This window comes from Larus michahellis, chromosome 14 (genome assembly GCF_964199755.1).
Source record: "Larus michahellis chromosome 14, bLarMic1.1, whole genome shotgun sequence".
Lineage (NCBI taxonomy): Eukaryota > Metazoa > Chordata > Aves > Charadriiformes > Laridae > Larus > Larus michahellis.
Genome location: NC_133909.1, coordinates 7,647,201 through 7,770,434, shown reverse-complemented (window position 1 = coordinate 7,770,434; position 123,234 = coordinate 7,647,201). Strand labels below are relative to the sequence as shown.

The 123,234-nt window shown below is 54.7% G+C and overlaps 10 protein-coding genes and 1 long non-coding RNA gene across 33 annotated transcripts in view; 4 read left to right on the top strand and 7 right to left on the bottom strand.

Moving 5' to 3' along the window:
* Positions 1–4,172: 4,172 nt before the first annotated feature.
* On the bottom strand, positions 4,173–16,044 carry SPATA20 (spermatogenesis associated 20). 2 transcript variants are annotated; one of them, XM_074607900.1, is made up of 16 exons: positions 15,997–16,044; positions 14,247–14,384; positions 13,895–13,959; positions 13,332–13,486; positions 12,955–13,098; positions 12,481–12,682; positions 12,263–12,393; positions 12,065–12,169; positions 11,569–11,643; positions 11,148–11,360; positions 10,803–10,995; positions 9,880–10,048; positions 9,238–9,446; positions 8,898–9,097; positions 8,691–8,771; positions 4,173–4,437 (listed from the first exon to the last, which is right to left on the bottom strand). In XM_074607900.1, exons 1-16 carry the CDS (start codon positions 16,026–16,028, stop codon positions 4,267–4,269), a joined length of 2,283 nt encoding a protein of 760 aa, XP_074464001.1. In that variant the 5' UTR covers positions 16,029–16,044; the 3' UTR covers positions 4,173–4,266. The 2 variants fall into 2 exon arrangements, with proteins under 2 accessions (XP_074464001.1, XP_074464002.1); XM_074607901.1 differs by lacking the exon at positions 15,997–16,044 and adding an exon at positions 14,794–14,922.
* A 115-nt stretch (positions 16,045–16,159) lies between these two features.
* Positions 16,160–26,209, bottom strand: EPN3 (epsin 3). Of its 3 annotated transcripts, XM_074607902.1 has the most exons (10): positions 25,940–26,209; positions 22,665–23,320; positions 22,167–22,285; positions 20,428–20,511; positions 20,031–20,138; positions 19,850–19,934; positions 18,959–19,267; positions 17,950–18,060; positions 17,323–17,544; positions 16,160–17,194 (listed from the first exon to the last, which is right to left on the bottom strand). In XM_074607902.1, the coding sequence occupies exons 2-10, from the start codon at positions 23,233–23,235 to the stop codon at positions 16,866–16,868; spliced, it is 1,938 nt and encodes a 645-aa protein (XP_074464003.1). In that variant the 5' UTR covers positions 23,236–23,320; positions 25,940–26,209; the 3' UTR covers positions 16,160–16,865. The 3 variants fall into 3 exon arrangements, with proteins under 3 accessions (XP_074464003.1, XP_074464004.1, XP_074464005.1); XM_074607903.1 differs by lacking the exon at positions 20,428–20,511; XM_074607904.1 differs by lacking the exon at positions 17,950–18,060 and having other exon boundaries at positions 16,720–17,194.
* Positions 26,210–29,679: 3,470 nt separating this feature from the next.
* Positions 29,680–45,252, bottom strand: RSAD1 (radical S-adenosyl methionine domain containing 1). Of its 13 annotated transcripts, XM_074607893.1 has the most exons (22): positions 42,675–42,933; positions 42,422–42,593; positions 41,076–41,200; positions 40,309–40,468; positions 40,101–40,204; positions 39,422–39,590; positions 39,024–39,139; positions 38,127–38,277; positions 37,752–37,867; positions 36,947–37,047; positions 36,149–36,260; positions 35,609–35,798; positions 34,892–35,079; positions 34,172–34,327; positions 33,753–33,998; positions 32,774–32,895; positions 31,919–32,034; positions 31,288–31,421; positions 30,966–31,097; positions 30,785–30,861; positions 30,401–30,424; positions 29,680–30,272 (listed from the first exon to the last, which is right to left on the bottom strand). In XM_074607893.1, exons 1-21 carry the CDS (start codon positions 42,798–42,800, stop codon positions 30,409–30,411), a joined length of 2,829 nt encoding a protein of 942 aa, XP_074463994.1. In that variant the 5' UTR covers positions 42,801–42,933; the 3' UTR covers positions 29,680–30,272; positions 30,401–30,408. The 13 variants fall into 13 exon arrangements, 9 of the variants coding, with proteins under 9 accessions (XP_074463994.1, XP_074463991.1, XP_074463992.1 ...); XM_074607892.1 differs by lacking the exon at positions 29,680–30,272 and having other exon boundaries at positions 30,295–30,424; XM_074607890.1 differs by lacking the exons at positions 29,680–30,272; positions 30,785–30,861 and having other exon boundaries at positions 30,284–30,424; positions 30,918–31,097.
* On the top strand, positions 45,164–46,744 carry LOC141751325 (uncharacterized). Of its 3 annotated transcripts, none has more exons than XR_012589959.1 (3): positions 45,164–45,296; positions 46,147–46,212; positions 46,605–46,744. It is a non-coding gene; the product is annotated as an uncharacterized LOC141751325 (long non-coding RNA). The 3 variants fall into 3 exon arrangements; XR_012589960.1 differs by having other exon boundaries at positions 45,172–45,296; positions 46,144–46,212; XR_012589961.1 differs by lacking the exon at positions 45,164–45,296 and adding an exon at positions 45,790–45,883.
* Positions 46,745–47,473: 729 nt separating this feature from the next.
* ACSF2 (acyl-CoA synthetase family member 2) lies at positions 47,474–85,441 on the bottom strand. The gene is made up of 16 exons (XM_074607906.1): positions 85,317–85,441; positions 78,789–78,984; positions 77,221–77,349; positions 76,158–76,211; positions 72,936–73,054; positions 72,555–72,717; positions 72,029–72,124; positions 70,982–71,130; positions 70,250–70,341; positions 69,061–69,137; positions 50,296–50,403; positions 49,999–50,150; positions 49,397–49,538; positions 47,968–48,078; positions 47,776–47,844; positions 47,474–47,688 (listed from the first exon to the last, which is right to left on the bottom strand). The coding sequence occupies exons 1-16, from the start codon at positions 85,403–85,405 to the stop codon at positions 47,638–47,640; spliced, it is 1,797 nt and encodes a 598-aa protein (XP_074464007.1). The 5' UTR covers positions 85,406–85,441; the 3' UTR covers positions 47,474–47,637.
* Positions 59,482–67,810, top strand: CHAD (chondroadherin). 2 transcript variants are annotated; one of them, XM_074607907.1, is made up of 5 exons: positions 59,482–59,578; positions 59,765–60,552; positions 64,189–64,352; positions 64,602–64,747; positions 66,819–67,810. In XM_074607907.1, exons 2-4 carry the CDS (start codon positions 59,773–59,775, stop codon positions 64,741–64,743), a joined length of 1,086 nt encoding a protein of 361 aa, XP_074464008.1. In that variant the 5' UTR covers positions 59,482–59,578; positions 59,765–59,772; the 3' UTR covers positions 64,744–64,747; positions 66,819–67,810. The 2 variants fall into 2 exon arrangements, with proteins under 2 accessions (XP_074464008.1, XP_074464009.1); XM_074607908.1 differs by lacking the exon at positions 59,482–59,578 and having other exon boundaries at positions 59,703–60,552; positions 66,822–67,810.
* Positions 85,442–88,578: 3,137 nt separating the features above from the next.
* Positions 88,579–93,202, top strand: LRRC59 (leucine rich repeat containing 59). 4 transcript variants are annotated; one of them, XM_074607588.1, is made up of 8 exons: positions 88,847–89,062; positions 89,453–89,512; positions 90,018–90,176; positions 90,300–90,407; positions 90,492–90,596; positions 91,167–91,239; positions 91,701–91,874; positions 92,408–93,202. In XM_074607588.1, the coding sequence occupies exons 1-8, from the start codon at positions 88,958–88,960 to the stop codon at positions 92,650–92,652; spliced, it is 1,029 nt and encodes a 342-aa protein (XP_074463689.1). In that variant the 5' UTR covers positions 88,847–88,957; the 3' UTR covers positions 92,653–93,202. The 4 variants fall into 4 exon arrangements, 3 of the variants coding, with proteins under 3 accessions (XP_074463688.1, XP_074463689.1, XP_074463687.1); XM_074607587.1 differs by lacking the exon at positions 90,300–90,407 and having other exon boundaries at positions 88,579–89,062; XR_012589902.1 differs by lacking the exons at positions 88,847–89,062; positions 89,453–89,512; positions 90,300–90,407 and adding exons at positions 89,526–89,906; positions 91,430–91,535.
* Positions 93,203–94,859: 1,657 nt separating this feature from the next.
* Positions 94,860–99,379, bottom strand: EME1 (essential meiotic structure-specific endonuclease 1). Its single transcript, XM_074607585.1, has 8 exons — positions 98,653–99,379; positions 98,443–98,570; positions 98,167–98,259; positions 97,771–97,892; positions 97,398–97,533; positions 96,726–96,841; positions 95,680–95,869; positions 94,860–95,309 (listed from the first exon to the last, which is right to left on the bottom strand). Exons 1-8 carry the CDS (start codon positions 99,347–99,349, stop codon positions 95,133–95,135), a joined length of 1,659 nt encoding a protein of 552 aa, XP_074463686.1. The 5' UTR covers positions 99,350–99,379; the 3' UTR covers positions 94,860–95,132.
* A 135-nt stretch (positions 99,380–99,514) lies between these two features.
* Positions 99,515–103,043, top strand: MRPL27 (mitochondrial ribosomal protein L27). Of its 2 annotated transcripts, none has more exons than XM_074607913.1 (4): positions 99,515–99,560; positions 101,200–101,322; positions 102,073–102,140; positions 102,602–103,043. In XM_074607913.1, the coding sequence occupies exons 1-4, from the start codon at positions 99,539–99,541 to the stop codon at positions 102,806–102,808; spliced, it is 420 nt and encodes a 139-aa protein (XP_074464014.1). In that variant the 5' UTR covers positions 99,515–99,538; the 3' UTR covers positions 102,809–103,043. The 2 variants fall into 2 exon arrangements, with proteins under 2 accessions (XP_074464014.1, XP_074464012.1); XM_074607911.1 differs by having other exon boundaries at positions 99,517–99,903.
* Positions 103,024–109,349, bottom strand: LOC141751327 (uncharacterized). The gene is made up of 5 exons (XM_074607910.1): positions 109,185–109,349; positions 108,603–108,724; positions 106,500–106,598; positions 105,896–106,060; positions 103,024–104,571 (listed from the first exon to the last, which is right to left on the bottom strand). The coding sequence occupies exons 1-5, from the start codon at positions 109,261–109,263 to the stop codon at positions 104,425–104,427; spliced, it is 612 nt and encodes a 203-aa protein (XP_074464011.1). The 5' UTR covers positions 109,264–109,349; the 3' UTR covers positions 103,024–104,424.
* Positions 109,350–109,853: 504 nt separating this feature from the next.
* The window catches only part of XYLT2 (xylosyltransferase 2), a 13,882-nt gene continuing 501 nt past the window's right edge, over positions 109,854–123,234 (bottom strand). The window contains exons 2-11 of the mRNA XM_074607804.1: positions 117,310–117,781; positions 116,667–116,842; positions 116,148–116,350; positions 115,651–115,731; positions 115,277–115,493; positions 114,688–114,864; positions 113,507–113,769; positions 113,203–113,398; positions 112,435–112,768; positions 109,854–112,094 (exon numbers count right to left, since the gene is read on the bottom strand). Of these exons, the coding sequence (XP_074463905.1) occupies positions 111,772–112,094; positions 112,435–112,768; positions 113,203–113,398; positions 113,507–113,769; positions 114,688–114,864; positions 115,277–115,493; positions 115,651–115,731; positions 116,148–116,350; positions 116,667–116,842; positions 117,310–117,781 (2,442 nt within the window). The 3' untranslated portion in view covers positions 109,854–111,771. The remainder of the gene's footprint in view (positions 112,095–112,434; positions 112,769–113,202; positions 113,399–113,506; positions 113,770–114,687; positions 114,865–115,276; positions 115,494–115,650; positions 115,732–116,147; positions 116,351–116,666; positions 116,843–117,309; positions 117,782–123,234) is intronic.

The following is a 123,234-nucleotide window of genomic DNA, read 5'->3' as shown; positions in this document are numbered from 1 at the left end:
GCTTCAGCTGCAAATTCACTTGTCAGGAATATTGGAATTACTGGAGCTGGATGGCGTGAACATCTGTGCAAAGCAAACGCCGGGGCGGGGAGGGGGGAGTGGAGCTGGCTCGCCCACCAGCTCCCAGCGCTGCCGGCAGATGCTCCAGCGGGATGCTCCAGCGGGATGCTAGAGGAGGGCGGCTGTGACCCAACTCACCCCCTCCACCCACCTCCCGGTGCAGGGGGACCCCAGTGAGCTCCCCAAAATGCCCCGGGGAAGAGGCTGGGACTCGGGGGACTCACGGTGCCACTCACCGGCTGCAGATTCCCTTTGGCTGAATATTGGAATAACCGGGCACGGCAGCATGGGACGGGTACAGAGGGACCCCTCGCACCAGAGGGGCTCCAGCCCCACATCTCCCGCCCTCCCCTTCATCTGCCTGCCATAGGCTCCCCTAATATTTTGGGGCGCAATGGGGCATTTCCATCACTTTCAGAGCAGCTGTGACCAGTGCCCGGCACTTGCCAACCTCCACCAGCACCACTGCAACCCCCCAGCTACCAAAATCTGCCTGTTTATGCCCAAAATAACCCTCAGGCAGGAGCTAATCGGCCACTCAGGCGTGAGCAGATTGGGTGCTCAGGTGTCGGCTAATTGGGTGCTCAGGTGTCGGCTAATTGGCCACCCAAGCATGGCACAATCAGGTGCTCAGGCATGACCTAACTGGGTGCTCACGCGTGAATGAGTTGTGTGCCTGGGTGTGAATGGGGCACCCGCTCCCGGGAACCAACTGGGTGCAGAAACATCATTATTTTGCCCAAACGTACCTTCTTTGGAGGGGCTGGAGACAGGGATGCCCGAATTGCACCCCCACGTGAACACGCAGCCCTCCACGCCTGTCTTGGGTGGGGGGGGACACCCAGGTTGGGGGGACGCCCCTCGCCACCCTCCCTCTGCCGCAGATGCAACGTCGCAAACCACAAACAGCTTTCAAAGCCCCGTCCTCCCATTGATGTCACATCAATGCCCATGGAGATAAAAGCCCAGAGACCAAGAACCAGCACCGGCTTTGCCGGGGAATATTAATTAGAGGGAAAGCCTCATTAGAGCAGCAAGGGTGGCCGCCGGCCTCCTCCCCCCCCCCATCCCCGTGTGCCCCGGACCCCCCGAAGGGGCACAAGGGGCGTCAGCCCTCCCGGCTGCCTTGGTGGGCTGAGCTACGGGGTGCACCGCAGTTACCCCAATGTAAGAGTTCAACATTAAAATGTTGAAAGGTGGGTTTTTTTTTTTTAATTTAAAAAAAAAAAAAAAGGGGGAAAACCTCCTTCTCCCCATCCTCTGCTGTTGGGGCTTCCAGGCCAGCCCAGAGCCCCGGGGCAGGGTGACAAACCCCACCCTGCACCCTCCGGAGCAGCCTGATGACAAACCCAAGTGTTTGTGGGGAAAAAGCAGCACATGGGTTATTTAATGCATTTGGGGTTGGGTTTTTTTTACATCTCTGCAGCTGGAGAGGAGCGGGGGGAGTGCAGGATGGTGGCTGCTGTCACCCTGAGCCTCCCCACTGATGGGGAAAGGGGGTCCAGTGCTGCCCTGGGGGGACTCCCCGGCATCCCCTGCGTCTGCCACCAAAGGGAATGCGGGAAGGGGTCAGGGAAATGGATTTTGTGACGTGGCACAGGACCCTTGAGCACTGAGATCCTGCTCCATCACCCCCCCGCAAGAGCCCGGGCCAGCCAGGCAGCGCCCAGCCAGCCCTGTCCCCCGTTTGTCACCCCGGGGAGCACGGGCTGGAAACCAACGCTTGCAGCAAATCACGGCGTTTGCAGTGAAATCAGTGGGTCAGTGACAGTGACGAGGACGGAAGCGTCACCGGGAGGGTTTAACTACCGTGGCCATGGCCCTCCTTCGGCACTGCCTGCCAACGAGGAGCTGCACCCATGGGTGCCCCAGTGCCCAGCCTGGCCAGGGAACACTGAGGGGACCAGTGACAGGGGTGCTGCAGCGGAGCTCAAGCCAAAATGCCCCTTGCCAAGGCCGTAAAGATGAAGGGCTGAAGCAGCCGGGTGGCTCCGGGGACAAGGGTGACCCATGGGGCCACCGGCTCCTGGGCAGCAGCGAGAGAGAGGTGCCAGGAGGACCGAGGTGCCACAGCATGGGTTATTTATTGCAGAGAACTTTTCTTCCTTTTTTGGTTTTTTTTTTGTTTTGGTTTTTTTTTGGGAGGTGAGCCCGATTCGTCCTGACAGAGGTTCACGGCACATTTTTGCCTGGCGGCTGCTGACACAGACATGCCAAGCAAGACCGTGCGGGTGAAAGGCGCCCGGTGCCTGTGCCTTGAGGGGGCTGGTGGGCACCGAAACGAGCTCAGCACATCGCCCCCAGCCCTGTGACACTTCGGGGACAGCTATCACACGTGGACCTGGCTGGCCACAGGGACCAAGATGTCTGGGGCATCCCTGTGGGCACTCAGTGCCGGCCCCGCTCTCCAAGGATGCTCTCCTGGCACAGACACAGCACCCACCCGCTCCGAGTGCTCACGGGGACGGGTGTCAAATCAATCCCCGCAGCAGAGATGCCAAGTTTAAAAAAAAAAAAAAAATACCCCCCAAAAAAAAAACAACAGAGGAAAGCAGCCAGCCATCTGCCAAACCAGCAATTTTCAGCTGGATTTCCAGAAACACTTCAGCTTTTAAAACCAAGAGAGGAGAGAAAAATAAAACCCCTCCTCTTCCCCAAGCATAGAAAGCATTCACGAAATGAGGTGCAAAATTCCTCTTTGACTTCAAAGGCATTTCTCCTGGCTGGTTATCCCCAAATCCTGGCACCACCCGCTGGAAAGCCCGGCTTGGGGATGCTTCACTGCCAGATGACGGCATCCTGCCGGCCAGGGTGCGGGCTGCCGTGCTGGGGAGCCCCGAGGTGTCAGAGTGATGCTGAAAATGTGGTACCCACCCGTTTCGAAGCAGGGAGGAGGAGGAAGGTTGAGGGGGAGGGATGGGAGGATAAAGTTTATGCTGCAGCAAAGGGAAGTTGTGCGGTTGGCGATGGCGTCCCGCTTCTGCCAGGGTGGGTTATCTCCATTTGCGGAGACGCCAAGACCCGGCAGCGCCGTCCCCATGGCCAGGGTCAGCAGGATGCGGCCGCCGAGCCCCCAGCGAGGACGGTGAGACCCTCAGCCCAGCCTCGACTTTGTTGGGACAGTTCAGAGCAAACCGCCCCCCTCCCCAAACGCTGGCCCAAAGGTGTTTTTAGGGGTTATTTCTTGTGCTGTTAGTGAAACCTTCTGCAAGCAAAGGCAGGGGCCAGCAGGGAGGGCTGACGGCCCCGGCCGAGGTGCGGGTGAGACATATCCCTTCTCGCCATCCCCAGCCGTGGCGGTGGTGGATGGGGGCACCGACCCACAGCGATGCTCAGGAGCCCGGGGCAGCCGTGGGGCACACCGACCCCCACCTCCCAGGGTCCCCAGCCCTGGCGCCTGTCCCCTCCAGCCACCCCGGCCCCACGGAAGCTCCCCACCTCGCCGTGGGTCCCAGGGGAAGCGGGACAGCCTCGCAAGCCCCATCCTAGCATGGACGCAGGCACTGGCTGCCTGCACTTTTACAAAGAAAACCAGATTAAAAAGTCCTTTCTCAGGCTGTACCAGGTCTCTGCATGCCTGGCAGAGCCAGGACGGGATGTTTAGCTGTTTGGAAGTGCTTAGGCTGGATTTTGTGGCACGTTTTCATCCGCTGTGGTAATCAGCAGGTTTTTTTTGTGTGCGCTATATATTAACTTAATGTATGTTACAATCTCCCCTGTAATGGAAAAATACCACGGCTGTTGTAACTGGTAGCACTTTCAAAAGCACTTGAGTCCCAAGTCATCCAGGTGCTTTTGAAAATGTTACCCCGGGTTGCTATAGGAACCCTAACAGTTTTCCCATCTGACTTCTGCATTAGCGCTGGGATTTATATTTAATTTGTTTTCCTTCTCCTCGGCGAGAAGAGGCGAGGCGAGGGGCGAGCGCATGTGCCGGGGGAGGAGATGGTCCTTGGTGGGTGTCCTGCCAAAAACCAGCACCGGGGACCAGAGCCGGCTGCGCCGGGATGCGGGAGATGCTGCCAGAGGAACGGCGCAGGCAGAGCCCGACCCGCTGCGGGCAGGGGAGGGCAGAGCCCCACGGTGCTGCCCAGAACCATCCAGGAGGCAGCTGATGCCCAGGGTGGCTTTATTATGGGTGTCTCCCATGTCCCCAGCCTGCCGTGACAGTCTGTCTCGCCCTCGCAGGCAGAGGGGCCGAGGGGCTCATGGGCAGAGCATCCCACGCAGCTCCTGGGGCGAGGTGACGGGCAGGGAGCAGGCGAAGTTGCTGCAGAGATAGGCGGTGGCTTTCCCGTCCTTCCTCTCCAGGGACGCCAGGAAAGGCAACTGGCGGTAGAGGAACCCAGCGCTGTCTCCGTCTGCCAGCATCAGCACCTGCCGGAGAAGGAGCCGTGAGAGCCGGAGAGCACAGCCAGCGCCCGCCAGCTGGTCCTTCCCTCCCCGCAGACGTGCCAAGCGCTGGCAGCGTCCCCCTACGCGCTCGCCTGAAGATGGGAGGGGACAGGGACCCGCACCGGCCCTCTGCCATGTCCCCATCATCCCTGCGCCGCAGGGGGCTGCGCTCCACACCTGCCCTGCCAGCTTTGCCTCCCTTTTCCCCTCCGGACACCCGGCAGCCGGGGATGAAGTGCAAGGACCAGCACACACCGGCCCGGAGGGGAATGCCCGAGCCAGCTGGCTCCCTGGGGACACTCGCCCAGCCCAGGGACAGCCCCAGCCCCGGCACCAGCTGCAGCATCACCCCGTCCCACCCCGCAGCCCAGCTCCTGCCCCCCAAATGCTTCCCAAAAAACTCAAGGCACCAGCGAGCTGTGGGTCAGGGGCTCTCCCAGCTGACAAGGCAGCACCGGCCAAGGGTGAGGGCTGCTGTGATAATTAGCTTTTCTGAAAGGGAAAATGTTTGTTAAAGCCTCAGGGCTTGCGGGCTGATCAGGGGAAAGGCCGGGAGCTGGCAGGGAGCATGGTGCCGACACAGACGTGATAGGCGAGCAAAGCGCAGCCCCTTCCCGAGCCCAAGGCATGGCAGCCCACATCCCACCACCGGAGCACACGGCTGCCCCTCGCCCACCCTGGCCCCAACGCCACGAGTGTGCCTGCCAGCTGAGCACCAACACGCTCGCCACATGTTCATGCCGCTCATGCCACCGAGGGATGCCGACACCAAACACTGCCACACACTGCACACGCATCCCCACCACGGCACCGCTCGCCCGGCACACAGCATCCTCTGCCACCGGCCCCACGGCCAGGAGCGAGCCCAGCACTGACACCCAGCAGGGCCGCCCGTGCAGTCCTGCCCTCACCCCCTGTGTCCCCAGGGGGTCACCGCGTCCCCACGCCCTTGCCCTGAATAACGGCTGCTGCAGTCCCCTCCCATCGCCCCACATCTCCTGCCCCCCCATCGCCCCACATCTCCCGCTCAGCCTCTGCCTTAACCCAGCTGCAGCTCAGCCCATCTCCCTGCCTGCCTCCTGCTCCAAGCCCCCCCCAACCTCCTCCCCCCTCGCCTTTGTCTGGAATTAATTCCAGGAGTGATTAATTACCAATTCATGTCCAATCTGAAATTCATTATTCATTTTTCTCACAAGCTCCCTAAGGTCCTCTTGCAGGGCCAGGATGAAGGCGAGCGGCAGGCTAGCGCTCTGCAGCTGAGGAGATAATGGGATCCTTCATAATTACCCTAAAGACCATTAACAGGGCAGGGATCTATACCAGGAGCCAGGATCCAGCCCTGGAGCAGGGATCCAACCCTCTCCACTCCTGGCACCGGGACCCCAGGGGGAGCAGCCACCGGCATCGCCCCTGGAGCACTCGCATCCCCACAGCAGCCGCCTGCCACAATGGGCTCCTTCGGGTGCAGGGTCCACTTAAACCTGCGACCTCAATGGCATTTTATCATCGGCACCTCGTTACAGCAAGGATTTCAATGCGAGGTTTGTAAGGAATTAATTACTGGAACGACCTAATTAATTGTGTTCCCGCAGACGAGCCTAGCCCCCAGCGCCCTGCTGGCACCGAGGGAGCGGGGGCGACAGGGGACACGGCGGTGATGTTTCCCCAACTTCTTAGCAAAGCTGATTCCCAAAGCTGCTGCATCCCCGGAATGGGGGACTTGGGGCTGCCCCAAGCTGGAGGGGGCTGAAGGTGGGTGGGAAAAGGAGCATCCGTGTCCCCATGAGATGCAGCATGGAAAGAGGGATGGCTGTTGGGCAGCAGGCTGCTCCCGAAGGCAGCGTCACCCTCTGAGCAGTGGGATTCTCCTCCCTCCCCTCCATCACCTCTGGAAGGCGAGGAGCCATCGCTACTGCCAGAGGTGATGCCGTCCGCGGGGAAGGAGTGTGGCACCGGAGGAGCCCCTGTGGGGCTGCGCTCCTCTGGGGAGAGAACCTCCCCAGCAGAGATCCTCCTGCCACGGTCCTTCTCCCTGGAAACAACCCCAGGCCGATAACGGGACGGTTCCTGACCCATCCCGCCATCACAACAGGAGGCACGTGCAAGACACCCACCCTGCCCGCACCCCTCCGTGCACAGCCCCAGGCACGCAGCCCGGGTGGGCGATACTGTCCTCAGGCACCTCCCAAACCCCATAGCTTCACTCCCCCATGGAAATATCCATGCAGAGCATCCAGTCCTCCTCTTCCTCCATGCTCCAAGAAGGGCAACAGCCCAGGAGAGCGGGACCTGCCCCTGCGGGGCAAGTGTCCCCACCAGCCAGGCTTGTTACCAGCTTAGCAGGAGGGAATGGCTGCGCTATTTGCTCTGCTCCAGACCCCATAGCTGCTGGCTGTGTCCCCCCCCGGAACCTGCCTGGTCTCGGGGGACCGATGGCTGAACCAGCTGCAGGGAAATGGAGTGGGTTATTAGCAGTGGCGCTGGGCTCCCCACTGCCACCACATCCCTTCCCAGCCCTGCAAACTGGGTCACCCACCGTAATCCTTCACAGGGAGAGAGGAAGAGCGCGGGAGCAGTGGCCTCGCCACGGGGACCAGCACGGCCAAGGGCGCTGCTGGGTGGGAGATGGCGGAGGAAGGACCGGGAGCTGTGTCTCCCGCCCGCGCTCCAAAGTTGTGACTGTCCTCCAACACCGGCATTAAACACCGTTGGGCACGTAGGCAGAGGGTCAGGGATAAAAGCCTCCATGGGCTGAGCTAATGCAAGGACAGCGGGAATCCCGTGCTGACGGCTCAGCCGTCCCCAGTTCACCTCAGCCGGGGTTGCAGAGGGAAACTGGTGCCTTGGCCCTGGTGCCAGCTCCCCACGTGCTGCGGCTCAACGTGCCAGTCCCTGGCACCAGGACCCCGACAGGCGGGGATGAATCCGGTCCAGAGGCTGAAACGCTGAGCCCGCCCTTGCCCTCAGCCCGGCCCCACTTCCCTTGGCTTGACAGCCTTGCCACCATGTGAGTCACCCATCCCCGGGCAGGGACGCTGCCCGCCCAATGTGACAGGTGCCAGCTGCCACGCTGCCTGTCCCTGCCAGCTCCCCGGGCAGCAAACAGCTCCGTCCCCGCGGCAGCACGGCCCCTCCGTGGGATGCACTGAGTGACGCATCTCTGAGCGGGGACAGAGGCGAGCGGAGCCCCGGTAACCCCAGCACACAGTGACAGTACAGCTGGGGACAACGCTTTTGGGAAGAGCCAGCCTCTCCCGGGGGGGGACACCCACAGCCAGAGAGAGGTACCGCCTTGACAGTCCCCAAGGATGCAAGGGTGGCTCCAGGGAGAAAGGTGACCCTGCCACCAGCTGGATCTGCACTGGGCATAACACATCCACACCGGGCATGACACATCCACACCGGAACGAAAGGTTTTCCCAGGGGAGAGCAGCGCTGGGGACGCTGAGCTCAGGCTGAGCGCAGTGTAAACAGCCAGGAGTGACAGCAGAGGCTGCTGCAGCCGCTCCCTGACCGGGGCTGCCAGCACAAGAAGGACATGGACCTGTTGGAGAGGGTCCAGAGGAGGCCACAAAGATGCTGCGAGGGCTGGAGCCCCGCTGTTGTGAGGACAGGCTGAGAGAGCTGGGGGGGTTCAGCCTGGAGAAGAGAAGGCTCCGGGGAGACCTTAGAGCCCCTTCCAGTCCCTAAAGAGGCTCCAGGAAAGCTGGGCAGGGCCTCTTTACAAGGGCATGGAGTGGTAGGACGAGGGGTAATGGCTTCAAACTGGAAGAGGGGAGATTTAGATTAGATATCAGAAAGACATTTTTCACTCTGAGGGTGGTGAGTCCCCGGCCCAGGTTGCCCAGAGAAGCTGTGGCTGCCCCATCCCTGGAGGGGTTCAAGGCCAGGCTGGACGGGGCTTGGAGCAACCTGGGCTGGTGGGAGGTGTCCCTGCCCAGGGCAGCAGGTGGCACTGGATGATCTTTAAGGTCCCTTCCAACCCAAACCATTCCATGGTTCTCTCTGTGACAGGGAGAGAGTGCAGGGGCTCAGCCGTGGTCCTGCTGGCTGCACATACAAATAAGGGCAGGAGAGGATGCTCCCCAGAAGGGAGGCAGGACAGAGGAGGAGGAGGATGATGGATGCTACAGCTGCACTGGGAGGAAGGCTGAAGGCAGCAGCAATGCAGGCGGCAGCAGGGAGGGTGGTGGCAGCTGGTAGAGCAGGGCTGGCAGTGGGGTGGGCACCTCTACCTTGTTGGGGCTGAAGACGGAGTGGACACAGCGCAGCATCTCTTTCGTGTCTTCTCCTTTGGGGTCCCCACAGATCACCACCTGTCCCAGGAGAGCGTGGGTGGCAGGAGGGAGAAAGCAGAGAGCTGTGATGGCATCCACACCACCGCTGAGCCCCCTCAGTCCCTAGGCAGGTCCCATAGGGGACACATGAGCCCCAGCCCGTACCTGTTTGAGGGTGTGATGGAAGACAGCAGTGGCCCGGGCCATCTCTGGCAGGGCTATCGGGATCTTCTGCAGCCTCTCTGAGAAGGCAGTCAAGATCTGCCCGGCTTTTTCCACCCACTCCGTATGGCCGGAGTAACAAGCTGCTCGAAGCAGGTTTGTGACAGTGACAGAGTTGGCGGCGGGCTCTGCTCCGTCCTGGTCTGCGGGGATAACACCTCTTCCATCAGCCCAACACCTCACCACCCCACGGCTTGGTCCTCCAGCCGGACACCAACCCTGCCCTCCCTAAGCTGCCCCACACTATAACCCATGCAGAGCACAGCCGTGTCCCCGAGCTTACCATTCTTCAGGCGCAGGAGCAGAGAGGGATCGTCAGCCCCGCTGGAGAAATACGCAAAGCCTTTGGGGTCCCAGAAGAGCTTGTCTTGCATGTGCTGGAGCTGCAGGGCCCACTCCAACCAGCCCTGCTCCAGCGAGGCTTCGTACAGGTCAAAGAGAGCCTGGATGACGAAGACGTAATCCTCCAGGAAGCCCTGGATGGGCACGGCGCTGCAGTGGCAGACAGGGAAGGAGCATCAGGGTCTCTACACCGGCCAGGTGGGAAATGTTCTCCAACCCAGCAAAGCTCTACCTACTGGTCTCTGCTACCCAAGGAGATGTCACCTCAGAGCTCCGACCAAGATAAGCAGCGGCTGTGCCAAGTCATCACACGGCTCAGCCCTGGGTTTCTGTAGACAGGGGAGGGCAGGGGAAGGCTTGGAAGATGAGGAATGGGAAAGGATTTGACCTTAATTCCTCCCGGCTGGGTGCGGGGCACTAATCCATCCCAAACTGCACCAGAGGCAGGTCTGCCCAAGGCCAACAGCCTCCTTCCCTCCGAGCTCAGCCCTGCCTGGAGGAGAGGACAGGGACTGCCAGGAGCCTGGGGAGCACCCGTGGGGTGGCCAGTCGGTCCGGAGACACTCTCTGTACCACTGCTCACCTCTGCTCCACCGAGTCGTCTTCGCCCCGGTAGCAGCTCCGCAGCAATCTCCCGCTGGCGGGGTCGAAAAGGTGTCTGCGCAGGAAGGCAGCTGCCCGCGCAGCCCGGCTCACGTACTCCTGCTCGCCCAGGGCCACCCCAGCCTGGGCAAAGCCCGAGATCATCAGCCCTGCGTAGGACAGACATGGGGACAGGCTCAGGGGGGCACAAGGAACTGGGCAGAGTATCGCTGTTTTCCTTTAGAGCATCCTTTAAAGGATCCCTGATGTTCACGGCAGGTCAGGGCTCAGCCATCAGCTCTTCCACTCAGTCCAAACCACTAAGAAAGTCACTTACTGTCACCAAAGAGAAGGGCAGAGCGCTGCAAGGCCAGCAAGAGCTAAGCCTTCTCTTGCGGGCAGGAACAGGGTTTAAGAGTCTCCCTGTTTGCAGGATGTGGTGTAACTCCAGCTCACACCAGCTCCAGACCCAGCTACCCAGGCATTTACTGCTGGCCACTGCAGTTATTACCTGCTGCAGGACACCCGGACGGTCACAGAGCTGTGGTCCCCTGGCTAATGCAGCCGTGGAGATGAGCTCCGTGCCCTGCCCGAGTCCCCCAGTTCAGTCCCCTTCCCCAGAGCCCAACCAGGGGAGCCGGGCTGAGCCAGGGGAAGAGTTTTGCTGCTCTCTGCTGGCAACAGGGGAGGAAAATAAAGCCAGAGCAACATCCTGACACTCCGCAGCCCCACGGCTTGTGGTGTGGGGATGGTTCCCCCATTTTCTCCCACCCCCCTGGACTCCAGCCCACCCACCGCCTCTGTCGGGGCCTGTCCGGTCCCAGCAGGACTCATCGCTACGAGCCCCAAAAACCCTGCTGGCTCTGGGCACTGCGGAGGGGGTTCGGTCGAGGCAGGCATCCCCGGAGCTGAGCCATGTCTCACCGTTCCACGCCGCCAGCATCTTGGTGTCCAAGTGTGGCCGCGGCCGCTGTGCCCGGGCTGCAGACAGCCTCTGCCGGCCCTCCCGCAGCAGGGCACCCAGTCGACCCGGCTCCAGCCCGAACCGGGCCGCCGTCAGCTCTGGGGAGTACCGGACAATAAGGACGTTCTTGCCCTTCAGCTCCTGGTGGGGGTCCTGAAAGGAGAGACCCACTCTAGGAACGCCACCAGGCTGGGGAGGGGTTGGACCCCGCATGCTTTGGGGCTGCTCTGCCACCCCCCCACGCCTAGGGATGCGGGTCCCCCAGTGATGCTCCTGGTACCGGGCAGGTCTTTGCACTCCCTCACCTGCATGGGGCTCACGTTGCCGGTCTCCTTCACTCCGTAGTGGTGCATGAAGATATCTCCCAGGGTCGTCCCCTCTGTGGCTCCCTCGACAGGGTCAGGAAGGAGAGCGCGGATTTCCTCAGCTGCCCACACACAGAAAGCTCCTTCTCGCTTCTCTCCGGATGCGGCGGTCGGGTAGGAATCTGCATCTTCTGCGCTGTAGAAACCTCCTGCCTGGGAAAAGAGCAACAGAGAGACCCTCCAGCTGCTGGGACAGCATGTCCACCCAGCTCCCCATCACTGCTGGGCTGGCAGTCCGGCCAGCGAGCCGCAGCAGTGCCCCTGACTGAGCTCAGCTGGGAAGGGAGGGAGGGAAAAGCCCCCCCCGAGCCACCTCCCAAGGTAAGCATCTCCCTTTGGCCCAGCTCAGGGAACAACCCACCTGGTCACTCAGGTCCCGTGAGACATAGAGCAGAATGTCTTGGACGACGTCGGCAAAGAATCTGTCGCCAGAGATCTGCAGGAGGCACGAGGTGGACGCCAATGTTACAACGGGGAGAGGGGGAGGCAAGAGACACAGCGAGGTATAAGAAGTGATTCTGATTTAAAGAGCCGGCAAAGGCAGGGAAACACATTTGAACGTCCAAGGATTTTAAACATCAGACGGATTCAGAGTAAGATCTCTGACAGAAATCTGCAGGCACTGGGGAGCAACCCTGCAGTGACACCAAGGTCACACGCAGCAGCACGGGTTTGCTGACTCCAGCAAAGCCCAGCCAGAAGGCCGGTCCCTCCCCATTATGCTCAAAACCCTGGGGCTGAACTGCCACGGATTTGTGCTGCGTTCCTGTCCAGATGAAGACAAGTAGATGAAGGGGAACATGCCCATGGGATGCACAACATCTTGGGGAACAGGCAGAGGCATGCCGCAGCCCTACCTGAAATGCTCTGCTATACGCAGCTGCCAGCTGCCCCTGGTCATACAGCATCTTCTCAAAGTGAGGGACGTGCCAGTGCTGGTCAGTGGAGTAGCGGTGAAACCCCTGCAAAGACCAAGTGGACACATCTCCACCTCATGTCTCCACCCCGTGACTCCCCGGCATGCCAGGGGTTTACCCCCGAGGCTTTCCTCCTACCTGACCAATGTGGTCATGGATGCCCCCATGGGCCATCATCTTGAGGGTATGCAGAGCCATCTGCAGTGCCTGGGCACCTTCTGGAGTTGTTCGGTGCAGGGCCCAGTATGTGAAGAGGAAGTTCAAATTCACTGAAACAGAGGGAGAATGTGGGGTGGGCTCTGCCCCCCGGCGCTGCCTAACCCCTTGCGGGGCTCAGCAGCAGAGGCCAGACTGACCTGGGGTGGGGAACTTGGGCGATTTGGAAAAGCCACCGTAGTCCTCATCATAGGAATTGGAGAGCTGCTGGAAACAGGTGGCCATCACCTCTTTGGATGGCGGGGGTGACTCCTGGCCCTGAACACGGACCTCAGACACGTGCAGCAACGCTTCCAGGATCTTCTGGCTGTTCTCCAACAGAGCATCTTTGTTCTCCTTCCACTAAGAAGCAGAGTGAGAAAGTCAGCTCTTCCATTTTTTGCCTCTCTTTTTGCTTCCCGCATTGCACCAGCCCAGACTGCGCCGTCAGTTCTCAGCCCCCCTGACCAGATCAGTTCCAATCCACCTCTAACCCAGCTGAAGCTCTGACATGTTCTCTGGGCTACTGTTCCTCATGACTGTAACTCTTAACTCAGTCACCCATCAAGCCCAGACCACTTTCCCTGCTGTCCCTTTGGTTGAGCACCACCTGCTAAGCCATTCCTGCTCCATACCTGCTCTGCAATTCGAAGCAGCACGGTCCGAAAGCCAACACGGTGAACTCCATCTTCAGGAGGGAAGTATGTCCCCCCTGCAAAGGGCTTTAGGTCTGGAGTCAACCAGACACTCATGGGCCAACCACCTCCACCGCTGGTTGCCTGAAAGACAAACCATGGGTGCACCAAGGTCATGCAAGAGGCACCCTCTGTCCTGTACCCCTCTGGCACGCGGATGTGCCTCACTTGAGGACAGACGTGTGCTTCTCTCCACACCTGTGACCACGCATGGCCCCATTCAGACCACCCCACAGACTGGTTCTTCTTGCCTGAGGAACATGACCATGAACCTCATCTTGAGAGAGCCTGCCAAGCCCTGCCCGTGCCTCCCTTACCTGCACGAAGGTCATGTACACTTTGTCCACATCTGGCCGCTCCTCACGATCCACTTTGATGCACACATAGTTCTTGTTCATAATCTCTCCGATCTCCTTGTTCTTGAAAGACTCCTCCTCCATCACATGGCACCAGTGGCAGGTGGAGTAGCCAACTGAAAACAAGCTCAGGTGGGTCAGGAAAGGCCCTTTGCAGGGAGCAGGACACGCGTTATGGGGAGATCGCTCAGAGGTGGGACACCCTGATATGGGGAACAGCTGCTGCCTGCCTGGAGAAGAGGTGGAGGAGAAAGGCCTCCTGCGAGCATGGAGGCTTGCAGGGCCTCCTGTGCTCTCCAGCTCTTGCTCCTAAGATCTGGCCAAGGACTCTGGTAGCCAGGAAGGCCCCTGGATGCAGCCCGTCTTCAGCAAGAGCTCCTAAAGCCCTCTCTTGCTGGTAGAGAATTAGTGCCCAGTGTCCACCGCCCCCGTGCAGCTCTTCACACGCCAGCTCAGGACACAGCCCGGCTTGTCATCTACTGAACATCACGTGGGAACACAAAATATGTCTCGTTTCTGGTTACCTGACAGGAATATCAACTTGTTTTCTTTCTTTGCTTTATCAAAGGCTTCCTGACCCCAAGGGTACCTGTGGAGGAAAGACAAAAAAGGACCTTCAGGGGTCACCGCTGTTGGGACTTGGGCTCCTCTAAAGCTGCCTGAGGAGCCACTGCCTCATGGAGAGTGGTAAGGACAGCCGGGGACACAGCTGGCTCAGGAGGGTGGACCCCGAGACCCTGGGGAGCTGCGCAGAAGGCCCCTCTGTGCCCCAGGAAGACCAGGCTGCTCTACCTGCCAGGGCTTCCACAGCAGCGACTGCCCCGGCCCCAGGGACACAAGGGGAGGAGGAGGGAGACAGGCACTGGTGGCTCTTACCAATCCACGGGGTTGTGGGCGTGCTGCAGGAGGTAGGGGGACTTCTCGTTAACCAGGCGGTTGGCGTGACGAGGGACGCTGGGGGAGCTGGTCTTCCCCCCTGTGGCCATGGTCATGCTCCCCGTTAGAAACACACACCTGCAATGCCAAACGGTGTCACCGTCTCCCCGTTTGCCAGAGCGAAGCGCAGCCCCCGGAGAGAGCCACGGCGCCCCAGACCAGGACCACCTTCACCCCGGCTCCCGCGGGTGCCGGTACGGCCCCGGTATGGGGTGCTGCTCCCCACTCTTGGCTCCCCGCACCGGGCAACTGCTCTCAGCCCCACAGCTGGCTGGCTCCACCGCGGCTGGGTCCACCTCCACCCCCTCCCAGGACCCTACAAAGTCCTCCCCACTTGCTGGAAGCTCTCCTCCGGCTCCTCATAGCCCCAGGCGAACGGGGAATGCCACCCCCTGGGCTCCCTCCCCTCCAGCCCCCCACCAGCATCCTCTGGGGGCACGGCCACCCGACAGCCGCGGGTAAGGGAGCAGCATCTGCAGGGTTTGACCTGTGTGTCCTCGGAGAGGGAAGTCCCCTCCCCTGGGTGCACGGGTAGGTGTGGGGTCAGGGCGGCATGGGCTCTGCGTGGCCAGGGGAGCGAGGGACAGGAGGGGACCAGAGAGACCCTCCTGCTGCTGGGCGGGATGCAGGGCTGGGGCGCAGGGATGCAGGGGGGGGGAGGGTGCGAGAGGGGTGCAGGAAGGGGGTGCAGGGAGTACGCAAAGTCATGCGGGGGGTACAGGGATGCAGGGAGGATTTAGGGAGGACTTAGGAAGGATGCAGGAGGGACGCAGGGAGGATTTAAGGGGAATGCAGGAGGGGAGCAGGGATGCAGGGAGGATTTAGGGAGGACGCAGGAGGGGTGCAGGGAGGATTTAGGGAGGATGCAGGAGGGATGCAGGGAGGATTTAGGAAGAGTGCAGGGAGGATTTAGGGAGGATGCAGGAGGGGTGCAGGGATGCAGGGAGGACTTAGGGGAATGCAGGAGGGATGCAGGGAGGATTTAGGGAGGATGCAGGAGGGGTGCAGGGATGCAGGGAGGATTTAGGGGAATGCAGGAGAGATGCAAGGAGGATTTCAGAAGGGTGCAGGAGGGGTACAGGGATGCAGGGAGGATGCAGGAGGGATACTGGAGGATAGGGAGGATACAGGAGGGCTGCAGGGAGGATGCAGGAGGGGTGCAGGGACACAGGGAGGATTTAGGGAGGATATGGGGGGGTGCAGGGATGCAGGGAGAATTTAGGGGAATGCAGGAGAGATGCAAGGAGAATTTCAGGAGGGTGCAGGAGAGCTACAGGGATGCAGGGAGGATTTAGGGAGGATGCAGGAGGGGTGCAGGGACGCAGGGAGGATTTAGGGGAATGCAGAAGGGACGCAGGGAGGATTTAGGGGAGGAGGCAGGAGGGGTGCAGGAACCCAGGAAGGATTCAGGGGAATGCAGGAGGGTTGCAAGGAGGATTTGGGGAGGATGCGGTGAGGCTGCCGGGTGAATGCAGGAGGGGTGTCAGGGCGCAGAAAGGATTTAAGAGGGTGCGGGGGTCGGGGGGGGGGCGGCGCGGTCAGGGGACAAGGGAGAATGCGGGGGGGATGCGGGGTTTCGGAAAGAGCAGCGGGGGCCGGGACCGGGCGGGGGGCGGGGGGCGCCGGGAGGGGCGGACCCGCCCCTCCCGGCGCCCCCACCCCCCACCCGGTCTAGGCACCCCCCCGGTACCTGCGGGCCCGGCGCAGCGGCGCCGCCAACATGGCGACTGCGGGGGGGGGGGGGGGCGGAACCGCCGCCGTTCCCCGTCACCGGGGCGGTGCCGCCGCCATCTGGCCCGCCCCCCCCCTCCCCCCCCCCCCCCCCCCGCCTTCCCCGGTCCCGGAGCCGCACATCGGGTCCGTCAGAGCATTTTATTGTCTCGCAGGCAGCGCCCCCCCCCCCCACATCCCCTCCCCTCCCCTCCCCGCGCCGTCCCGTCTTTTCCCCCCCCAGGGAGGGGTGCCCCCCGCGGGTGGTGGTGGTGGTGGTGGTCCTGGTCCTGCCCGCAGTCCCTCTGGGGGCAGCGGCAGGGAAGGGGGCGAGTGGCGATGTGGGGGGGGCGACCGGGGAGAAGGGGGGAGTGACAGTCGGGGGGGGGGGCACGAACCAGCCGGGGACCCCAGTGTGGGGAGCATGGGGAAGGGGGGGGGTGAACCCCAGCTCCCCCCAGCCCCAGCGCTGCCCCACAAGCGCCAGGGCAAAGCCCCCCCACCCCGGGATGGTGGGAGGGGGGACGGGGGACGGGGAACCATCCAGCAGCGAGACCCCATGCACCGCAGCCCCCCCCAAAACCGCAGCCCTTCGGAGGGGCCCGCGCCATGGCTCCGTCCTTCGCAGGGGAAGGGGGTCCCCTCTCACCCCGTCAAGCACGGGGGGGGGCTCATGCTGGCTGCCCCCCAGCCGGTGGGCACGGGGAGGGGGCTGGCATTGAGGGGGGGACACACGCTCCCTTGCAGCTAGCAAACCGCTGGCCCCCCCAATGTCTTGGTGGGAGGAAAGGCTGGGGAGGGGGTGTCTCTAACAGCCGGGGAAGGGGCCAGAGTCTACGTCCAGAAACTTCAGAGGAAGGGGTTGAGCCCCCCCGGAGCAGCCGGCGGGGCCGGGGGGCCGCTGAGCGGTAGTAAAGGCTGTGGCAAGTTGGGCAAGTTGCCGGGGATTTCGGGGAAGGCGCCGGCCTGCGGGAAGGCACTGGCGGAGGCGGGGAGGGCGGCGGCGGCGGGGGGCACGCTGCTGAGGGGCATGGGCAGGGACGCGCTGTAGGTCATGGAGTTGGCGGGGTGGCCGGCGGGCAAGCCGGGCACCGGCGAGCTGGTCCGCATCTGGTTGAGCGTGGGCTTGGGCTGCTCGGCGAGGCTGAAGGGGTTGGTGGGGGACGGCGTGCTCAGACCTGCAGCGGAGAGAGAGGATGGGATGCATCAGGGATGCATCAGGGCAGCCATGCCACCACCACCACACCCCCAACCCTCCTCTTCCTCCCCCCCCAGACACCCCCCAGCACCCCAACGCGGCACCTACCCGAGAGAAAGGGGTTGCGTGTCTTGGAGGCCGGCGCAGGCGCGACCAGGGAGTCCAGGTTGACCAGGGAGGAGGCGGCGGGGCCGAGGAAAGCCTCGGGGGTTTTACAGTCCTTCCGCTCCTTGCCGGATTCGGGCAGGGAGTCGGCCAGGTTGGTCAGGTCGAAGCTCTTGCCCCCGTCCTGCCTCCCGCTGGGGAACAGGTCGTCGAAGGGGTCCAGCTCTGGGGCAGGAGGGGAGAGAAGCCACGTGAGCCGGACAGGGGGACACCAAGAGGGATGGCATCCTCCCCACCGTCAACGCACGGGGCAACTAACGACACGTGGCAACTAACGACACGTTGCACCCCAGGTCACAGCTTGATGCGGTGGGGCTGAGGCTGTGGATCCTGACACCCCCCCCCCGCCCCGAGCCACCGCAGGGGGCAGCAGGGTTGGGGACGTGGGTGCACGCAGGGACCGGAGCCAACGGCACGCACAGGTCCAGCTGGGGACAAGCTCTGGCCACCCCAGGCAGCAGCCACGCACAGCCCGGCCAGCCCTGCAGCTGCCTCCCCGCCACGGGCAGGGACACGGCACCGTCCCCCGCCTGCCCAAATCGTCCCCTGCCCGCCCCCCCCGGCTCTTACCGACGGGGCTGTTGGACTTGGCAGAGGGGGGCGGCTGCGGGGGCTCCTGCTCCGGCGGCTCGGCTGGCCCGGGTGGCTTTGCAAACGGGTCGAAAGCATCCCCCCCTGGGGCTGGGGGGGGAAGAGGAGAGACTCAAGGAGGGGGGCAAGCGGGGAGGGGAGAGGGGGGAGATGTACGGGCAGGAGGGAGGCAGGGGCGGCTGCCTGCGAGGAGACAGAGAGGAGGACGTGCGGCGAGGGGACGGGGGGGCTGGGGGTCGGGGACGTGCAGTGACCCGGGGGGCTGAGATGAGCCAGGCCAGGAGCCCCATCTGGAGTGGGCAGTGGTGACCCAGCCACCCCCCCTGCAGCAGGCAGGTCCCTTGGTCCCTTTCCCAGCCCCAGCGGGGACAGGCGGAGGGGACAGGTCTGCAGGAATGCTCGCACAACCAGCACTGGCCCTGCCGGGTGGATTCCGCTCCCCTCCCCGGGGACCAAAACGGAGGGCAGCAGAGGGGGGACCTCGGCGGGGTCGGAGGAAGCACCGAGGAGGAACCGAGAGCGGCGCTGAGCTCTCAAACACCGGCTGCTCCTACACCCGCTTCCCCATCTGCAATGCAGCACCTGCGAGCAGCAACCGTCCCGGCAGGGCACGTGGGGCTGGTCTGGGGGGAGCAGACAGACAGGTATCACAGGGAGGGGGACGACACACATCCCATCACCCCACTGCTGCAGCGGTGCAGCGGCTGCTATCCGCTCCCGTGGGAGGGCTCCGTTAACTGCGCCATGTTAATTAAAGCAGCCTGTTCTGTGCAGAGACAAAGCCTACAAGTTCCTTGAAGTCTTCAGGACGCGGAGGGTTGAGCAGAGGTCCGGCTGCGGGGCAGGAGAGCGGGGTGGGGGGGTGTTTGCAGAGCCAGCGGTGGGAGGAAGCGGGGGAGCACCCGGGATGCCTGATGGCAGGAGGGCAGCGATGGCCAACGCTGCCCACGGTCCCCAGCAAAGCCGAAATGTCACTCGAGCCTCTTACCAGGGTTGGGAGGTTGCTCGGACACAGCAGCCCAAGGGTCGGCAGCTGGTGTAGGACCAGGGACCTGGGCTGGGGGGGATGCCGGCGCCCAGGGGTCCGCAGGAGGGAAGCCAGAAGACAGGGGTGCCTTCCCCCAGGGGTCGGAGGCTGCTGTGGTGGCGGGAGGGAAATCCCAGGGCCCGGCAGAGGTTTGCTGGGATGAGGCGCTGGCCTGGGAGAGTGGCTCTCCGCCAGCAGCTGGGACCGGCACCCAGGGATCAGCAGCACCGGCCCAGGCAGAAGCTGCCTGTTCCGCTTTGGCTTTCATGTCTGAAAGAAGAATCATAGAATCGTTTTGGTTGGAAGAGACCTTTAAGATCACCAAGTCCCACCGTTAACCCAGCACGGCCAAGTTATTGCTAAACCATGTCCCTCAGCACCATGTCTGCACGTCTTTTAAATGCCTCCAGGGATGGCGACTCCACCACTTCCCTGGGCAGCCTGTTCCGATGTTTGATAACCCTTTTGGTGAACAAATTTTTCCTAATATCCATCCTAAACCTTTCCTCGTGCAACTTGAGGCCATTTCCTCTTCTATCACCTGTTCCTTGGGAGAAGAGACTGATCCCCACTGCACTACACCCTCCTTTCACGTAGGTGTAGAGAGCGATAAGGTCTCCCCTGAGGCTCCTTGTCTCCAAGAAGAGAAGCCATGGGAGAGGGGAATGGTGTGGGATGTGCCTGGGGGACCTCATCTTCCAGCACCGCCCAGGCGTGCAATGGCCCGGGCAGCAGAGGGGGGGGAAGCAAGAGGTCCCTACTGTTGAGCTGCGGGGAAGTGGGGAGGGACAGAGGCGAGGGAGAGGTTTCTGCCACCGTCCCAAGCTTTGGTAGCCCGCGAGTTGCCCCCACCTGGCATATCCCACGGGTCGGCAGACGTGTGGCCAGAGGGGGCCGGCGCCGGCCCGAATATATCTGCCAGCTCCAGGATAGAGGACTGCGAACAGAAAGGGAATAGAGAGGTGAGGGGGGCCCAGCTTTGCCCCGGAGCCCAAGGCTGGCTGTGTGGCCACCCAGTCCCCCAATGCCGCACCTGGCTTTTCTTCATCTTGTCTTCTTCCTCCTCTTCCTCCCTGCCCTGGGCGGTCTCCTCCGCGGCTCTCTGCAGCAGGGAGTTCTCCCCTTGCCAAGCCCTCACCTCCTGCGGGGACAAGGGACGGTGCCCGTGAGCTCAGCAGCCCCGCGGCCGGCACCTTCTCTGGGAGACAGACCCAGCGCAGGAGCTGCCACCGCATCCCCGAAAAGTCCCAGCGTCCAAGCAGACGGCTCCTCCGGGGCCGAGCCCGCCGGGAGAGCGCTCAGCAGACAGCCCCGGAGCAGCAAAAGCAAAGCGGGCGCCGGAGCAAGGCGGCGTTTCGGGCTCCGTCGCCCCGAAGAGAAGCCCAAAGAGCAAGGAGAGAGGAGCGCCCGGGGCTGCAGGGCACAGGTACCTTCTCGTGCTCCTCTTTGCTCAGCGCGAGCGCTAGCTGCAATTGCCTTTCTTCGTCTGTACTGGAAATTGGAGGAAGTGGCTTCTGCCAACAGAGGAAATTGGGTGACATTTCAGCTTGCCCTCGGCCCGTGGGGCTGCTCGGAGGTCCCCATCCTCGCCACCGCCTCTCCTGCGGCCCCTCGCCTGCCTGCCCAGCATCTCTGCACCCATCCTCCCGCTGGCTCGGCCCACGGACCCCCAGCCTGGTGCCCCTGTGCTCTCAGGCTCCCCTGCGGCCACTGCCCCAGCTCCTCCCCCTGCCCCATCACCTGCCACTGCATCTAGGCTAGGACAACCCTAAATTAGGCAGGCAGCATCTCCATCTCCCCCGTGAGGTTTTTAGGGACTCCGATGCAGAGAGAGGATCGATTCGGTGTCCCCTCGCCCCGGCAGCCAGCTGGGGAGGAGGGTTTGCGACGGCGACCAGCTTCAATTCAGGAACCCTGCGTGGCCCCACTCCGCTGGGGAAAAAGCACCCAGACGTGAGGCAGATTTTGGGGAGAGGCTGTGCCCATACCACCGTGAAAGTCCTGGTCGGCACCCCAGGATGCTCATCCGGTGGCATGGGACCAGCCGGGGCTGGGAACAGGGACCCGGGTGTGTGTGTGTGTGTGTGTGCACACCTGTACAAGCGTGTGTGAGCGTGCACACGCGTGCGCCGCCCAGACGGCCTCCAACAGGCAACGCTTGCAAAAGCACGTTCCCACAGTGCTCATCACAGCAGCATGTGGAAGCTATAAATACTGCTATTCCAGGACAAAAATAGGGATATACGCACTGCTCCGTCTCCGAAAGAGCCTCCATCAGGCAGGGGAAGACGGGCAGCAGCAAGCGCTGTCTCCGAAACGTGTCCCCTGCCCCAGCAGGACTGAGCTCACGGTGCTCGGTGCCAGCCCCAGGGGACGCCCGCTGGCCCGGGCACACAGCCCCTCGGTCACCACGTCCCTCTGACTTTGCGTGCCGTACCCGTGCGCGCCGCACGGGCCGTGCCAGCCGGTGGCAATCTCAGCCGGTGCGCAAATAAGCCGTCCCAGGTGGAAAATGGGCCTCGGCCAGCAGATAGGAGGGAGGACAGCCCCGGGGGAGGCTTCACGGTCGGGGACAGCAGCTCGCTTGCTGTCTGCATCCCTGCCTGGTGCTGTTTTCCAGCGCTCCTTTTAGCCTGGTTGGAAAGGACCGGCCGGTGGGAGGGGGCACCTGGCCCCACTGAGCCCCCCAGCCCAGTGCACAGCCCTGGGGACGCTGCTGGCCCCCCACCCACCTCACCAACCACAGCGCTGGGCAAGGCATCACCTCCTAAAACCTCCGCGGGAAGGGAAGAGGAATGGGGGGGCTCAGACCAGAAGCCCTCAGAGGAAGAGGGCAGCCAGCTTTGGAGGGGGTCAAGGTGAATGCAGAACACCCCCCGCAGTCCACCCTGGGGTCTGGGAGGCTGGATGGGTCTCAGCCTGATGCTGTCCCTGCCGGTACGAGGACAGGGAGCAGGGACAGCCCGTGTCTCCATCTGCCTGCTGGCGATTTCAGATGCCGGGCGCAGCGCGAGCAGCCTGGTGCGGTCGCGGGTGCATGCACCGGCCTCGGGCAGCCCCCAAAATCTTCCCTCCTCCTGGGGAAACGACCCACCATGCCCGCAGACAAGACAAGGTGCAGGACGATGCCCGGCCTCGCGCACCCCCGGGGTAGGCAGAGCCCCCCTACCTTCTCCGCCTCCTCCCGACTCATGGCCAGCGCCAGCTGCAGCTGCAGCTCCTCCTCGCCCGTCGTCTGCGGCCTCGCTTGCTCCAGGTCGGAGGCAAACCGTGGGGACGAGGACGATGCTGGGAGATAAAAGAGGAAAAGGTGAAGGGGTGGCATCAGGACTGGGGTATTTTGGGGAGTGCATCAGCAGCCTCCCCCAGGCTCCCATCCCAACACCATCCCCAAGGGATGTAGCCCCACATTAGAGCTCCCTACCACAAACGAGCCGTGGGTTTAAGGCTCGGGACACCACCAGCAGCCACCACTGGCCCAACCAAACCCCTGCCTCTGGCACAAGATGGAGCCGGGCTTCACCACCACCCCCGCAAAAAGCAGAGGGGAGCGATGGGCACCGGGTGGGTGCGCACCAACTGCAACCCCTGCTCCCACCCTGCAGCAAGCCCGAGCGAGGCCCCAGCCCTGCGAGCGAGCCCCCGGGCCCCCGCCAGCGGCACTCACAGTTAAAGGATGAGGGCGAGCCCCGCGCCCGGCCGTAGTCGTCGCCGTAGGGCGATGCCCGGCGGCCATAGGTGACCTGGTGGCTGCCGCTGCCCATGCCCTCGAGGGCCATGCGCTCCTTGGTCTGCAGCGCGTGCGCCCGCTCCTGCTTCAGCCGCTCCTCGTCCTTCAGCAGCGCCATCACCTGCTTCACCTTCTCCCGGATGTTGATGCCCTGGTCCTTGCCGTCCCGGTCCACATACTGGAAGTCCTTCAGCGTCTGGATGGTGTAGAGGTTCTCCCGACATTGGTGGGTCACCTTCTCGGAGCCGGTTTTGATGAGGTAGTCCAGGAGGGTGAGGGCTTTGTAGACGTGACGCCAGTTCTTGCCGCTGTCGTTCAGCCGCCGCCAGATCATGCCCATGACCTCGGCGAAGGCCACCGTGTTGAAGGTGAGGTCGGCGATCTCCGACATCAGGGAGCTGGGGGGTCCCCAGGGGTCGTTGGAGGTGGCCTCCCGCACCTTGATCTCCGCCTCCGAGTAGTTGTGCACGATGTTTTTCACCTGCCGGCGCAGCGCCGAGGTCGTCATGGCTGCGCAGTGCCGGAGACCCGCCGGCGGCGGGCAGGGACGGTGGAGAAGGAATGAGCGCTCAGAGCCGCAGCCTCACCGACGCCTGCAGCGGGGAACGGGGACACAGAGACCTCAGCATCGCCCCAAACACCAAGACCCGTCCCCAGAGCCCTCAGCTGGCACCCAGGACACTTCTCAAGGTGGAAGCACCCATCGTCGGGTCACCAGGTGCACCCTGCCGGGCTCCCACCACTCGCTAACCCGAAGACACACAGGATGCTCAAGGGGAGAAAAAAAAAAAAAAACCTGATAGCAAGCCGATACCCAGCATCGCAGAGCCGCCAAGAGATTTGGCTCCAGATTCAGCAACATTTGGAGGAGATTTTTACCCTGCACTTCTGCTTCTAAAAGTAACCACCTGAAAATGGCAGCTCCCTCCTCCAGATCCCGGCTGCCTCAGCCCCACAGGCCTGGCAAAGCTGGTTTCAGGCCCCCCATGTCTCACGCCAGGCAGGGGCTCCCCTGTACCCTCAGATGTAGCTCCACGCGGCCTTGCTCGCCCCGGCCGTCACCCCGAGGCTGTCAGTGCCACCGAGGATGCGTCATGCAAACCCAAAACCCTGCCGTGAGTCGGAGCCTGCCACGACTTACCGGCGGCGCTGGCAGCCGCTCGGGTGGGTTATCCCAGCAAACTTGATAATTTTGCTTCCGTGAGAGGCTGCGGGTACGGAAGCACGTGCCGCTGCGGGGTTGTGAATTCAGGGTGCTACCCCCCAGCGCCAGGCCAGCGAGCAGGATGGATAACGCAACCTCCCTCGCTCCGAAAACCCCCGAGCTGCCCAAGCCTTCTCTGCACCCAGACCTGGCGCCGGGACGGCAGGGGCTGGCGCGGCCGGGAGCTGCCCTGGTCTCTCCCCATCAGGCAATGCCTGTCCTTGGGATGCGCCGCGCCCCACAGGGATGCAAAATCACGCGGGTCAGTCCAGACCCATCTTCACGTGAGCCATCACCACTCTGTCCCCTGCTCTGCGCTAGTCCTCATCCTCACCTTCTCCCTGCGCGCTGGGAAGACACCATTTACCCCTGTTCCGTCAGAGGGCCAGGCAATGCCAGGAGGCAGAGGCTGCCTGGAGCTGCCTTGCCCTCGGCGGGGCCGGGGAGCCGGGCTGCTCCCAGAGCGCCCACTGTGGCTGCAACAAAACTCACCGGCAATTTTTTCCCAGTCCAAGATAACACTTGCGGGCAGAGGGATATCTCCCCCACGCAGCAGTGCCTGCGGACAGTGATTACCCGCGTCCATCCCACCACCCACCTCGGGTGCCGGTACCTCCCTGGACCGCAGTCGCCTCACCGTGTCCAGCCCTCTCCGGCTCCGGACACCGCTCCCTCCCACCGGAGCTGGGCTATGGCCGTGCTGACGTGCCCACGAGCCACGCACAGCGACCGCCACGCTCCCGCACAACCCGTGTGACCGGTCCAGCACCTCCTGCTCCTGCGGGCCGGCAGCCGGGTGCTCCACGGCTCTGCCGGCGACGTCCCCTGTGAGTCAGAGAGGAGCCTGGCACCGCCACGCTCGCGGGCGGCCGGAGTTTCTCTCAAGACACTTCCCTGTATGGATTCCCTTTCGCAATGCAGCCTGTCAGCGCGGCCTTTGGATCCCGCCGGGAGAGCCTGCGGTGCGGACGGCCACGCCGTTGCCCGCCTGGTGTGGAAACACCTTCGGGACAAGGGCAGCGACGCAGCAAAGTCTTCCGGGACTTGGCTCCGCGCTCGGCTTTCCACCAACACCCAGGCGGGAGATAAAGTCGCGTTTTCCAAAGGTGCCACCAGCCCGGTGAACACCGGCAAGCACCAGCACTCCTTGTCCAGGTCAGGACGGTCCCTCCCTCCTCCAACAGGTCTCCTGGGTCTCCGGCACCACTCGTCCCGGCTGCAGACCCGATCCCAGATGGACTTTGCCCACCTTGACACGGCCTGGGAAGCGATGGGCAGCAGGGGCTGGGGCAGGACTGAGAGCAGCGTGGCCCTGGCTGGAGCGCTGCCAGCAGCGTTAGAAGCAGCGAGGTTTATCGAACACAATATCCCCCCCCAACTTCCCCGGAATATAAAGGCAGTGAAACAGAAGCTGTGCGGGAGATAAGGCGGCAGCACCCGGCAGCTCATATGGAATTACTGCAGTGACCTTGAGCAAGAGGCTGCCAGGTGGGAGAAGGACAGAGGGGTGCGGGGACAGGTCCCCATGGCCCCGCGGCCCGGTGCGGGGGACTGCGGAGGCGACGCGGGGGCGGCGGCGGGGGGAGAGGAGGAATATCATGGAGGGAGAACAGGAGAGGACGGGGGAAAGGAGGAGAGGGCAGAGGGGCCAGACACGAAGAGGGGGGAGGCCGGGGGGGTGGATTAAAGCCTCGCTCCATCCCTAATCAGGTGCAGGGCCGGGAGGAGCAGCGCCGACATGGAGGCAGCGGCAGGGAAGGGCTGCCGGCAGAGCCCTCGGCCCCGCCGCCCGCCTCGGGCTCCGCACCCGCCGCGGGGCCCCTCCGTCCCCAGGATGCGCCGCGGTACCGAGCCGGGCACCGGCATCCCCCGGCCCGCCGCAGCCCGCGGTGCCTCCAGAACCTTCCTCCTCTCCTCCCCTCCCTTCCTCTTCCTCCTCCTCCTCCTTCTCCTCCTCCTCCTCCTCCCCCCGCAGCCCGGCTGCCGGGGGGCGCGCAGCCCCGCTTACCTGCGGCCGGAGGGTCCCCGGCCGGTGCCGGTGCCGGTGGGAGCGGGCTGGAGGCGGCCGCAGCCCGCCTGCCCGCTGCCTGCCGCTCGCCGCCGAGTTGCCGGGCTGGCTGGGCAGGTCCCGGGCGGCAGGTCCCGGCTTAACCCCTTCGGGACCGACCGAGCGCCCGCCCGGGCAGCGGTAGAGGCGCTCAGCGCCCCCCGCCCCCGCCGTCCCCGGTGCAGCGCGGTGCGGTACCGGCCGCGGGGGATGCGGCGCCGAGCCCCTGCCCCGCCGCATGCGGGAGGCGGGGATGCTGTAAATGCTCAGTCACTGCCCCTCGCTGGCAGCCAGCCAGGCGCTGCTTGCTGCTGCTTGCCGGGCTTTATTTTTTTCATTATTTTTTTTCCTATTTCCCCCCCCCATCATTATTTTTAGACAGAAATCAGCGGCTCCGGGCTCAGAAGCGGCTCTGAGGGATGTCGACCCTTCCCACCACGCAGCTCGCTCCCTGGTACCCAAGGCCACGGTTGCAATTTGGGTTCATTAATATTTTTTTTTTTTTTTTTTGGCCAGGATCTAAATTTGGAGTGGATTCTTCCCCTGCTCTGAACAGCTCCCGGAGCCTGGCTGGGGGGAGAGGGAGGCATCAGATGACATGACAAAATAAGTCATGTCTCTCGATCGTTTCACTGCCACCCCCTCTCTCCCGGCCTCTGCCTTCCATTTTAATCACTGACAGGCCTTCAAGTATTATGGATATATATAATCTTTTTAATATCACTGACATTTTCCGTAATGGAAAGCATCTCCTGTGTGCTGAGGCATTCTGGAGGGGGATCGTGCCTTCCTGCTGATGCTCCTGCCGCACAAACCATGGAGCAGGGATTCATATTGCCCCAGGCCCCGGCAGTGCTAAAGGTCCGAAGGTCCTGCGCTGGGCGGCAGGGAGAAGGCAGCTAGGAGGCCATGTGCCTCCGGAGGCTTTGCAGATCTTACCAGCCTGCCTTTCCCAACAGGCTCTGCCTGCGCAAGCTGGATGCGCAGCTAGTCCCACTCCCAGCTGCAGCCTGCGAGAAGAGCACCTCCAGCATCCAACCCATCCTCCAGGTCAAGCTGGAGAATCATAGAATGGCTCAGATTGGAAGGGACCTTAAAGGTCACCCAGTGCCACCCCCTGCCCTGGGCAGGGACACCTCCCACCAGCCCAGGTTGCTCCAAGCCCCGTCCGGCCTGGCCTTGAACCCCTCCAGGGATGGGGCAGCCACAGCTTCGCTGGGCAACCTGGGCCAGGGGCTCACCACCCTCACAGTGAAGAATTTCTTCCTAATATCTAGTCTAAATCTCTCCTCTTTCAGTTTAAAACCGTTACCCCTTGTCTTATCATTGTACTCCCTGATAAAGAGTCCCTCCCCATCCTTCCTGGAGCCCCTTTAGGGACTGGAAGGGGCTCTAAGGTCTCCCCGGAGCCTTCTCTTCTCCAGGCTGAACCCCCCCAACTCTCTCAGCCTGTCCTCACAGCAGAGGGGCTCCAGCCCTCTGAAACATCCCAGCTCAGCCAGTGGGAGGTATTCTTCATGGTTGCCCAAGATCCAGGCCTTCCTCTGCCCCTGCTCTCAGTGCTCTCGGTTCACCTGTGTCAGACGGCTGGGGCAGCCAGCTTGCCCCTCTTCAGACATTGATTTGTTACAAGCAAAGTGAAACTCTCCATGGGGACAACACCCCACAAGCCCCAGCGGAGCTGTACAAACCTGGGGTTTGCTTTGCTGGGTGATCCACAACCCCGCTGTAGGAAGTGGGACCCAGCAAGGCTCTGAAGCCACTTTCCCTCAGCCCTGGGACAAGCCAGCTGCTCACCCAGACCCCCCTGGCCATTAAGAAGTCTCTGGAAATGGGCTGTCACCTTCTGCTTGCAGCATTTTCCTGGAATCCCCCTTCCCAGCTTCTCTAATAGTTATGGTGATGTCTTCAGGCCCCGACTCACGTGATGGGTTTGGTATGCAACTCCCAAGGCCAGGAAGGTCGCTCACCCCTCGGTTATTTAGCAAACACAACACAAATTATTAACACTAATATAAATAATGTCCATGTTCGGGAGAGGAGAAGGAATACTCTCCTTGCCGGGCTGCTAGGAGGCGGCATTGCAGGGACGGGATCATCCAGGTGTCCTCAGAGTGCAGGGCTGAGCAGCCCTGAGGGTCTCTCCCTAATGACAGGACCCACATCTCAGCTCACATCAGGCTTTTAAATGAGGGGTACATGTTTTTAAAGGTGGTCGGTGGAAGCCAGCTCTAATTCCACTGCAGTTCCAGTCATGTAACTTCTACAAATCAATGCAATAGCAAAAAAAAAAAAAAAAAAGGGGAAAAAAAAAAAAAAGGCAGCTGGCTCGGAGACAGCCGCAGCAACCGGGGAGTGGAGCATTGCACTTGCTGGCCCAGCACTTCCCTTCCTGTGTGCTGCTTGTACCTTGTCCCTTGAGGACACTCTTGTCCGAGGCTGTAAGAGACACTGGTGATATTTATGACAAAAAATTAGACTACTCACAGCATTCGGGTTTGTTCTCCTTTGCAGAAGTTCTTACGCCACCCGCCTGCCCCGGGCAACCAGGCTCCTCCCTTGGACGGGAAGGGGACACCAGGGTAGGACATTCTTCTACGGTACGTGACTAACACGAAACTCCCATCTACCTGTTTTTTAACAGGTTTTCCCCGTGAGTAGGGGTACACATGGAGCCTGGTTTCTACAGGCTGGACCAGAGGCATGGATCTTACAAATAGGCTTTGCCATCTCTGAAGGTAAAGCTGTCAAATAAAAGCTTTCCTGCCTTTGAGACAATCACGTTGCCTCTATAACGTGCAGACTCCCTCTTGTCTAGAAACAGATGGCTTGAGCTGTTTGAGTTGGGCAGATTCACAAGCTGATAATCATCTCCAGGGAGGCAGGAGCTATTGTCAGAGCCTGCGAGACACACCCCAACTTCAGGCCTTTTTCCTTCTAATTCTCAAAATGTTGCTGAAATTCTCACTACAGGAATGCTGAGCAGAGACATTCCCTTTGTGGGTTCCTGCCCACTAAGCCAGAAGAGGCTCCTGGCTTCTTCCCCATGGAGGGTGAGCATCTCCAAACACAAGGGGCCTCACCTGGCCAGCAAAAAAAAAAAAAATAAGCTGCGCTGTGCTCTGGTACTGCCGGGAGCCAAGGGGAGGAATATATCCTCTCCCCAGAGACAGCACACGAGTTCAAATGAGAAAGCAAAAGTTCTGCAGAAGGAACAGTTATTTTACACTACGCATGGCTCCGAGACGCGTGTCAGCACGGCTGCCAATGTAAAAGCACGTGCCCGAGGCACACACGCCTGGTGCAACTGCACAGGGATGGACAGAATCTCTAACAGATTCTCCCCGGCTCAGCAACCCCAAAGGTGTCACGAACCTCAATTAATAATCTACACTGATGTCATTTCTTGGGGAAGGCGAAGGCCATCCAGCCCCTTTAGCAGGAAGGCAGCATTTTTACTGACTCTCTTGTTGCCAGGTCAAGAGAGACCCTGCACCCAGCTCGCTCTGCCTCGGAAACCTGCTCCGACCCAAGCCCAGCTGCCGAGCGTGCGACACGCACCCCCGGGATGTCTCCACAAAAAGCTCCATTCCAGCTGCGATGCACAAAGAAAACCCAGACAGAAGGCAGCGATAAGCCCAGACGCACATGCAGGCTGATGGAGACAGGAGGGGTGACTCTAACACAAGGCCTTACAGCATGAATTTCACTCATTTTAATTCAAGAGGGATTCATCTTGGAAGGAAGCAAGTAAGAGCCGTCTCAGAATGGGGCTGGGGAACCTTGAGCTGGGTGGAAAGAGATGGAAGATCAGCACAAGCAAATTCATGGGTGCAAAACCAGGCAGGGTGGCACACCCCTTGGAATACTGTGTTTTCACTGGGATCCAGGATGCCTCGGAGAAGCCTTATGTCAGCAAGTCCCGAGAGGAGGCTGGACAAGCAGTCAAGAATATGATCAAAAATGAGAATTTTTCCAAGTTCCTGTCCTGGGAAGGGACACTCTCTGCTCACTCACCTGCTAGCCAAGCAAGATCGTGAAACAAAGAATAAAGACATATCTCATGTTGACTGGCGCTTTTAAATTCTTCTTCCTTAGCAGAAACGCCAGTGTTTTCTAGTCTTAGCGGTTTCTGAGGCTGTGATATTTCTTGCCTTGTCTCTTCTTGGCAAGCGATCATCCGCAGAAGTAACAGATGATCTAGCAGTAGTCTCGCATCACAGCATGTCAGAAAGGAGGCAGCCCAGTATTTCTAATCACGGCATCACTTCAGAAAGAACAGTCTCCACTTGATCTGTGTAAATACGGTTATTTATTTATTTTGTAAAAGTAAGTCTATTTCTAGTCACACAGGGCTTTGCTCTCCCACTTTAGAGCATCTTCTTTCTCTAGGTCCTCAAACAAAGAAACCATTTTGCTCACCATTGAATTCAGCAGCCCGTAGACCTGCAGCATGAAGAGGAGACAGTCGCAGTGAAAACACAGGAAGAAATGCTGATGACAACTGACAGACGAAGCAATGGTTTCTCACGCAGGGGCACATTAACGTATGGGCACGCACACAACCACATCAAAGTGGCTGCCTGCTAAAAGAGCTTAGCTCTAGTAATAACTTTTCTGGCTACGAAGTGTGTTTAACATTATCTGAGATACAATTAATTCTGCTGATCCCTCAAGAGTCCACGAGCATGCTAAAAGACATCCCAGATAGAAATCCCGCATGTGGCTATGTAATGGCTGGATTTATGTTAACAGGTTCCAGGCTGGAATAAAGGACATCTTACTTTCCTTGTATTTCACACTTACCTTGCTACAGAATCACGGTTTGACGGCTTTCCGAGTTCAACAAAAAGTTTACCTCTCCACCTAAGCTTCAACGTAAGCTTACAAAAAAGAATAAAACCAAGAAACAAAGACATAAGCTCTGGTTAAGACTCACTTCAACATAAAGTTTTTCCTGGTATGTCCGAAACAAAACAGGGTCCACCTGCTCTTGAGGAGGTTCTACTCGATCTGCAGTCAGAGCTTCCACGGGCTGCGCTCCCTCTTTCACTTCCAGCAGCGAAGTGGACAATTTCAGCTTTGTCTCATCCTTTAACTTTCTGCTGCTTGGACGTTCCTATTCAGGGACAGAGGAAAAAGAAGAGTGACACAGGTCAGAACACCTTTCAGATTGCCGTAAGATCCACCTCCCAGAAGCAGCGCTTCTTTGGCTGGGTTGGAAATCAGCACGAACTCAGGATACACAACCTCAGAACAGATCACACTGTCCCCAGCACTTAGTTTTCAATAGGCATCCTAACACACACCTCTTTCTCTTTCCCTGCTGTCTTTGTTGTTCTTTTTTTGCCTTCTTTCTCCTTACTACCAGATGGCCTTCTCTCTTCTTTCCTAGTGGTTATTCTGTCTTCCTTTCCTCCTTTTATGGGTTGCTTTACTTCCACTACAAAAGAAATAATTTCAACTACCCAAAAGCAACATTTTCACATCCAGAAAGACAAGCTCACTGCACTCACACAGTGCAAGTATATTCCTTTTGCAATGTATCTTCCTCGTTTTATAATCTGAGCTGCACACTGCACTGCAAAACAATACCTTGCAGAGTTACTTTGTTTAAAGAAGGAATGCACAGGTCTCAGATGTGTACCAGAACAAGCCCGTGAGACCCGAGCGAGCGAGGGTTTTCTGGGTTAGTCTGTGTGAAAACCATGGCTACATCTAGCTCAATTAAACGGCTTATTTGCGTGGCGTTTTTTTAATGACACCAAACCACAGATCACAATGAGTATCACACAACCCGCCGTTTTTTTTAAAATGCATTTTCTTATAAAAGCTTGGAGGGGAGAACTGATGGAATTGCCAATTCAGTTGAAATTCAGCACGTTTTCTGGATTTCCAACAGTCCGCAGACACCAGGTGCTGTCTAAAACCACCATTTACCTGTTTCCTCTGGAACACCATCTACATAGACGGTGTTCTCAGGCACGCCAAGCAGGGATCTCAGCCTCATGGAGCGACTCACCAGACCATCGATCGTTTCACGCCAGAGCTGGAGACTGAGGGAAGTATCAGAATCAGAAGGGAGAAGGCACAGCAATTGCCATCTTGTTCTACCCTGTGCCCGGGAGTGAGCAGCTGAGGGCTGCTCTGTCCAACCCAACCAATAAAACAGCCCCCACCATCTAAAAATCTGCGTCGAGGGAAGCTAAATTACTTTCCTCATGTTTGAGCCCTCTGAAGTCTCAACGGTTTGCAAATCAACGAGCTCCTACGGGCCCATAAATATTACAGTGAAACTAGATCTCCTGTTCTTCAACATGACACATGTTGGTAAATCAGCATCGACCTGCTCTCTGTGTTTACCGAGAAGAACCCGCATCCTTCTAATTTGGAAGCAACGAGAAAGCTGTTGATGTGTTTACAGTCTGAGAGCCTGAGCAAAGAACAGTGAGACTGTATGAGGGAGGATACAGTTATCTTGAGTAAAAGGGTACAGAAAATTACCCAAAGGTTTCATAAATATAGACTAGAATAATCTTGCCAGAAATAATCTTGTATACTCCCCAAAATTACATGCATTTAATATTCTAAACTTATCTCCAAAAAAAAAAAAAAAAAGGCATTTGGGTCCTAGACAGCTGCTACAATTAAGCTATAAAAAAACCCAGAGTGTAAAGTGACTTCTAGACCTCATATAATTATCTGCAGTCTGAATCACAACAGTTGCAACAGAGCTTGCCAAGGCTGTTGATCCCACAATGCATTTACAAGCTTTATCTCACAAAGGTAACGCACCAGATTTGATGCAAAAGGTCTGTCTGAGTTGGCCTCCATTTACGACGCAGCTCCAGTGCTGCCTTATTGAGCTGGGCCAGTGCTGCTTCTCGCTGCTCCTCCTTGGGGATGGACTTTATAGCCTGATGGAAGAGAAAACACAGTGTCCGCAGAGTGCTGCTTCTCTGTCTTCGTTCCCAGTCCGTGGACCCGGAGCTCAACCGAGCACACCATCACCTCTCTTCGAGACACCAGTCTGAAACCTGGTTGCACTGGGCGCTTACACACCCAGACGTGGCTTCCTATACAGCCGGGATTTTGCTAAGGTGCACGCACGACCCAAAATTTGGGGAGCAATCCCAGACCCCCCCGTTAGATCGACAGTAAACCCTTTGCAACTTCCCAGGTGTGCTGGGGAACAGGGATTTCAGCGAACTAGAAGGCCCCGAAGTAAAGATTAGTTATGAAAGCGGCAGAGAGATTTCCAAGAGAGCACTACAGAAAAACCGTGCTGACAGAATCCAAACCACTCTTGCTTTAATCTAGGGAGGTCTGTGCTTTATCCCCAGCCTGTCATAAGTGCCCCCTTAGTGCTCTGATGAATAGGAAGGACTCTCCAAGGAGAGGAGCCCTTGGGGAAGCCACAGGAGGCTGCAGAATTAGCCTGCCCCCCGCATTCAGTCGTGGGATGACAGAAAGCTAATGGGGGAAGAGCTTAAAATATCTATTACATTGTGTGGTTCTCTTTTCTTCTTCACACAACAGCCCTCAAAGTCTCTCTTGGGAATCTCTTTACAAGAGCACCGAGGGTGTGGTCAGCAGAGCTGAAGTGCTTTTCTGCGACACACATCGTAAATCATCTCTAACTCACAGCACATTGGAAGCAGACCTTTGGGTGGGCTCACCCTGGGGTAGGCCAGGCTATTTGTAGGGAAAATGAAGACACCATTGTCACACACCTCTAGCTTGTCACAGCACTAGAGGGAAAAGGGGTGAACACCTGCTTAAACTCATCCAGGGAGAGGTTCCATCCTGAGGATGCCTCCTCGAGCATGCTCTTCACACCTGGCACCTCTGTGGTGCTGCTCTGAGCAGGGAGAGCCTCCGAGGTTCTCTCCTGGTGCTGAGTGACCTCCACGGTGCTCTTCTGGCGCGAGGGCACTTTCTCCTCAGAGGCTGAAGGAACAGTCATGTACCATCTCCACAGTTCATGCAGCCGCTTTACCACTTGATGCTGATAATGAAACTGTGATAACGGGGTAAATAGTGAATTGAGCTATGCCTTTCCTCCACAAACCTAATTGCTAAAGCCACCATGGCAGACCACGCCAGCCTCCAGAGACCCAGGGATGCACCAGCCCCACGGGTTTTCCCTCCCCGCTCTTTCAGTTGTGCAGCCCGTCAAACAGCAAACATCACCTCAGGATTCTTCCAGTGGAACAACTCTTCCTCTGTGACATAGGTATCCACAGGAGATGGAGAGCGCTCTGGGGTCCGGACACGAGGTGGTTGGACAAGATGCTTCTTCAGATACTCTTCTACTACAGCAGCACCTTCTCGAGCAGCCAGGTCAGTCTGAGGCACCACAACAAGCACGTGTGTGAGCTCCCGTTCCATATACAGACACACAAGCAAATTCACATCCACGCTAGTAACCACATGTGTACGTTACATAGGGTTACAAGGACAAGAATAACTGCAAATCCCGCTAAGCAGAGCAATAATTCCAACAGCTTTTCAAATAAACCCCACAAATCCTCCCCCAAACCACACTTTTCAAAGCGTAGTGTAATTTTCAATTTATACCTTAACCGATACCATAGTGTACGACACATAATCCCGTTGCCACTAAGTAATGAAATTCATTACCAACAGAAAATTCAGTCTTTAAAGGACCAGTGTGAACAGTTTAGGAGGCACAATCATGTCTTTATTAACAACATTACAATAGATTGCAGAGTTCTTCCATTTTATTTAGCAAACCTGCTCAAGTATGTACAGATATTCTGTAAATAACTCATCTCACTCTCAGCCCTAATTGCGTAGCAATAAAAATACCATGTCATCCCCTCCCATCCTTATCCTCTATTTGCATATTAAGTTCAAAGCTCACAGTTACGCAGTTACATGCTTGGTTACCTCCAGTTTCTCTCTGAGGTCAGCAAATATATCCTCATACACAGCAATTCCCCAAAGGGTCACCTGCAGCAGAGCTCCTCCTAATAACAGAGGATGTGTCCTAAATTCCCAGGACTCGCTGAAAATGCCTGCACTCTCCGACTTGAAAATAAAGGAAAATTTCCTAGTTTCCCTGGGCAACAATACACCTGAAATAAGAGAGAAAAATGCATCGGTCTGCAAGAAACCACCTGGTTAACTTGACCCTTCTTTTCCAACCCCACCCCGAGTGTCCTTATCTCTGCATGAGACTCTTTTCCCATAGCTTTGCTGGTTACCACACTTCATCCAGCTATTTTTTTCCTGCCAGATTTACTCCCAGGCACCATGCTACCGAACTGGTGTTATTGCCACCGCACGCTCCTTTGACAGCAAGCTCAGTACTCTCCCTGGCAGATTCTGCCCAGTTGGCACCAGAAAATGATTCACTCCTCAGTATTCCACCCATTTACATTCAGAATAGGGCCAACCTCCTCCTTTCCTTCAAGTCCCATGAAAGGGATCTGCCTCGCACACCTCTTTTGGCGTGAGTCAGCTCTGACACCCAGGGTGGCTTCCTAAAGAGAATCACCCAACAGGCTTGTTCTGCCATTAGTCAGACTCAGCATCTCAGAGAACTCCTGAATACGTGCTCTCCGCTCTACATACAAAAGTCTCCGACATCAGCAGCTCTCATACCAGATCTGATATCAAAGTAAAAGCACGGCATCCTTATCCCCTTTGTTTCTCTGGAGGGAATCTTCTGGGGAAGCCTCATCCAGTCATACCAGATGGCAGTTGTGCCATCGTTGCTCACCATCAGGGAGCTTTCAGCTTTCTCACCGACCAAAGTCTCAAAGGTGAGGCGGGCAGCAATGCCAATTTCATCCTACAAGGAAAAGGAAAAAGACAAAGATAACAATTTCTACTCTATCTGGCAGGATTTATCTTGCCTGAAGGCACAGCACAAATAAAGGGATGAGCCTTGGTAGGAGAACTTGTAAGGCAGGTCCAATGAAATGGCCATTATATAGAGAGTGCCTGGGAATCTGAGCTTCACGCCACAGACAGAGCAACCCCTTCTGTTTCTAGATGTCTCCGGAGCAAACGCAGGGATAATCTATTATGCTCAGAATAAATCCCCCATTCTCCGGCCTGGGAGTGACACTCATTGTACAGCTGTGATTCGGGAACTCAAGCAGGCTTAGCTTGACTAAACAATAAAAAACGCACAATTACCCTGCGAGAAGTGGTGCCGTCGATCCAACGAGCAGGCTGGCCACAGAAATCTAAAGACGGACCCACTACTCCTTCTGGAACCACACTGGGGCAGTCCCTTAAGGAATCACTGCTAAAGAAAAGAAGAGCCAGCATTTTTATGGAGCAAAATTCACCCTCAGAGAGGGGAGAACCAGGAGTGATTTACAAGACCCTAGAAGAAATAATCCAACTAATGCTTTTCCACGTAGTCATCTCTTTATAGACACAGCCCTGCAGATGCGGTAAACTCCAGCTAGCTACTTGTCACCATCAAGGAGGACAGAACAGCCAGAATATTAAAGAATGATTCCTGCCTAAGAAAGGCTGAGGGTACGGGACTGAATAAGAAGAGGCCCTTGGGTTGTGCCCGTTACAGATGGACAAGACAGAGGGGAAAAAAGGCAAACTGATGATGGAAGTGGAAAGTTGGAAAAACACAACCAGATTGAGGTAATTTAGAGTAGAATCCCCACCCTGCCTAATGTAAGCTCTGGAGACACACAGAGGGAAGACTGGTGGAGGGGCCTCAGAAAAATACAACCCCAAAACCAAAACACAACAAAACTTTTCTCTGGTTTTTGCTCCTTAGGCACAAGGCCCTAAGGCACAAGGGAACTGCTTAATTCCTAAATCTGCTGACTTTAGTATTAGAATATGACTTTTATTGTGCCCCAGTGGAGACTCCTGTGCATTCTGGCTAAGGATGGTTAAGGATACCCTTACAGACTGATGATACATACCCCAAAATCTTTATTTCTGCCATGAAGTAAAACTTACAGGGTCACAGATTCTTCAGAAGGGGTGGAAGGTGGAAAAGGCTCTGTTGAGACAGATGTGAAAGGCTGCCCTTTACCAATCACCTCCAGTCCATCCAGATCCTGGACATACATAAAAAGGACCAACTCACAATTTCTCTTTTTATATAGAAAGGAAGTTAAAACACCCGACGAATGTACCAAGGGAGTCAAGTAAAGTGAAGTTGAGATATCTTGCTCCTACGGTGGTTTTTAGAGGTCCCCAATGAATGTTCAAGAGCCACAGGAAGGAACCATTCTGGGTCTCCCAAGATCCTAGATGACTGCATTCCCCACTATAAACAGTGCATGGACGGGAAAAGTCTCCTTCACACACGCTTCTCATCCCCAGAGCCAGGTTTCAGAAAGAAAATGTGAGGTCTGTTCAGTTTTTAAGAGGAGGGGCTACCTGCCTTCAGGAGATTATTTCAGATACGGCTTCCACACAGGTGAAAGCGTTTTTCCTCTGCCCTGAGGCACTAAATCAAAGTTCTACATGAGCATTTAGCAGGTTTTTTTATTGCCTAGGTCTTGGCAGCTGCATGCTCCTCGTTCAGGGTCCTATTCTGAGGTTCTTAGACCACACCACGCAACACTTAGGGAGGCCAGACAACTCTTATGGGTGTGTCCCTTTGGAAATGTGGGAACTTCCAAGATAAGCACTGTGGATCCTAAGTTTTAGATTCCTAATGCTTTTTCAGATCCTGTTCTTGACAATTTTATGTTACTCTACAGCATCTGACAAGAGATGAGAGATGCAAAGAATGTCTTCACTCCTCTAGTCTTACCGGCTTATAAAAATCTAGCTCCTCTAGGACAGATTTTAGCTCCTGCTGTCGCTCTTTCAGGAAAAGACTCTTATGCCAGGTTAGATGGAAAGGGATCCTCTTTGGAGGCTTCAGACCTGTGGAAATACCCACACAAGAGCTCACTGTCTATATACACACGTGTCTATTAATTTCACTCTCTGCCAAACTTTGGTCTCATGGTGTTTTAAAGAGGAGGTCCAACAGATGACTGGGAAGTAGCTTGTGCTGCAGCTGTTGGAAGGGACAGCTATAACGTGAGCCTCCAGACTCGCTGGAGTCACTGTTTCTTTCTGCCGCTCCCTCCACACTTGTACCCCATTTCTGTGCAATCACCTCTCTGTGACGTTCCCTCACCCATTTCCATCTGGATGCTGCGGGGTTTCCCCACATGAGTGACTGGCTCTGGGTAGCCACATTCTCTCTGAGTCAGTGTCATCGTCAGGCCAGTGACTTCATCTCCAATACGCTCGGGCTGTCTCCAGAATTCACTTCCTCTTCGGTAGCCCTAGGGTGGAAAACAAGGCTCATGCTGACGCTTGCAGAGGCATTACAGCTGCCTGTTATTTTCACAGGGAATAGGAGCTAAATAGAAAAAGGGGTCTAACTCTGCTTATACAGATATTTTAAAAGTCTATAAATTATCACTTTCTGCAGAGCAAGCCAAAATTTCTACCAGGCTGCTGTCAAAGACAAAAGAAGAACTTTCTTCTATCTAGTGCCACATGAAGGTTGAGTGATATTAAAATAGTGCCTCACACAAATGCAAATTCTCTGATAGTGCTATAAATGTAAAAAAATAATTTTAACATAGGATACTCCCATAATCCTCCTGACTTACCCATACCCCTTTCTCCATGGCAATCACTAAAATTCAAGCCTTAAGCTATCAGATCTTTCTGTCCCTGGAACAGCAATTGCGGCACGTCCCACTTCCCAGTGCATGACAGCCTTTGGTGATAATCGAGATATGGCATCTCAAGAAACGCAGTTCGTTAGCAAGGAGCCAAAGCACACCACCATTTTCCTCTGATGAGCACGGAGTGCACAGTTCCTGTTTTTATTTTTAAAGTCACTGAAAGCTCTGCTTGCACAGTAGGCTGAAGGACTTAAAGTGGCTTTGATAAATATCTAATGACAGATTTTCAGAGATGTTACTGACTACATTCTGTTACGTTCAGAGATGTTACACCAGCATCTTAACTCTTTCACAAGAACAGAGCAATCAGGACGCAGAGGAAGTGGGGCTCTCACCTTTCCAGGAAGCAGGGCAGGGAGACACCGGTCAATGAGGTCACGTTCTTCCTGGATTTGTCTGTAATCCTCCGAGGTGTTCATCAGCAATTCATTCTCTGGCCTCTGAAGAATTTCTATAAAGAAGGAATGTCAGATCATTGATGCTGCACTTCTGGGCACACCCTTTACCTATTGTTCACGTGTAACCCCCTTACACTGTCCCCACCAAATCCACCGTCCTTCCCCCAGTTCACCTCCCCACAGCATCCACGGCCACTAGCACTAGCAGCGTGGGGAGCTCTGAGAACATGCAATGGCAACAGGATTAACCCCGGTCAGCTACGACCATTACAGTTTGTTGTGGTGCCATCAAATTCCCCGACCTGCCCACAGAACGAGGCCTCAGCTTTACTCGCCTCCCAGATGTTTCTCCTGCTTTTTCCTCATTGTCATATGATGGTGCCAGTTCTGGAGAGCTTTGTGCTCTGCTGGTGGGGGCTGGTGAACCTTCTTCACTCCTCCATGTTCCTCTTTTAAAGCTGCTGCAGTAACATCTTGATGAGAAACCTCAATAAGACCTGCTAGCTGAAGAGAGAGGAAGCGTTAAATTAACCTCTCTATGCACACACTGCCACCACAATGAGAACGGGAGAGGGGAGGAGAAAAGAATTCTTCAGATTGACAGTACTTTTACCTGATAACTCTGAAGAGGAACAAAAACAGGGCACTAGGGACACACTTTGAAACAATGGAAGGATTTATCTGAGTAATCAGACTTGAGCAACGGCACTGCTGCAACACCAGCACTTCCCTTGCCAGCCTGACGCCATCAGCAGAAGCACGTATGGAAGAGGAAGCCTCTGTAATTCTTCCCTCCATGACGTCCCTCTCCTGCACGCAGGAATTCAAAACCTGTTGGTGCAGTTTCTCTGAAGGCAAACCCTCCCCGCAGAGTGCGAGAGGTTGGGAAAACCACACCTTGGGCCTGACCTGATCCTGATAGGTGCTGAAAACCATTGAAAGGTACTGCGGGCACCGCTCTCCACCTCTGGAAAAGTGCCGTGCAGCAACATTTTCGTAACTTTACAAACCAACCTGAGCGTTTCCTCTGGCCAAGGCTTCCTCCTTGAATTCCTTGAGACTTCCCAAAATGTGATGGGGCAGAATCTTTTCACAGCCATCACCAAACAGTTCTGGTCCTACAACACACACACAAAAATAACCCCCAACCCCAGCGCCAGGTCACTAAAGCTAGGCTTAGCAAAACCAAAACCCCAAGATAAGGTGGGAAGTTTAACCTTACCAGAAAAAGTCAGCGGTTCCCTGGGTGCCTTTGGGAAAGCAGGGTATGCCACGAGGAGATCTGTCACCTTCTTTGTCTCTTTGGATCGATATTTTCGAATGAGGTATTCCTTCCTAGCCGGAATTCTCCCAGCATCATGGGGAGGGTGTGGAACATGGAGCTGCAGAAAATAAACAGTCACAATGCAATTAGGTACGGACTGACTCACCTTCGTTCCTTCTGAGCCTTCTAGGATACACAGAGAAGTCATATCAGTACACGCTGTTCCTCCCCGTAAGAGGCACGTTACACGGACGTGGAGATACCAGCATAGTTACTGTCTTACTTTTCTGGACTCTGCTTTACAACTGGGGCAGAGAAAAGAGAGTTTTAAATCACTTTCCCAATACCTTTCTGCTGTGTTGTTTGGTGTCAAATGCTTCTACTCCCACAGTTTGGCTCCAGTTTTAGAAGGGATGCCGTGATAGTTACTAAAGAACTTATACGTCTTACTAGACCAGAAAGACGGAAACATAATTTTGAAGAGGCAGATGACTTAGCCTTCCATTTGAAAAAACTGTGTAAGGATTCATAATCCTTTACTTTCAGCAACTGAGCCTGATGATCTGATAAAGCGATCCGATCATAAAAAGCAAGACAGACAAAATGGAATGAGAACGGAACTCCAAGAGTGGGGTTTGGTTTAAGTAAATGGACCGCACCCTGTGGTAAACATACAAAATAGAGTGTCAGTTAAGGCAGCTGTTTCTATCAGTAAAAATACATACTTTCTTGAGGTCTTCCACCTTAATTGCAAGCGCCTGGATGTCATCTCCTTGCAGAACACATGAAACAGGTGTAGGCTCTTCTGCAATTGTTAAGGAGGACAGTTCACGTGTCTTCTCCTTCTTGCCTGAAAAACAGATGAAGAGACCTCCTCTTCAGCCTCCCAAGGAAACCCCATCTTCCTCGTTCAGCCTGGTCAGTCATATCCAGCTGAACTATGTTTTGCATTGTGTTTGTTTGGGGTTTTTTTAAGGTTGCGCAGAACAGTTAAATCCAGCACCTCTTATAATTGGAAAAATCAAACTCTGAGAAGCTACAAGGACCAAAGTGGGTCACTGGGATTCAACTGTCTCACACTTTTTTCTAGAGGAGAGACCAGGGATAAGATAAATACAGCCTGTGCTCTGTGCAGGCAGACGAGCAAATTCCTGGAAAGTTCCCTGCTCCAGCTGCGACCCCGAGCACACAATCCCCCGGCACAGCCGCGCCACGCTCGCCCAGCGCCACACAGGGAGCGAGCCGTTGGAGTTTCAGAAGCTCCTAATTAGCAAAAAAACCCTCATAAATAGCAGAACTCCTGCGGAGCTGGGCGCAGGGCAGCGCTCCCCAGCACAGGCCGCCACCGGGCAGGGCAAGCTGAGGGAATCCCACCGGGGATTTGTTTCCCCCCGTAGCCTTAACCTGCAAGACCCTACAGCCGGGACCGGCTCCTCGGCACCGGGGGAGCCTCTCCAGGGAAAAAAATAAAATAATAGAATAAGAAGAAAAAAGGGGGGCGAGGGGTGTCACTGGGTGGGGAAGGGGCTGCTTATGGTGGCTTCGGTGCGGAGCTCGGGAGCAAGGCCCCGGCCGCGATGAGGGCACAAGCCAGGCCCGGGGCTCGGCCGCCCGTACCGGGGGTACCGGGCCGGGAATTGGGCCACACCTGGAAGGTGGGCACCGGTCCGGACCCCGCGTTGGGCCGCACCGGGGGGTGCCGGTCCGGGCATTGGGCCGTACCGGGGAGCTCCGAGCCGTGGCTGCCGCCGGTCCGGGCCGTGCCGGGCCTCCCGCAGCCTCGCCGCATCCCGCCGGCCCGCTCCGCGCCCGGCCGCCATGGCAACGGCGCCCGCGCACCACAGAGAGAAAGCCGCCCGCGCCGCCTAGAGGGGCTCCTCCCGCCGCCACTCTATGGCACCGCTTCCGGAGGGCGGGCCGACAACCGCCCGACGTACGCACGCCTCGCGCATGCGCGGCGCGGCAGCGGCCCGGCCGGGCCTCCAGCACCGGGCACCCCCGGGCAGCCGCCCCCCACCGCTGTCAGCCGGGGCACTGCTCTCGTCTTTTATTCTCCACTGCCGTCGCTTACAGCCCCCGCCATCTCCGGCGCGGCCTCCCCACCGTCCCCCGTCGGTCCTCTCCTCGGTGTCCCGGGGTGCGCCGTGGCGGGCGGCCGGGCCCAGCCGCGCTGCAGCTGGCAGAGCAGGCCGGGCAGCAGGGAGTCCAGCAGGGCCAGGCCCTCCCGCCGGCACCGCAGGCCGCTGGGGGAAAAGCGGCGGCTGAGCCCCGGCTCCGCACCGGAGAACCGCCCCCCGCCCCCGCCGCGGCCCCGTGGGGCTCACCCGCCATCCAGCACCAGCCAGCCCTGCTGCTGCAGCTCCGCCGCCTCCCCCGGCGCCCCGAACACGGCCTCCAGGCTGAGGTGGGGGGAGAAGCGCCCCCAGCGCTGTGCGCCCGGGGACGGTCATCGTTACCGGCAGGTCATTGTTACTGGCGGGTCGTTACCGAACAGTCGTTAATGGCGGGGTTGGTGTCGTTTCCCCCGCGCTGCTCCTCACCTCGTGTGTGACACCCTCGTCCGTGCGCAGCCCCAGGGCCAGCACCTCCTCCAGCCTGCAGGCACGGGGAGAGCTGGGGGGCAGCCCGGCAGGGGAGGGGGCACGGGGACACGCACACGCACAGCCCCCTACTCACTGCTCCAGCGGGCTCAGCACCACCCGCCGCCTGGTGCCGTGGCCCCGGGTCTGCACCTCCCGCATCCAGGCGTCTGGCTCCAGCGTCTGGACACGGGCCTCCCGGCTGCAACCACCTTCACCCCACGGCACGAAGCGCCCGTGCGCCCCTACAGTGGCGGGGGGGACAATAATGGGGTGCAGGGGGCACACATGGCCATGCACACACCTCCCTGTCACGCCGGCTTACCCGGCCCCACGCCGATGTACTGCTCAGCCCGCCAGTAGGAGAGGTTGTGGGTGCTGAGGGCGCCCTGGGTGAGAACGGGGTGTGGTGTAAGGGGGGGGCTGAGCCCGCTGGGGGGGGTGGCGTTGCATAGGGGAGGGGTGACACCCCACCTTCCTTGCAAAATTGGAGACCTCATAGTGTCGGAAGCCAGCAGCCACCAGCATGGTGCAGGCGGTCTGGTACATGTCGGCCAGGAGGTCCTGGGGGGGTGCGGGCAGGTTCCCCCCCGAGACCTGCGCCGCCAGTGCTGTGCCCCGCTCCAGCGTCAGCTGGTACAGAGAGACGTGGTCGTCGCAGAGCCCCAGCGCCGCCTCCAGCCCCCGGGCCCACGCGCTCTGGCTCTGCCCTGGCAGCCCGAAGATGAGGTCAATGGAGGTTCGGCCGGGGAAGAGCCCCCGCGCCACCTCCACGGCCCCCCGCGCCTCCGCCGCCGTGTGCTCCCGGCCCAGCAGCTGCAGCTCGGCATCATCCAGCGACTGCAAAGGGAGCACAGTGGCAGGGGGAGACACAGGCGGGGCTGTGGGGACGGACGGGACAGAGCCCCTCTCACCTGGACGCCGATGGAGAGGCGGTTGATGCCAGCCGCCCTGAATCCGTCGAGGCGCGGGGGGCTGGCGGAGCTGGGGTTGGCCTCCAGTGTGACCTCGGCGCCGGCGGGGAGGTGGGCAGTCCCTGCAATGGCCTCCAGCACCGCCGCCACGGTGCAGGGGCTGGCCAGGCTGGGGGTGCCCCCGCCGAAGAAGACGGAGGTGACGCTGTGAGGCAGATAGTGGGGAGGATGCAGGTGGGCACCAAAGGGTCCCCCCCGAGCCCCTCCCCATGAGCACCCACCTCTGCACCTGGCTGAGGCGGAGCAGGGTGCGAGCCTCCCGCACCAGGCAGGCGCGCATGGCCGCCTCATCCACCGCCGGCACCACGTACTTGTTGAAGTTGCAGTAGGAGCAGCGCTTGCGGCAGTAGGGCCACTGCGGGCACAGGGTGCCGTGGGGGACGGCCACGTCCCCACCCCTCAGCACTCCATTTCGGGATGGGGAGGACAGCCCCAGCCCCGTGCACAGGCCCCAGCACTCCCCACCTGCCCTAGGGGCACGAGGTGTGTGCCCCACGGGTGCCACCCTTCATGTGCACAGCTTGGGGACCCCCCCAGCACCCCCCACGCGTGCCCCATGACTTGCGCAAGGCTGGGATGCCCCCCCCCACGCCTGCAAGCCGCGGGGTCCCCATGCACCCACGCGTGTGTGAGCCCCAAGGTCCCACAGTCACCCCACGATGTGTGCAAACCCCGGAGCCCCATGTGTGGCCCCCCGTGTGCAAGCCTGGGGCCCCCATGCACACCCCCACGTGTGCAAATCCCTGGATTCCTCCTCGCTGCGTGCAAGTCCCTGTGTCCCCTTGCTTACCCCCCGGTGTGCAAGCCCAGGGTCCATCCCCCCCTCCCACGTGTGCAAGGCCGGGGATCCCCCTGCCCCCCCGCACCGTGCGGAAGCCCAGGGTCCCCGTGCACCCCCGACGTGTGCAAGTCCCTGGGTCCCACGTGTGCCCCCCACGTGTGCAAGTCCCGGGGTCCCTCCCCCCACGTGTGCAGTCATGGTGTCCCCACGCCCCCCCTCCCTTGTGCAAGCCCGGGGTCCCCGTGACCTCCCGTGTGCAAGACCAGGATTCCCGTCCGCCCCCTCCGCGTGCGAGTCCCTGGGTCCCGTGTGTGCCCCCCCGCCGTGTGCGAGCCCGACGTCCCCGTGCCCCCCCCATGCACAGCCCCGGTATCCCCCGCTCACGTGCACGTAGACGGCGGCCGTGGCGGGGGCGGCCGGTTGCGGGACGGTCCCGGGGGCCGGTTCCGAGGCAGGACCCGCTCCCGGACCCCGTCCCGGGCCGCCCCAGCCGGGCCGCGCCGCAGCGATCGCCGCCGCCGCCGGCCGCCACCCCAGCGCCGCCATCGGGCCCCGGCACCGCCCCGAGGCGGGCACTGAGCCCCGGCACCGCCGCCCTGTCGCCCCCCGCCGGTACGGAGGGCGGGGGGGGGGGGGGGCGGGCAGAGCCGTTTGCTCCCGGCCGGGGTCGTGCGGGGCACGATGGCAGCTGGGGGCGGCGGGGCCGGTGTCCGCCCCCGGGGCCGTCCCGGCCACGCGACGAGGCTCGGGCACCCCCCCCCCCGGGACGTGTCCCCGCTCCCCCCGGGGCCGTCGGAGGGTTTCCCGGTTCAGGGGCTGCTCAGCCCTTTCTGCGAGCGAGCCGTGGCCCGACTCCACGCAGGGTTGTGCAAACCCAGCCCTAACGGTCCCAGGCATTTTCTTTCTTAATTTGCGCTATTAATAGCCACGGAGAAGTGAGAAATGCCTGTGACAAAGGCTGTGGCCGCAGATTCCTGTTTCCAGGCCAGGAGTGAGTAGTTCAGAGTAACCCATCCCTGACGTAACCCCCCATCCCTGGGAAGACACCCCCGGACACCGGGAGTTTCCCATCTGGCAGCGAGGGCTATAAGAGCGGGGCCAGGGCACGGGGAAGGGCAGAAGCCCTAGAGCTCTGCCTGCAGCCCCATGCACCCACCGAGGCCATGCTGCCAGCCACAAGGGTCATCTTTTCCTCTCCTGTGAGTATTTGCAGATGGAGCTGCGACGTCCCAGGGGGGTGGGATGCCCATAGGACACCTCAGGAGGTGGCCTGGGCGGCAAGGGCTGGATGTGCCCCTGGGAAGGGGATGGGGATGGCAGGGGAAGCTTCCCGGGCACCCTGGCTCTGCTGGGGCTCAGACCCAGCACCACTCCTGGGAGCTGTGGCAGCAGTGACGGGGTGACGGGAGCCAGTACCCTCCCTGTGCTGGCTGTGACCAGTGCTCGCTGTGTTTCTCAGCAGGTTGTCCACCCACACAAGCCAGGGCTGACCCCACCTTCATTTCTTACCAGCAACCCCCCAATGACGGTGAGTACACAGGGCGCTCCGGGGTCTGTGCAAAGGGTGGAGGTATCGGACAGGAACCAGAGAAGCTCCTCTTGCTGCAAGCCTGTCCCACACCTGGGTCAATGCTGTGGGAAGCAAAGGAAGGTAAAATGTCCTTCCCTAGACATCAGACCTAGAGCTGCACTGTGTCCCTCAGTCACTGTAATGGAGGTAACAGTTCCTCTTCTGGGAACGAAGGTTCATAAGGGTCCTAAAAGCAGGGCAGGGAGGAGACCCGAGGGTTGCTTGGGGTGGGCAGAGGTGAAGCCGGAGACAACAGTCCCAGGAGCAGTTTGGGAACGGTGGAGGAACTCGCAGCAGAGACATCGAGGGGAAGGGTCTGACACGAACCCTCCCATTTGATTCTCTTCCAGAAAGCAGACATGAAGACCGGGCTTGTTGTCCGCTCGGTCTGCTTCCATGGGCAGAGCCCACAGTCCAGCTGGGAGATCCGGGATCAAGATCTCACCGACGCTTGACCTCCCTCCTCATTGCACCGTTTCCCCCAGCCACCGGAGGAAGCCCCAGCGCGGAGGCGGGGGCCCAGCCACCAGCCCTGCTTAGGAAGGAAGGAGACGGGCGGGAGGTCAGTGAGAGTTATCTGCATCCCAGCTGGGGTGGGAGCCTGCTGCCAGGAAGGAAGAGGAGCTCTGCTCTTCCACTTCTTGGCGTGGTGTTTCATGGTTGGGAGATACCAACTCCCGTAAAACGCTGTCCTGGATATGCTCTGCTTCACACTGCCGCTGGGACAGGAACTTTGGTATTTCTGCTAAATCTTTACTGTCTTGTCCAAAACAATAAAATAAACGATGCCAAGTCTACCTTGGAGAAGTTTCTTTGGGGGTAAGAAGGCCTGGGGAGGTGTGGGAACAGAGCAAGCTTTTCCAGCCAGCTTTCGGGAGCCCCTTCCCATGCAAAGACTCATTTTCTAAAGCCCCTGCCCCTCATTTCAAGTTCATCAACTGGGTTATGTGACCTGGGAGTCCCAGCAACAACCAAGCAGAGGAGGCATTCACCTACCTTTGGAAGCCAGGCCAGGCTGTTATGACTTAAAATATCAGTAAAATATCTACCAGCATCTGTTCAGGCCCGCAAAGTCCTCTGAAATGGCTGCAGCCAAATTACTCAGAGATGCAAGATTTTAAAGCCTTCATAAGGTCTTTCAGTAACAGGAGAGAACTCCAGAAATAAGCATCCTTTCCTCACACCGCAGTATTTCTGTTGGCAAAGAAACAAACCCAACTGGGGGAAAAAAGGAGCTCTGTTTTATTAACTAGAAGTGCCATCAGCCTGATGTCGGGAAGAGAAGGTCTCCACTGCGTAGCCCAAGGCACAGGTGAAAAGCTGACGCAAAGCTGGCTGAAGTGGGGCTGATTTATCCTGTTTTTTCGCTCTGCCTTCCCAAGCTCAGACCTGAAGGTGCTTCTCCATCTGCTCCCTTAATTTGTATTTCTGAATCTGGAATAAAGTGCAGAGAGGAGGAGGAGGAGAGACTCAGACGGGAGATGGGACAGGAGGCTCCTGCCCTGCCCCAGCCCCTCTTACCTTGCCTGAGACGGTGAGCGGGTATTGACTCACAAACACAATGTAACGTGGGATCTTGAAATGGGAGATCTGGGAAGAGAAAACCAAGCGCTACACAACCTGCCAGAATAGCGTAGCCAGCCCAGCTGGCACTACCCACTGGGTGTACTGGTCTGTCAGGGACTGAATTACTGGGCAGAGTGGGAGACCCACCTTCCCTTTGCAGAAAGCTTTAATCTCTTCCTCGGTGCAGTTCTGCCCAGCCCTCACTCGGATGCAGGCGCAGATCTCTTCTCCCATCCGCGAATCCTTCACACCAACCACCTGGTTGGGACAGACAGATGGTGTGACCCCTGGGGATATCCTTCTCCTCCCACAGGGTATGTCTGCTGGCCCACAGCGCGAGCCCTGACCCACGCCACGGGATGCTGGAGTGGTGGCGTGGGACTGCGTGCAGGTAGCCTAGGCTGCCTGACCATCCCACCAGTGCTTTCTACACGACATGGAACCCTCCTGGAAGGACTTCCCCACCAGAGGAAAGGCGGCAGAGCAGGCTGGGTGCCCAGACACCAGCGTCTTCCTTCGGTTTTGCAAAATCACTGGAGCGAGGGCTGAGTCAGACCAGCCGGGCGGCAGCTCACCATAGCTGCAACGTGGACCTGTCATCCCTCTGTGTGCCTCTGCTTCCCCCAAAAATGGGGCAACAGGTTTCACGACCAGCAGGGAGACGTGGGAGGCTGCTTCAAGTGCTTTGGGATCTCCCGATGAAACAGCAGGAGAGGGATGAAGTGGAATTAAAGGATTACTTGAAACCCTTATAATGGCAAGTCTTAGCGAACCATTGCCCGTGACACCAGGAGACGGGCTTCCCAAGCCTGATCTCTCTCTAAAGTTTGCTCACACCATTTCACAAGAGTCCTACTGTCATTCCCCGCCTTGAACCAGTATCTCGAAATCCTACAGACACGTCGATCCTTTTGAGTCCAGAGCAGTGACATAAAGCCCTAGAAACTACATAAACAGGGCTGGTTTGCAACCCATCTGCACTGGGGCTGTTCCAGGGAGAGATGCTAGCCTGGCACAGGCACAACACTGACTAAATAACCGGTTTATTTATGGGGAAACTTGTCTGGCACAAAACCTGGAGGAGAACAATCCCGGCAGATTGGGAGCAGCTGCTCAATGCTGCAAATCATCGCTGTCTTGTGAAGGGGTGAAACCAAGTCTGACTCCTCACCTCCAGGGACTTGCTGGAGGAGTCTTTTTAGATTTAGGAGTTTAGTAATTAATTATCAGTAAAAGCTTTTCCTTCCAGACTGCTTTCCAAGTAAGAATTTCAGAGAGCTATGAAAGTGGACAGGCAGTTTAACAACTGAAGAAGAATGACAGTCACTACTTTGCAGACGTGAAGCTGGTGCATGAGGGGATTGTCCGAACCGATGTGCCCCATGCCAGGAGCTCTGCCTGCCCCTTCCATGCCATGAGCCTTTCCCTCCCGCTTGCCAACCAGTATTACACAAAGGGAGATGCTGAAAACACAGGAAGACAACCAGGTCCCAGGCAGCAGTCCCAGCAGCTTTGTGTACAGGTTTCCCACCACAGGAACCATGGCTGCTTGCTGACCTCACCTCCCCCTGCTCACCTGGACCTCCTCAACCTTGGGATGGGTGTGGAGAAACTGCTCGAGTTCCGCTGGGTAGATGTTCTCTCCTCCTCGAATAATCATGTCCTTGCAACGGCCTATAATTTTGCAGTAGCCGTGTTCATCCAGGCTTGCAAGGTCCCTGCAACAACACCACACTCCTAGTCCTGTCCCAGCTGGGTGGAAGAACGGCTGATGCTCCCACCCAGCCTGGTCTGGAGGCCAGGTCAGGGTATCCGGAGGGTAACGGCTGAGACGCCACCTGAACACATGGATGAAATCAGAGAGCTCCTGATACAGACACTGCCACCGGCAGCATCCACACAAACATCAGGGCTCGGGCGGGAGGCGATTCCTGCCCTTGCTGTGTACCCCCACAGCACCTCCATCGCACCCGTAGCGAGGTGACCATCCCCGCCTCCAGGGGCACTGGGCACCGAGGGCTCTGTGCTAAAAGCTGTTCCGAACTTTCACAGAGAGATCGGAGGGCTAAATTGGGCCAGTTTCCCCTACTTTGGAAATCTCAGCCAAGGTGCTCCTGTACATACCCGTCCCCATCCAGCAGGACAGACCGGGAGGAGCAGGGCTGTTTCCAGACTCACCCCGTCTTGTACCACTTCTCAGCAGTGAGCACTTCTCTCGTCTTGGCAGGGTCGTCCCAGTAGCCCAGCATGACGCAGTAGCCGCGGATCTGAAGCTCCCCAGGAGCGTTCAGAGGCACAGGCTGCCCTGTTTCTGGATCCTCAATTTTTGCCTGCAATTCAAGAGACGAAGGGCTTAGGAGGGGACGTCTGAGCCAAACGTGATGGCCTGCCCCGACTCCAGCACGAAACAGGGAGGACGGTCCAAAGTCTGCTGCAGGCAGAGGACCTGGAGCAGGTGGGGAGGGTCATGGTCACCTCCGTGTGGGGGAAGATGCATCCCACCGTCTCAGTTTTTCTGGTGATGCTGTCATTGGGGAATCCCATGAAGGTGACAGGGCTGTTTTCTGTGGTCCCATAGGCAACCTGCAACACAAGAGAAGATATGTGCCTAGAGGGGAAAAAGGAGTGTACAGCTCCAGGCATGGGAAAGGTGAAGCTATTGATAAGCACGGGGAAGACTGGGGCAGGAGGAGGATGTTCTCACAAGTCACTCAGGTGACAAGCAAGCATTCGGCTCTCCTGGCCCATGGATGAAGCTCTCCAGACACTCCTGCCAGAGTCCTGGAGAGCCAGGAGCTAAAGCAGCACTGCACCTGCCTGCCCTGGCCTTCCTCACCTCCATCGCTGTGCTCCAGACCGCCACCACTCACAACACTTTGGGTGTCCTGTACTTTTCACACCCCAACTACTTGTCTTGGAGGACCCCAGGGTTCACCCTCCTCTTTTTTAACCTATGTCTCTCCAAGCCCTGTCCTGTTGACTCCCTACCATCTCTGCCAGACACTGATGTTGCCTTGGTGCCCTTACAGCCATCTACGCAAGGTGCTGAGTTCATCTTCTACAGCTCAGAGCACATCGGACATCGCTTTGGAAAAAGCCTGGAGCCAGCAGTGGGCTCCTGTGGGAGACTGCATGTCCCGTAGCACGGCCGCTTGCTCCACATCCTTTTGTGCAGACATCAGCTCCTGTAACCCTCGGAAAGGCATCACGAGGCTGCATGATGCCCGGCGCAGCTGAACTTACAGACCGAAAGCCTCACAGCAGGACAAAAGCTTCTCGCTGCTAAACCTCCCTCACCGCTAATCCCAACGGCAGGCTCTGAGTCACCTCAGCTGAAGGTCACTTCTCCTCAGAGGAAAATTCCAGCTCTTTATGCACAACTCAGTGGCCTGCCGAGATGGCAGGAGCCGGGCAGGAGCTGCTGTGGGCAGCTCTGAGCTGCACCAACAGCACCATTGCTGGAATTGCTGCTTCACCTCCAGCTCTTGGGAGCTGTGTTTCAGCGGTGGGACATGCTGAGCCACTGCTCTGGTCTCTCTAACCCACTCAGGACATCGTGTGTCATCAGGCAGGGTTCCTCTCCCACCCGCTAATGTCACTGATGGTTGCTTCGCTGGCAGAGCACGGCTGGGAAAGGGCTGATGCTGTTTGCTCCTTTCTCCTCCACATCTCCAGACTGACACATGAGCAGCTCTGGCCCACCGAATTGCAACAGGGCCCCACCATCTTCCTACAGCCTTGGCACCCACACCTGGGTCGTGCCTTCAGAGCAAATGCCCAGGGCTCCACCGCTGGCTGCACGGTCAGGGCTTCTGCACGGTGCTCACCGAACTCCAAGCACTGTGCCCAAAATTAACAAGGGACTTTGCAAAGGACTGTGATGAGGCATCCTGAAAAAACGTGCGTGTATCCCAAATGAGCTATATGTAATACCGGTGGGAGCACTTGGCGCTTTCTGCTGCTTGGGGCTCCTGAAGGATCTCACGTTGGGCACAGTCTGTCGTAACGGCTGATGCTCTTGTTCGACTGCACCGGGGTCAGCGTGAATCAGAGCTGGAGATTTGCGGGAGCCTCCTCTTAGCCAGGAATTTGGAGGAGATTGTCTCCAGGATGCTGCAGGGACCATCTGGTGCAAACTGCTCTGCTAGGAGCCAGGCGTCCCACAGGGAGCGCCTGTAAATAGGCTTCTCCTACCAGACACAATGATAGCTTCCCAGCCGGGGTGGAAACCTACAGCGTCTAATGCTCAGACAGGATTTCTCTCCCACCCACTAATACGAGTCCTGTGGCTGGATCAAATGACTGACGAGAGACAAATCCAAGATCTTAAACACTTATTAAAAATCCCAGCGCCTTTGTTTTTTTGTTTTACTCCGCTGGATGAATTGCAGTGTTGGTCCCAGGATCCCAGCCAAGCCCTGAGTCAACCCTTTCTGCCTCTCCGGGTCGCTCCAGCAGTTTAATTGGACACAGCAGCAGGCAGCTCCCTGGCAGGACGATGCTGCGGGTGCTGCGGCTCCCCAGGCTCCTCTAGATGCCTGGCAGCGTGCCGTGTACCCCAAGCACCGGCTGTCCGTGCCTTGGCCAGGAGCTTGTCCCTATAAACACCCTCACACCCTCAGTAACGGGCTTGCCGACTCGGCCCAGAGAACAACGCAGGTCTGAACCTCCAGCCTTCAATCTGCTCCTGATAGCTGCCTTCCCCTCCAAGTCTGCCCACACCGCTCTCTGCAGCCAGACACCAGGATGTTGCTCCTGACCTTTCCAAGATAGCATGTCTCTCCTGGGATAGCGTTTTCCCCACCTACGTGCCCGAAGCAGTGGCTGGAGCAAGCCCTTGTTCCAGTGCTGCTGTCCTTCCCGTCCCCCGTCTGACGCGTGGAGCATCCTCCAACGCCTCCATCGTCCCAGCCCAGCCACGGCTCGTGATGCACGAGATGAAACAACGCTTCCACAAAACCCCATGTACCAATTTAAGCTTGGAGATATCCATGAAGATTCATAGTTTTCAAGACCCAAAGGGACACTTAACATCATCTAGCCTTGTCATCTGTCATCATAATTCAGTCCAGAAAACCTCACCCAATAATTTCTGCATCAGCTCCATAATTTCCACTGGAGCTATATCTTGTGTCAAAGCAAAGCTTTTCAGAAGCCAGGAGTCCAGCTCGGACCCTTGGCTTTGAGAGGAGCTACAAGAGTGCAGAATATAATTGACTGTAAAGCTTTTTTTTACTGTGAGGACCACAAGCGACCCCCCCAACTCCCAGCATGCAGATCAGTCCTTCCTTCAACAATGACAAGGACAGCTCTAAAACAAACTGCCACCTAACTGACTCCTACCGACAAGAGATTCATTCTTTGTGAACCCTAAGCCTCTGTCTAAAATGGGAATAAAAAGAACATCTTAGCAGAACTGTGTTTTTTAAAGCACATTTCAAAAACATTTCCTGCTAGTGCTGTTTAAACACTGGCCACTGCGGAACAGGCAAAACAGCCCGAAGAAGGAAGCGTCTAAAAATTAAAAATAAAGTAAAAACAATCAGACTCCAGTCTCTTTAGTAAACATTTGGGAGGCAGACTGATCTGGTGGGGAGAGCGGGGACTCTGAAGACCCTGGGTTTTTCCCAACCGTGCTGCTTATTTACTGCAAAACTTGGAATGAGTCACATCAGCCCTCTGCTTCTCGGTTTTCCCCAGCGTTCAGCGGCAATAAAAACACCCACTTCCCTCTGCGTTCAACTGCTGCTGAAAGGCTGCGATGAAAAGGCTGGCTTCATGATGACCAGTATCCCGAGTGGGGTTATACTGGGTGGGACTGGAGCAGAAGGTCAGGGCTGCAGGAGGGCATGAGATCCTTGGAGGAAACCCCCCCCTTGGACCTGAATGATGCTCAGGGAGGATCTTGGCACCCTCGTCACCACCCTCTGGTTATGCCACGCTGGAGGATGATGGCAGGGCTTGAACCACCAAACTAAAACCTACAGAAACTGAGCTTCGCTGAAGACAATATTGGCCTCGGAAAAAAGCAGTAAATTGACCATGAAATAATAGGGATTTTCAGACTTCAAAGAGGGCGTAATGAACAACAGAAAGCAGACTGGCAACCTGAGAGATGTGCTAAGGGACCTCTAAGAGGCCCTTTGAAACCCTCTCAGTGTAACATGCCGGATGGATCCAATTATCCCTAAGCCCGTGCTGAGTGTGTTGCCTGCCTCAGATATCTCCACCAAAGTCAACCCCAGCCCTTCCCTTCACAGCCAGCTCCAAATTGTTCTCAACTGAGCAACGAACTTCCCTCATTCAGCTGCTCTCTACCAACTTCACCCTGAGTTTTGCTGTCCTCTGGTGACATGTGTCTCCTTGCTTTGGAGCTACCCCAAATTGTATTGGAATATTCCTGAACCTCCAGGTCAACTTCGCTGCTGAAAAAAAAAAACAACCCAACTTCTGATCATGTCCAGCCTATGTCATACCGAGATTTCATTTCCTTCCCCAGCAACAGTACCATCTTTGTGTCAAAAACGTCAGGACACAAACAAGCAGGTCTTGTAGGACAAACCTCCAAGGGTGGCCACCCTGTTGGCATTTCTCCCCACCCGGAGAGCTGCCAGACAGTCCCAGTTTGGATGGGGCTTTAAAAAAGTTCCCAAAAATATCAGGTGCCCAAAGCACCGTCTTTGTGTTGTAGCACGCAATGGCTTTGCCTCAAGAGGAGACCACTGCAAAAATGGCAACCCAGCTTGCCCGGGCCAGAAGGCTGCCGCTGAGAATTAACCTCCCGTTATTGTACAGGCAGGACAAGCTGCTCCTCGCGGTCTGGAGTTAAAGCTGCCTCTCTTCTTTTCAGGCTGAGCAGAAGTCTTGAGGCTTGCAAGTATTTCCCCAGTCCTGCCAGCATGTCAGAAGCACTGCCCGGTGGCAACCAGCAAAGGCGTGTGCAGTTACTTGCTGGTTTATCCACAGCTCAATAAAAGGTCTTTGGTATGTCATTAACTCCATCCTCCCTGGTGCTGGGTGCCAAGGCAGTTAGGAAAAGTGCAATTAAAAGGAAAAAGTGTGGAAACGTGCAGAAACAAAGTGTCTTGCAAAGGTAGAAAACCACTGGCTTGTGGGTATCAGAATGCTCAAAGCTGCTGGAGAAGGAAACTCGGCAAAACCTAGGGGCAAAGGTCACATCCCCACGGATTTGGAGAGCTCAGCTCCCACCAAAGACATGGCTGGAAGTCCAGGATCTTGTTGCTTCCACGCTGCGTTTTATGTGTTCTCACAGCACCTTCCCGTAGTAGCTTCTGCAGCTACTGAAACTACCTACCCATCAGGTCTTCTCCAAGAATGAGGTGGGATAGGGAAGTCTCACTTTGGCCAAGGACAAGCAGGGAAGTTGTCACTCTGTGGAGCCAATTTTCCATTTTGAGAATGGTGAGGACTCCTGCCTGGGGAACATTTGGGAAAGTGTAAAGTCTTGCATGGATCAGTTGTGTCCTGCAAGGGAAGAAAGCTCCACTCTTCTTCAGAGCCTGCGAGAGCTGCAGAGAGGACAGCAGCCCTAGCCCTGGGCAGAGCAGCGGGCTGCTGGGGGGTGCCCGGTGCCTCACAGGGTGGACACGGCAGGGCTGGGGAGAGGCAGCAAGGGCTGGGTGAGCTTCAGGGGAGAGGCCAAGAGCATCATGCAGCAGCTGCTGGGATCAGACAGAAGGGAAGGGTGGGTGGACATCAATGGAGAGCCAAACTGGAAAAGTATCAATGGGTGGAGGCCATGCTACAGTGGAAGAAAACCATCAGAAGGAAGGAGGTGTACCCACCACCACCTCCTCCTCCAGCTCAACACGCAGCCTGGGCCCCACAGTGAAGGGTACCCTTCAAGCATGTCAAATGGAAATGATAATTTGGTCTGAGGTCAGAGCCCCAGATGCCACTGTCGCTGATGAGATACTTGCGCATCACTGAAAGCTGGGGATTTCTCACGTACTGCTTGGAAGAGGGGAGACCCTGGAGACCTTCTGGGGCTCCCCATACCCACCCACCAGGGCTCCTCAAACACTGCCTGCAGGTTGCTCCGCACTTGGGACGACCTCTCCGGGACACTGCAGAGCTTGCACCTTCTCCTACCCTGCTCCCTGCCCAGCACCCAGTGCAGGGGCTCAGTTCCCCAAGGGCTGGTGCTGTGTGGGCTGTACATGGGGACAGCACGTGTACCCCAGGGCACCCCCCAAAGCTGCCCGAGCCCTCACTGCCAGCCTGGACCCCAAGCTACGCCATCGCCACTCCAAGAAGATGCTTGCTATGTGCACTGAAATACAAAACCAGACCTGGATCTCCTAAAAAGCCACAGAATGAGGTTTAAGAAGCGCGCAATGGAATATTTTAACCTGGAGTACTGCATGTGCAGCTGTCTTGATATGCCAGAACTGACAACATTAATAAAAATAAAGATTAAACATGGAAAAGACCATCTCCAATGTTGTATCAAAACACCTCTGACCTGCAGCACCAAAGAAACACCCCAAATCTATATTTATACTGTTTCAAAAACTGTATTTATTTGCTTAGCCCACAATGCCTCAAGAAGAAGAGGAGGGGAGTCCAGCGTCTGCAAATTACCAGGCACCGGGAATGTTTGCAGAACTGTTAATCTATTAAGAAAGAGAGGATGGCAGGATAATCCTGCCTCTTCTGCGATGTCCTAGCAGCCCCGGTCCCAGGGGACCTGCGAGGCAGGGGGCTGGACGGGACCCAGCTCACTGCGGTATCCCACCGCGGCAGAGGGAACACCGACACTGCTGCCATTGTCACTGCCAGACTGCAAGCCACCCACGAGCAGGACCCAGGCAAGCTTTTGAGGATTGCTGGCCAGTCGAGGGCTGCAAAACCCGGTGTGGGAAGACCAGACCCCGCCAGCGAGCAGCTCAAAACACAAACAGCCGGGAGCCCAGGGGCGAGGTGCCAGCCGTGGCAGATGCCAACCAGCTCCCACCACAGGAATGTGCTCACCGAGGCACCGAAATCAAAAAACATTAGGGGAAAGAACTTCCTTTTATTCAACATTTTTGCCTGGAGAAATGGAGCTGAGAAGCAGACACCTTTTCCCCAGCAGCACTGCCCTGCTTCCACCCCACCACGGGACCAAAAATAACCCAGCAACCCCCTAACCTCTGCTGCAGGCACTGGGCTGGCACGGAGCCCTTGGGGTAGGGACACCTTCCCAGCTTGCACCAGCGTCGTGGCAGCTACACCACGGCATCTTCACGAGGAAGCTACGGGTGTTACCTGTGTCCACAGCCACAGCGCACACATCCCTGCAGGGAGAGAATGTCCCTGTCCCCCAAAATCTGCAGTCCCAGCCAGCAAAGAGATAAAGGGTAGAGAAAGGGAAATTTATCTTCAGGGGAAGAAAGACAAGAAGATGGTTTGAGGTCTGGGCAGTTTAACCTCTGAAAAGGGTCTTGTTCCAGAAATATACATGGGTGGGATGTATTTATGGATGGAGTTTGCAAGGCCCTCACCAGCTTTTTGCTCCAGTCTGACCCACACTGGCAGAAACCCTCTGTAGAAGCGGTAAGCTGGTATTTTTTGCAAGGGGATGGGAAGACCAAGTACAAGACATCAGTTACACTCAGGGAGGGAGCACAGATAGCTGCCTAGCTTCAGTGTCCAGCAGATACAGGCTGAATTTTAAATCTTGACCATCAGTTGCTCTGGTATAGCTGGTATGTAACTGCAGGAATTGTTCATCGAATGACTACAAGTAAGACTAATGTGGTTGAACCTGCTCAGAGAAAAAAGAAAATCAATCAGTGGACAGAAGATGATGCTTTAGGGGTTAATTTTTTTCTTTTCCAACCAGTCACCCAGCTCCCTGTCTGAGCTTTATGAGCAGCACACGCGTAAGGAGCACTCTCAGTCCTGATCAACCTGAAGACACAAAGGGGGAAAACACGGACGGTTCTTCTGCCCATCTCCTCTTTTGCTGTCTCAAAGTTCCTGACCAAGACACTCAAAGAGATCAAAGCACGTGCATGACCATTGCGGTGCCTAATGCATCAGGCAGAGGCAAAAATACCATTGTTTTGATCAAAGAGTTTTAAATCCTACAGTAACTACAGTAGAGAGTCCTACAGGAGGTCCCTCCAGCAGGAGCCTGGAGCTCCTTCGGTCTGAGCATCTCTCCGAAGATGCGGCAGGAGAAGCACTCGGCGCTGAGGTGAGTGGCGAGGTGTTGCACCTTGGGGCTGACAAACACTGGAAGCCTGACATGGCCCAGTTTGCACTGAAGTCCTACATGACATCATTTGGCCAACCCCACCTGCCCCGCAGGCTCACCAGAACCTACATTCACACCCCAGAAGCCCTTTTTCTCCCCCAAATTAGTCATGCAATGGAAACACCGTTCAGACCGACAGCTGCTGACCAGAGTGCGGGCTGCCAGGAGGTTTGCATAACACCGTCCGGAGCATGCTCGGCGGCGCTGGCTAATTCCTCATCGCAACAATGGAAAAACCCAGAAATCTCGGTGAATAAGCCAGTCTGTGTCCTAAGTCAGCCCTTGGATTTCCTCCCTTTCTTGAGCCTGTCTCGCCTCTGCAAAAGCTCCACTGGGGCTCCGCAGCCAGCCTCAGGAGCAGAAATCTCAACAAGCTCACAGTTATGTGCTCGGCTCTCAGCTGTTTGCTGCAGCCAGGAACTGGCTGGAAATCAGTTCAAAATGTTCCACTTCCAAACCCCACCCCACAACCCCTGGATCTCTCTCTTCACAGAAGAAGGCGCTGGGGCTTTTAACTGCTTTGCTTTCTCTACTGGGAGAGCAAAGGACATCCCCTGTGTTAACTCACCTCTGCCACTGCTACCCCAAGATGGGAGACAAGGCAAACCTTAGTCCCAGCTCCAGCAGGGATTTCCGTGCTCCGCTACCTCACCATCCCAGGCCCTTCCCTGTCCCCAGCTTCATCTTGAGAGCCACAGGCATTGCCATCCACCTCATCTGAGCTGAGCACGCAGCAGGGCACCACTGCCCAGCATTTCATACCCACCACCCATGACCCAGCGCTCCCCTGCAGGCTCTGCCACTGCCCCATCCCTTGCTGGAAGGCAACAGCCACTGCTCTACAGTGCCACGTGCTGAGAAAAACCCCTCGCATAGTTCTCCTGACCACGACCAGCTCTGGATGCATCAAGCTCCGCTGCTTGTTGAAAAGACACAGCAGCAATTCAGATTGTCTTTGCTCTCCCTTTCTGGGCCAGCTCCTAGGTGCAGCCTAGATCTGGAAGTCCTCAACCAAAACTTTGCCTTGCAAGAGCAACTACGGCGCCGTTGGCCATTGGCATGACCCTGTATCGCTCCCACCTCCTCCCATCCCTGCTCAGACAAACTCCTTTGAAACAGCAAGACAAGACCCCCCCCGAAACCTCCGTCTGTGATAACGGGACAAGGTGCTTCTCCCCAAACCAGCTGAGGCTAAATACAGCCCAGGGGGCTGCTGCAAGCTTTGGCACGAGGTGGCTGCAGAGCAGAGCAGTGCTCCCTGCTATGCCCTTCAACTGAAGCAGTTTGTTCTTCCCCCCCAGTGATGAACCCGGGCCCCGCTCAGCGCAGCAGGGACCAGCGAGGTTCCCCACAGAGCAGCTCTGCGTTCGTTCTGCCTGACCATTTGCTTCCCTGGTGCAGAGAGGAAAACTACCTCTGCACAGCTGCCTCGGCAGCGGGGCCGGGCAGGACCACGGACACTCCTCTGCCTGGTGCCAAGGGGTTAAGCTCACAGTAAGTTCCCAAAGTCAGTTGCTTCCAACTGGCTGCTGCCTGCGGTTTGTGGGAAGGGATTTTGCTTTTTAATAACATTATAAATAGGGCTGTGTTCAGCATGCTGCAAACCCAGTTACTCTCTCTCTCCCACCCATCTCTCTTCTCCTCCTCCTCCTGCTTCTCTTCCCACCACACTAATTCCAGATCTGACCATGAATCGGTCAGGCTTATTCCTCGGTGTCCTCAGCCTACTGGTGTGTCTTGCCTCCATCGTGCAGGCATGTCCCCCGAGCTGCCACTGTCACGGTGGAGACCTGCAGCATGTCATCTGCGACAACGTGGGGTTGAAGAAGATCCCCAAGGTGCCTGAGCAAACGCGGCTTCTCAACCTGCAGAAGAACAACTTCCCCGTCCTGCCGACCAACGGCTTCCGCGACTTGAAAAAGCTGGTGTCCCTGCACCTCCAGAGCTCAAGGATCAAGGAGATCTCAACCGGAGCCTTCCGGGGGCTCAAGAGCCTGGTCTACCTCTATCTCACTGACAACCAGATCAGTGTCATAAAGCCAGGAGCCTTCGATGACCTGTCTGATCTCACCTACCTGTACCTGGACAAGAACAAGATCCCAGACCTGCCCAAAGGGCTCCTCTCTCCTCTTGTCAACCTCTTCATCCTGCACTTAGGCAGCAATAAAATCCGGGAGCTGAAACCAGGGGTCTTCAATGGGGCTAAAGACCTGCGCTGGCTCTTCCTCTCTGACAACTCCCTCACCAACCTCCTGCCTGGGGCCCTGGAGGACGTAGAAAACCTCGCTGTCCTCCACCTGGACAAGAACCAGCTGAGCAGCTATCCCGTGAATGCAATGAGTAAGCTGAGAGTGCTGGAGGAACTGAAGCTCTCTCATAACCCAATTGAAGTCATCCCTGACAACGCTTTCCAGTCCTTCGGGCGATACCTGCAGACACTCCACCTGGACAACATGAAGCTGAAGAAGGTGAGTCCTTTCTCTTTCCATGTGTTCCAGAGGAGAAACACAGTTTGATTTTCTTTTCCTTTACAAAGCCCTTGGTTTGCTGTCCCTCCCTTGCAGAGGAGAAGGAAGATGTAGGTCTGCAGGTAGCGAGGCACTGGCCAGCTGATAACATCCCTGACACGGCCCAAACGAGGGATGAGAGAGAGTACTCCACCCTTCCGTTGAGTTGTTTCATGCAAAACCAAATTATCTGGAGCTGACCGAACTCCCTGGAAAGGCAGAGCATTCCCTCCCAAGCTGGAGGTGACACCAGTCATTGAGAAAGGCACTTGGGGTGCTCCAGGACAATTCGGAACCTTCCATCATCCCAGGCACAAGGTGTGGAATGAGAGGCCAGCGTCTGCCTCGTACTCGAGGAACTGAAGCGCAGTGCCACCTTGCAGAGCTGAACTGCTCTGCCTCCTTCGTCCAGCCTGGGTACCTGTTGTAGGTTGGGAGGGGGAGCCTTCTCATGAGGGTCTATGAATAGCAGCGGTTTCTTACCCACGCCGGGCAGACAGGTAGGCATAGGGACCCTCACCTTCACCTCCCCCCACGCCTTCCAACTTTACACATCATAAAGAAAGGTTTGTTTATTGATGTTCTCCCAAAAGGAACTCTCGCAGCATCTTACAAAGGGGCCCTGTTCCCACTGGAGAGGAGGAGGGACATTCAGGTATCCCGAGCGGCAAAACAACCCCCTCCTCCTGTGAGGAAGCATGATCCATGGGCAGGAGCATCACGCTCAGGGAATCACTTGCATTAGGACCTCTGCAATGCCAGGCAGTGCAAGAACAGAAAGAAGCACAGTACAAGAGCAGCAGCACCCTGCTGTCCTAGGTGCACAACACGAGGCTGGAAAGCAAAGGTGCTGCAGGTGGAGCAGAGCAGTTCTCCCTGGGACGATGCTTTGCCAGGAAGCCCAAAGACAAAGGACATCCAGGTAAGGTGGGCTAGGACCTCACGGCAAAGCAACACCCACCACATGTGGGAAGATGTGATGAAAAAGAGAATTTCTTAGTGACAAAGAGCAAATCAGAGGGCTTCACAGGGAGGAGGAGCAGGTCACCTGAAAGCTGCCAGGAATAGAGCACACCAGAGTTTTCAAGGGGATACAGCATCCCAAAATGCTCAAAAACTGGAATTACAGCTTGCCCAGGTGGAGAACAACACTACCTAAAACAACTCAGTAGCATTTAGTCAGTATTTGAGCCCTTGTCCACTCTCAGCACTAACCTCTCCAGGATGGGAGTAAGCAAACTCAGCCCTTGAAAACAATCTACTGACCTCGCTAGGCAAGACCTTAGACATGCTGTCACAGCACCTCTGTAGACTCAGTTTTAAGGCACTTTCATCACACACAAGCCAAAAATTACAGCTTAAATGTTGTACCAGCTGTAGAGACGCTACAGTCCCAAGTTACGCGCTGAAGAAATTAGACTAACCCATGATGCTGGGGGGCTCCATGGAATTAAGTGTCCTTGGATTGGCCAAAAAGCAAAGGTTAACAATTCTATCCAGCAAAAAAGACTTTCTTTTTTTCCGTGACCACCCATGGACAGGATCTTTAAGGGCTCTTCTGCAGTCAGATGCCTCCTTTCCTCCCCAACAGCCCGGTAAGACACCAGTTTACAGGATCTGCGCTAACAGGGGTGGCTTCTGCAGTTTTAGGGCTTGTGTTCTTTTTCAGGAAAACAAAGCTCCCATCCCAGCTCAGAATTTTCTCTTCAAATCCTCAAAGGCCTCATATCCAAATGGCCCACATGTGAACTTTTGCACTGTTAGGAGACATTTAATCATAGAGGCCTCACGACCTCGGAAATCACTACCAAATGCTTTAAATGTCGCTGGCATCTTGACTGCAGCTCATTCTCCTTCACAAAAATACTGTCTTTAGCTGTTCCCTGCACGGATGCAAGATTTTTCCAGCTGATCAAGTGCAAAACCCCGGCACACGAAGATCTCCCAGCCTATACTGCAGTTGCACAGGAGGAGGAGAGCCCTCGGGCTGCTCTGCAGCTCCAGCTCAGAGCTCCCCTTCCCCACCAGCATCATGGACCCCCACCAGTCACCCACAGGGCTGTGTCGCATGGGCCAGGACGTACCGCGTACATCAACAAGTAACCAGGCAAAGCAGATCCTGTAATCTGCTTTACATACACCCCTCTCTGCATATTTATTGCAAAATAAATTACAGCAGCAATCCTCCATCTAAATAAGGGGAAAAACACCGATTTCTTTACAAATGCATGCTCTGGCAGGCAGCGCAGCAGCTGTTACCAGCAGATGCGAACTCTTCTCATGGGGCCAGGAGAGGAATGAGCAGCTGAGACAGTACACCACTGTCCAAACCAGAACGTGGCCAGGCTACCGCCCCGCTGCGCGGCGTGCCAGCATCTCTGAGCAGCTCCACTATCAGCACTGTAAAACCTACCAAGGTCAGCTTGGTTTTGGACCGCAGAGGCCAGCACCGCTGAGTGTCCAACAGCTACAGTACTCTGGGAGTCTCTTAGCTAAGCTCTAATCCTATCCAATGTTGCTTAATTTGGAAGATGACAAAAGTTCACAGCTTAAAATAGCGCATTTCCTTTGTCAAGCTTTTCAGCTTAGAGAGCGTGAACACACCCTGATGGTCCCGTCTGAAGTGAAAGCTTCTCCCGTTCAGAAATGGGTGTACAGGTCCTTGACTGGGGGGTTCTGGTAGACCTAGCGAGTCTCCTCTCCACCCTTTAGAGAGACCTTTCCCCTGCTTTGAGAAGGGGGAGAAATGGTTTGTCATAGCCAAGAGCAGCTTTGTGCTTTGTCAATGATCCCCTCTCCAATTCATCACCACCAAGAAAGTTTGCGTTGAGGGGTTTGCTTTCAAGAAGAAGCTTTCCTACCTGAGTAACCACGGGCAGAGATGAGACCTCAATGAAGACAGGAGGGGGCTGCAGAGCTGGGTCTACAGCCTCTCTCCTCTCTTTGGCAGCTTTTTTAAGGGAGGCCCTCCCTTAAAGCCTGCCCGTTAATTGAGAAGAGACAAATCTTGCTGCATCCCTTGCAAGCAACCCACTGGAAATGAGGAGAAAAAAAAAAAAAACAGAGGAGGTTGAGATGCTGGAAACCTGCCTCTATTTCTACACTGCTCAGATGCCAAGTGTAACTTTCCACTCGGAGCCCCCGGGCACTGCCAAAGTCTACAGCCCCTTCAGACGCCACAAACACTCCCTCCTTCAGCCGTTCCAGGACAGGCAAGGCAACAGCCGCTGGAAGGATTTCCAGCCTTGGAAAGGAATACACCCAGAAAATATCTTCATTTAGAATGGAGAAGCATGGCTCAAAAATAAAGGGGGTTGCCAGACTTGACTTTATTTAGGGATGAGGCTGCAAAGACAATCCCACATGGATTTGGGATGTATCTCTTTTCAGGCATGAAATGCCATCACCCATGATGAACCTACCAGCCTGATGCCTCTCTTAGGTGCCCAGGGCTTCCAGCAAGCCAGGACCCGCGTCCACTGCTCCTTCTCTTGCTCCCTCTATGCTTACACCACTTAAAGTGTCAAACAGAGGCGCTCAGGTTTTCAGCTCCCCTTCCCTAACTCAGTGTTCCTACCATAAACCTTTGTCCTTCAGTTTGCAGACAACGCGTTTGCCGGTGTGACTGCGCTGAAGACCGCTCACCTGGAGAACAACCGGCTCACCCAGCTGCCCCGCAACTTCCCCTTCGACAAAATGGAGACGCTGACGCTCTCCCGAAACGCCTGGCACTGCAACTGCCAGCTAGCACATCTGCGCAAGTATGGCACCAGGCTCCCCCTCCCTCCCCGCATTCCCTGGGGTCTCCTTGGGGGTCCCCCGAGGGAGGGTCCCCCCCCCAAGCTGTGCCACCCTCCCAAGCTGTGCCAGGCAAGAGGAGGCTGCTGAAGGCTGCACAGGTGCTCAGCAGCTCTCTCCCCAGCCTGCCCTCTCCCTTCATGGTATGAGTGTTGTCCGTGATGGTTTGTACCTCTTGTAAACTCCTGGTCTTCCTTCTCCCTGTGTCCCAGGTGGCTGAAGGGCAATCGCACCCGCACTGAGGAGACCTGCTCCACACCCGCGCAGTATCGGGGACAGTCCATCAGAGACACCCCGGCCCTCCGCACCTGCAAGCTCCCCACCAAGAGGTCCAAGAAGGGAAGCCGCCATTAAACACGTAAGATGGTTCGCTTTTCTTCAGACCTAAAGCAAACCCCCTGATGCCACCAAAGGTACAGGGACTTTACCTCTGACTTTAATGACACTAGGGTTTGGTTCAAAACATCTCATCCATTCACCCACCGATGCCCCCTCCTCAGAGCTGCTCCATCTCCCGGCAGTACCGGGCTCTATGGTCTCCCAGAGCCCAAAATCTGCCTGGAGCAACAGGGATGGAGTCAACCCTGTAAAACAAACACGGGGCTAAAGACAGGCCTGGGGCAGCAAGTAAGGGTGAAATCTGTAATGAAGTGCCAAAAGAAGGGTGGATTTAGCCCACTCCTACCCTGAGCTGGGATCACGCACGCTTTACTTTTCTAAGCAATTGGAGATGCTCAGCCTTTTGCCCTAGTAAAGGTCCTCCGAGTCTGGTTTGAAATCCAGGGCAGGACGTTGCTGGGTAATCTGGCCCCAGGCTGCCCAGCCCGTATGAAAATAGCTGTCTTCCATAAGGAGCAGTTCTCGGTCCAGCACCTGCCTTTCAGCAACTGCAATTCCCATCCAAGACACTCAGGTATTTAAAAACAAAGGCTGATGCCTTCAAATGAGTGTCCCAGCAGAGGAAGGTTCGAGACAGCAAATATTCTTTGAATAAAGCATTCTGGGCCAGAAGGTGATTCAGAGACAGGGCTGACTTCCCCTTCAGCAATGAGCTTGCTGACATCTACCAACCCAAACACCAACTGTGAAAACCTATCACACAAACACCTTCCACAACTGGAAACTACCAAGAGTACTAAATTCAATGCAAAGAGTAGCAAAAAAGCCACAACTGTCATCACTCCATCCCAAGTGTTTTACTTTTCCCCATCCCAGGAATAGGTCTGGAGCTTGTATGGATTCCAAAGGACTTTGGATGAGCCTGCAAGTTTGTAAGCTCTTGGGAAAGGGACCTTTGCTCATTTGTTAAATAAAGTGCAGTGACCCTGCACTGCACTGTACGAACAAGGGTTGTCACTGTGCCCTTTCATAACAGAAAGGACGAGGCAGAAGCCCAAAGCCCAGATGTGGCCGTTTGGTCCCCAGTTCACTAAGGATATGCATAACAGGATGGAGAAAGTAAATTTATGACCAAAATGTCAGGGATGATGCCAGCTGCTCTGCGCCTTCCTAAAGTGGTTATTTCTCTTGCAGTGCCAGAGGTTTTATGGATTAGAGATGGAAATACCAGTCGTTCCATATAGGGCGGGTAAAGTTCCGCTCTAGGATGGAAAAACTTCAGTTTTCTAAACCACAATACTTAAATATACTTTATTTACAGGTCTGGCCCTTTTTAACCTTCTTCTCTCCCTGCCTGAACTCAATTTCAGTTCACTCCTCCATGACGAGAGTAAGAAAACCATGACAATAATACTTGGTTTTTCTCTAGCACTTTTCATCCAGCTCTCTCAAACAGGTTTACAGGTGTTAATGAAATAGAAAACTACTTATTCCAGTCTTGCAGAAGACAAAGCTCAGTACCTTCAGGTGTTAGAGCCAAAACGCAGGCACACAAACCCGCTCCAGTGTGGTGAAAATGATTTCAAGGAATATGAAGTACCTCTGATTTCATCGTGCACCCCTCGGAGCCAAGCAGCTTTCTCAGATGTCAGCTATGGGGGGGGGGCTGTATTTCAGGGACGACCAGTGACTTGGGTCACTGACCACATTGCGGATGAAAAGCTGCTTGACAGTTTCTAAAAATCTACCTGCCCTGGATTTCCAGAACTGGGGCACCAGAATAATTCACTGCTCTTGAAAATTTTACTCTTGAGTTTCTTCCTTTATGAAGAATGTGCTCACTGCCCATCAACGCTTTGGGGAAGATACTCAAGAGTCACATAGCGAGTTGGCAGAAGAGGTCAGAGACAGGACTAACCCATGTCCTCTACTGTGGGAACTCGTAACGGCTCCTTGACTCCTAACTCTTCGCTTTCAAGCGTGGACTTCATTCACTCATTGTAAAAATAAACAGACAAATGCTAGAAGTTTACTGATCTGCTTGAAAAATCCCCTTAAAACACGTGGCCTTCTCTCTTTTTTTCCCCTAGCAGGCCCTGGTACGGCCTGTCCTGGTGACTGGTCACTTCAACCATCAGAAAACTACTGACTTCTGAATCCTTCCTTAAGCTTCTCCTATCTGTCAGGAAACATTTCTGATATATACGAACACCTCCAGCCTCCTCCGAATCCCCGCTTCTCTGCTGATCGCAGGATGGAATCCACCTTTTCAATCTTTTCCGACATCTATATATTTTAAAAGAGGCATTTTTAAAAACTAAACTATGCATGACCATACTAAGACAAGCTAACCTAGATCCTGCCGGTAAAACACAGTCATCTTTTCCCAGAGGCAACATAACCCACGTCCCCGGTCAACCAGTTGGTCAGTGTCTCTCCCCTTCCAGTGGAGCGGAAGCAAGAGGGAAGGTAGGATCATCCCTCCCCCAGCTGTTTGATCAGGAAAATTGGTCTCAACCCATGCAAAGAGACTCCTCTGCCTTCCCACGGAGGGGATCCCTGCAGGCCAGGGCTGAGGGGAATAGGTGAAGCAATGACCAAGAAGCGGTGGCCCTGAGACTGAGCTGCCCTTTCACGCCAAAAGGCAGCAATCTCTCTAAGTCGGCCAGAAATCCTTTAAGTTGAAGCAGTACTGGGAAACCCCAGAACTGGAGCCATCTGAAGACTGGATTCCCTCCCACACTGTGGGGTCTACCAAGATGCATGTACGTTGTAGAGGAGGTGTGCTCTGTGCAGCCTGGCTTGGGCATCCCTCCTCTCTTCTCTGCCCATACTCCAGAAGATCTAGCAGGACACCAGGATGATTGTGGTTTATTGTCATGGCTAGTACAATACCACAGTTGCAACTTAACTGTGTTTTTTAATCCTAAAGAGTTATATAAATATATGTATATTTATTCCTCTGTAACTGAGTGTAAATGACCTTTAAGAGGATGAAAACTCCTCTGTCTCCTATATAGAAATCAAATTGTATATTTTATTATGTACATCTTCTGTATAAAGCTCTTGCTGCAAAGATGAATTCAACAAGTCTCCCTGTGTCTGTCTGAGGGCTGGGGGATCAGAAGTAACACGAGATCAGTGGTACAAATATAGACTTAATCCTCTTTATCCTATGGGCAGAGCAACTGTCTGGGAAGGTTTTGTTATTTCTCTCTCTACAAAGCAGGAACATGTGACACCTAATGAGTCCTGGGCACTTGCAGTAGTGTCTGAAAATATTTTGTGAGGCCAAATTCAAGTCCACTATAAAAATAGGTAGCTGTCACCTGACAGAGTTGGGGCAATGGCACCAGGGCTGTCCCTGCTGTTTTCAGCTCGGCATTAAGAGCATCTCATCCAGGAAAAAACCCTGGCCGCCTCTGAGATGGCTCCAGGACAGATGCCCTGGACTCCCCTGGTCCACGGCAGAGAACACAGTTGTCCCTGTAAAACCCTGGTTGCTGGTGCAGTCCGGGTCTGCCAACAATAACACGCCTAATCTGACTCCCAGCCCCGCGTATTTACCCATTGCAACAGTCTGCTTCTTCAGCATTTGCAAGCAGCATGGCACCAAAGTTATTTCCGTTGAAGTAAAACGAAACCTGCTTACAAAACATGTCACCTGAAGTGCCACTGACCCCCTCGCTAGTGGCCTGTCCCCCTCCACATGCAGGATGTGCTGATGCTCTTGCACGGGTCAAGGATGCAGGGACATGCAATGGAGCAGCAGCACGTGTGGTCCGACTAGTGCTGCACTTCTGGTAATGCAATACCTGGTGCTGCACGTGTGGATGGTGCCATTCCCACCTTCAGACTCAGACACGTAGCATGCAACAAGGCTTTACATCTGCATGCAGCCCAGGATGGTGAAAGAAACCTGACAGCTCTGCAGCAAGATGCATCCACCCACACCGATACAAACCAGCAACGCCTCTTCCATAATCATTCATCCTTGCAGCATGTACAACAGAAGGGTTTATAAAAGCTTTAAAATGCACCAGCAGAAACTCAGTTTGTGACACTGAATGCAACGTCTTCTCTTCTTAAAATTTTCCTCCCCAGACACTCCACCAGCAGCCAGGCAGAATCCCCCTTCTTCCTCCCAGCCCCTCTGCACCTTCCCTCCTCAGCCTGGCCTCACACCCACGGTCCCATCACGCCTGACCCCAGCAGCTCCAGCTCTGTTGATCCCAGCAGCTCCAGCACTGCTGCGGTGCAGAGATGCCCAAACTCAGGATCTCACCATGATAAACACCGTTTACAGCTGTAGTCACAGCAACCACAACTCACCACAATCTCCGGCATGTGCATCTTGGTCATAACTAACTTCATGATCTCAGGTGGAACAGGAGAACCTGCAATGACTCCTGGAAGAAAGAAGAAAAGATGCCTGTCTTGGAAACCATCTATTTATTCCTAGGAGCAGTCCCTCAGAAGGTTCTGAACTCCCAGATTTAAATGCTGGCAAGACCTTTGGGATACACCGGTTCCTGTCAAAATACTTTCTATTTTTATGGATACAGGTCCTACTTATTCTAGAAGCAAAGGCTGCCGCAAGGCCAGGTTGCCTGAATGAATTAAGGGTTGGCAGAGTTCACTCGTTAAGAAAATAAACTCTATAGCAGAAACCTAGTCCAACTGCAGTTCCCCAAAAGGAAAGATTCAGAGCATAAAGAGGCACAGATTTTTAGGAGGACAAACACTCCCATCGATCACCACCACCATAAAATCAAAAACCTTTCCTCTTGCCTTGCACAGAGCACCCCTTTCGGGAGAGGGCAGATCACATTTTCACCTGTTCTGTCCTAGGACGACAGAGCAAAAGAGCGGGGTAATATACAGGCTTTGCTGAGGAACAAGATGGGACAAGATCATTTTTCACATAGCAGAAATGATTAGGTGATCTGCTTAAATGTTTCTTTATGCTCTAGCACAGTCTTCTCTCTGTGCTGTTATTGCCTCAAAAGGGCTAATGGTCTCCCCGTTTGGGCTCAGCTATTTCCGAGGCCGTCTGTGACAAGAGAGAAAGCTCCAGCACACGTTATCACACCCTCTCCAGTATTTAGATGAATGACTTCAAAAAACAGGTAGGAAACTTTAGGTCAGAGACATCACGGCTCTGCTTCAGGGACTGCACCAGCCTAAAGCACACAAAGCATCTGCTGCCACACGGTGGTGGCTGGTGAGACGAGAGTCGAGCGAAACCAGGCTTCCCAGCTCCCCCATCTACCAGATAAAACAGAAAGGTCCTTCCCCAATCTGCTTTGAGATGAAAGAAATCTTAAAAATGCATAATTCTTGAAGGAAATCCCAAGGAAAGGAAATGTAGCATCAAATTAACAGTGAAACACAAGGCTCATGCAACAAAACTCTTCCCTTCAGAAGAGCGCTTTGCTTGCAAAGCTTAATACAGCCTCCCAGTGGGAAACCAGTAATATCCAGTTTCTCAGGATTTTTCCATTTGAGCTGTCAGACTTACCTCCCCGGAGACTTGATAGGTCGTAGGAGTCAAAATCCGGCTGGGAGAGCATGTCTATAAACATGGTTGGCGTGCCGTGTAGAAAGGAGCATCTTCAGGAAGGGGAGAGAAAAGGAAAAGCTGCAGAGCTGGAACCGGGGGCAGCCCCAGCCCAGCACCCCACCCCATCCCATCCTGTCCCGTCCCATCCTGTCCCATCCCATTGCACACGGGGTCACAGAGCAGCAGCCCAGACGCAGGCACAGCAGACATGCTCTTCATCAGTGCACATATACATAGGTATGTATATAAATACATATAGATACACATATATATGCGCATATTATGCACACACAATGATAGCTCTTTTGTTTTACAAGCTACACGTGAAGAACAAGCTGGAAATGCAACTATCTCAGCAGCAGAGCTGCACTTGGAGAAGGAGGGCAGGTGGTTAAGTGTAAAAACACACCAGCCATAGCAAGCCAAGACACCACTACGCTCTCCAGCCAAAGCCCTACAGGGATCTGACCCCTTATTTTGTGGGAACAGAAGTGCGACAAACTCCCAAGCACAGCTGAAGAGGCAGGATTTAGGCTCCTGAAGTGCCTGTGCAAGTACGTCCCCCAGAAAACCTGCCTCTCCCATCCCAGGAAGGAAGGGCGGGGGCAACAGCCTGGCAGGCGACAAAGGAAGAAAGCATCGCCTGAAGGCAATGAAATCTTCCGTAGCAACACACAAATGAACTCTCACTTCTCTCGAGACACTGCCTCCAGAGTGGCCTTCCCCTCGAAACTCGGCGATGAGAAGATGCAGGAGGACCCGTGCAGAGCCATCACCATGCAGCCTCCCACCGACGCCAGGCAATGATAGAGGGGTGCGGGGACACAAACGCGGTAGTCCTGGGATCAAGCCAAAGGCAAGCGTGAGGGGAGGAGATCTTCCAAGTCCGTGACTATTGAGCAAAGATCTGAACAGAGGAGCTTTCCCTGATTCACTGAAAACTTGCTGGAAATCTGACACTCATCTGTGTTGCCGTTTGGTGGAAACACAATGCTGATGCTTCCCGCCTTTAATAAAAATCGCTTTGGGAAGTTTTTAATGTCAAAATTTCATTCTGTAATTTTGCAATGTCTTTTCTTGGCAGGACTTTTTGATATGGTATTGCTCAGGCATTATTTTATAATATGTCAGGACAGAAGAGTGGTAGTGCTATGCCAGGCATGAAACATGCAGGACTTAGCACATGCTATTAATTTAATTTTGTTTTTAAAAGCACCAAAGGCTCTAAAGCCTGACTGAAACAACCCATCTTTTTTCCAGATCAAAGCTGTTGTATCAGAAATAACTCCTTCAGAACTTCAAAAGAAAATATTTGCCTTTAACAATTTTTAAAAGAAACTACAAATAGGAAGGTCCTACCCTGATAAGAGTTACGAGACTGTATACATGACATGAAATGAAGTCATGTAAAACAAATTGAAGTCTCATTCAACATAATTCAAAGCTAACATCCAGAGTCTCGTAATTACTTGAAACGAGTATTCACCAAAATATAAAGTGACTGATTTCACGGTTTTCCCCCCACAGAAAGGTACCTTTTTTTCCCCCCAAAAAACTTCACATGAAACAGCAATGAAACGCCATTGAAATGAAAAATGTTATGCAAGAGTATCCCCTCAATATCATTTGCAGAAAAACACCCTGCCCTTCTGCTGAGCAAGCACCAACGCTCTCCACACCCATGGTCTCTCTGCGGTAGCGGAGACCACCCCAAACTGTGTTCCCACCAAGACCCACCTGCTCGGTGATCCCCAGCCTCAGACCGATCAGATTGGCGTTATTCACTACATTCCTGTGGGAGAGGGTGGCTCCTTTGGGGCTTCCCGTTGTCCCCTGAAAGACACAGGGCATTATGCAATGATGCCACCTTTTCCGAGGATGAGCTACGTGTCCTCCCAGGGGCGATTTCCCAGGAACACTCCAGGGTGATCTTGCACTTCATTCTCCATTCAGACCTGGGAGATTTATTTTTTTTCTTCTTTAAAAGCATCTTAATCCCAAACCAAACAAAAAAACGGTCCAACTTCATTTGGACACCCTCTCATCTCCATTAGCCCTCAAGAAAGGGCTGAGCAGCAAGAATGGAAGAAGCAAGGGGAAATGCTAGAACATTTTCTCCATCCTACAGCAGAAGATGGAACCAGGGCTTGGTCTCAGAGGGCAGGAGGCAAAGGAAATGGGATGCTCAGCCTGGCACACATCTTTCCCTGTGTCTCCAGTGAGGAATCCAACCACGACGCACGGAGCAAGCAGAAGCACCTACTGAAGTGAACTGGATGTTGATGGGTTCATTGCAGGAGAGGGTCTGCTGCACGGCTCTTAACTGCTTCATATGGCTGCTGTCCCCGGCCTGCATCACTTCATCCATGTGGAAGGTGCCAGGCAGCTTGGAGTCCACCGTGATGACAACGGATAAGTCAGGAAGGCTGGTGGAAAGAAAAATACCATCAGCAATAACGGATCAAGGAGAAAACTGCCTGGATTCAAGGAGCACACACTGCTCTGGGCAAACCTCCAGCACAACCTAACACTGTGTTCTCTTCAGGGGCGACCCTGTGCAGGTCCTTCTTCCGCTAGAGCCTGTGTTGTGCAGCTGAGAGGACACAAGGCATCAGTGCAAAGGCACCAGATGTTCCTAACTCACCTTTTGCTCTTTATTCCCCCTGGACTGGACTTTTCTAGCTCGGGACATGACTGCTTTAGAATATCATAGTATTTCTGCGTTTTAAATTGAGTGGGAAACACCAGTGCCTTACAGCCAACCTGCAAAGGGAGACAGAAACTCATGAGAAGTCACGTCGTGTTGATGTTCAGGAAAAGAGCAGTCCCCACCGACACAGGAACGCGCACAGCCCTGTGACCCCACACAGCGAGCGTTAGCCTTTAACGCCGCACCGGGATTTTCTCCATGGCTTGTTTCTGTAAGCACATGATACAATGAGCTCTCCCCAGACTAAACCTGGAGATTTTTAACTCCTTCTAGGAAGAACCATGGTGCGCAGCGGTTTAAAGATTCACTAAAGAGCATGACACAGGTCTTTGCACAGCGAGCATGCAGCGGCCACGCTCCCAGGGCTGGGGACATGCCTCCAGCAGGCAGATACACCCAGAGCAAACGCAAACCCAGCCCTTACAGCTGTGCACTCATTAAACCCCATCAGCGCAGGGCAGGGTGCTGTTACTGCACGCTCAGGACCCCCAGCTCTGATCCAGGTGTGCAGCCAGGGCTTTGCTCCTCCCCGGTGTTCCATTTGGGATGGGCTGGTTGGTTTTTGCTGCGCAAAAGAGAAGAGCTGCAGCCCGAGGCTCCCTCTCCTCCCAGGGTCAACACTCCTCATTGCAAGCACAAGGCAAATGACCGATTCTTCAGATTAGGAGTGACAACGCTCATAAAAAAACCCAGTCCCAAAATATGAAGAAATTAATTCCTTTGAGTTGATGTGAAATGAAGATGTTTGAGGAACTTTGGAAAAACAAGGAAACCTAAAGGCTGCTTCTCAGGTCAAGCCACAACCCAAGTTGTGGAGTTTTTTTTAAGGTGTTCTGTTTCATAAGGTTTTTCCACCTCTTTTTAAAGCATTAGCTATTTTGAAAATTAAAACATTTTTCATTCAACCTTTATATACTCCTGAAACAAAGTGCTTTAATTACTCCAAGAATTTCTATTGCTTTTTCAGCAGAAGAGATTTGCTGAATTTGACCCAGATTTGCAAACTACTTTCATCTTCCAAAAACCACATTCTTGTCAAATAAACTATTTACATAAATGATTTACTCGGCTGTTCTCATTATTTTCCCAAGGTCCATGAAATAAGGACACCAAGGCTACGCCAATAAATTATTTGTAAGTACCCTCTGGGGTCTGTCAGAAAGGAAGACAAACATTTGCTCTATTTTCTGGAACAGTCTGCCCAGAACCCAGAGGACGAAGTGTGTTCTGGGATGTTTTGGGCCTTTGTAACTTTTTACTATTAGTTCTTTCAAACGGCTATTCTGGTTGTACTAACTTTGCAAAACAGACTGTACGGGAGGAGAGGCGCTTGCAGGGCAGATGCTATACGAGATAAAGGTCTCTAGTTGGGCATCTCCCACTTGGTCTCAACCCTTCTTCAGCAGCAGACCCTTCTTCAAAGGACCTGCCATATAAGCGTTGACAACAGTTTGCTTTATTAAAGCCCTGGAAATACAGCAGGAATCAGAGGAATGGTTATTCAGCGTGTATTTCTGTATATATGAAAGTGAGGGAACCTGATGGGGCAAGGAGGGGTCTGCGCAGGCTGACAGGATCCAACAGACAAAGGCCTGAATCCTTCAGGGGTTTTGTTGTGCAAATAAACAAACACAAACAATTAATTAGAGGGGTGAGGGACACCAGAGATCCCAGTGCCAAAGGTACATGGGAAAGTTGTGAACACTAGCGAACCTGGGAGGATGAGACAGGAGTAACCCCCAATGGAGCTCAAGCACATTTCTGCTTTTACCTCAACAACACTCCAGATTTACACTGGAGAAGAAAAATCAAAGCAGAACCTGATATACAGAGATGGAAAGGAAAAGAAAAGACGGGTATCACTGGGAAAAAAGGAAAGTACTGCCATTTACGTTTCCCCCTGGTGAGAGAAGCAGGAGGACATCCAGACTGAAAGAGATGAGCTTCACCGCAGCACTGTGTTCAATCCTAACGCATGAGAAAACAGGAGTGACAACCGGTGAGACCACCGTTAAGAGGATTAAATGAAGGATGAAATGGGAACTCAGGTTGCAGCCCAGCAACCAAATTACAGAGTCCCTCATGCAAGAGAAAAGTCTCTGCTGCTAGGTATTATCCACTTCTTTCTAAGCAAAGCCAGAACTTGGATGGTGCTAGAAGATCCAGACAAGGTTCCAACTCTTGTAAACATCAGCCTTTGATTTAAAGCTGAATAAACCACAGATGAGTGAGTTAGCTGCTTCATCCTAGGATTAATTTCTAGTCATCAAATGTTTAGTAGCCTGGATTCCTCACTACTGGAGCTGAGGAGCCAGAACAGTTTAAACTGATTGTTGTGCTGCACATTGCAAACTCAAACGCAGGCCAATATACGAAAGTAGCCAAGGCAGCCACAGAAGAAAGATGTCAAGCAGTGGCAATACCTAGGACTTAAACCAGGTTAAGCCCAAGGACAGTAAGGCCTAGGACACATCTAAGAAGGAAAAATCAAGCTACCAAGTAGGCTGGTCCTTTCTGAGCCTTCCTCCTTTCTACTTTCAAGGTTAAAATCCCAGATGGTGATTTCTGCCCCAAGCAGGAGGCAGGCAGGACAGCCGGGCAGTGCTCTCCCTCCCAGGCAGGATGGAGCGTGAGTGTGGGAAACTCAGAACTGACATAAGACAGATGTTGCCTCTAGAGATTGCACTCACGCTGTATTACTACAGAGTCTCTGCTGTCCTGGCTGACAGCTTCTTGGGTAGAACAGCCCCTGGGTCAGATATTTAGTCTTGCCTTTTTTTTTTCTCCTCGTTCCCTAGTAATTGATTGCTGGCAAGTATGGTTGTTACTCGTGCCATATTGGCAGTACATGGTTGTTAGCAAAGAGGGATGAGAAGGCTGCAGAAGCCTCCATCAAACAGACAGGGTGGCAGCCAAAGGGAGTATCAACAAACATGACCACTGAACTGCAGCTTCATCCCCGCGGTCACTGAGGGTTGGTGTTCCCTCCACACGGCAACCACCAGCCCTGCTCTGCAGCCAGCTCTCCCTGATATGCCCAAGGGCTTAACCAGAAGCCCATCCGTACTGTGTCCCCACTATCCCCTTTAACAGACGGCTGCTTGTATGTGCTCTAATAACGAATCAATTAGCATTCCCAGCGAGTGCCATACAAACCTTCCTGATGACAAACTCCAGCTCAAGGGCCTGGTAGGCTGGATTCACAGATACCTTAAGAGGGAGAAACAAGAAAGTTGATCAGAGTTACACTTGCCTTGAAAACCCTCTCCCCTAACACATATTCCAACAGAAGAGTTCTCCCAGGGCCAAGCTCCACTCAAAGCCTCTCCCCCTCTCCAACACATAGAACTAAGAGCTCCTCACTACAGGGATTTCACATTCTCCAGAAAAAATAGTGGAATCCTGTGTTTCCACAAAAGAAAACAATCAGAAAAGAGATTTATGTGAGGTCAGATGGTCACAACAGACTTTCAGGAACCAAAACCAGACCTCCTGTCTCCCAGGCAGACATTCAATCCACTGAACTGAAGACTCAAAACTCAAGAGCAAGTCAGGTTTCTTAACGGACAACCATGAAAATACCAGCTTTCTCCTGTCCAATTCTCCATGGAAGCAGTATTGCCCACTGGAGTTGAGTTCACCACCAGGTTCATACTGAGCCATGCTCATCCACCCTGTCACTGTGTCTTAGCAGACACCGGGATGAGCCACGATGAAGAAAACGGAAGGTAGACGGCTGTCCTTACCATGGTGCACTGTCTAAATAAGACATGTTTTGGTGAATGTGCCATGTCATACTCTCAAATGAAAATTGGCTTTGGGGGATACACAACTTCGACTAGATTTTTAAGTGAGCATTTGCACCATGAAGCAATACAGGTCCTATTTAGGAGGGATCTAAATAACTGGTAGCTTTAGGACAGCAGCACGTTACATAAAAATGGTCCCATAGGCAAAAGCACGTCTCCATCTATCATCAGCTGCTACAAGCTACTTCACAGCAGTCCGTCTCTTGCTCCTCCTTCCTCTGCAGTCTGATTTCCTACATAGTGGAGGACAAAGACGCAGAGGGCTTCACAGATCTTCTTTAGATACCGGATTCAGTAAGAGCACGGAAAAAAGAGACAAAACTTTACTCTCCAGTATCTCTTATTGCTTCTTTGTGTCCCTTTCCTTTCCCAGCAGACTGCTAAAATCCCAGACACAGCAAACTCCTTACCAGAATGATTCCTGCCTGGGCAGTTGCAAACTGCATGAGAACCCACTCATATTTATTGGGACCCCACATTCCCAGCCGGTCGCCCTTCTTCAGGCCAAGAGCCAGAAGCCCAGCAGCTGCCCGGTCCACCTGTAAAATACCAGACAAGAGCCTGAGGATCACACACAGGATGCAGTGGGGGATATCTGTCTCCAGGCACTGCTTTCTGGGGGAAAAGCATCGTCTTCGCAGCTGAAAATGGACAGAATGTACCTCTGCTGCAGTCTGTCAGCAGCAGCATCTTCTGAGCCACAGAGCACAGACCAGCCCCTGCTTAGCAGGTCGACTGAAAGCACAAAAATAAGAAGCGTGGAACAATACAAGAAAGCAGGAAGGAAGCCAAAATAAGCAATGATGTAAAAATAGTTGCAAATTAATTCTTGCCCAATGACTAAGTGTCTACCTCCTCATCAACTCAACTTAGGACTAAGCCTTACCCATATGCTGTGCCCATCTACACCATTAGATCTGCCAATGTTTTGGCATATCGCTTACTCGGAGGAGATGGACTCAGGTGAAGGAAACTGTATCAAGTGATTTTTGACCAGTCTGGGGTTCCTATCTTCATTAACTTGAACTCAGCCACTGTATCAACATGACTACTTTATTGTGTGAAGATGCATGTAAAAATATTCTGAGGTATTCAGGAAAGTTAGTAGAGCTTTTTTATGCTCTCAAATGAATTTATGAACTCTACCTTGTAAGAGATATGAAGAATAACTATTCTCTGATTTAGTTCTGAATAACAGCCTACTCTTTAAAATTAGGGTAAACACAGCTGATCTTATTTATCTGAATGGATGTAACCAAAACATTAGTAAATCTAAAAAAAACAAACCAAAAAAACCAACAAAAACAAAACAACAAACCAACCAAAACCCCCAAAAAACAATTCCTCCTATCCAAGATCATATCATACCTTTAATAGAAACTTTCTCAGTACTTAGCTTGAAATATTGCCCCTCCATTCAGAATACATATAGACATATATTTGTACGCAATATGCATGTATATGTACACATGCATAGATTTACCCACACCTGTTTTTCTATGTAATATTGAGACCAAGCCCTTGACTTCGCTCAGGTGCCTTTGTGCTTGGACTAGAAACCTCCACACTCTCAGGACCTCTGACACTCAGAGCAGAGTGACTAAGACAAGAGCCGGAGCCTGCTCCAGTGCAGAAAAACACTATGGATTTTCTCCCGTGGACAAAAACACCAGCCTATAACACATCAGATAGGAGTGATAATTTTTAAGTATGAAAGTTCATTCAGGGATATTCAGCATTTTACATACGTTGCCTTCTCCCTTTGATCTCAAGACTCTAAGGAGGACAAAGGCAGCACACGCCCATCGGTGGTGCCAGGGAGGAGCTGTTACCCTCTGCTTAGGGCCAGGGTGAAGATCTGCATAAGACACAGCTCATTCCTAAACTGAGTGATGAAACTGTTTCCATTTCTCCATCAGGTCTGCTGAAGCCACTATCCACCCACCTGTGCTCTCCAAGGGGCAAACCAGGCACTCACCTCCTCTTTGAACTGAGCAAACGTCTTCCGAACCCCATCTCGGCAGAAGACCACGGCGTCACGGTCAGGAAAACGCTCGACGGTCTCATCCAAGCATTGTCCCATGGTTTTGGCAAGAAGAGGAATGTCTAAGGTCCCCTGGACATAGCTGTTGGTCACCCTTTGGGAGGCAGAGGGTATCGCTGTGTGCAGGGCTCTGTGAAAGAAAAGGAGAAGATACTATCTTTTAATATAACCCATCAATACAATTCTCCCCATCTGGAAGGATTATCAACCTGCTTACGGTACCAGCACTACCCGATGCATGTCCTTGCACCAGTGGGAACCACGGGTAGCCACTTCAGCGGGTCAAGATGAGGAAGACCTCCGAGAGCACTTGGAAAGCATGTGCAGCAGCCGGGGGGGAGCACTGGGCATGCAGACAGCATCAGTAACCCCAGTGCACCCACCTGGACCCGCCTGTGCCCACAGGCAGAACCTTCATCCCTCCGCTGGAAACCTGGACCTTGCTCTCTGACGGGGAAGGAGCCTGCAGCAGCCCTGCAGCCTGGGCACAGCCCAGTCCTACAGTCATTCACCTGGGGTGAAAGCTACCTTGGACATTTTGGGATATCTGGACAGATGATGGACTTTGCTGAGAGACGGCAACTGGATTTGGTCTTTCTACATCATTCAATAGCGCAAATAACTTGGAAGGAACACGATAAAAATGGCTTGTAGGGAAATTTCCCCAACTGGCTTCTCTCTGCTGGAAAGAGCAGATGACCCAGAAAGAGAAAGTTAAAATTAAAGTCAGAGAGATCTGTCATTTTATCAGTCTCCAGAAAGGTCTGCAGAGGAGAGTCTAATCCTGCAGAATAAAACTGTTTAGAAGAGTTCAAAGAAGTTGACCTGTAACTGAGAGGCATTTGCAAAGTAATGCTCTGTGTATACAACAGCAAGCAGGCTGTGCATGCTTCACTGTCTCTGCCAGCTGGACCGCAGAGAGTTTATGGTACTGAAAACAGCATCAATAAACTGAGGAGCTACCAGTGAGATGAGGGGAGAAATGCAGGGGCAATAATACAGCAGGGTCACACGGTGGAGGCGCCTACACCCACTGCAAATACAGGGTAGGAGGGGAGGAGAGCAGAGAGGTGTTCCAGCAGAGCAGCACCTGGGCAGGAATAGCATGGCAGGGTCCTTGAGAGGAGCACGGAGATATTGTGCTGGAGGCCAAGCTGGAGAGGGAACACAGTCAGGAGAGGCAGCAATGAGAAGATGTGGGCAGGGCGGTCTGATCGTCAGCAGAAAAAGCAGTGACCTCCCCTCAAACCCCAGCTCCTGACCATCCAAGAGCTGCAGTTCTTGCCCCAGTTTCTCTCTCCACCTAATCCTGCTCCGAGCTTCCCTCTGCCCTCCTCCCCGGGAAGCCCCCCACTTTCTCTGTCCCTCCTCACTTCTTCCCTGCCTCCATCCATGCTCCCAGCTCCTCCATTCCCACCTGAGGAGATGATCTTCCAGGAAGCACAGGGTGAAGCGACACTTGTGGGGTGCATAGCTTAGAGGCAATGCCCTGAGTTTGCAGATTCAGTGTATAATAGGAGGGATCCCCGCCCCAAAGAGGAAAAAAAAAGATCTGCCTGAACTCAATTCTTCCCTGTTCATTACGGGATCAATATTCTGCAAAGACTTGGTGCTATTTACCACAAAATATTTGTTTTCCTGCCCACGAGAAACAAAACTTAGCATGAGGTTACTTGCTCTACAGGGTGGAGTTCAGTCTCGAGATTTTACGTTCAGCGGGAAGTTTTGCTCTGACAGCTGAGTGAATGGCCCGACCCTCTTCCCCCACGGCTTTTTGACAGATGGAGGGTTGTGCAACTCCCACCGGCTCTGATCAGATGTCCCTCCTAGCTCTGCTCTTGGGCAACTCACATCAAAGCTGCCCGAGGAGGAGGAGGGAGAACAAGCGCTAAACTGAACTATCTTCTATTGCTTGGAAGCTCCTGGGCAAGGCATGCAGATAAACTAGGAGATGAAAGCAAGCTCTGCAGAAGAAAAGCCTTTATAAATATAGGTTATATAAAATAAAGGTTGAAAAAGCTCTCCCTAGCCCAACAATGGGTGAAAGCTCCTGTGAAAGCAGTAAAAGCCACTGCAGCCACTGCCACAGCCGCTTGCTGTTTGAAACGGTGGCTGAAACACTGTCCCATCACCATAGGGTGCCTTCAGACCAGCAGCTTCAGTCACTCATGAGGGTAGACATGGAAACCGCAGACTGTTTGCAAAAACATTTAATGGAGACAAACACACTCACATCTCTCTAAAGCCAAGTTGCCTCCAGTTTCAGCAGAGCCTGTCCCTAAAGACCCCACGTTTCTCTGCCAGCTGAAGCACAGAGAAGTCCCTGCCGCTCTGGCAGCCTGGGAAGGGCTGGAGCGGACAGAGAGCAGCCACTGACCTGGTTGCACAAGAGCAAACCAGGACAGAGAACTTTCCCTGAGCACCATCTCAGGGGTCACGGGGAGCTGGGCAGGCTTGACGCTGGGCTGGAGCAGGAGGAAGTAAACAGAAGCATTTGTTTACTAACTGAAACTAAACAGAAGCACGGACTGCATCGTTCCTCTGGGGATACCACCTGAGGAAGTAATCAGCAAAAAATTTGGTCCAACATATTCCTCCATCACAGGACTGAAAAACAAAAACCCTACCACAACAGGAGACCGGGGAGAGGAGGAACAATTATTAGAAAACTCAATCAAAATCCAGGAAGTGCAGCTGAAACAGTCTCCTGCTCTCTGCAGTCAGCCTTCAAAAGGTTCTTGCACAACCCTCTACCGTTGCCAATGAAAAGGGTGGCATTTTACACTGTCATGTCTTGGCAAAGCACTAGGCAGACCAGGCTTTCTGGTCTTATCCTCTCCTTTTTTTCCAAGCCTGAAGAGCCAATGGGTTTCACTGACCTCACAGGGAACAGAATTTCACACTAAATGCAACAGGTTGCAAAGGCAGAGCCAAATGACAGTTCCACCTCCAGTCCTCACAGCTATGGCTCCCTCCATATCCCCAACCACAGGGATAAAACAGCATCAAAGAGCAGAAAAAAATGTCTTTACAAAGCCCTGCACTCCAAAACACTGTGAAAATACTGGTGGTTCCCTTCACAGAGTGAAAACACACACAGCTTGCTCTCAAAGATGCCAAGCATTCACATCTTCAAATTAATGTATCAGCAGTTTCGAAATTAGGGCCTAAGATATCCCATGCTCATAACCCAGAGTCACTAACTCTTCTCAAAGCGCTTGCTCATATGGTTTCTTCAAATACATTAAGGAAAGCAAAATTCACAGTTCTTATCTGGTTTAAGCTCCCTGAATTCTGCTCTGATGTTTGCATGTGCTTCAGCATTTCTGTATCACTTATCTCCTGGCCATGGCAGAAGTGAAAGGTGTGGGATAAAACACAGCAGGCTGTTGGAAGCACTGGGGGTCAGGAATGCAAGGAACAAGGCAGATACGAGATACACTCATTATCAGCAATATCATGCCAGAAAAAAACGTGGGGTTGGCCTCCCTTCTGCCTACAGCCAAGAGCAAGCGAGCGTATCTGATCTGAAAGAATTTATCAGGCGACCTCTACAAAGAAAGGGCCTAAAGCATTTAGAAATCATCTTTTTTTTTTTTTTTAAATCTTTGTTACAGAAAACAAGTAATTCACCCTCCACCTCTTTCTATGAATCATCTGGTACTGCTGGAGATAAAACAAGACCTATGGTCTGATCTTACAGCAGCTCTCATTTCCCTGCCTCAGCTGGAGGAGAGCAAATAAAACGCCACTTGCTCTTGGGTCTCAGCATAGACTGTTAAACACTACTCTTCGAGAGCTCATACCTTCTGTTAGCAACACATTCCAGCAGCAAGACGGCCTGCGGTGCCTCCAAACAAGCCAGCCTCAGCACTCAGCTGCTCCTGCAAAACTCCTTAACTCTGGAGTTCAGCAGCACAACTGAACAGAGAAACACCAGAGACCCAGGGCGAACGCATCTCCCTCCCCACCTCGTGCGAAAGGCCACAAGCAGCCCAGTGCTGGCAGCCCCAGAAAGCACTCCTGCCTGATGACAGCAAGCAGAAACAATCAGACTGAAGCAAGAACTCTCGACTAATCCTAGGAGTTCTGCGTATTTATCTCTGAATAGCCCCAACTAACATTTTATGGTTGTTGATCTAAGATAACCAGCTTAATTTTTCATCTTTAACTCTTCACCAGTCTCTACAGAAATTATCAGGAGGGATAAGAGACTAACACAAGGCAGAGGCATCAGCCCCTATCACGAGCCCACAAGCAATCTCCCGCTGTGCAGCGCTGAAGGACATTGACCCAACCTGCCGTGCCATCCCCTCCGCACATGGGTGAATGGCTCTGCTCTCCCAAGGCCTGAGAGCTGTCCTCACTACAGACTTCATACTTGCAGAAGTCCACAGACTCCCCAGCCAGTTCCTTTGTTCATGGATGTCTACCAGGAGCTTCTCCCCCCAAACCAAGAGCTTTTGAGTCTTTTACATAACACAACTGCAATAAACAGGTGGTGAAAGTTAACCCTGCTCTGCTCTATCCTTACCTCTTCTTTACTCTTTAAAACAAACCCTCTTGGCTAAAGAGTTAACCAGGTTCTCATTACTTTTTTGTTTGTTTTGGTTTGACGACAGATCAAGACCCCAGAGCTTGCAGACTCCTACTACAGCAGACTTTTTGATTTCATTTTCCACTGCACCTCTCTCCCCTCTGCACTCCTGCCAAAAGGACAAACGCTGCCTAACGCTAGGAGCAGAATTTAATAAACTTTTTTTAATGTTACTAGAAGGAGTTTACTCCTTTGAATACACTGTGTCCTCCTCCAAGCATTTTGCTTCCTGCCCCTTGGTTTCGCTTCCAGACAGGGGCCCAAACTGCAGTGAACTCTGTCACGCTTCCCTTCTGATACCACCTCCTCAGAATGGAATCCGAGATGGCAGTCTCAGCCCCAGCCGCATACTTGGGCTTCAGCCACCTCACTCCTAATCTCAGCCCAGCTGAAAAGAAACACCCGGACCCCGTGCATGAAAAAACAAGGGCTGCTCCTCACAGTTCTTGAGGGGTCACACCTCCCAGTGAGCATTAGGCTCTGATTATCAGCTAATCCTTCAAAGTTTTTCCCAAAGCCAGTTGATCTCCTATTGTTGATCTTTCCCACAAACTTGCTCTGAGAGGCAGCCTTGAAGAAAAGCAAGGCAAAGAACTGGCCTGAACCCCCCAAACTCCAGAGGTCCTCGGTGTCCCGGAACTGCTGGCACCCCAGTGCCCCCTGCCACCCTGCTGCACCACAGGAGGACAGGAACGCTGCCCGACAAAGCCCGCAAGTCAGAGTGCTGAAGGAGGATGGAGAAGCTGTGTGATACATTTCACATTACTGCAATCAGGATGGAGCTGCTGCTGCTAAGACAACTCAGATCTGGGCACAAGTTCACATCCCTCCATATGCTGCGCAAGGCTCATCCCTGCCCCTGGTTCCCTCCGAAGCCAGGGAGGAGGCAGACCCTGGGGATGCAGCCTAGCTTCTGACACTTTGGTGGGGTTTTAGGGGAGCCAAGGGACAGCAACACATACTGAGAGTGAAACCTCCAGCTGAACCTGCCCTCCCTGCAAGCAGCCACCCACCTGGCTGGACAAACATAGAGCTCTGCAGCTGCCTTACAGCCCTCGTCATCTGTCACACACGGCCTCCATCCCCTAGAACCCCCATCCCTGCCCTTACAGCCTCTGTGCCCTACAGCCCTCCATCCCCTCTCACCCCTGTCCCCTATAGCCCCCCATCCCCTATAGCCCCTATCCTCTCTCATCCACAGCCGCCTGTCCCCTATAGCTCCCCATCCCCAGTCCCCACAGCCTTCCATCCCCTGTAGTCCCCCATCTGCTCTCACTCACAGCCCCCATCCCCTACAGCCCCCCTTCCCCAATACCCAGAGCCCTCCATCCCCTATAGCCCCCATTCTCTCTCATCCACAGCCCCGTCCCCTATAGCTCCCCATCCCTTCTCCCCATGCCCCCCTGTCCCCTATAGCTCCCCATCCCTTCTCCCCCCCTGTCCCCTATAGCTCCCCATCCCTTCTCCCCCCCTGTCCCCTATAGCTCCCCATCCCTTCTCCCCATGCCCCCCTGTCCCCTATAGCTCCCCATCCCTTCTCCCCATGCCCCCCTGTCCCCTATAGCTCCCCATCCCTTCTCCCCATGCCCCCCTGTCCCCTATAGCTCCCCATCCCTTCTCCCCATGCCCCCCTGTCCCCTATAGCTCCCCATCCCTTCTCCCCGTGGCCCCTTGTCTCCTATGGCCCCCATGCCCTATAGTCTCCCATCTCCTCTCACCCACAGCCCCCTGCCCCTATAGCTCCCTATCCCCAGTCCCCACAGCCCTCCATCCCCTATAGCCCACACCCCCTGTCCCCACACTCTCCCTCCCCAGCAGCCCCAGCCCCTGTCGCCGCAGCCCCTGTTCCCGCAGCCCGTCCCTACCTGCCCGGAGGGGCTCCCCGCCGCCCACCCGCCCGGCGCAGGAGGGGCAGCCCGCGGCGGGCCAGCGCTGCCAGCCGCGCCGTGGCCATCCCTGCGGCGGCGGCAGGACCCGGCGGCCCGGCCCGGCGCTCGATACGCAGGGGCGGTGCGCTCCCCGGCCCGCCCCCGCCCCGCCTCGGGGGGGCTACGGCTCCCCACCGCCCCGGGGCTTTCCGCCGGTCGGCGCCGGGGGGGAGGAAGCTGGGACGGGGAGCGGAGAAAGCGCCCCCCCTTCCCGTGCCGCGGGGGCCGGACGGGGGTCAGGCAGGGCGGGGGACCCCCGCAACGGCACACGGCTGGCGTCACAGAGCCCCGCCGGCCACCCCCGCCATCCTCCAAGCCCCCGCGCTGCACATCCGTCCCCGAATCTCCCCCGTCCATTCCCGTATCTCCCCCCTCCATGATCTCTTTTTCCCATACCGCCCAATCAGCCTTTTTCCGTCTCACCCCAACTGCTCCTACACCCCAGCCCTTCCACGCACCCCAAGTGAGCCCCCCCCCACCCCGGCTGAGATGGACTTTGGTGCGTGATAACCAACGCCACTTGCCTCCACTTTCCTCCATCTGTATCTCTTGGTGCCTGAGCCCTGTGAGTCACTAATTGATTATCAGCCCTCTCCACTTAATGAGTTATCACAGTTACTAATAGCTTTAGGCACTCTCTGGCTGCCTGTACCCTGCTATGGGAGACCAGTGAGGAACTGCAGGGCTCCTCTGGAGCCAGGCAGGCTGAGATCCCCTCACCGAAGGGCAGAGGCAGGGGCAGGCACCAGGAGAGCAGCCCTGCGGTGCCGAGCTCCGCTGAGCACTCAGCCACGGCAGCAACACTGCTCTGCTGCAGAGAAGAGGTGACACGCGTGTCTTTCCCCGCGTGAAATGACTGACAGCCTTCCTTCCAGGGCATTGCCAACAGCAATGGCCAAAAGCGAATTAATCCTTATGAAAGGACCGGGGTATACATTTGAGCCCAGAAAATGGTCTGTGTCTTTTAAATACCATACGGGCATTAACCAAAGAGTGCTGTTGGTGAGACACAGGCGGTCTCTGGCTCAGCCACTGACCGGCTGGGTGGTCTCCAGCTGCTGTTTTGCAGCTCTTCCCCGGGTGGAAGCTGGAGCTCAGTGTGTCTGGACACCGTGTGTCTGTGCCATGTCGAACACAATGGCGCTGACAAAGAAAGGCATCAATACCAGCCCCAGAATGGTGAATTTCAGATGCCAGAGCCATAAATGTGCTCATAACACAGCCGCATAGGGAAACAGAGCCTGCAGCCAGCCCTCCCATATTAGATATTTGGTTTTAGAAGCAGGAAGGATTTTCCCCAATGTGCATCTTGTGCACAAGGAGTTCGTTTGGTGACATCAGTGACAGTGTTTTCTTTGGTAGAGGAAGGGAGATTTTTGTCTTTGAAACGTGAAAATTGGCCGTGGCTGCAGAGGGGACACTGTGTGAGGCAAGGTAGAGATCTGCTGAGGGTCTGGGAAGGGTCTCCAGCCCCCGGCTGTGTAGCCAGCTCATGCTCCCAGGGCCACGGTAAGCATCATTGGATCAGGATTAGGTTGACTGTTCATCCCATTTCCCTCAGCAGTTCCTGCTCCCCTCTCCTTGCAGCCTTCGTCTAGAAGAGTGTGCAAATGCGCCCCGTATTATGGTCTGTCTGTCTACGGAGGTCTCAAGTCTTTTCAGACCCGCACAGGAGCTCTGTTTACACATCAGTCCCACTGAAATCAGTAGCTAAGTGAATTTATGCATTTCTGCAAACGACGTAAGGCTTTGTGACATTCATGGCCAGAAGTTATCCTCTCACCATCTCAGCACAGAGCAATTAGCTTTGTCTGTACTTCAGGAGGAAAAAAAACCAACATCAACATCTGGGATCCAAAAACCCCTCACCTTTAATAAAAATAAAGCTGACTTTCAGTTTGATCTTCCCACACTCCAATCATTAGCGTACAGGGTGAATCCCGGTTATGTATTAAACCAAGAACTACGCAGAAGTTAGTGTGACTGTGACCTTGACATTTCGGTCCATTTGTTCGAGATTGTCAAAGCAAAGGCAGGCTGAACCAGTGACACCGACTCTTCATTTCTTTCTAATGAAGAGTTAAAAATCTGCCTTTAAGTTAATCCTAAATAAACAGGGAGGTTTTGTAACTGATCTACACCCGTGTTTCCTTACACTGAGAGCCAAAGGCTCTCAGACTTGCGTAAACCTAGAGCCCAGGAGCACAGATTTCGGTGTCCGCAGCACTGCACAGACCAAGGCCTTTACCAGCCATGCAGAGGGTCTTGCTCGGGTCTCCTTAAAGCCCTCCCCGGTTTCTCTCCCAGGAGCAGGGCTATACCTGGTGCCTCATGGGATGGGAAAGGGCGCAGGGGACTGCAACTGCACAGCACCTCACGTGAGTCCCTCACTGCCTCGGGGGTCAGGCAACCAGCTACCTCCCTTGGTGGCCGTGTCGGGACATTTGGCAACATGAGGCTCCCCCACCAGTCCTCTGGCCCTTCCTTGCCCTCCAAACCTCGTTGTGAAAAGCTGAGGGACAGGAGAGGTTCTTGCACAACTGACTTCTTTTCTCAAATGAGGGCTCTGTAATTTCAGCTCACCTTTGGAGGAACAGTAACCCGCTCCGAGAAACTTCTATAACCTCCTGGACAAGAGCGCATTAACCTCAAGCAGATATTTTTTTTTTTATACTTTCCATGAGGCAAGTCCTTGTTTTCTGTTTTGGGGTGCCTTTGCGCAGAGGCTCTGTGGTCTCGGTTACCTCAGTGCTGAGCCAACACAGATCTCTCGGTGTTGGAAGAGACCTACTGGCAACTTCAAGTCTAACCCAAGCACCCATGGGGTGATGTGCTGGAGCAGCTCAAACATCTGTGCAAGGTCCTGTACACCATGATGGGCATGGGGAGCAGGAAATTCAAGGTTAGCCTTCGCCGTAATCCTGTTACTGGGTGATATTAACTCGGCTCTGTCCCAGGCTCCTTTCCTCTTGCGCTGACTTTCTCCACAGTGGGTCAGCTGAGACAAGAGCACACTGCTCGTGCAGCGCTGGAGCCTTCAGATCAAAGTGGGAACGTTAATTGCACATTTTCCCCTGTGAAGAGAGACATCTTGGTGTAACAGCCCAGCAAAAAGGGGAATTCGTCACTTTGATCTCGGAGCCTGCCAAGAGACTGAAGTCGCAGTGTCTGTCATTGTAAAACGAGGTATAGATTACTCGGGTTTCTGTGTCCGTTTTGGGATTATGAGTCATTAAACGGCCGGTTTTTCAGTGTGTGACCGGTGAAACGGTATGAATCCCACCCGCCCGCGGGGCCGGGCTGAGAGACCCCCATCTCTCCATGGGGCGGTTTCACGCAGCCACTGACCAGACGCTGAACCAGCTCGGGGAGGGGAGGGGGCTGTAGCTCCGAGCTCTGCCGGTGCCCCCGGGCGCGGCGGGCTGTGCTGTGCTCCAGCCCGGCAGGGGGCGCCCTCGTCCGCCACGGCGGGCCCGGCGCGGACGTGGACGCGGAAGCGTGTGGCGGGGCCGAGCCGAGCAGCCCCCGTACCGCATCCCCCCCTCCTCGTTCCCCGGTCTCGGAGGATCCCGGCGGTCATGTCGCGGGGCGGCGGGAAGGGACCGAGCCTCAAGGACAAGCTGGACGGCAACGAGCTGGATCTGAGTCTCTGCGACCTGAACGAGGTGCCGGTCCGAGAGCTGGTGAGCCACCGGGCCGCCCGGCGGGGACGGGGCCGCAGCCCCGGGGACCGGCGCGGCCAGCCCGGTCCCTGGGAAGGGACAGCCAGATGTGTGCCGGGGAGCCAGATGTGCCGGAGGTGTTTGTGAGCCGGCCCGCGGGTATTCGGAAGAGCGGAGAGGAGGGTTTGGTGCCGCGTTGGCCGAGCAGCTGCCGCTGTTCACATCGATTTCAGGAAGAGTGCTGCCTTTAGACCCAAAAATCAGCCGAGATATGACGTGGCCTCGGAGGCAGCCGCGGGGGAACGGACAGACGGACGCGGGAGGAACCGCGGAGGCCGAAGCAGAACTAGCCCGTGTCAGAAGGGTCGGGGTGTACCACCATGGTGATTTAGTGCTTTGTTTCTCTTTCAGGCCGCTCTTCCAAAAGCTACGATATTGGATTTGTCCTGTAACAACCTCATTTCCTTGCCGGTAAGGTGCTAGAGAGCCTTTGTGGGGATGAGTGCGCGGGGAAATGTTTAGGAAAGATAAGTGGTGCTTCAGCCGAGGTTCAGCCTGGGGTTTGGAACTGGCCCTGTCCTCCTCCCGGGGTGGCTGGATGGCTCTGCCGTCAGGGCCGGGCCAGCGCTGGTGGGGGTGTTGGCTGAGGCAGAAGAGGTTTGTGCTGTGTGAAGATTGCAGCTTCTTCCTGCCAGAGGATCCCCACGTGAATACTGACCAGTTTCATCAGCAGTGGAGACTGGGGTTTGTTTCAGCTGTACTGCCACGCATTGCCTTGTCAGCCTGGCTGTCTTACCTGCCCGTTTTCTACCTCTCTCTTCCGAGGCTAAGGAGGAGAGTGATTTTTCTCCACTACAGTTCTGTAGTAAGTTAAGGATTTGTGGCTTACGTAAGGCGCAGGCTATCTCCACATGCTCCCCGCTGATGTTCCTTCATAAAAGTGCTGACAAGCTTTTTCTGGGTGTTTGTGTTTTAGTCAGACTTCTGCAGTTTGCTGCATCTGGTGAAACTGGATTTGAGTAAAAATCGTCTTCAACAGCTGCCCTTGGACTTTGGCCGCCTAGTCAATCTGCAGCACCTGGACCTTCTGAACAACCGTTTAGTCACCCTGCCAGTCAGCTTTGCACAGCTCAAGGTAAAATTGTGTGCTGGGCAGTTACGTAAAGCTTTGGGATGCAGCCCAGGGTCTTGTGATTCTTCTCAAGTTGATTTCTCCAGTGAAGCATCCATCCTGCTGACTACCCATTCCAAAATTCAGCTGGCTCTGCACCGCAACTCAGTGGAAATTCTCTCACATCCATTGAAAACGTCTCTGCCCAAGCTCTCTGCTTGTCTTCCATACCGGTTTCATTCATGTGAAAACACAGTAGTTCTTCGCTTCTGCTTTGGATCTCTCAATCGCAAGACTACTGTATTCTTACAGCCTGCCCTTTATCCTTCCTTTCTGCAGAACCTGAAGTGGCTGGATCTGAAGGACAATCCCCTGGATCCTGTGCTAGCTAAAGTAGCAGGAGACTGTCTGGATGAGAAGCAGTGTAAACAGGCTGCTGTGAAGGTAAGGAGTCTGCTTTTATTCTTTTTTTCCTTACTTTGCTTTGGTGGTGGTGGCTGTTCTTTTTGCTTAGCAAGCTGGGCAGCTGCTGCAGCAGTCTGAAGTTTCTTCAGCCAGTGGGGCGCAGGTTCACTGCACTGACTTCACCGCTGCTGTGCCTGTAGAGAGCAAACACTGGGCTGAGTAGGATTCTCCTCCACTAGGGGAGTGAAGAGAGGACAAAATGCTGATTGCCAAGAAAGTGGAGGCATAATCAGACAAAATAATCCATTTCTAGGCTTATAGTCCAGAGTACAAAAATCCCGGGAGAAGTTCTGGCAAACTGTAGGCTCACATAAACAGTTGTGTTCTGTAATCCCCTGTATTGGCGAGCACCCCTTTGGCAGGTTTGGTTTTTAATGGAAAGATCTGTTTGTTAATGGCAAAGATTGATGCAGGGAGGCGTGTGCTCTCTTCAGAGGGTAAGGCAGGGGTCGGTGGTCAGCCCCAGCCTGTCCCCAGCAGTTCTGTTTTGAACTGACTGTGCAACAAGCCTTCTGCAGAGACCTCAGGTGGTTTTCTTGGCCCTTGAAGGTACTGCAGCACATGAAAGCCATCCAGTCCGAGCAGGATCGACAGCGGCAACGGAAGCTCCAAGCAGAGCGGGGTAAGCACAAAGAGCCCTTGCGTGCTCTCTGGTGAGGACTGTTCTTGATCTCTCTACGCTCCCAAACGTACTGATTGACATCTTATTCATAACTCTCAAAATCCTGGGGACTCGGGGAATAGTAGGGTAGAAAGGCTGAAGGAAGAAAGACAGCCAGGGATAACCATGCAATTTCTTGCCTGAATAACAGTTAGATCTCTAGACGGAATGCGCTATAGGTTACCTGTAAAAGATACGCAAGAAGAACACAGGATTTATTTTAAGGGAAGCCTAACTCCGAGGGAGCAAAATGCAAGGTATGTAATATTAAAAAAAACAAGCAAGCACAAAGATAAAAAAGGAGGATAATTATTTGATTTGTTTCCTCATTCCAAGTGGGAACAGATAGATAGCAGGTAATAAGGAAGGAGGCAATGACAACCCTTTACATAAAAGGAAAAAAACTTCCTGTTAATTCCCAGAAATGGAGAAGAAGCGTGAAGCAGAACAGCGAGCAAAGGAGGCTCAAGAGAGGGAAGTGAGGAAGCGAGAGAAGGCAGAAGAAAAGGAACGCAGAAGACGGGAGTATGATGCTCAGAAAGCTGCAAAACAGGAGATGGAAAAGAAAACTAAAAAAGAAACTGTGCAGACCAGAAGTAAGTAGTATGCATTTTGGGTGGGATTGCATCAGGTTTCATCTCCATCACATTTTGATGCTGCCGCATTTGCTTTGATGCGGCTCAGGGACTGGGAGATGGTGGGAGTTGGGGGGGGAGCCTGTAGGACTTCAGCTGCTGTGCCCCTTTTCCCCTTTGTCTGTGTTTCCAATGAACTGCTGAGCCACAAGATTCAGAAAGTTCTTCAGCTCTTCCCAAGGCAAACTTCCCTCCACTCATTTCTTTTTAAATGTCCTGAACTATGTGTGCAAAACAGATCTTGTGCAACACAGAGGTGCTTTACACCCCGTTCACTGCTGCCCATGAAACTAAATGTGAAAGTTTTCATCCCGAACAGGTAGATCCTGTGCATCTATTGATTAACCAGAGTTAAATAATGAAAAATCATGACAAAAGACAACCACAGCACAGGCTCAAGTGGCTTACCTCAGCAGCTTGTTTCTGAATATAGACTGCTAAAGATATTTGATTAATTCCTCACATTCTCTGTCTTGTAAATGTCCTCGTTACAGAGCCCGCCTCCGGTTCTCGTCCCCCTCAGCCGCCCCGGCACAAGCATTCCTGGTCGCGGTCGGTGCTGCGGGTCCTGCTCTTCGTGCTCCTCTGCATGCTCTGTACTTTGGCTGCCTGCAAGCTGACAGAGCTGCAACGTCAACCTCTCTGCGTCAGCGTGAACACTCTCTACGAGGACGTGTTAGCCGCCCTGCAAAACCACAAAACCCTGCAAAATATGCTACAACAGAACTCGCAGCAGTGATTGTCCTGGATGGGCACTTGCTTCGTCAGCGTCTCCCTCCACCATCTACGCAGCCAGAATTCCTATGGAATTGTGTTCTGATGAAACTGCTTTTACTCAGTCAGCATTGGTTTGCTGGTCCACTCCACACAGAGCAGAGTTATTGTTCAGATCATCTTTACCGTGCATGTTTCGCAGTTGGCCTGTAACTCCCATTATTTGCCCACATTAGCCTAAACTTGTTAACACTTCTTACCTCCAAGGGAATTTTACCTAGATTGCGAGATACAGAAAGCTGCCAATCTATAGGAGTGGAAAAAAAACTAGCATTATCTAGGTACCTGTAGCTCTATCCTGGAGGTAGAAGGTTTTTAATACATATCCATTCCTTGCCCTCATTTCTGTTCGTGCTAAAATTGGTGATATGGCTGTATGGGAATAATATATTAAGGCCTACTCCAGGACCAATTACAAGTGTGTAGGATGGCTGCGCATCCGTATGTTGGAGCAAAGAAGCTGATGTACTATTGAAAAGAGCTGAAAGTTTTCAATACAACAGTTTTCGCAGCAATTTGTCTGAACTGGATGTTTATGTTGTTAATGCCATTCTAATTTTAACTAGGTCTTTTAGAAACAGCCAAAAATTATTCCTGAGTATATACAGCAATGATTCCTGACTACGTTAATTTTAACCAGCTAGTGCTAACAAAGTGGTTACCGCTTAGGAAGGGCTTCTGGCCCATTTGCAGGCTGGTTTTGTGCCTGCAACAAGGTGGGGAGGGTGTTTGAGACCCACGGAGAGACAGCGGGCAAGCTGACAGTGACAGCGGGCAAGTTGACAGCCTGTTGCAGGCTGCTGGCTGCAGCGGTGGCAGGCAGCACTGGGTGGCACTGTGGCAGCATCAGGCAGAGAAGGGCTTTGCCTTGGGGCTGTTGGGAGGGCTGGGAGGTTTGGCGGTTTGCACCTAGAGAAGAAAACTCGCCTGTGCAAAGGCCTGTGAATTATTTATAATTTCCTTAGAGAGAAAACCAAACAGAAGTTTGTCATATCCTTAAGGGCTTTGTGAGTACTAAAATGAAGCATACACATATTGCGAAGTGCAGGTTTTAGAGAACAGCTATGCAACAGACTCCACTGAGACATCCCACAATAGTCACCAGAATCGCTCCCTCTCTTCTAATACCTGGGATTACTGCTGATAAGAGCCACGCCATGAGGAAATAATCTATAGCATTTCATACCAAGGTCATCATCGAAGCAGTAGCCTTCACCTTTTTGTAATCTAATGATAAGACTGTGGTTCTCTGAGTACCACACAGAAAAAACTGACAGCGTGCATATCAGATGAAGGAAAGGCTGCCTGTTTCTTGCTTAGTAGTATATATGTTTTCTAAGCTTCCTTGAAACAGCTTTATGCTTTTATTTTGGTATCTAACTAATCACATTCTTTAAAAGGTCCTTGCTAACTAGCCAGAAACATTCGGAAACATGGCAAACAACATCCAAAGTGACATTTCCTGTCTGCAGACTTTCCTGCCAGTGTCTGGCAGGACTCTGCTGCTTTGCCATCTAGGAGAGTGCTGCTTAAGTTTGCAAATGCCAGGCTAATAAGATTTATCAGTTCAGGTCAGGAGCACGCCACTGGCCCGGCAAAGGCCCCTGCTGAATGCCTGAAGCCAGCATAGTGGGTGGGTGCTTTCCTTCAAGGCAACACAGCCCCGAAGAGTAACACCCACACGCTGGATGCGGTTTAGTTCCCTCTCAGCACCCATCTCACTAAGTGCTGCTGTCGCGAAAGACCTCGACCGTCCTTGTGTGCACACAAGTCTAATGGCTTCGTAGACAGGCAAGCATGTTCACCAATCTAATTAAAAGAAAGCTTTTTCTGCCAACTGTTTAGACCTCATAATTCCAATGCATATAATCAGATTTCAAGACCTTCTATAGATTAAGCCGTCTGGAGACTGAATCAGGACCGTCTAAATTTATATCTGAAAATTAGTCTTACTCATTCCCATCTGCCACAGCGGAAAACAGTCTATTTTGTGAGGTAAAGTTCTTCCACCTCACTAGAGCAGGTGCTGGGGGGGCAGCATCACGTTGCTTTAGCATTAGGATTTTTCACGCTGGAGCTTAGGATAGCAGTACAAAGTATTCCTTTCAACAGATGACATACCAATCTATATTCAAGACAGCATGTTAAGAAGCAAAGATCATTATTATTATTCAAAATGATTTATTTTCTAGGAAGACAAATAAAAGGAACTATCAGTACCATAAGCCGTGTCCAACTCATGCTCTTCTAGAAAATGTTCACCATCTTTCTTGTGTAAACTCCAGACGATCAGCAATTTTATCCAACCTTCTTCTGCCACAACAAAGTCTAAATATATATTTTAAGTCTTTAAACTAGAATCAATGACTCTTATCTAAGCACTTCTTCCCAGAAGGAAGCTGAATACTTAAACCAAGTAAACAGTAAAATCCTCATCTCCTGGGGCTACCCAGCAAAATCCAAATAGAGATCAGGATCGTGGGAAGTCATCTGCAGATAGATTCGTCGGGAGAGTTCTGGTCCGATCCGCCGGGACGTGGCTGTCACACCATCACCGCGGTGCACAGGGATATCAGCCAGCATGTTTTCCCGCTCCTGCTCTGTGGAGCATCTGCTATAGGCCTAAAAGCAACACAAAGGAACAATAATATCATCCACTTGCATCCATTGTTCAAAAAAAAATAAAAATAATCAAAGCTGTGCACCTGTGCCTGCTCCACCCTTTCACAATGTACGCTCATTTTTCACCTGGTCTCTCCCCAGATCTCATTTGTGAGCTCAGAGGCTGATGCAGAACCAATACTGTGCCTTCAGTAGCCTGCTCTGTAAATCCAAAGCAATGGGTGCCAAGGAATCGGTTCCTTCACTGCCTTACTAAACAGCTCATACAGAATTGTTGTGTCAAATTTAATATCAATTAAATTATTTCCTCCACTCCTTACATTAGCTGTCTGTCTACACACAGTACTCGGTATTCCCAAGGCATCCTTACCTGGTTCAGAAGCTGAGGAGAAGGGTAGGCAGACACAATAGCCTCAGCCATCTCACGGCTGACTCGGTTAAATTGTTGTATTTGCCTCTTCCAAACTTCCAAGAGACCCTTTCCGGAAGGATCCACCTTCACCCCTCCACACCACCTCTTCTCTAAGTAGAAAGAGAACCCCGTCTTCTCTCGCTCTCGCCTAGGGAGAACAAAGGATGGGAAAGCAAATGAGACAATGAGGCTATGAAGAAAATCCTATTCCTGCATCTGTTGTCACATAGCCAGAGACAGGGAGACATTCCTCACTCCATGTTGTTATAGACACCATTGGCATTGAAGTAAATGCTAAAAATTTGACCTTATTTGCTTTACATGCATTACCAATTTCCTTGTTTAAGCCAAGTTTCCTACTGAAAAAGGAAAAGAAACAATCCTCTACTTGGGAGCAATCCTGACACAAGGCAACACACATACAAAGTGGTAAACAAGAATTCACTTTCTGACTGTCAACCATAAAGAACACTTTTACATGTCATTTTTAACGACATCTCATCTCATCCCATGGCTGAGATGTAAAATACAGCAGTTGCTGTGACAGGAAGGCTAGGATTGTATGAGACTGCACAAGGTGGCTTTCTTAGCTATCACTGTGCAACATGCTGCTGTCCTTTCTTATCAATGGAAGCAGCTAAATGGTTCATTCTCAGTACCGTCTCTCTTGGTTACACACTGAAGAAAAGCTGGTGCTGTCAGAGCCCAACCCTACTTGCATTCCCTTCCCATTCCTAAAATCAGACTGAGAAGAGCTTTACTTGATATCAAGACTCCAACGTGAAAACAGGGTCTATGCTTACACCTCCCCAGGCAGGACATTGCCCAAAGTAACCCTGTGCTGAAGGAGCTGCATTAACAGCTGCTCTGTGTCACTTGCTCCTTTAAAAAAAACATTATACTGTGTTGTATGGAAATACAGCCACATACCTGCTACTCCCTCCCAGTAAGCGTGAAAGTACAGCCTGTCCAAAGGCATGACCAAACCTCATCTGCTTACTTACTTGAATGGTGCTTCAGCTACAGCTTTTGTGAACATAGTGGCAAACTCTCCGAGCTCCTCCCAGCTCTCAAAAAAACTGACTTGAACCTGTTTGCAGATCTGCAGATCCACCAAGGCCTGTAAACATCATTGGAAACAACAAATGTAACAATCAATCTTCTCACATCAAACCCCACTCCCATCTGAAAAAAAAAAAAAAAAAAAAAGAAAAGGGGCACACCACTTCACTATAGGACAAGAACATCCACTCTCTCCCCATTTTGGGAACAGTTCATTTAAGGCACTGAAGTATTTAGGGGCAGCCTGTCTCCCGCTGGTTAGTATCAGTTTAGTGCCATTTCAGCTGCCACAGTAGCAAGCTCTCGTTACACATGGGTCACACAGCCTAGAGCAGCACTGACATGCTTCGCCAGCATCTCTTGCACTTCATGGCCTGCTGGCGGAGACTGACATTTCACTGCCGGGGATCAAGGTGAATGAGACACTTCAGTCCGTGGGAGAGCTGGTATGTACCTGAGCAGTGGGGAATGGAACCCAAAGAGCTCTGTCCACAGACATACGGATTAACAAAGGCTGAATCCCCCATCCAAGAAAGTGTGTGATTGGGTCAAATGTTCAAACAATGACAGACAAAAATAGACGATGGCTGCATGCCTGTTTTAAAGGTACTCACTTCTTCCACGTCCATTCTGGTTATCTCCAGGTCAGAATCTTTAACTTTCTTTTTTCTCTGTTTTCCCTGTTCCTCTTCTTGGTTTCCACTCGCTGCTGCCTGTTGTGGTCTCTTTTTTGACTGAACTGTGTGAGACCTAAGAAGAGTAAAGTAAGACCAGGAGTTCATGCTTTTCCCCAGGTATTTCCATCGGTCAGTGTGGTGACAAGCTGGATGGAACTTTGCTTCTGTTTCTGTATTACAAACAGTGGAGCAGTTCTGGGTGGGAATACCTCATGCTCCAGTCTTTGCTAGAAGGAATTAGTGGAAAGACCTATGGCATTTTTCAAGGCCAGAGACAACACAGAAAAATTTGGAGGGAAAAAAGTTTAACCTGAAATAATTTTCTACTTCAACCACTGTCATTGCCAGAATTTTCCCAGGCATTTTCTCCATCACGTGATCTACATAGCTCTGTAGGGTCTCCTTCTGTCCTGCTGTACAGCCCTTGGCCTCCTGCAAAGATCAACGGAAAAAAGGAGTTAAACCATTCTGAGTTACACATGCAAGAACACCAATCTATGGCAACCAGGAAAGAAAGCTTGTCAGAACTTTGTATTATAAACCCCTAGTGTTTCTGATCCATTAATGGCTTCTAAAACCAGATTTCTGGCTTACCAAGACCATGGCTCCATCCCACATCAAAACATTCCTGCCATGAAAAGGAACAACAAACACCACCCTTACAGCAAGGCGTGTTCAAGAGCACAAAAGTCATCAGCATTCTCACTTGTTTGTAGTTGTGAACCATGGACAAAAACTCCTCCAAGCAAAGCAGAACCAGGACATTTGGTTCTTCTGTCCATTCATCTCCATCTTCCACCTGTCCAGAAAACAAACAGCCAGACCACCAGTCTGTTTATAATTCACTCACTCAAACTCCCACTCAGACCTCTGAGGCAGGGGAAACATTAGAGGGTGTTTACTTGTGTTGCTGAACAGAATTACTAATGAGAGCAAAGAACAGGAAGAAAAGGGCAAGAACACAGAGATTTTGTTTGCACACCTGACACGACACAGTCTTTCGCCTCCAGGTGATGCTGCAGGGAACAGCCTGACTCTCAACCACACAGGAATAATTCGCAGCCTGCAAAGCACTAAGGATCTGTCTACCACCTTCTACCTGTAAGAGAACTGAAACCAGTGCAAGGGTCAGGCCTCCACAGCAAGAGCTGACAGTCAATATAAGGCTGACACAGGCTGTGAAGACAAGTACCCGGATCTAGCACCACTGTTATGTATTTCTGGCACTCCCCTGGTCGCTGAGCCTTCAGCATCTTGGCAAGGGCCCTCTTCCTCTCTTTTTCTTGCTCCTGCTCCCTCTTCCGTGCTTCTCGTTCCTTCCTCCTCTGCCATGCAGCCTGGGAGATTGCCTCCCTTTCCTTCTGAGTATATTTTGACTTCTTGGGAGGGGGGGATGTTTCTGGGCTTGCTCCGCTTACCAGGGGCGCACTAGGCTGGTCTACAGACTCAGACTGAGAGGCAGGCAGTGGGCACAAGGAGGGCCTCTCAGCACCATGTGTGCCTTTTTGGCTGCCACAAGACAGATCTCCAGACAACACCTGAAGCCCTCCACTACCAGGTGCCAACAGGCCACCGCTTGCCCAAAGGCCAGCTCCCCCTGCTGCATCCCCACCGCCCGGGTGGGGGGGCTCCAAAGCCCTTCTCTTGATCCTCTCGGGGAGAGGGGCGACCTCCATCACCACCTCCTCCTCTTCTTCTTCTTCATCCTCCTCCTCATCCCCACTGCTCACCACCACAACCACCCCTGTCGCCCTCTGCCGCTCGGCGGCGGGAGACGGGGACCGCTGATGGCCCAACCCGCCGGGCAGTAGCGAGGGCTGCATCAGGGAAGCTAAGGTCGGCAGCTCCTCCTCATCGCTCCCCTCAGATCTCAGCCTGCCCTCCGCCATCGCGCTTCCCTCTGAGGTACAGCCTGAAGGAAGGGGGCGGGACCGGCGCTCGCTGAGGCGATTGGTCGGAGGGCGCGCGCGGGCGGCGGCGGTTGGTCCGAACGAACGCGCCCGCGCGCGTTCGGACCAATCGCCGCCGCCCGCGCGCGCAGCGCCCCCGCCCTCCCACCGGAAGAGGCGCTAGAGAAAATGGCGGCGCTGCGGCGGCTGTGTGAGTGGGGGGGTTATAACCACCTCTGGCTTCACGCCTCCGCGGGGTGTGGGGAAGGTCTGGCTGGAGAATTTGGGTGCCCCAGGGGAGATCAGTGCCGGTAGCTCGGTGGTTGAGGCCTTTGTTTTTACCTCAGGCGGTGCTGCGGTGAAATGGGAGGGTTTCAGGCCCTACCGCATCGTGAGGGAAGGGGCCTCAGGTGGTTTATAATTCACCTTGCTGCGAGTAGGGTCAGCGCCTAGGTAGGGCCGAGGTGCTGAGGGCTTCGTCTTTCCTGGACTCGAAAAACCCCCGGGGATGGGGAGTGCGCACCTCTATGTGCTGCTGCTTGACTGCCCTCAAGGTGAAAAAATCATCTGTGGAAAAAACAGTATTCATGTGTGCTAGGTAGAGACCAAACAGCAAGGGGTGCCGCTCTCTTCTTGCGTGGTGCCATAGTCAGGGGGCTTTGAAAATCCCTTTTTTAAATCTAGAAGTGTTACAGGGGGAAATATCCTCTGGTGGGATGTCAGAATAGCGAAGTTTTTCCACTGATTGCCGTTGTGATTTCAATCAAGTTACAAACTCTCGGTCTTCTCTAGATAAGCACTTTTCCCTGCATGTCTGATGCTTTGAGGTTCATTTTTTTTGTTAGCAAGCTTCTTTCACACAACACCAAACGTAACCCTGGAATCACCCTGTTGAAGTTTTTGGGGTTTTTATAAAAGTTAATTGGACTATAACTTCAAAGAATTTGTGTATGTGAAACTGTAACTCTTGTTCATCTTTGCCTGCTTCCCTGTAGTTTGTCAAGTCTCAGAGCCTTTCTTTTACTTAATGGGTAAGCTCCTGGAATTAATGGCTCTTTGAAAAGTAATTTCCCTTTTCTCAACAATATTTCTAGGTCACTGAGTATATATGATAATTTAATTAAGATTAAATTAACCCAGTGGGTTTTACTCAGGATAAGGGTGTTATGATAGCCGCTCTTTCATGCTAACCTGCCTGCTAGCTGCGTGAAAGGAGGTACTGAACAGGTTTTTAAAAAGAACTAATTATACCTCAATTAATTTTTAAGATAAAAGTTCACTAGAGGGTCAGCTTTCTCGATAAGAAAATCGGTGTGTTTTCTGCCAGTGTCTTGTTTGTTTAAGGAAGAGGTTTGTGGTGTGAATATTATTTTGTGTTCCAGAGACAATCAGCGTCCTTAACAACTGAGGTTTTTTTCCTTGACTTGTCCTGATGGTAACTCAAAGATTTGCACAAAATGCTTCAATTAGTGTGTTCAGTATAGTAATTCTATATATGCTTATATATTGTCCTGAACTGGAGTCTTCTCATTTGTAAGATTTCAAAATATTACTGTGTAAGTAAATGCCATTTGATTGAAGGGGAAACTGAAACAGAAATCACAACTTGTCTTTTCTCAAAGCAATGTAAGGCAAATCCACAGCAACCAGTAGTGTCTGTATCTCGTTTTACAAGGCCTTGCTGAAACAGGAATTTGGGCACGTCCTTTAACATCATTGCTGAGAGTTTTATTCCTCCCTGGGCAGCAACAGCACTTGAGATGTGGCCTCTTTGCAGGGGACTTAGGTTGTGGTGGTCTAATTATGATTTATCTTGAAGTAATGTGTTTTTTTTCTTGCTCCCAACCTAGTTCTAACTACTCCCCAAATAAGCCTGGTTGCTGTCAGATGTGCTTCTAAGAAAACTGGGGGCAGCTCAAAAAATTTAGGTGGCCGCAGCCCTGGGAAGCGGTATGGATTCAAAAAAGTAGAAGGTAGGTCTGAGTATCTGCTGGGTCTTAATTTGTATTTCATTGGGTTCTTCACAGCTTCTCTCCTGGTTACCGCTATTAGTTGTTGAGTATTTCAGTAAGAGGTGGCCAAGGTGCTCTTCCAAGAGAAAGGAAAGGGGAGGTTCAGTGAAACCTTGTGATCAAATGTAGCTGGTGGGAGGGCAGGATGAGTCAGCCTCCCTCCCAGATGGGCCCGCGAGCGGCCAGCTGAAATTGCATACAGAAAACGTACTTTGACTCTAACTTTGCCTCTCTGGAGCACCTGGGAGGAGGGTACGCTGTGGGACACCTCATAATGTAAGTGCACTTCCCCCCACGCTGTGTTGAAAAGTTGTGCATTTTGGATGTTTACAAAGGCGGGAATTATGAGGCTTAGCAGATGCCAAAGTACAGATTCTTGCAGCTGAGTGCTTAATAATTATTAGCTTTGCTGATGGAAACATATCAATGTAAAAGGCAATAAAACAAATGCGTTCAGCAACCAGAAAATGCCTTGTACCATAGAAGTAATCTTTTCAAAGACTAGAATTGTTTTTTGTCATTGTATATGAATTGCCCTTTATTTCCTGTTAATAGCAGTTTTGTTTGGATGCTTTTAACATTTGAAGTAATTTTTCCTTAGAAAATTCCCACAGAAAGCTGGGGTTTTGTAAGTCCTGGAACCATTTGTGTTCTGCCAGGGCTTCAGGGGGCTCCATTTCTCTGCAGTCTGACTCTGTCACTCTGTTTCAGGTGCATTTGTCCACGCAGGCAACATTTTGGCTACGCAGCGGTTGATACGCTGGCATCCGGGGGCTCATGTAAGTTGGTTTTCCATCTCTTCCTTGGTTCCGAGAGGACGGCTGCCTGCAACAGTCCTACACTCAGTGCCTCCTCTCTGTCAAGCTTGGTTTTAATGTTCTTCCCTATATTCTAGACAATCCTGAAATTGGGTTTCATTACCTGATATTTCGTAGTCACAGAGCCTGCTCAGAGTCACATGTGACTGAGGAAAGGACTGAAAGTTATGGATATCCCCAAACACTTCTGTAACCTAACTGGGTGCTTGTGCTTCAGGGTGGAATCCGTATCTCCTCCCTCGTAATGAGCACCACTGCACACTGATTGCTGAAAGCAAACAGTGTGGTTTTATTTTATTTTAAAATACAGAGCAACAGATGCTGTTGAAGCCAGGATATCAAATGAGGCAGACCAATGCTTAGATCTGCTTTAGTGGTGGGCCTCCAGCCTTTCCTTTCTAACACTTCTCATCCTCCTCCAGGTGGGCATGGGCCGTAACAAGACACTCTATGCCCTGGAGGATGGGATCGTGAGGTACACCAAAGAGGTCTACATACCTCCGCCCCGCAGCAGCGAGAGCAGGGAAGTGATCTGTCGTCTACCCAAAGGAGCAATCCTTTATAAAACCTTTATCAATATTGTCCCTACCAGAGAAGTAGGAAGCTTTAAACTGGTCACCATGCTCTGAGCCTCCTGCGTCATGTAGGGACAGATGGGAAGGAGCGGCTGGGACAGACCACTCCCGCTGGACCGGCATCCAAGGACAGGAATATTCTAGCTCTGAAGATACCAGTCTAGGACTATGTTTTCCTGCTCCTAAAGCACATGTGGTCAGTGTTCAGGCACTGGGATCACCTGCTGGCATTTGTAAAAGTGTTTAATAAATGTTGTGGGGCTGCCAAAGGTCTTGACTGTTCATAAAATGTGTTACTGATGTTCATTTAGTATCGAGCTGCCTTCCTCTGGAGAAGCTGTTGGGCTGTACCACTGGATGTGTTCTCTCTGCAATCACTCTTATGTCAGTACTTGTCCCACTAATAATTCCCTCTAGCTATTTTTACTCATTTTTAGACATTACTGTTATATTTGTACTGCAGAAGAGGACGGATACTTTTCCACTTGCACCTAACTGCATCTCAGGAAGCTAGATTTTTCCTTCTATCTAACTCACCTCAATGATTAACTCAAATATCTGAAATATCTGAAAGTGTTCCATTTACTAGCCACGTGAGGCAAGTTCACACTCATAAAGCGAACTCATGACTAGTTTTAGAGTGCGTGGTAAGACGCAGAGGTCTGAGGTGGTATTTGGAGCTCAGCAGCTGCAGGTGTATCATAAAGCCATAATCCAGAAAACTTATCCTTTTGTCTTCCCCAAGTCATTCCGTGACATTTTTGAGCTTACATTGCTTGAAAGAAAGGAGCCCGAATGCCCTGTGGCCAAACTGATCTCATTTTATCTACAGGTTTGTAAACAATTTGAAACATTGGCTCTACAGTAGAAAACACGTTATCAAAATCGGTGGTGTAAGGACACCAGTGTTGACATTATGAGATTGTCTGCTCTGCAGAAGACAACTAGGTAAACGGGGCCAGCCACATGTGTCTTTGCTTTATGTTCTTCATGGAGACCACCAGCTATTTTGTCCATGCTTCTCCTGTCCTTTCCCAGTCACAGGGTTCACCTCGGTGGTTGGTACAGCAGGTGACAACCCCTGGACACTCTCCCAGTCATTAGCTGAAGTCCATCTAAAATTGCTCTCGGTCCCAGAGGACCGTTGCTGTGAGAGCACAGAGCGATGCTCCGACGCAAGGTTCATTCTGCTCCTCACAGGTGAGGATTCCCACCTGGGATCTGATACACCCATAAAGTAAAAGGTTTTATAACCTAAAAAATAAGCGAAGTAGCACACGACGACCACTGTCTGAGGTCTGAGCCTTGGCACGCCGGGCAGTGCTTGCCTTGGAAGTATGACAGGCCAGCTGCCTGGAGGAGCTCTGCCGCAGCAGACCTTCACCTTGGCTTTGTCCCCTGTGTAGCAGCCAGCAGCTGGTCTGTCGCCTTTGGTACCAGTACGTTTGCCAGAGAAGAGCCAGCGGACATCCCTGGCAGCGGCTCTGTGGTTGTCCTGGTGCTGACGCAGGGATGTCTCCGCTGGCAGGGTCTGACTTGCCTGTGTCTTGGCTGATGGCGAATCTGGGTGGAGGTCTGAAGTCCAGCTGCTCCCTGCGGACGAGAATGATGTCACAGGCACTTCTGTCGCTGACACCGCAGGAAGAAGCAGTACGCGGAGGCCAAAGCCTTTACACGTCTGTGTTTCGCTGAGTTTGGTAGCCCAGAGGGGCCTGGAAAGGGTCCGGCACACCACGTCGGTCCAAGCTCTCCGAGCTTATTACTGTTCCTGAGAAAGCTGGAGGATGCCTCAGAGCATGCTCGTAGGGAGGTGGCATCTATTGAGGAGAGAGGAAGAGCGTTACAGCTGATCAGAAATAACTGGGAGATTATCCCACCTCTTCTTACAGAGTGGATGACAAGGCTCACAACCACCACCAGCCTGAAATTAAATTCCGGCAGGGCTCAGAGCAGCGAGCTGCTGGCTACATGAACACCTGGAAAATGAGTGCTGAGCAGCGCTTTGCAACGCGGCAGGGCAGGAATCCGCTGGAGAGGCACGTTCCCCCCACTCCCTCCGCACACGCTGTGCCAGGTTCCTGCTCTTCCCTGTCCCCCTTTGAGGACTTATCACAAGACCAGAAAAGACTTGATTTTTCTTAAAACGCGACGGCTGTTTGCTTTCCTTTGACCAAGGATCAATTACTGGGATTTGTGGAAGCACCTTCACACCAGGCTGTCCACCCAGGTTTTGTTAGCAAGCACAGCAGCAGAGAGGAACCTCTGGGCTGGCGTTACATTTATTTTGGCAGAGCTTTGTCCCCATAACGAGTGAGAGGAGTGGGATGTTGTGGAAGAGCTCCCATTGCAGCTCCTCAACAACCCGTCCTTGGGACCTTACTCTCCTGTGCCCTCGGCGCTCTGGTTTCAGGGCAGGTATTGTTAATTACAGCTCCAAACACCGAGCGGCAAGCGCCGACTCTGCCAAACTTTATGGTGCCGCTTTAAGAGCCCAAACTCCAGGTAAATGGGTGAACCTTTCGTGCTCTACTCAGGGTTTCGAATGTTTCTGGTCTGCTTTAGTCAATGAGGTCTCTGTTCAACAGGAGTCTCTTGGGACGCTGCTGCAGGACCTACTTGGCAGACGCGCTCGCTTTTCTCTATTCTTTTGCGGGAGTGCAAATCTTAAGTGTTGTAACAGGCAAAGCCTCCTGCTCATAAATAAGCCACAAACGCTTCAAGGTAATAGCGAGGGACCTCCCAGAGGTGTCCTGCAGGGAGAAGGCAGCAAGAAACCGTGGAAGCCCTACAGATCTAAAAATAACATTCCCAGCTTGGGCTCGTACCAAGGTGATGATCCAAAAGGCCTCCTGCCCTTTCATCAGCAGCTCTGCCCTGCCTCCTGGCACCGGCATTTCTGCAAACGCACCCCCCCGCGGCAGAGATGGATCATTAACCAGCACAGATGTACACCAAAGGAGCCTCGTGGAACACTTTGTGCCCTTCCCAGAGATAAAGGCTATCAGAGAAAGGCAATCGCAGAGAACAGAGTCCTTAGCTACTGCAAATTGCTGAAGCAAGACCCAGATACAGACCGGAGGGGAGATTGCCCCCAGCCCCGCACCTCCGCCAGCACCCTTCTGCAGGGGAGGGAGAGCTCACCTCCAGGGAAGGCTCTGCCCACAGCCCGAACCTCTCGGCGATCATCTGATGGATTTCCCGCTGGCGATCTTTCTTACGCACGCTCTCATAGCTCGGCAAGCGGGGCTGCTCCCAGGAAGGGAGCTGGTAGCTGCTGGGGGGTCCGACGCAGAACAGCTCGTCTCCCTGGAAATGCCCGGCCCAGAAGAGAAAGGTCAGCGTGGCGGCGGCTCCCTTTGCTGGAAGTTCATGGCCTGGTGCCACCTCAAGTTACTTCAGGATTCAAAGTTGTGGGTGCCCTTCCTTGAACCCTGAGAGAGGGAATCCTCCCTCCTGGGAGGTAATTACACCACAACCTCCTTTGCAAGATCCCCCGGGGGATGTGCCTGGCACTTCATGCCCACACACCTCAGGACACCACGGTGTCCCCTGCAGCATCCCTGGCCCCCCCTGCAGGTTTTTACATACAGGCAGCACTTCCTACAGTTGCTCCTGCTGTCCCGCACCTTCTTCCTCTGCCCCAGGAGCGCCCCAGGTCCCCATGATCACAGTCTGTTCCCAAAAATCATCAGGATCTTCGCTACCGTTTCCCCCTCCCAGCTCCCACCAGGGACCCAGCCGTCACCTGCACACCGGGGTTCTCGGCAGCGCTCTCCAGCCGGGATGCTCCGCTCTGGGGACCCACCAGCCGCTGGCTGCTGCTGAAGTAAGGCGGGGGACAGTCCTGTAAGGAGGGGTCAGGAAGGAGGAGGATGTGAGCAAAGCCAAAATCCCTCACATCAAAGCCGAAATCCCCCACATCCCGCCTGGCAGCGAGCAGGGCTCAGCCAGCTGACACGGCACAGCCTGGGAAGCGGGACGCCGGGCAGCGGGGAGAGACGCTACACCTCTGCCCATCTGGCTCACACGGCTCTTGCCGCTGGTGGCCAACCTCTGCCCGGCCATCTACCAACACCGACAGCTCGGGCGCATCCCCACCGGCAGTGCGGGGCCTGCACAAAGAGCCGGAGCCAGCTGGCACCGCAGCGCAGCCGGAGGGACGGCAGCCCAGTCCCAGTTTCATTCAGACACAGCAGAACCATCTCTCCTCGGGGGACAACAAAAAAACCAACCCAACTTTTCCGCTAGCGTAGGTAAGAGCTCTGTCATGTGCTCGGGGTTACAGGATTTGTCAACACTTATCTACCCCGGCAGTCATTTCAGGATAACGTAGCAAGCAAATGTGCAGAGCAATAGCTGTTCTGCTCCTGAGCAGCCTTGCTCCAGTTCAACTCGATTCTCCGTCAAGGTGCTGGGCAACAGCAGAGATCCCTCTCGTGGGGAGCAGCCCCCCAGGACTCGAGCCGTGACCCCCATTCCTCGCTCTCAGAAAAGCCCCAGCTCTGCCAGCAGAAAACAGCCCAGAGATTCCCAGAGCAACCAGGGATTCGCAGGGGGAACTACAAGTGACAGACTTACTTTTGGTCTTCGCAACCGAGGAACCGTTTGTCTCGGCCCTACGGCGCAATTACAGAAGCTGCGGGAAACCCGGCTGGCTGGGGGTGCAACTATTTGTTTTAATAACCAATTAGCAAGACCAGCACAACCAGTGCAACTGCACCTGCTCGAAAGCTGCCTCACACCACTGCAACCGCTTCACTGATGGAAATACATCCTATATACGTTCCCTTTCCATATATAGTTCATCATCCACATCCATCTGTCCACACAGCCCTTTGCTAAAGGCAAGATGCCTTCTCCTGGAACCACCCACCCGAGAGTCCAGGCACAACGAAGGCTCTGGAGCTCACGGCGCATCCCGCACAGCCCCGGGAGAGGCTCTGCAGGGTGAGGAGTGCTCCTGAGCGTCCCAGCCCTCTCCCCAACGCAGCCATGGACAGGGAATGGGAGAGGAAGAGGGGAGAAAAGGCTCGGATGCAGCCAAGCAGGCAGGGGACACCAGCAGCGCAGCCCATTCCCACCGTGACTTCTGCTGGGGACTTCCCAGCCTATGCTGGACTGTTAAATTTGCCTTTCATGGCACAAGTCTCTCCATCCCCTGCTAGCCGAGGCTGGACGTCCCCTCTTCTCCCAGGGACCCTGCAGGAGCACCCGCAGCCCTCCCCTGAGCAGCCTTTGGAAGCCCAGCTTTCCCCAGGCAGCCGCCGCCACAAAGGCGGCGCTGGCTGAACACGCTGCTCTTTTTCCATCACCAGTTTCCCCACTTAAAAAGCCAACCCCAGGAAATTACAGCTGCAAGCAAAAGGGCTTTGTGTCTCGCTGCTCCGCGCCCAGGAGCGGTGAACAAGAGAGCCAGTGGCCGGGGATGCCAGCGGCATTGTCTGCCTTTGCCCTCAGCTTCCAGCCCCCTTCCCCGCTGGGCCCCTTCCCTATAAAACAGACCCCACAGATGGCCGTGCTGGAGGGGAGGACACCCCTCCTGAGCTGCGTGGGCAGCTGGGGAACCTGCCAACGCCGGGCCTGGTGGATATTACCCCCAAAGGCACAGCCAGGCAGGGCTGGGTGGATGTGGGAATAAGGAGGGTAGAGTGGGAATAAGGAGGAGGCAGAGCCTGGCTCTGCTCGGGAGTCCCACGTCCACCAGCGAGCCCGGCCAGGCGGCAGGAGCAGAGCCGGGCGATGCAGCCCTGCAGACCCCCCCAGAGCAAGGGAACAGGGGCTCGGGGGGCAGCGGGGGACCCGCGGGCAGGAGAAGGAGGAGGAGGAGGAGGAGAGGGAGGACACTCACATACTGGCTGGGCGTCTGGAAGAAGCGGCAGGAGCAGAGGAACTGGCAGCACATGGGGTCCCGGTGGTAGAGGAGCAGCAGCAGGATGAGGATGGCCACGATGAAGACGGAGGTGGACACGGCTGCCAGGGGTCGGGAGAAGAGGAGAATGAGCCGGTGGCCGAAGGGGCCTCCCCGCTTCGCCCTCCGGGTGTCACGGCAAAGAACAGCTCGGAAAAAACCCAGAGAAGCCGATTTCACCTGCTGCCCGTCCCGGGGACACAAAAAGCCCTGTTGTGCCCGGCATTTCTCACTCCCAACGAGACCGGGGACAAGGCGCAGAGGCGGAGGGGCTCAGCCCCGTCCCGGACCGCCGCAGCGGGGACCGGCCCCCGCGGGGACCGTGCTCCTGGTGCCCTCCCCCCAGGAACCCGCGGCTCCCACCCAGCCCACGCTCGGCTCGGCGGAACCCAACCCGGCACCACCATCCCTTTCCCTCCGGGGGACCCGGAGCAGCAGCGGGGGCCGCAACGACCGCTTCCCCCGAACCACCCCCCGGGATGGCAACGGCGGAGGCTGATCCCGCCCCCGCTCGCCACTCACTCGCCGCGATGACGATGGCCAGGACATTGCTGTCCATGGCGGCCGCCGTGTGGGCCGAGGCCTCGCTGGGCTGAGCCATCGCCGGACACCGGCAGCCCCGGACCCGCCGCGGCAAGCGCCGGGAGGGGCGGGGCCTCGACGGGAGGGGCGTGGCCAGACGCACGGTACCGTGCGTCTGGCCACGCCCCTCCCGTCGAGGCCCCGCCCCTCCCGGCGCTTGCCGCGGCGAGCGGTCCCGATCCAGCCCTCGCCCTCTCTTCCGGCCCTGCAGGCAGCAGGAGGTGCCCGTTCATTAGCTAATTAACGTTAGTAATTAGTAATCCGATCGGGAGGTACCTACAGGGCTGGAGAACCAGCGCGCAGCTCACGCTGCTCAACGCGGGGATGGGAAACACGGGCGGCAACCAGGCTCGCATCCTCCAGGCCCGGGCAAGCCCAACAGCCCGGGTTGGGGTCGCCCATTAACCAAGCGAGCAAGCCCCTCCGGCCCCAGCACCCCTAAACTGCCTGCCCTGGTGCCCAGGATGGATTTACACCCTCACCAGGGTGGTGGGCAGAGGTAAAGCCCCCCCCCCCGCCCCCAAGCCTTTTTAAAACCCAGTAGCCCCCCACCTTGCCCCTCCATCCCTTGCCCCTCGCTGCAAAAACCAGACACACGGCACTGTAGAGATATAGATATATTTGTGGTGATGTTGCATATTTAAGACAACTTTACATAATGCTTCCGACAAGAGTTTTGGCGTCCAACCCCTGCACAGGGGCCGGGCCCTGTGTGGCCCCCTCTCACCCCACATCCCTCCCCAGCTCCACAGCACCCCACGAGGGGTGGGCTGGGGGGGGACCAGCAGATATCCACCCTCGCACACCGAGCTCTCCTTCTCCCTCCGGCGCAAAGAGGAGCCTCTTGCGGCACCAGCATCCTTAAACGACAGCGACTGGGAGCGTGACCTCCGCCAGGTGGGGAAGCCCTGGGCTTTGGGGGAAGGTAAAGGATGGCACAGATCTTTGGAGATAGCAAAACGCGACTGGACAAGCCACCGGCTCCTGAGCAGAGGGGTTGGCCCAGATGGTCTCCAGCTCATCCCCAGCAGCTCCCCTGCCCCAGCCCTGCGCTGGGGCAATACCTCTTCCCAGGCTGCTTGTGAATTCCCACTGCAGTCCCACATGGCACAACTGAAGTGTTGTCCCAGGGTGAAAACCCAACCAAGACTTCTCCATGCAGTGCTGCTCTTCCAGAAAGGAACGACAGGCAGTGCCCAAGCCTGGGAGGACAGCAGGCAGGGGGATGCTCCGCTGCACACTGTGCCCAGAGGAGAGGGGGAAGCAGGAACAGCAGAGAGTGGATGGTGCCAGCTGGGCCTTGTCTTGCCTCTTTGCTTTTTGGCCAGGGAAGCACAGCAGATCCGGAAAGCTTCTGCCAACCATGGAGAAAAGAAAAGGCTGGGCCCAGGGGCTGTGGCACAGGGCAGCCCCCTAGGCATGGCGAGCTTCCGTCCCGTCTGCAGCAGGACAATTTTTTGGCAGGGGACTGGGGCGTCCCGTTGCCCAGCCCCAGGGTGTTTGCTGGAGTGGAGACAGAGGCGGCAGAGTAGCTTGTTAGACTTGAACCGAGTGCTCCCCGGCTCATGGAGCCGTCGCACAACACTCACCATCAGCTCCAGACATTTGGCACAGTCGGGCAGCCACCGCAGAGGGAGCAGCACCCCAAAACCCCAGGGGCAACTGAGGGGCGGCAGGGTGCGGCTCCCCAGCAGCCCCCAGCAGAAAATGGGGAAACAGCAAAACAATAATAATAACAATGCTACTAATAAAAAAAAAAATGTAAACGACCCAGCACCCTGTCCTGTAGTGCCAGGACATCCAAGAGAACAAGGTATGTGACAGTCTGAGGGGAGATGGAGACACAAGGACTTCCCGGCCAACGCGGGGTCTTGTCTCTATTGCACTTTGCATCATATATAATTCTATTTATATATATATTTATAAAAATACAAACTAAAGGGCTGGGGTGGAGGGGATGAGATGCAAGCCCTGGGCTAGCAGCAGCTCCGTGCACATGGCAGGCTTCGACCCATTCTGCTTCTGCCTGTCCCCAGAGCCCCTTTCCAGCCCTCCTGGGGGGACAGCCAGCAGCACAGGGCCTGATCCTGCAGAGATCCAGCCCAAGGCCAGGCACGGAGGGCAGGGTGCTGAGTTGGTCCAGAGAACACCCATCTGCCAGCCTTCCCCGCCTCCCCCATCACCCCTCCCGAGGCTCCGAGGCCTGCAGTAACACTCTTCCCGAAAAAAAAACCAAACTCTTCCCAGCCGCCAGCACCATCCGTGCCTTGGAGCTGATGGGCGCCCCGGCACACTTTCCCTGGCCAGCAAGTGCTCGTTCCTGGGGGAGGTGGGCAAGACCGACCTCACAACTCCCCTTCCACACAAAATACCCCAACTGGAGGTTCTTCCTGGCCCAGAGGTTCCCATTCTCTTTCCCTTGAGTGACTACGGTGCAAATCGCACAGGGTGATATAGTCCAGAGACCCCCCGCGCCAGTGACGGAGGATGCTCCTCGCTCCCACGGCTGCCCCCCCGGCTGCTCCTGCTACCTCAGCCGCCCGTCAGGTTTGACGGGCCCCAGTTCTGATTTGGGGTCCGGGGAGAGGGAGCTCCAGGAGGTTTTGCTGCAGGTCTCCAGGGAGCCACAGGCAGAGGGGCTGACAACGCAGACATCCGCCACGGACCAGAAGGCGCTGATGGCACCATCCGCCCAGTCCTCCAGCGCTTTGCCCGTCAGCTGTGCCTTCTGCACTGCGTCCTCCTCCGCTTCCTCAGAGCGCGGCAGGTTGAGGATCCCCCCCAGGCCCTGGAAGCTCTGCTCCATGTACTCGTTGCGGGGGGGCCCACCGTGCAGCCAGTTGCTGTCGTCTAGGCAGGACAAGGAGAGGTGAGAGAGGGGGATCAGCAGCGCAGCAACATCCCGGCATCTTGCCCTTCCTACTGCCACCCTCCCGGTGGGGCTCAGCACCCAACCCCTTTGCAACCCCAGCTCCCCTCCAGCCCGAGGAGGGGGGTGCTGCTGCGGGATGGATTGAACTGACCCACAAAAGGCCCTCTGCAGCTGCCCAGGTTTGAGGACTCACAAGGGCAAGGGGATAACAGCAGGAAGGATGGCTTGTGCCTTCTCATCAGCTGCAGCACCAGGGGAAAGCCCACAGGGACACCCCTCCCACCCCACCTCCAGCTCTGACCTCCAGAGCATCCTCACCTTTCCTGAGAGGCTGCTTGCGGTTGAAGGTCTGGGGCACCACCAGGAACTGATTCTCCCCCAGGGGCTCCCAGAACTGGAGGAGGCGGATGGTCCAGACACCGGGGCGCAGGGGCCGATTAAGGGGGGGCTTGTACTGGGTGAACTCTGCCTCGGCATCTACCGTGATGTCGTAGGAGGCGGCAATGACATAGGTGGGGTCGATCCACACCACCGTGGCCGTCAGGTTGGGGCCCCGCGACCACTTCTGCATGGCCACCGGCTCATCAAAAGGCCCCATCAAACCTCCAAAATTGCGGAAGAGCCTTTCCTTGGGGTCCCACTCTGTGCCCACCTGGAGGGACAGGAGGCACGAAGGTGCAGGGCAGGGAGATACTACCAGCTCAGTGTTTCCCCTCCCCAAACCAGGGAACGCACAAGCGTTGGAGCCCAAAGCAATGCACTGCCCACCCTCCACTGCTCTCCTGCCTGTCTGCACCATGCCGGTGCCAACCCAGCTGTGTGTGATGCCTCCGGCAGCTGCAGGCACTAGATACCACAGCCTCAGCCGCCCCCAAAAGATCCCCCTTCAGGCCCTTTCCCTACCCATCAGCTCCACATCCCACACAGAAGCCAAACTCCCGGACAAAGGTTTGTTCTCAGACATGACAGTGGCATCATGTCCCTCTGTCCCCACAGTGGGCCGGTGGGGGAAAGGAGGAAGGGCAGCACAGCATAGAAAGGCCAGGAAGGAAAGTGGGCATTGCTAGGGAACCCTTCCCCATTTACCTCAAGGTTCTGTAAGCGGTTTGCCTGCCCTCCGTGACCCGCCAGCTTCAGAGCTCCTTGGGGCATCATCCACACCTCCAGGGAGTCTGCCTGCCCAGTTGCTGAATTCTGCACTTCCTGCATCACCAGGTAACCCTGGAAACGGTCGTCATAGAAATATAAGTGCACACTGGATGGGAAGCCCCGGGGCTCAAATCTGGAGAGAGACAGACAGACGGAGAGGTTGCACATCTGAGCATCAGCATCCTCCCAGCACGAGATGCAGGCTACCACTCAAGGTTCAAGCTTGCGGCAAATACCCCACCTGCAGAGTTTGTCGGCCTTCACTGCTGGCATGGATGTGGCTTTGCGGAGCCCCAGCCTGGAGAAGGCGGTGTAGAAGGTGAGGGTGACATCGCTGAGGCCACTGAGCCCGTCAACGCGGTCATAGACATTCTCCCAGTACGCCTTCAGGGCCGGCGTGTTGGGGGGGTAGCTGCCGTAGAGATGCGTGTCCAGGATCTCCAGCACCTCCTGATTCACCGTCGACTCAAACTTGCGGGCGAAGAAGGTGGGTCTGGAGAGTTGCTGGAAGAGCACAGGCATTTCTAATAGCGTTGGCTGCAGCCTGTCTGCCCTCCCACCTGAGTGGGGCAGCTGGGAGGGAGACACACTGGGAAGAAACATGCTGGGACCCATCCTGCCCTCTTTGACAGCACAGGCTAAGGAGCAGCAAAGCACAGACAGCCTCTACGTGGGATCCTCTATGGCAGGATCAGTGGGAGCGTACAGTACGCTTACTGGTAATGCAGATGGGTTCCCATCTCTCCCACTGCCTCCCCCTTTCTGTGCTCAGAAGCAGCCATGTGTCATCTAGCTCCTTAGCTGCAAACTCTATTCAGACGGGCCCACACCCTGCAGAGCCACTGCAGAGCCCTGCATGCGGCCTGGCCATGTGGAACAGCTTGCAGGATCAGGACCCTGCACTATATAAGCCCAGGACCACTCGAAAATCCTGCTAAATACTCTTTTCAGGGCTGGGTGTATCTCCCCTAAATCTTCCTTGTTCAGCTTACATCCCTACACACCAAGAGCACAGGAGACAGTTTTTCAAAAGGCGTTTTGTCCTGCCAAAGAGGACAGCACTCTGAAGTGGTTTTACTGAAAAGCTATTTGCCCCAAGTGATAGGTTTGCAGGGAAAGAGAAAGAAAATAGGAGGAGAGAAAGTCTGGGAAGAGGAGCAGCATTGCAAGCAAAAGCCTGGCTGCTGGGCAGGGCAGTCAGCATAATCCCACTGCCCGAGTGTTTACAGGCACGTCTATGGCAAGCCCATGGAAGCTGGGGAGCCAATCCTGCCCCTGTCCCTTGTGGGGCTGGGGTGAAGCTCATGGGGACATGCACAGCAGCTGGCATGGCACACAGGGTGCACTGCAGGGGAGCTCAGAGAGGAGAGAGAGACACGGAGGACGAGAGGGAGCGGGAGGAGAAAGGAGGATCTTTTTCACCTGTAGCCGGAGGAAGTCCTGGGGTTTGAAGTCATTTGGGGAGCACCCACACCAGTCGACTATGTGTTTATATTGGCACTTACAGCCCAGCTTACGGTTCCAGTTGGTCACTCGGAGGTTGTTATCGACCAGCGTCTCACAGGCGTGACTGTTCTCCAGGACCGTGTGGAAGAAGGACTGTGCAGGGCAGAGAAGGGACAGGAGACCCAGTGGGGATGAAGGACAGATGGTTCAAAGGAGACACCTCACCCCTCACTCGCAGGGGAACAGGATAGGCCTCAACAGCTCCTGAACAGAAACCTATCCCTGTTCACAGCGCAGGGCAACGCATATGTGACTCCCCCATCAGTTTTTGTCCAGCCCAGAGGGACATCTGGACCTAAAGCAGGGCTGGATACAAACATGACCCTTGGTCTGTCTGCTTCTCTCACCCCTCTTTCATACCTGGGTCCAGAAAAAGGGAGGCACAAAGCTGCCTGAGCAGAACCATCAATGCCCTTTGCAGCTGCCCAGGGTGGGTTGACGTGGGACAGAGATGTTAAGTACTGCAGGAAGAAAACCCAGCCCATGCCCCGCAGCCAGCACCCACCTCGGCTGGCAGGAGCGTGTAGGTGTAGAACTGGCGCAGCTGGGACACCAGCTGGTCCTCAGTGTAGACCACGTACTCCACAAAGCTGCGCGTCAGCGAGAACCAGTCGGAGCCCCCGTCCACCACGATGCCCTCAGGGATGTGGCGCTCGCCCAGCCGCCACATGTGTGAGTCGCACTCGTGGAACAGGCGGTCCAAGCCCTGCTTTTTGATAAACCTGGGCACGGGGACAAGGATGAGGGGTTAGGGGTGTCATCCACTTCGCTGAGTGCAGCTGCAGCCAGAACATCCCCCCAGCCCCAACTGTTTCAGTTCTTTTCTGAAATCCTTCCTTTCTGTTCCTCCAGTTCAGTTCTGCCTGTAGCTGGGATTACCTGGCGTTGTCTCGGCCATGAGACTTGAGGAAGTTCTTATCTCGGTATTTGGACAGGAACATCACCAGCTCATCATTGGTCCTGAGGTGCAAATTAGAAAGCATTAACGGCCCCTGGGGTAAAGCAGCCCAATAAACATTTATGCTGCAAGAGCCATCAGACATACAGAGCCTAAAGCTGTTTTGTGGATGCTGACTCAAACCCTCGTCCCATCACTGGGGAGACACAGATGCAGCCTCTCTGCTGTCTGGCGCCTCACATACATGTTTGCCTGCAACACCCAGACCACAGGAAAAAACAGCCTCCGAGGTACTGGCTGGTCTCCTCTGCAGAGATGGGACCAGCGTGGCCCTGAAGCATCATCACCAGCACGTGGGTGCAATCTCCAACCCCATCTTCCCTCAGCTCCCTGCTCCTCCCTGCGCCTCCAAGGCTGCTGCAGCATCACGCATCCCAAACACCTCCATCATCCTCCTCTGCCCCAGCAAGGTCCTCACCTCGTGGGATAGTCAGTGGCGCTCAGGTTGATGAAGAAGTCCCAGGGCCACTCAGCCAGTTCCAGCAGGTCCTTCATACTACGCAAGTACATCTTCAGCAGGCTGGCACCTCCCCAGATGGTGACCATGCGCCAGGGCGTCACACGGATGTTGGGGTAGTGCCGGGCCAGCTCCACTGCCTCGTGATGGAGGTAGTTGGAGCGCTGTCAGGGAACACATCTCACCATCAGCGGGGGGCTCATCTTCCTGGGGCCTCCTTGCTGCCTGCCTGGGGTCAGCCCTTATGGCAGCCTCCGCAGGGAGGAGAGCAGCAAGACGAGACTGCCCTGGGCAGGAGGGATAGATCCTGCTTCCTTGGGCAGAAATAGGGGTGGGAGAGTCACAGTTCCACCAGCAGCAAGGACAAATGCTACCCAGACACCTCCTCCACTCACTGCCCAGCCACACCCCAGCTCTGTCCCAGCAACGGATGGATCTGGGCACTGTTAGCAACCCACTCCCCTCACCCCTGCCGCACACCTTGTCGACATGGATGTAGAAGAAGTGCTGCTGGTGGTACACCGCCTTGATGAGCCGCTTCAGCTGGCGAATGGCCCTGCCGTGCACAACCAGCATGTAGGCAATGCGCACGGGCTTGCTGGGGGGTGCCTGCTGCAGCCGGCTCTCGTCCCACTGGATGACGGGGCTGACTTTGCCTGCGCAAGGAGGGAGAGGGCTGTCAGACACACCTGGCCTTGGCACCCACCACCCAGAGCTCCTGATAAACCACAGAGACCTGAGCAAGGCAGAGGACAGTGGGGGAAAAGCTTGGCCTCATGCTTCCCATCACGCTGCAGTGCCAGGGCACGGTGGCACACGCAGCCCCTTGGCATTAAATTGTCAGGGATGTCTTAGGAAAGGGGGGGTGCCCTTCTCTGGCCCCCAAAACAGAAGATGCAGCTTGTTCTGGCTCTGACCTCTGCAGGCTGGGCTGAATGGCCCAGCTTAAGGAGGCTCTCTTTGATTGGATTACAGAGACAGCAGTAATCTGGGAATCAGCGACAGATTGAGGCCACTTTTTGCCAGGTGGGACAGTTTGGTGACATAAGGAAGGTGGCCCACGCGCCTGGCTGGGATATTCCTGATGCCCAGGGGCGACTGGGAACACTCCAGCAGGACTCACCCGAGAGCTGGCAGTGGCGAGGCACAGACTGGGGCATGAGGCTGCCGGCCCGGTGCAGACACACCACATTGGCGATCTCCTGTTGGCACTGCTTGCTGCTGGCCCGGGCCAGTGCCGAGAGGGCATCTTTGCCCGTGATTTCGCACTTGGGGGTGAAGCTGTTCTCGGTGGGCTGGGGAGCCCCCTCTACGCTGCCTGTGTCACCCTGCTGGAAGATGGCCAGCTGGGCCTCCCCACGCAGCTCCGTCAGGTTCCTCCGGCTGGAAGAGTCCGGTGCGGCCGGCAGCCTCCGTCCTGGTTTGTGTCTCACTGTGACGGCTCTCACCACCTTGGACACCAGCGCCCCGGGGCTGTCCAGCCGTCCCCGCCACCGCCCGTGCTTCCGACTGGCACCGCCCCGGCGCCCGGCAGAGCTATCCGAGTCCTTGGAGCCGTCACTGCTCTCGGGCAATCTGGCTTTTTTCTGCCGCTCCTGTACCAGTTCCAGGTGGTGCAGAAGAGAGGACAGACAGCATTACCTTGGGCCTGCTTCCCTCCGGCTCTGCCAACATGCTCCCCAGAGCATCCTTGTTCTCAGAGCTCGATACTCCCAGTCCCCATGTTGCTCAGAGCTACAAAACGTCAGGCTCTTCAGGAGCAGCCACTGTGCACAAACGACACTACACCACCCCCTCTGCCACTTAAAACCCCACAGCACCTCCCTGCATGGTCCTACGCCCCCCTCACAGGGACAGCCCCCTATATGCCAGCAAGGGAGATGCCAATTTGTAGACCTCATCATCACAGCACCCCAGACGCACAAAGAAGGTCTTGGTCTTTGCCATTTGCAGGACTAACTGGGCAAGGTTGGTTGTATCTGCATCAGTCACTAGCGACCCTCCGGGGTCCTGCATGGGCAGGGGCACCCCCAGACAATGGGGACACACACAGGGCTGCTCCGTCTGGCAGTGATTATTTTACCAGAAGGCAAATGGACCAGCTCCTCCCTGCCATGATCACGTTGTGAGCCCAAGACTAGCAGACCCGTGTGGGAACCGGGGTCCCTGGCAGCGGCAGATGCAGTCTCTGGGGCTGAAAGCACCAGAGAGGCATTGAACAAGGTCCTGCCTGCACTCCACTCCCCAGGCTCTGGCTCCCTGCACTGGGCTGCAGCAGTCACTGTGATCGCCAGCTTCTCTAGAAATTCCTTTAACAAACCCTCCTGCCGAGCCAAGTGGATGTGTAAAGGGAGCAGTTAATTATGGTTCGTTACCTCTGCCAGGCTGGCTGATGAGCAGAAACAAGTCAGCCTTGGGGAGAGCAGAGAGTTGGAAAGTTTGGATGCCCATGAGAGCCATGCTTGTGGGAAAGCACTTTCCCAGCGAGTGGTGCCAGCAGGGCTGGGGCTGAATGCCCTCAGCCCACTGCAGGTGCTCCCACCAGGCCTCCCAGGGCTATCGCAAAACACCCTCAAAACCTTGCCTGCCCAGACACTGCACCGGGCACCACGGGAGGCAGTGCGTGCATCAGGGGCTATTCCTGGGCAGCAGCATCTTCTGAGGACAGGCAGATGGCTCACAAGGACAGCCCTCTGCACCAGCCCTCCTGTGGGCATAGCTGCTGGGAAGGTCACGGCTAGGAGAAGCCACTCCGTACAAAGGCTGGAAAGCATCTGGCAAGATCTGCCTGCTCCAGTGTCCCTGAACTACCCATGTTGTGGTGGCACAGCCTGCAAACCATGGCTACCCAGGAAGGGGCCAAGCCACCGCTTAACTTCCGAGGGGCTGGCGTCAGCAAGGATCAGCCAAGCCCCCTTCTGCCCAGACAGTCGTCACAGGTGGTCCGAGACCGGCGGCAAACCTGTCATTAGTCACCATGCGGGACCATCTGTTCGAGAGTTATAAACCTGTTTTCTCCACCGAGCACCATAGGACTGGGGAGGTGACAAGCAAGGAATGAACCTCTTCCTGCAGGGATGGGGCTGAGCCTGCAGAAGAGACCTGTCGGCCCCACTCGCACCCTCCGCTCCCCAACACGCCTGTCTCTGGGGACAGCCCCTGCATGATGCCCACCCTCGGTTACAGTCCTGCTCATCCCCCTGGAAAGAGCCCCATTGCCAGCTCACAAGCACACCCAGCTGCCTTCCCCAGTAGGGAAGTCCTTAGAAGCATCGCCAGCCTTTCCGGAGCTGCCAGTTAACAAACTCAATGGCTTCTAATTACTGCACCACAGCACAGCAATCCCTCCACCCCAGCCTGGCAGGGAATGACTCCGGCCACGTTGTTATGCTGTATTTAAGACTTGTGTGCAGGAATTCTGGCAAGGCTCCCCGTCCCCCTCCTCCCAACATACAGATGACTCTGACTCCAGCCAAAGGTCACTTCTCCTGTCCTGGGTCCCCCTGATGTGACACCACCATCCCCACAGTAACACAGAGCTGTGGAGCACCCCATCCCCAGCCCAGGTCTGGCTGCGCCAGTATCTCCAAGCCGCCTGCCATTGCAAGGAGCAGAGCTAACAGCATCTGGTGTCCTGCAGGGTTCCCACTCTCGCATCTGCCACATACGAGCACTCATCAGGCAAAGCCAGCGCCAGAATGTTCCAAAGTCACCAAAGGAATCCAGATGCTTAACTGCCAATTGCAGCAGCAGACCCTTAAGCCTCACAATTAAAATGGCTGGAGACAGCCCCCTAAAAACAAGCTCTCTGGGGGGAAAAATAAAAATCAAGGAATCTCAGCAAAGCTGGAAGAAAACATGTTTCGTAGGAAGCTTCTCTAGAGGCTGCAGCACATGAGGACACCAACACACAGACCCCAGAGAGGTGCTGCCTCCTGCCTGGAAGGAGAAAGATAGGAGATGAAGTGGGAGAAGAGACGTGACTGGGCTAAAACCCTTCTCCCAACTGACAGATCCTCTTCTTCGCCCACAAGGACACTGTTGGTTTGCATTTTCCCAATGCCAGCTCCACTGCACTCCATGACGCTCATACACTCGCTCAGGAGCTGCTGGTGTCACCACGATGGAAGCAGGATCGTTCTGGCCCCTCCATCTCCCACCTTTGTGTGCAGACAGGCTCACACTGTCTGTAGCAGGGATGCTATCTGTGAAGGGTTAGGTACTGATGGGAATTTCCTCTCCCATCTGTCAGTCCGGACAGGGACTGTGGTGTCTGATTGTGGTGGAACAAGATAAGATAATTTGGCTTCCTGCAGGTAGGAAACTCAGCGTTGACCTGGGTGGATGGAGACTGATCAAATCTCAGATGGTCTGCACATCATAAAGCATCTGTTTGGTGAACAAAGAGAGCCTGTAGGACCCTGACATCGGGCTTGCAAAGAGAAGCGACGTGATTCAACTGTCATGGCCTTCTCGAGGAGGGTTGGGCTGGTGGCTCTGATGTGGCTGAAGCCCGTTACAGAGAGCAGTCAGTGCTGCTGGTGCAAGATGGATTTACAAGCTGCTCTGGTGAAGGGCAGAGATCCTCCCTCAGCCTCTGCTCAACTCGTACCAGGGAACCACTGGGGATGGAGCAGGGGAAGCTCTTCCCTCCTCTACAAAGGGAAGGAAAAGGAAACCAGCAGGCTTTGAAGAACTGAGCAGGACGGAGAAAGAGGCTGCCACCAGCAGAGATCAGAGCAGCCCTTTTGGGAACACCCAGGCAGTGCAGGCAGCTGCCAGCCCGCGGCACAGGGTTGCAGCGCAGCCTCCGAGCACTGCGGGTGTGCCATCCAAAGGCGCTACTCTGGAGGGGAAGGTAAGCTCACCCAACTCCAGACACTCCATGGCATTTACAGGACTCTAGTCTCTATACAATGAGTCACAGCCCAGTCGTGGTATGGAAGGGGGCATTTACTCTGGCAATTAAGATATCTCAAGGTTCCCCAAATCATTCCATGTCTGCAAGGTCACGCTCTCCTGGGAGGGTTCCTTCAGCTTTACCAGAAATGCCCCTGGGGAACGGCGGCTCCTCCAGGTCTGGCCAAAATCAGAAGCTGCAGGAGGGCACAGAAACCAAGAGCTTTGCCATTTTATAAGAAATAAAGGTTAACTGGACTTTTCCCAGCTTGCTAATGGGTTTGGGCTGTCTGTAAAGTTCAGGATGGTTCTTGCCTTCTCCGAAGAGGTTTGTCCATTCCCAAGCCCTGGAGTCAGAACTGCTGGTGGCAAATGGGACTCGTGGCCAAACCTGCCAGCTGCCCAGCCCAGTTTTGGGAAGAGACCTGGGAAAACCAGGTGAGGAGGGAGGACAAAAGAAAAACAGACGAGCAGTGCAGGACAGTGCAGAGAGGGAAGGAGAAGCTGGGAGAGGTGAAGTGATTTGATCAAGGTCACAGGAAAGGGGAAGGGGTAGTCGGGCATTCCCAGCTGCCACATCAGTCTGCTTTCATGCTCTTAGCGCCTCAAGATCAAGGGGAACTCCATGTCCCCTCTCCTTGTGGCATTTATTTGTTGGTTCTGTTTTGGTGTTGGGCAGCACACGAGGGTGCTCACGGCCATTCCCAGCGTCCCAAGAGGAGGCCTGGGGCTGGGAATTAATCTGCTGAGCGAAGGTCTCTGCCTGAGATACCTTCCCACCTGCAAGGGGCTGCCCAGTTACCCTTCTCACCTCTTTACTCTCTGAGAAAACTTTCTAGTCCTGTGAAAAGACTTGCCGACCATGGGGTCACCCTCCACATGAGGAGGCGCCCCACGATGGGAAGAATCTCGCCCCTCCAGAGATCCCCACCTCTCACCTCACGGCCACTGGTTTTGCTCTGCCACAGCTCACCCCATGCGTACCCCCACACAGCCCCCAGCTCTTGCTACACGCTGTCCCCCCTCCTGCCAAACCCGGCTTCATCGTCACCTCAATGGAGGGTCTTTATAGCCCTTGGAGTACAAGGGTCCTATCCAAGATGAGGGGCTGAGGTCCCACACAGACATTCGCCAAGGAAGCCCATACAGGGACTCTCAGCCCTCCCCAGCCCTTGGAGATGTCAGCTTCAGCCACTGGTTCACCCAGATGCAGTGGGCCTGAACAGAGTCCAGGCAGTTTGCAACAAACAAATACATTCAAATAAGCAAACCCAAGCTCAAGAGCTTTGTTCGAAGGTGGCAGCAGAGTTCTCCAGAGGCCTGGGTCTTCCTCGACACTGGCTCCCTGCCTGACCTTGGCCAAACACCTTCACCAGCCCGTGCTTCAGTTTCCCCACAAATAAAAAAGAGGTAACGCTTTTTGCTTTAGCAGAGTGTTCTGGTATAAAGCCAGCAGATGACTGCAAAAGGTCCTTGTACCCTCACACTTCACAGGGACATCCCTGACCGGACCAGCCAAACAAAAGCCGCCACAAACTTGCTGAGCTGCTGTGCGTGCTCTCCCCAGCTCTCTTAATTACCGTGTGGTTTTGTATTTCTCTGGCTCAGGTACAACCAGCCCCAGCTTCCCACAGCGTCTCCCAAAACACAGCGAAGCGCAAGACCCCTGGCGAACTTCCCACCCCATGCCGGACCCCCACAGACAACCCCTAGGCCACGATGTCCCCTTCTGAGGTGCCACAACCCCACACTGCCGCAGCCGGAGCCCCCTCACAGGCCACGGCCCACCCCACGGCCACTGCCCTATAGCAGCCTGCGACCTGTGGGACCCCCACCCACACCAGGGAGCCCGTCCTGGGATGGGACCTCGCCAGCCCCACAGAGACACCCTGGGGGGGGGGGGGGGGGGGCACCCCCTTCATGTCCCCTCTCAGCTCCAGAGCAAGGGGACATGCCAGCCCTTGGGGCACTGCCTCCCCAGGGACCCCCAACCCAAGGGCCTCCCCGGCCCCAAGAGCCCCCCACAGCACGCACCGACCTCCTATGATCCCCCCAGGCCCCCTGCCCGTCTCAAGCCCCTCACTGCCTCCCCTTGTCCCCTTCAGCCCCCTTATCACCCCCCCCAGTCCCCTCATCGCCCCCTACCCGC

Excerpts from the sequence above, each read along its gene's own strand:
- SPATA20 (XM_074607900.1), bottom strand. The coding sequence starts at position 16,028 with ATGTTGGCGGCGCCGCTGCGCCGGGCCCGCAG. Across the intron at positions 13,960-14,246 it reads GCCCACAACCCCGTGGATTG|GTACCCTTGGGGTCAGGAAG; the intron begins GTAAGAGCCACC and ends TTTCCTCCACAG. Across the intron at positions 4,438-8,690 it reads CCGTCTTCAGCCCCAACAAG|GTGCTGATGCTGGCAGACGG; the intron begins GTAGAGGTGCCC and ends CTTCTCCGGCAG.
- EPN3 (XM_074607902.1), bottom strand. The coding sequence starts at position 23,235 with ATGACGACCTCGGCGCTGCGCCGGCAGGTGAAAAACATCGTGCACAAC. Across the intron at positions 19,268-19,849 it reads CGACCCGTGGGATATGCCAG|ACATGAAAGCCAAAGCGGAA; the intron begins GTGGGGGCAACT and ends TTCTTCTTTCAG. Across the intron at positions 18,061-18,958 it reads CGAGCAACCTCCCAACCCTG|CCCCAGGGGGGGATGCTTTC; the intron begins GTAAGAGGCTCG and ends TTCCCCCCCCAG.
- RSAD1 (XM_074607890.1), bottom strand. The coding sequence starts at position 42,800 with ATGACCGTCCCCGGGCGCACAGCGCTGGGGGCGCTTCTCCCCCCACCT. Across the intron at positions 40,205-40,308 it reads GGAACCGCTGACTTTTTCTG|GACCAGAACTGTTTGGTGAT; the intron begins GTAAGGTTAAAC and ends TGTGTGTTGTAG. Across the intron at positions 30,425-30,917 it reads AGGAAAAACTTTATGTTGAA|GTCTACGGGCTGCTGAATTC; the intron begins GTGAGTCTTAAC and ends TTCATGCTGCAG.
- CHAD (XM_074607907.1), top strand. The coding sequence starts at position 59,773 with ATGAATCGGTCAGGCTTATTCCTCGGTGTCCTCAGCCTACTGGTGTGT. Across the intron at positions 60,553-64,188 it reads ACAACATGAAGCTGAAGAAG|TTTGCAGACAACGCGTTTGC; the intron begins GTGAGTCCTTTC and ends TTTGTCCTTCAG. Across the intron at positions 64,353-64,601 it reads CAGCTAGCACATCTGCGCAA|GTGGCTGAAGGGCAATCGCA; the intron begins GTATGGCACCAG and ends CCTGTGTCCCAG.
- ACSF2 (XM_074607906.1), bottom strand. The coding sequence starts at position 85,405 with ATGGCCACGGCGCGGCTGGCAGCGCTGGCCCGCCGCGGGCTGCCCCTC. Across the intron at positions 70,342-70,981 it reads GAGGCAGTGTCTCGAGAGAA|ATGCTCCTTTCTACACGGCA; the intron begins GTGAGAGTTCAT and ends CCCTTCCTGAAG. Across the intron at positions 69,138-70,249 it reads CCTATCAAGTCTCCGGGGAG|GAGTCATTGCAGGTTCTCCT; the intron begins GTAAGTCTGACA and ends TCTTTCTTCCAG.
- LRRC59 (XM_074607586.1), top strand. The coding sequence starts at position 89,556 with ATGTTTAGGAAAGATAAGTGGTGCTTCAGCCGAGGTTCAGCCTGGGGT. Across the intron at positions 89,907-90,017 it reads TTCTCCACTACAGTTCTGTA|TCAGACTTCTGCAGTTTGCT; the intron begins GTAAGTTAAGGA and ends TTTGTGTTTTAG. Across the intron at positions 90,597-91,166 it reads GTAAACAGGCTGCTGTGAAG|GTACTGCAGCACATGAAAGC; the intron begins GTAAGGAGTCTG and ends TGGCCCTTGAAG.
- EME1 (XM_074607585.1), bottom strand. The coding sequence starts at position 99,349 with ATGGCGGAGGGCAGGCTGAGATCTGAGGGGAGCGATGAGGAGGAGCTG. Across the intron at positions 97,893-98,166 it reads TGGTTCACAACTACAAACAA|GAGGCCAAGGGCTGTACAGC; the intron begins GTGAGAATGCTG and ends TGATCTTTGCAG. Across the intron at positions 95,870-96,725 it reads GTAGCTGAAGCACCATTCAA|GCGAGAGCGAGAGAAGACGG; the intron begins GTAAGTAAGCAG and ends TGTTCTCCCTAG.
- MRPL27 (XM_074607911.1), top strand. The coding sequence starts at position 99,858 with ATGGGGAGTGCGCACCTCTATGTGCTGCTGCTTGACTGCCCTCAAG. Across the intron at positions 99,904-101,199 it reads GCTGCTTGACTGCCCTCAAG|TTCTAACTACTCCCCAAATA; the intron begins GTGAAAAAATCA and ends CTCCCAACCTAG. Across the intron at positions 101,323-102,072 it reads TGGATTCAAAAAAGTAGAAG|GTGCATTTGTCCACGCAGGC; the intron begins GTAGGTCTGAGT and ends ACTCTGTTTCAG.
- LOC141751327 (XM_074607910.1), bottom strand. The coding sequence starts at position 109,263 with ATGGCTCAGCCCAGCGAGGCCTCGGCCCACACGGCGGCCGCCATGGAC. Across the intron at positions 108,725-109,184 it reads GGCCATCGTCATCGCGGCGA|CCGTGTCCACCTCCGTCTTC; the intron begins GTGAGTGGCGAG and ends GACCCCTGGCAG. Across the intron at positions 106,599-108,602 it reads TCCAGACGCCCAGCCAGTAT|GACTGTCCCCCGCCTTACTT; the intron begins GTGAGTGTCCTC and ends CCCTCCTTACAG.